General features: G+C 41.2%; 7 protein-coding genes across 24 annotated transcripts; 3 read left to right on the forward strand and 4 right to left on the reverse strand.

Moving 5' to 3' along the window:
* The first annotated feature begins 297 nt into the window (after positions 1 to 297).
* On the forward strand, positions 298 to 14,700 carry hrh2a (histamine receptor H2a). 3 transcript variants are annotated; one of them, XM_012917656.3, is made up of 5 exons: positions 298 to 363; positions 9,462 to 10,901; positions 13,168 to 13,339; positions 13,694 to 13,878; positions 14,421 to 14,700. In XM_012917656.3, the coding sequence occupies exons 2-4, from the start codon at positions 9,881 to 9,883 to the stop codon at positions 13,710 to 13,712; spliced, it is 1,212 nt and encodes a 403-aa protein (XP_012773110.1). In that variant the 5' UTR covers positions 298 to 363; positions 9,462 to 9,880; the 3' UTR covers positions 13,713 to 13,878; positions 14,421 to 14,700. The 3 variants fall into 3 exon arrangements, with proteins under 3 accessions (XP_012773110.1, XP_012773111.1, XP_004545494.1); XM_012917657.3 differs by having other exon boundaries at positions 9,462 to 10,886; XM_004545437.3 differs by lacking the exon at positions 14,421 to 14,700 and having other exon boundaries at positions 13,694 to 14,007.
* A 12,630-nt stretch (positions 14,701 to 27,330) lies between these two features.
* Positions 27,331 to 31,562, forward strand: tlx3a (T cell leukemia homeobox 3a). The gene is made up of 3 exons (XM_004545438.4): positions 27,331 to 28,017; positions 29,039 to 29,276; positions 29,902 to 31,562. The coding sequence occupies exons 1-3, from the start codon at positions 27,591 to 27,593 to the stop codon at positions 30,083 to 30,085; spliced, it is 849 nt and encodes a 282-aa protein (XP_004545495.1). The 5' UTR covers positions 27,331 to 27,590; the 3' UTR covers positions 30,086 to 31,562.
* Positions 31,563 to 31,843: 281 nt separating this feature from the next.
* Positions 31,844 to 81,721, reverse strand: kcnip1a (Kv channel interacting protein 1 a). 5 transcript variants are annotated; one of them, XM_076874083.1, is made up of 9 exons: positions 81,534 to 81,721; positions 81,024 to 81,297; positions 36,139 to 36,263; positions 35,088 to 35,157; positions 34,844 to 34,914; positions 34,622 to 34,729; positions 34,438 to 34,542; positions 33,387 to 33,449; positions 31,844 to 32,953 (listed from the first exon to the last, which is right to left on the reverse strand). In XM_076874083.1, exons 2-9 carry the CDS (start codon positions 81,109 to 81,111, stop codon positions 32,906 to 32,908), a joined length of 678 nt encoding a protein of 225 aa, XP_076730198.1. In that variant the 5' UTR covers positions 81,112 to 81,297; positions 81,534 to 81,721; the 3' UTR covers positions 31,844 to 32,905. The 5 variants fall into 5 exon arrangements, with proteins under 5 accessions (XP_076730198.1, XP_076730188.1, XP_004545496.1 ...); XM_076874073.1 differs by having other exon boundaries at positions 81,024 to 81,384; XM_004545439.6 differs by having other exon boundaries at positions 81,024 to 81,721.
* A 5,572-nt stretch (positions 81,722 to 87,293) lies between these two features.
* Positions 87,294 to 100,785, reverse strand: LOC101478648 (uncharacterized). Of its 3 annotated transcripts, none has more exons than XM_014412657.3 (18): positions 100,648 to 100,785; positions 99,312 to 99,517; positions 98,888 to 99,029; positions 97,005 to 97,889; positions 95,789 to 96,265; positions 94,356 to 95,696; positions 94,151 to 94,240; positions 93,852 to 94,007; positions 92,764 to 92,880; positions 92,410 to 92,532; positions 92,253 to 92,309; positions 91,613 to 92,161; positions 91,003 to 91,251; positions 90,072 to 90,765; positions 89,778 to 89,905; positions 89,648 to 89,701; positions 89,379 to 89,544; positions 87,294 to 88,461 (listed from the first exon to the last, which is right to left on the reverse strand). In XM_014412657.3, the coding sequence occupies exons 2-17, from the start codon at positions 99,482 to 99,484 to the stop codon at positions 89,416 to 89,418; spliced, it is 5,364 nt and encodes a 1,787-aa protein (XP_014268143.3). In that variant the 5' UTR covers positions 99,485 to 99,517; positions 100,648 to 100,785; the 3' UTR covers positions 87,294 to 88,461; positions 89,379 to 89,415. The 3 variants fall into 3 exon arrangements, with proteins under 3 accessions (XP_014268143.3, XP_014268142.3, XP_014268144.3); XM_014412656.3 differs by having other exon boundaries at positions 89,778 to 89,908; XM_014412658.3 differs by lacking the exon at positions 89,379 to 89,544 and having other exon boundaries at positions 89,778 to 89,908.
* A 350-nt stretch (positions 100,786 to 101,135) lies between these two features.
* On the reverse strand, positions 101,136 to 129,720 carry jakmip1 (janus kinase and microtubule interacting protein 1). Of its 10 annotated transcripts, none has more exons than XM_076874110.1 (24): positions 129,562 to 129,720; positions 129,392 to 129,489; positions 116,293 to 116,612; positions 115,443 to 115,775; positions 114,796 to 114,957; positions 112,882 to 113,094; positions 112,077 to 112,235; positions 111,694 to 111,840; positions 111,288 to 111,458; positions 110,035 to 110,094; positions 108,617 to 108,745; positions 108,280 to 108,408; positions 107,924 to 108,115; positions 107,061 to 107,123; positions 106,092 to 106,190; positions 105,169 to 105,270; positions 105,002 to 105,055; positions 104,855 to 104,920; positions 104,110 to 104,178; positions 103,835 to 103,912; positions 102,687 to 102,896; positions 101,540 to 101,605; positions 101,320 to 101,396; positions 101,138 to 101,224 (listed from the first exon to the last, which is right to left on the reverse strand). In XM_076874110.1, the coding sequence occupies exons 3-23, from the start codon at positions 116,446 to 116,448 to the stop codon at positions 101,346 to 101,348; spliced, it is 2,709 nt and encodes a 902-aa protein (XP_076730225.1). In that variant the 5' UTR covers positions 116,449 to 116,612; positions 129,392 to 129,489; positions 129,562 to 129,720; the 3' UTR covers positions 101,138 to 101,224; positions 101,320 to 101,345. The 10 variants fall into 10 exon arrangements, with proteins under 10 accessions (XP_076730250.1, XP_076730225.1, XP_076730230.1 ...); XM_076874115.1 differs by lacking the exons at positions 129,392 to 129,489; positions 129,562 to 129,720 and adding exons at positions 117,798 to 117,903; positions 123,964 to 124,473; XM_076874135.1 differs by lacking the exons at positions 129,392 to 129,489; positions 129,562 to 129,720 and adding an exon at positions 123,964 to 124,467 and having other exon boundaries at positions 101,136 to 101,224; positions 108,032 to 108,115.
* Positions 108,753 to 110,024, reverse strand: LOC143412678 (uncharacterized). The gene has a single exon (XM_076874150.1). The coding sequence runs from the start codon at positions 109,197 to 109,199 to the stop codon at positions 109,062 to 109,064; it is 138 nt and encodes a 45-aa protein (XP_076730265.1). The 5' UTR covers positions 109,200 to 110,024; the 3' UTR covers positions 108,753 to 109,061.
* Positions 129,721 to 131,330: 1,610 nt separating the features above from the next.
* wfs1b (Wolfram syndrome 1b (wolframin)) lies at positions 131,331 to 142,051 on the forward strand. Its single transcript, XM_076874155.1, has 10 exons — positions 131,331 to 131,525; positions 132,816 to 133,208; positions 136,950 to 137,026; positions 137,209 to 137,353; positions 137,464 to 137,637; positions 137,723 to 137,803; positions 137,938 to 138,098; positions 139,013 to 139,249; positions 139,336 to 139,454; positions 139,596 to 142,051. Exons 2-10 carry the CDS (start codon positions 132,818 to 132,820, stop codon positions 141,142 to 141,144), a joined length of 2,934 nt encoding a protein of 977 aa, XP_076730270.1. The 5' UTR covers positions 131,331 to 131,525; positions 132,816 to 132,817; the 3' UTR covers positions 141,145 to 142,051.
* Positions 142,052 to 142,901: the final 850 nt, after the last annotated feature.

Raw genomic sequence — 142,901 nt, forward strand, 5'->3', positions numbered from 1 at the left:
AGTCTGGATCAAACTGTTGAGGAGAATCTTCTTTGTTCTGGCATATGGCACATACAATTTATAAAATGTGACAAGAGAATGGCAGTGTCATTAAAATAATTTCAAAAGCAAATTACCCTGAGGAGTTGAGCCGACAACAATAGGAGACGCACAGAGAGCAAAGGGAAAAGAGAGAGAGAGAGGAATGGAGCTGTACGAGGACTTGCTACTCCCTTCCTCTTTCTCTCTTCTCTTTCCCACACACACTTACACACTCGTTACGCACACAAATGCACACACTTCACGAGCAAGACTGTGGTTCGCTCTGGGAGCAGAGCAGTGTAACGAGGGCAGTCATCACAGACAAGGAGAAGAAGCGCTGAGGTGAGTGATAGTTTCCTAATTTATACTTGCTGTTTAATATGTCTTCAAATTTAAACGAGCAACGTGTGAAAACACGGCGAATGCTGTAGCCAGGCAGCATAATCAAGTTTGAGTTAATATTTGATCTGCACTGTGTTATTTGAGTGCTTTTCAGCAGCCAAGCAAGAATGCTAATTAATAGAAATAAAAAAGTTAAATTCATTTAAGATTGGTCAAATAGGTGATGAAACTGTATTTAATTGACAGCACAGTCAGTGCAAATTCAATTTAAGTCTCTTTTTATGGTCTGATATCAGATTTTCTTTATAGTTTATTGCATTTAAATGCAAAGATGAGGAGAAAAAAAAAGTATAGAAGCAGTACGTATGTGGGCAGTGACGTGGTCATGAATAGAAACTGTCAGATGTCAGAGGTTTGCAACTGTGTAGAATTCAGCTGGGCCACTTCTGAGCCTGATGTGAACATGTGAACTAGGCACAAAGACAAATATACAAAGAGGTCATGTAATCAGTTCTGAATATGAGGAAGTGAGATTATTCTTTGTGTGATAATTTCTCTTTTACACTTTGAAGGTCTGTGACATAACAAGACATAACAAATATGTCTGCGTTACATATTAGCATGTACTTGTTAGCATGTACATTACTATGCATTGTCCTATTGTCCTATTATCCATAAAGTCTTCCTGGAGTTGCTGATAAACAAAATATAATGATTTTATCCCTTAAACTGTAGGAGTATTGGGAAATAAAATCTGATAAAAATCAAAATAATTAAATTCCTGATTCTATTTTTTCAAATTAGTGATTTCCAGAAGGTTACATTTGGTATTTATAGGCATTTAATATTGGCTATATCTAATAATATTATTTTGTTGTAAATCACTTTGTATATAAGAGATTACTGAGGCAATCTGGCTTTTAACTGTTGCACTGGTTTCATTGATTTTTATGGAGTTAAGGAAGGACTAGCTATGCTCTTTCAGCCATTGTGCAGTCACGTCTAATGATACCCACTTTGTTTTAAAACACCATTGCTGTTTCTCTGAGAGACATGCAATATCATACATTTAAAGCAAGATATACAAACTCTGACTTAAGCTGGCCTATATAAAATTAAAGTGTGCAGTTATTCAAATAAAGGTCGCCACATACACAGCTCAAACTGGATGTTACACCTAAGTGAGCAAAGAACGAGAAACGGTTACAAGAATAGCAAGAGGATGTGGTTTAGTGTCATGACATGGTCACTGCATCTTATTTGCAGTTCAGCAGTTCAGAAGTTCCCTTTCAAATGTGCTGCTGGTAACTGTATGAACTGTATCAGCTGTATCCCAGCTGATACAGTTGTGTGCAGATTTGGTCTTTTTTTTTTTTTTTTTTTTTAAGTCTGTGTGTGTCTAACCCACATTACACAACATTATTTCTGTAAAGGACTCTATATGGCTGCAATGATAACATGACAGATGTGATCTGGCAAGGTCAAGCATGACATATTGAGTTCAATCAATCACCCCCATGTGACCCAAACTTGCATTTGTGTGTTTGTGTGTGTGTGTGTGTGTGTGTGTGTGTGTGTGTGTGTGTGTGTGTAGGTGTGTGTGTGTGTGTGTGTGTGTGTGTGTGTACGTGCGTGTACCACAGCAAAGCATGCTGTTAGTGTCTATGCATATTTTATGTGTCTGATCCCCCTGTCTGTCTGCAGTCGTGTCTGTCGCAGTGTGTTTCATTTCCATGCTTCATCAGGATTCCACAGCTTTCCTTCACTGGTTAGAATACACAACAGCTAGCCTACCAAGCACCCAAGACCAAAGGACAGAAACAAAGGCAAGCAGGAAGACAAATGTGAACACATACACACAGACAAACATGCACGCACATTCACAACAAAGCAGACAGCCACAGATTGCTTTGCAAAAACAGAGGAAGTCAGTGAGCCAAGTACTTGATACCCAATTAAACTGTATTAAGACGAATTAAAGATTTGTATTCCTGATTGTATTATGTTTCTCTAATGGACAATATATGCACATGATCCACGAGTTACTTTCAACATCAGTAGTCCTCTTTAGCACTAGACAAATGTTTATTGATCTGATGATAGTTGAAAAAAAATTACGTTTTCAGAATCGCACCAGCTGCCGTACAGTCTAATCTTCTTTTTGCCGTTGAATAATTTAACCACTTAGCTGCTGTCCAATCATAATCAAATAAATATGGTACTCAAAAATGCATGAATTCATAGCAAAACAAGAGATTTGATTCAGCGCACAATCTCAGGCCATTGCCACACTTCCTGAAACATAAATGAATGTATAGCTGAGTTATTCCTTGGATCCATGACTAGTCGGTAGCAACCAGTCTGAAAAGGCAATTTCACCCCTTGCAATTCAGCAGGGGGTGAAATTACCTTTTGGAGTCAGTTGAGAGGGTAGATTAATCTAAACATATTCAAAAGACATTACATTGCATTTATCACAATAGATGTGATTACTTTGATTACCTATTGGGATGATGAGGAGCATCCATTTATTATTAGTTTATTTCTAAAAAGACGCATCTGGCGAACAAAAAAAAAAGAGGTCAGAGGATGAACACTTGGTATTTGGAGAATATCACAATTTAGGCAGAGAGTCCCAGCTGAGAGATAAATAACTCCATTACTCATCCCAGAGCTTAGACCATGTCTGGTAAAGAGCCACTGTTCTAAGTACTTTTCTGCCTGCCTTTCATCCTTATACCCAAATTGGACTCTTTTCACAAGCTTGCTGAGTAAAGAAAGATCTGGGTGAGACAGGATGAAGCCTCTTCAGCTCATTTATATCTCCCTACATTGAGAAGACAAAGACAGGAAAATATTGCTGCAATTAACAGTTAATCACTTTATATTTCATCTCTCTTAAGTCCTCAAAATACTGGACGTCACCTTATTAAACACAGGATGAACTCTTAAAGTGCTGTTTTCATATCCACAAACCCATGCGACCCTTTTCCTCAACACCTGAAAACATTTTTTTTAAACTGTTGTTTTGCAAGAAACTTCTGAGGATAGTGCAGCCTTTTATATCCCGTGGAAAACAAAATACTCAGCAGTCATTACAATCCATTACGGTCCTCAAAATCCATTACCAAGACATATGTTTTGGGTCATGTTAGTGTGTCAGTGCAGACCTACATGTGCATGCATGAATGTGTGTTATTATATACTGCATACAGCTGCAGTAGCACTCACCATTGCTTTCCATTAGGGACAACTAATGAGTGGTTTGTGAAAGAAAACAGATGGTCAGTAATAAAGTGTCTAAATGAGGGATTTTTTTTTTAACCTTTTTTTTCTTTCATTTTTACACATCATCACATTCTGTTTCCCAGCATTAAGGTGAATGACACTGACTGACTTTATTTTTTACTATCTACACAGACTATTGGTGACTTTATACTGATGAAAGACAAATGTACGTGGGTCTTTTGCATCTTGTGCTAAATAAATTATGTGTTTACTATAAGTGACTGGTCAAGGCTGTATAATAATATAATTTTTAAAATTAAAACAAATGTTTATGCAAAGATAAACACAGGAAGCAAGCATAGTTAAGTTCTCACACATGCACTGTGACATGGGAAGTTGAACTAATGCACTGAGCTCAGAGCAAGTAAGAAAAGCACACGGATACATAGCGTATATATACATTTTCTGTATGGTATGCCCAAGATTGTGATAAAGTTGCCCTTGTTTTAAAAAAATGACTGTAAGGCCTGTAAGGCCTGTTTTGAAAGCAAGCCAAATCTATTTCTAGCTCTCTGCAAGAAAATGTGGCCTGGAGTTGCCTACCCCTGCTCTGGATGTAGCTCAGTGCTGAGTAAGTCATAGAAATGTGCAGATTAGAAGAGTTCAAAGATTACAGATTTGGTGCTGGTTTCTGTGAAACCAGATTTAATTAAAACATTTCTTTCTTCCTGTCTTGATTTGAAGCCATCGGCCCAGAGTCTCAGCATCTTTATCTAACATGATAAGCAAGTGGCACTGAACCAAGTCTGGCAAATCTCCCATTATCCATTACAGTGTTAGAAAACAGAGAGGCAAACATTACCCACCACCTATTGACGCAACCACATTTAATAGACACACATTGCCCACACACAATCTCTCTTACCTATCTAGTAGTGGTTTTCCACATTCCACCAGGCACACATTAAAAGCGTAAGCCGACATCTCATTAGTGTTCTCAGAGTACAAATACCGCTCTGTAAATCTGTAAACAAGGTCTATGTAGAAAACAAAGCATTAACGTCTGGATGTAAAGCTTTGAATAATTTGTCATTCAAGGTTGTTATTTATTAATGGAAAACTACATACAGTACTGTGCAAAAGTCTTAAGCCCCCCCGCCCCCCTTCATTTCTTTCTAATTTGCTTCCAAGGAGACAGATTTTCTTGTAATTTTGGATAAGTGGTCTTGAACAGTTGTTTTCCAAGCTTTCTGAAGGTCATTCGAAATTTCTTCTTTGACAATTAGTTGTTGATTCACTCATCTCAGTCCAGTCCCTGTCCATTTTCAGAGGAAAGCTTTTATGTTGTTTTGTTTATTTGACCCCTTAACACTGACCGATGAATTATTTAAGCATAAAAAGACACCTAACTCAAGGGATGAACCAACGTTGGGTCTATTCATTACAGACTACTTAGCAATGAGGAGAACCAATTTTAAACTAAATTGTATCTTTAGGTATTTTGTTATTAGCAGCCTGGTACAAAAGCACATCATTTTTTCAGTGTTCTTTAGATTAATCTATGACGAAAGGCAAGTTTGACCCCCCAAAATAGTATTTTTACGTCATTCCCGAAGATGTGTTAGCTGGTGGTATATCGCTGCATGGTGTGCAGTGTGACCTTTAAAAACTGGAGAAAACGTGAGATGTGGAGAACAAAACAAAAATGGCTTTAAAACTACCTTAGCAGATGAACAGTATGTGAAGTCATGTCTTTTTTTAAAAAAAATGCAGAAAATACTGCAAAAGACCTGATACAGAATCTGTGAGATGCATCTTGTCCTTCAGTTGATTCATCTACTGTTTGCTGAATCCTCATCAGAATGGGCACTGTGAAGATGCCATTCTATTTCTTGATATATATTTTTAAAATGTTTTTATTTTTATTGTTATTGTGATAGGACAGCGGGGCAAATGTCACGATCCTGGTTCTTATGACTCTGTGTTTTGAGTTTTAGTTTATTTTGATGTTTATGGTATATGGTTAAGTTCGTTATTTTTTCTTTTCATTTGTTATTAGTTTCCTCTTGTGTCTTCCAACCCCTGTTAAGTCTCCCTTGCCCTTCATGTGTTTCATGTCTGTGTCTTATGTTGTCAAGTTCAGGTTGTCATGTCTGCGTCTCATTATGTTTCCTGTTTTATTTTGAAGGGGTCCTGTGTTCCTATGTTCAATGTTTTTAGTTTTACTCTCCCCTTGTGACGTCATTATGTTCATGTGTGTCAGCTGTTTCCCCATGTGTTTCCGTTTCCCTCATTATCCTCCTGTGTGTATTTAGTCCGTGTGTCTTCAGTCATTCCTTGTCAGGTCGTCTGTTGTTCACGCCATGTTCTTTACGCCAGGTTTCATGTCCAGGTTTTTTCATATTGTGGTTTAGATTCCCCAGTTTAGGTTTGTGTTAATTTTGCTTCAGTTTGCCTTGCCTTTTGTTTGTACCTTTTACCAGCCTCATTAAATGGCTCGCCTTTTGTTAACATTCAAGTTTTGTTCCCTGTTCCTTGGAGTCTGCATTTTGGGTCCTTCTCATCAATTCATACAGTCTGCCCTCGCCAGACTGTGACAGGCAAAGACAGGAAAGCTGGGAATAAGATGAAGATAGGACACAGTGAATAACCTTTGGGCACATTTAAATCAGGACACTGCATTAGACTTGCATATGTGGGTCACATGCTAGTAAGGCCAATAAGCTTCCAGTGGCCATGAGGAAACGGGAAAGGAAACAGGTAGAAATGTGTGACACTGAGGAAAAATGTACTGAAAATCAGTCGCTGCAGGTCTTACAAATTGTTGTTATCTGAAAAATGTCTAATTAGCAGCAGCTTCATGTTTCAGCATGATAATGATCCCCTCCATGCTACCAATGCAATAAAAGGATACCTTGATAGAAAAACACATAATGGAATACTGACCTGCCCAACCTGGACCTCAAATCAAAGCAGTGTGGGATCATCTTGCCAGAAAATGGAACAAAAGGCAGGAAACATCCAAAGAAGAGAATATGAATGTCAACCAAGAAGCCTGAAGACCTATTCCTGAAGACTACTTGAAGAAATTACAAGAGAGTTCAGGCTGTGCTGAAGAATAACCACTCTCTTTTTGAATTATACTTGTCACCGTATGCAGTACTTATACCATATTTCTATTCAAGTTTGCATGTTTCAATAAATCAGTGCACTCATCACCCATTTTCCCAGCAAAATATAGAGAAATGATGGGTGGTTTAAGACTTTTGCACTGTGCTGTGTATTACCACTGTGGCACAAAGTCACTTTAGAAAGTATTCAGGTCCCTCCCATATGGAAAAGATATATATAAATCTTATAAAGTTTGTATCTGTCTTGTGTGAAACTTGTATGAAAAGCATATAAGTGTGAAAACAGATATAAGATCCCTTGAAAAATTATATAATGAAACTTGTATGTTTTGGATACTTACTAAAACAATATATGAAAGTAATGCGAAAGTGGCCACTTTCATGAGTAATCACATATAAGTTTTTACTATTTCTTTTCCGTATGGGCTGCCATGTTTGTTTTAGAAGGCTGGCGTAACCACAGCATTCGAAAAAGAAGTTCCACTTCCTCTGTGATAGAAACACTGAACCTTCCTGATGTTCCTGCAGTAGCGAACAACCTGTCCTGTAGAGAAATAAATCACATCTTTAGCAACAGCCTTTTACCTTTTGTCACCATCTATAGACTCCGACTCAGGTTGAGATAGACTGTAAAAGATATAACTTAGAGGGAAAGCCAATGCAGAAGTGCATTAAACTTTGATTCTTCTAATCATCCAGGTGAGAATACAACTAGTATAGGAAGCTAGACCTCAGCAAAGCCTGTGCATTATCACACAGTGCCGAGACATTTACCTGGTGTTGCATCATATTCACAATAAATGTTTGAGCCCTAGATCTGGTTTTCCCAGTGCCTTTCAGAGTAGAGTTCTAACCTGTGAGTGGATCTTTCCTCCAAAAGTTAACAAACTCCTCCAACAGGTGTCCAAGGGCTATTTGACCCAAGCAGGGAAAAATATCCATAGCTGGCAAGTTTTGGTATTTCAGGTAATCCTAAAACTCCCTGACAGCCATTTCTATAAGCCAATAATTTCCCAAACTTTTCCTTTTCCTTTCTGAATATGAACCTCGTTCCTTGTTCTGCTCACAAGACAGTGAAAGACTTCACTTCTATCCATTTTTAATTAAAAAAAGATTTTTTTTTCAAGGTTTTCTGCTTTAAAATTTAGTTTGATTTAGTAATAACAGTTTTCAGAAGTGCTCCTAAACCCTTGCGGTGATTTCCACCTCAATATTGTGTATTATGGATGAAGTGGCACCTGAAGGCCTGAACATCACGGCTATTTAGTCATGGTCTTTGCCACTAGCATTCAGAGATTGCTCAATTTTTTCTCTCTCTCTTTTTTTTTTTTTTTTTTGTTAAAATTCCTCCCTCGAAGGAAGGGAGCATATTATTGGTTCTGTTGGTTTGTCTGTCTGTCTGTTGTTGGCAGTCTATTGACCACAGTTTTCAAGATATAATTTTCAAATTTTGTGTGCTGGTGGATTTAAATGACATCTCGAGCTGATTTAATTTTGATAAAATTTGAATCAAGTTGGTCATGGGCACAGCAAATGTGAAAACCAGTGAAAACTTCATATTAGCAAAAAATAAATAAATAAATAAAATATCTATGGATTGTCTTCAAATTTCACAGGAATATACTAGGAGAAATGAGTACCTAGGTTGGCTAAGCATTTTACCTTGACCATCATTTTTAGCACCCGAGGTCAATGTTGTCCTTGAAAAAACATTTGAGAAAACATATTGAGTAACATATCATATAAAAGGGCAAAAAGAGAGTTGTACAACAAACTTTTTATTTTTCACTATGATGCCTATCACGACACAATGATGCCATAACAGACTGATGTCATCATATTGTAATAAAAACATAAAACTTTAGCAATTGCCCTTCGTGGAGGAGTTGTACTTTCTGAGTGCTCTTGTTGTTATTATTATATATTATGTTAATAATATCTTGCTATTGATAGAAAATTTGCTCACATATTGTTTTACAGAATCTTTTACACACTCTAGTTCTCTTTTTATATCCAGTCATATCAACAATTAGGCTGTGTATGAGACGCCCTTGATTTAAATATTTACCGATAACTGAAAGATATTTTTCAGATTGACTGTTTGTTTGAAAACAGGTTTGTAAAATGGAAGCATAAAAGAATACAGAGTGGCATACATGTAAAATATGATGATGCATGTAATGAATTAATTATGTGCAAGCTCACAATGAAATAATTAGCATCATGCATTATACATTTAAAACATTAGGTGTAAGACATGCATGCAACCATCTAAAGCTGCACAAAAGTGAAGCCATTGCTGGTGCTGTAGCATATGTAGCACTAATTTCAACCTTAAACAACATTTCAACAGGTTAATATGTGTCATTTTAAAGACACACTACTGAAGTTTTCAAAGAAGAAACAACAAACTCTCTGGCAAACAAAATCTGAATTTACAAGCAATTAAATGCTCCTTCACATGACCTCCTCAGTTCAAACAGGACAGGATCTTATCAGTGTAACCCAGTTTGTCCTAATATGACATCTACCATTTGTTTGACTAGCTGCCTTTGCTTTAATATTGCAGGCATTAAAGGGTTATTACAGTAGTAGTATATTAGCAGTTACATAACATAAATTACAGTTACAACCAATTTATAAGAAAGCCGCATCTTTTTGACGTGTGAGTGTAGAAGTGTGTCTGTGACTGTACGGCATAATGGCTTATTAATTGTACTTTTTGTCTTTTCCCACTAGGTGTCACTATATCCATATGAAATGGTGCTGAAGACAGAAAGATGAACCATGAACCACTGTTAATCAGCCTTGCAGACATAAAGCCGTTCAACAACCAAGCAACAGCCAGTCGGATTTTTTTTTTTTTTACTATCATTAGTATGTATGGAAAATCTGTTCTTATCAGTCCATATGATACTTTTTAGGTTTTTCAACAACAGGAAACAATCAGTTACTACCTACATTGGAAATACAGGGAGAGCTGGAGATAAAAGAATTACATGTGGGTGGCCAAGATTTTAAGTGGCACTTAATCAATGAGAGTCCTTGAAGCAACCATCCTTCATCTGATTAAAATCTGACACAAAAACAGGACAATGGTTCACATAAAGCAGCGGTCATGATGTCGTCTGATTGACTCCAGTGAAGTAACAGCAATAATGTTGTCCAAAGTAATGCTGGCCTTCATCTTGATCCTTCTCATCCTCCTGACTGTCGCTGGTAATGTACTTGTGTGCCTGGCTGTCTGTGCCTCTCGACGTCTCCGCTGCCTCACTAACTGTTTCATTTTGTCGCTGGCTGTGACAGACCTGCTGCTCGGCCTCTTAGTCCTCCCTTTCTCTGCTCTCCTACAGCTAAATGAAGAGTGGCCACTTGGCGCAGTCTTCTGCAACTTCTATATCTCCATGGATGTTATGTTGTGCACTGCCTCCATCCTCACCCTTCTGGCAATCAGTGTCGATCGCTACCTGGCAGTGACCATGCCTCTGAGATATGCATCACTGGTGTTACCGTGGAGAGTTGCTGTAGCCATGGCGAGTGTCTGGACTGTGTCTCTGGCCGTGTCTTTCTTGCCCATCCAAATGGGATGGAACACCGTTAACGGGACAGTGCAGAACCACGGGCCTTGGGCTTCGGAGGGGAAATGTCGTTTTGAACTGAACAGACCGTATGTGCTTACTGACTCTCTCCTCACCTTCTACCTGCCTCTGGTGGCTATGTGCTGGACCTACCTCAGAATACTTCGCATTGCACGTGCACAGGCCAAGCGCATTGTCAGTGAACGGCCCACTTGCATCACCAGCTACAACTGCAGGAGCAATTCTTCCACTACCACCACTGTGATTTCCAGCATTACAGTTGTGGCACTGCGGGAGCACAAAGCCACAGTGACACTGGCAGCAGTGATTGGGGCTTTTGTGGTGTGCTGGTTACCTTATTTCATCCTATTCACAGTGCTGGGCTTACAGGAGCATCCAGACCCTGGCACAGTGCCAGAATATTCCATTGTGCTGTGGCTAGGCTATGCCAACTCAGCCCTAAATCCAATCCTCTACGGAGCCCTCAACAGGGACTTCAGGTCAGCCTATACCCATCTACTGAGATGCCGATGCCCTATGTACAGCAGGTGGAGGAGCCAGCAGATATCCCCTTCTGTATCAGCAGGTAAAGCTGTTCAAAGTAAGTAAAAGTAACATTTGTACTTTTATAGCTGTTTTCCAGATTAATATCACAAACTACTACAAGATACTAAAAGCACTTGTAAAAGTGGAAAGTGAATCTAGTGTTTCTATTAGCCCATGCATAAATTTATCAGGGGCACAAACAAAGATTTCTATTTTCTCCTCATTATGTTAGAGAAAAAGTTGGCCGTCAGCCATCCAACACCTGTACAAGATCTGTAATGTAGAAACATATGGGGCTTAAAAAGAATATACAGCTTAATGACATCTGTGCAGCAGTGGTAAGAAATATCCTTAAAAATGCATGCATCACCATGTTCTGAAGAGGGAACTGATATAACAGAAATGGTAAAGGCCCCCAAAATCAAACCTTGTGGCACACCATGGATAGAGAACTGGAAGAAGACCAAAGGATCATCCAAACAGATATGAAAAGAACCACTACAAAGTAGAACCTGATACACCCACCCAGTATCCCAGTCTATAGAGCATAATGTGAGGTTCAGCAGTATCAAAGGAAGAGGTTAGGCTCAGTGGGTGAGCAAAGAACAACAATTTTGAGATTGGTCTTAAAAGTGCTAAGAAGAGAAAGATTAAGCTTTAAAAAAATAATTTTTTTTAAAAAAAATATGTGACTAAATAAGCAGGGACTTGATCGGCCATCACTGAAGTTCGATCACAGTAGGCACATAGGAACCAATACTAGTAAATGAAACATTTTTGAGTTGCAGGTAAAATATCAAGAGAACAGGAGGATGATGTCAATAACTCAATTAATTTCAACAGATAAAGAAAAGAAATAGGTAAAAATCTTCAAATAACAGGCTCAGCTGGGGCAGGAACAGACAGTGAAGATGCTGAATTATTATTATTTCTCACATTTCTGTTTTTTGTTTTTTTTTTTTCCTGCAGAGAAAGTATGAACATTTTCATAATTGATTTTTGAAATATTTGTGACAGCAGGTGGAGCAGGAGTAACAATATCACAATGTCAAATAAAACCCTAGGACTACCTTTGGTCTTTGAAACTAGGTTTGAAAAGCAAGCAGCCATTGTATTTCTTCTGAAGTTTTAAAACAAACTAAAAGATTATTTAAATGAAAGCAATGAATGGGTAAACAAGTTCAACTTTTTGACGAGAACACCTTAAACCATAAATAAATTATGCAAGGAGAAGAGTACGTCCTCATTTTTAACAGGACATACTTTATCTAAACTGATAAGACAATGACTAATATAACATATATTAAAGGATTAACATTGTTATTAGGGGATAAGAATAAATTGAAAGCATAAAAAATTATCAGCAGAAAAACAATTTGAAATTTGAGACCTGAGTGGGGAGAAAGGCACAAATACTTTTTAAAAAGAATACAGTGATGATCAGAAATAAAAATGTTCCTAAAACAAATCCAAACAACATTTAAACTCAAAGTACAAACAAGCTCCAGTCTGTGTCCTCTGGTATGCGTGGGGCCATAAGCATGCTGGTAACTCGTGATGCTGATAAAAGCTCTGGCAAAGACGTCAGAGTTGTCATTAATTTGTATGTTAAAATCCCCAGTTGTAACCAATCTGGAAAACTTCATGGAGCATGGTATACCACAGCACAATAAAAAGGACCCTTCTTCATGACTTTAATCAGCTGCTTCAAAAAATATCCAACATTCTCTGAACAACATTAGAACCATTTTCAGACTGCAGCGAGACCTCCTCCTCATTCGCTGTTGGCTAATGAGGGTGTAATCACCCGGGCAAACTCTGATGAGGGACAAATATTTGAGTCACACTGCCAGGTTTAAGTAAGGAATAAAAAAATCAGTTTCTTGGAGAGTACAAAATCAATAAAGCTGAGTTGGCTGGCATGGTGGTGAAAAGGTTAGCACTTACAGCAAGAAGGTTTCTGGTGTCTGGTTTCCGTGTGGACTTTGCATCTTCCCTTTACCTGAGTGCGTTTCCTTCAGGTATTTCAACTTAACCACAGTTCAAATACATGCATTTTAGGTTAATTTGTTTTTCTAATTTGGCCATGACAAAAATGGCCACGGATGTGAGGTAGATAATGTGTTTAAAGCAACAGAATAAAACCTTGTATGAATATATGGTTAAATGTGGCTTGTAGCCTAAAGTCAGTAAGACTACAAATGCACCAGTCCAGTTTTTGGTTTCTGACTGTTTTGTATAAGACAGCAAACATTATAGTGTCAATACATTTTACAGTATATCCTTATCCCCAGTTTCCATCTTACCTTGAATTTCCTCAGCCAGAGACCAGCTTACAGAGGTAACGCTGCTGTGCGGCCACACCCCTGCCACCTGCAGAGCAGGTCTAACACATCAAAACGTCATGCTTCAAGAAATGAACAGCAGGACAGCCACAACATCTATTCAATTTGCAAATGGCACTGCTACCACAGATGTCAGTGGTGATGGAAGGTAAATTATTATTCAGGCTATTGTTACATTATGCTTCATAAACATGAATACAGAATGCTGCAGATGAGTTTGTGTCAGCACTGGTGTTATTGCCTGCACAGTCATGACTCAAACCTCATCATATATAAATTGAGTACTTAAAAAAAAAAATCATGCTTTGCATCCAGACTGGAGTGACAATGCTGCAGCACCAACATTCAGATGAATGTGATGCTATGAAAAAAGCTCTATATGATACCCTGCTTTCAGTATGTCATTGCACTAAATCATATAATGTGTTTCTGTCATACTCTGAAAAATAAAATCTTCTCACTCACACAAATGCACATATATGTCTTTCTTCATTCTTTTCAGTGAACCCAGGTTGTGCTGAGCTTGTGCTTGTGAGGTGGATGGTGTGCTTACAAAACAACCCAGAACAGGAATCCATCAGGTCGATGACAAAAGGGCAACAAACAGACAAAAGATAGACAAAGATGTACAACCCCCTCTATTTGGAAGCATCCAGTATCACAGTAGAAACATCCATAGTACATCATGTAAGTAGAAATACATTCTGACATCCCTATAGCCCCCACAAACCAGTCCAGCTGAGAACAAACGAGCTGTAATACACACATCTTAGCTGTGTCATCCGCAGCATATCGGGCCATATTGCCATATGCTTATTAGGCTGAGAAATTTGCTTCCAGAATAAAGGAGTTACATTATCCAGTTTCACATCCTGTTATCATTTCTTTCTATGCATTTTGTGACTATCATTGACTTAATTGTTCATTTTATGTGCATGAGCTCAAAGTCTGACTCAGTTACAACAACAAAGGACAAAATCTGCGCCCATATTGCCGACAAGAGCACAGAGCTCTGTAGCAACAAGCACACATACGAGTGTGCGCAGACACACAGTCCATCAAATCTACATTAAAGCACATAATCATTCGAACATGTTTGCCATCCAGTAATTACTTTAACCAGATACTACAAGTTCTCTTTTAGTTTATTACATAATTTTATTGTTGTGATTTTGGGTCAGCTGTCTGATCTGTACATTAATACTGCAGTATTCTTTTTGTGCATACAGCTATTTCCTCCACAGGACCCGTCCTACCTCCTGAAACTTTTATGTGTAGCCCCGTATGTATGTATACATTACCAACGGTGAGTGAATAGACGAGCAAACCTTTGCTCCTTTTCATTTGTGTCTTTATGAATACAAAGATAAGGATCTCTGCAACTCTACGCCTCATCGGTAAGAATCAACTGCACACGCACAGCCAGCTCAGTCCACCCAGGACCAAACAAATGATGCTGCTTCTACTTGGACGGAACTAAAACTGAACTTGTTTAACACAATTAGTTGACTGCAGCCAACTGTCACTCAGGGCAACATATGGCCCTAAAATGCTCTTAATCAGACTAACTGTGGATAGTAATGAAGCACAGCAGGACCCAGTGAAGACCAGCCAATTAACTTGTTGTTCATCAATTTTATGAAGGACTGGATATTTTATATCCTGACACAAGAGTGCACTCCAGTGGGAATACAAAATACCACGTCTTCAGAATGGGAAAAAAAGGAAGAATTGGTGTTAAATTAAAAATGTTCAATAAAATGAGATAACGGAAGGGAGAAGGTGACAAATAGACTCTCGTTACACTTATTTATGTGTTGATAAATATGTGACCTTTCAATGTGTAGCATGTGAAATAATGTTATGTGTAGATTTTAAAGAATGGAGCCCCCTCCATATATTGTTTTACCGTTTATCATTTTGTGGTACAGAGCTGGTAAGTGTAAGCATCGAATCATACTGTAAATGTAACTATGGACTGAATAAATGGCATGCACTGTTCCTCAAAAAGCAAACATACCAATAAAGAGCAGCTCAAATAAAAAATATGATACATACCACCGTTTTTGGAGACAATACAGGCCGTTAAGCATGAACAGATCTTATCTTGTGGGATGATGCAGAAAACGTGTGTGTATGGTAAGGAACACAAGCACATTGGAAACAATTCATCACAGCTGTCAGCAAACATCGCTTCAAACTGTTGCCACATTAACACTTAACCTTCTCCATTCTTCAAGCTATTTCCTTTGAGGAATGACTCAGAAGTGTATACTAATATATATACATGCATGTTAGGTTGTAGCTGGAAACAACTGATTTTACAATCCAGTTCGCCACATGGAAACACTTATTTGGTTTATAGCTAGGAGAGTCATTTCTTCAATTCAACTCTAGAGAAATAACGGATTAGTTTTGATTGTTTCAAGTCTGTCTTACTCAATGCTGAACAGATCTCATACGTATTTCATTCTTCATGTCTTCTAGCAAGGCATTGCTTTCACGCGTGACTATGTAAAATATGAAGATCAAAAAGAGCCTTTGTTCAGCTGCAGACATTTATGCCAAACATAACTTAAGGAATTTATAGCAAATGTAAGCTTGGAAATACTAGACTTGGATGTTTTTCAGGAAAGGCTCTCTCCTCTTAGATGGGGCTTTTTGACAAGCAACGAAATTTTAAGAACAACTTAAAATCGTTTGAGAGGGGAGTTCTGACAGCAAGATGACATTTGGAGTCAGTCGAGTAAAAGTGCAAATTACTACGTGTTGATATGTTCTTATATAAAATTGATGGGATATCATTGATCAGCTGGCAGCTGCGCGGACAATGTCTCAATAAAAAGTGATACTGGTACAGAACATGACATATTTCGCTCAGGCTAAACACCTGACCTGAGAGCAATTAAGTGCTTTACCTCAAGCTGTCAGGCTAACATTGTGCATCTTCTCATATGCAGTAAACAACAAACCCACAGAAAAAACTTTTCTCAAAAAACTTGAGATCCAAGTTTAACCGGTCACATACTTCGTATTTACAGTTATGTTTAAAAAAAAAAAGAAGGAGGTAATTATAAGCCTTTACATATCAGGACAAACATTTTTTTTAAGTTAATGTAGCTTCAGATGAACAACACATGACAAATTACATGGTGTAATTATGTATTTAAGAAAACCTACACCAAAATGCAGACGCAGAAGTTCACTTTTACTGCTTCTACTGGAATTCGGAGGTTAACCAGCAACCAGGTGCTGATACTCAAAAGGATTTGATTAAGTGAGACCCTCTATAAAAGCAGACATGTTAACAGTTTGCTGCTTCTCGAGCATTCAGGTGTGTGTTAACACAATGCTGGTTATCAATCTGGAAAGGATTATATAGAAATCTCCCAAAAATGTAAAGTCCATAACTGTAGAATGAGAGAGGATATTTACAAGTGAAAAATCATTCAAAACAGCTGTCTTCAGTCTTCCCAGGCGTGGACGTCCCAGCAAATTCACCCCCTTGTCAGACCGTGCAATGCTCAGAGAAAATGCAAAAAACACAAGAACTACATTTCAGACTCTACACAGTTGGCATATTAAATGTTAAATTTCATAACAGTATCATTAGAAAAATATAGTTGTTTTTTTTTTTTAATTTTTTTAGAAGAGTTGCCAAGAGAAAGCTCATTTTCTCTAAAAGTAGAAGTTGGCATAGCTGCATCTGAGCAAACCACAACACTTCAGGAACAATTTCCTTCTGACACATGAAGCCAAGGTGAAGATGTTTGGCCACATTTGGTCAAAACCAAACATCCCTTCAGCACAAACACCTCGTACTAACTGTCAAGCACAGCAGTGAAGGGGTAGTGATTTGGACATGTTTGGCAGCCACAGGACCTGAACACCTTGCAGTCACCGAGTCAACCATGAAATCCTTTGTATATCAAAGTAGTCAAATGTGAGGTCACCTCTCTGACAGCAAACACTATTGAATCACAGTGTAATTAGTTTTTCAGAGATTGCTGTTGCATTTTGGCTTAGTTTTTGCAGAATAACTAATGACAGTGTAATATGTCATGGGTTGTTGTTCATCTGAATCTGTTATTATCTAAAAGAACAGATTTTGTTTATGATTTTCTAATATGTAATACCTTAGAATAGAAAGAGGTTGTGCTTTCATTTCACCACAACTGTATTTGTTGCATAATATTTGTTTTTTTTTTAGAGCTGCAGGTTAGAGAGGCTTGTTAAGCAGAGCAGATGTGACCATACCTGTGGCCATCTTTTACCTGACAGTTTGCAGCTTTAAACACACATTACTATCAGATGTATATTATCAGCGTGGCTCTGCAAAATAAATGAATACAAAACTAAATAAAGAAGAAGAAGGAATTTTAAATTGAGAAAGAAACTTTACATTGTGAGAAAGAAAAAGAATAACGTCGGGCTTCCACAGTTCAAAACACTAAAGTTGGTTAATATCAGAGAGAAAATTGATTCTGTTTTTTTCTTCTCCCTCTAGAGTCCCTCTATTCCTACATAAAAATCATGTGTCCCTTGGTAATTCTGGTCACTTGCTGCTCTTCTCCATCACTGTGACCACTGACAGCTCAAACCACATGAAAACCATTCATCATGGCTCCTTTAACATTAGATTAATGTGGTGAAAACGGAACACATAAACTCTCTTTCTGTCACTCTAACACACACGCACACACAGACAAAAATACAGTACACACACTCAACTAGCCCTATATAAGCTATCAATCATAGATATTGTCATTATTCAAGTCTGTCATCGACAAGCCCCTTTCCTTCTCCCTCTCCCTCAGTCTGTCTTTCTCGCACTCCCCTTTTCTTTCTCTCTGTTCTCCTATCTTGCAAACACACACACACACACACAGACAGAGGAGAAGAGAGAGAATCATGAATCATAAATCTTATGAATGCCATCTTAAGACTGCTCAGCGCTATGAGAAAGAGAGATGATTGATAGACGTGAGTGAGTGTGGCAAAAGGAAAGAAGACGGACAGAAGGTTGCAACCGGTAACACCGAGGTCAGAGACTGCAGTTCAGGGGTCAGATGTATCAGAGCAGGCGCAATATGGCTGAGAAGGAAGGAGAAAATGGGAGGATGAGGAAAAGGAAGGGAGGGAGTAAATGGTTGAAGGGGAAGAGAGGGAGAGAGAGAGAGAGAAGAGGGAGGGAGGGCGAGAGTATGGGGGATGCTGCCACAGTGAGGCTAAAGCCATAACTCATCTTTTATTAAAAATAATGAAAAAAACTTAATGAGTTAATAATATCTGGAGAAAGAGATAGGGAGTGAGAGAGAGATGGAGGAAGGGACAGGAGGACAGAGAAAAGGAAGGAAAAGAAGAAAGGAAATGAGGAGGGAGCTCAGATGGAAAAGAGAACGGGGTCAGTGCGAGTCTCTTTTCACTCTCTGGTCATTTATTCCACTTTTCAAAGTTCACTCAAGATTCATTAGACGAACAGGGACAATCACGGGGATCCCTCTCATTCTGCAGACCTAAATCCCAAAGCCTGCTTGGTAATTAAAGGCACTTAACAACCAATTAACAGTGATGAGCTAAATTAGCAGGATGTTGTCTCCTTTGACTAGGCTACTGCATTATCAGTGTATTGAAAGAGCGATGAACAAACCTCAGTGGCCCGCGTTTGCATGTAGGCAAATGACGGATTAATTACTATTAAAACATCAGCATCTTAATGAGCTTGGAAACAATTAGAGAGGTCGTTAGTGTGTGGAGAACGGCTGAGAACAGAAGAAGGGCGGGCGTGCACAAACAGGAGAGAAATCTTCATTGGGAAGCAATACTGATTAAATGGACGTACGGTCGCACTCATCGCCCAATATCCACGGACTTATTAAATACATGACATCACCATTTGTCTTTTCTACCATCAAGCTACTTTTCTCCTGCCATTATCTTTCCCGCTTCTTCTCAGGCTTCCCCAACTCTGCCTTCGTTTCATCTCTCATAAAAAGCCTTTTTCTTGCTCTTCCATTGCTTTCTCCACTTTCTGCTTTTTAACTCCCATTTCTTCCTTCCCTCCTTCATGCTTGGGGGGCACAGTCCTGTGAAGGAATTTAATATGCAACTTTTATATGAGAAACCAATCGCATACGTCTGGGTCTATTGGGCTCGCAATCTATCGGCCCGGACGGCTAATGCAATAGAGGGAGCCTGGGCTATTTATCACACAGGGAGCTATCTTTTCCTCTCTCTCTCCCACTCTGCCCTCGCTCTCTCTGTCTTTATTCAAGCCCAGATTCCTGGCTGCCACTAAATCAGGCCAACTATGAGCTATGGCTGCCCAGAGGGCATCTCCTCTTTTATAGGAGGATTTGGATTTTGTATCTACTGGTTCCTCAGTGGTCGTTGAGACTGTGCAAACGGAAGCTATAAACATTCAACAAACAAAGGCAACAACTTAAATGTTTCTCCATCCCTGCTGTAATGATCGTGAACGTGCGAAGATATATGGAAGGAGGAGGATGCATAAGGCTGATGAATAAGATATCAAGGACATTTACACTGATGCTGCAAAGATTTGTTTCCGTGCATGTCCTCAGACAAAGAGGGAGAAACGCATGCGAAGATTACACATACACAGACATGTACACATTCTGTGCTGTTAGGATAATGCGATATAATTCACACATTATTGCTGTTACTAGTCACACACAGCAGCGGCGCGACGTCAAAAGTTTCCTGCTGAAAAACAAAAGTGACAGTGTGCAGAGGACGCTGCCCACCTGCAGCAATTAAAATGCCTCCAAAAACCAAATTCATTTCAACAAATTAGCCACATTACTGGCCACTGTGTAATCGCTGATGGCAATTAATAAGAAATTAGTCACAATCAGCCCTATATTAACATCTCACCCAGGGGCCGCGGCTGGAAATTAATAACCGGAGATTCATCTCTCTTACTGTCTCTTTTGGCTCTCTCTCTCTCTCTCACACACACACACACACACACACACACACACACATGCACACACACCTACGCCCACCTATATTGTTCACGAATCACCTCTAAGACTGATTTTTTCTATGCGGATTGTCTCATATGATCCACAATCTGCTCATGTCAGCTAGCCAGCTTCCTCTTTACCGGGGTGTGAAAACCCCCTGAAAGACACAAGTGTGAGCATGTGCATGTGTATTTCCTCACCGGTACAGTCAACACATGCGCTCTTAACAGTTTGTGGACATACATTACATAGAGATACTGTATGTCTGTGTGGTGTGTACTGTGCATGTGTGTGAGTCAGGTGCTACATAAAATGGGGGTGGGGGCATGGTGTTTGTGTGTTGGGGGGTGAACTGAGCCCGCCTCTAGGGGTCCTCACACCAATCAGCACAGCGCACCAAGAATCAATTAACACCAGTGGGAGGGGGCAGAGGCTATGGCACCACGCACACTTAGATACACACGTACGCATGGTGTCCGCACGCACTCTGCCCACACACATGGTACTGTCTGAGGAAATATCCATCAGATCACACGCTGCACAATGTGCCAGTGCGTGTGTGTCTTTGAGCGTGCGTGTCCCTATCCCAGTGTGCTCCGGGCTCTCATGGTGTGAGGTTGGGGAACAGATTGGGGGTCAGCAGGGGGGTCAGGCCAGGGTCACCCCCGTCTGAGCAGTGTGTGTGCGAGCGTGCATGTGTGTGTGTCAGTGTGGCCCGATCTGAGTGTGCGGACTGAAGCCTGACCACCACTTCCAGGGCTCACTGGCAGGCAGAAGTGAATAAGATTGATGGTGTTGATTCATACGACGAATTCATTGCTCCCTCTGAATCCATGGAGGATAAATACATCCACAGAAATTATGAAGCAAGGGACCAAAATGAGCATCTCACATTTCATATTCCTCTTTCACTCTTTCTCTTTGTTTGTCCCCCTCTCTCTTTCCCTCTTTGTCTCTCTCTCCGGTGTGGGGACAGCTGCTGGCTACATGAAAACCATTCATCATTGCATCTTTACTATAAAATTATTGACAGAGAGGAGGCTGAGGAGCTATATTGGCCAGCTTTTACAAGGTTGGACAAAGAGAAAAGTCACCTGTGAAAACATAATGAGATCTACGAAGCAAAAAACAAAAGGCAAATGTTTGTGGGTTGCTGCAGATGTCTATAGCTAAAAAGTCGAGCGAAAGCTTTTTCCACCACAACAGACGAAACAGAGTGGGCAAATAAAGTGATCAAAGGTGTCTACCATTTGCCCATGAACGTTCCACTTCGAAACCCCACCTCTTTCCTCTTCCTCTCACTCTACACATTGCCATCTCCATCTGTTAGCCCATTGCACTCATGCATCCACTACCCCCCTCTCATTCGTTTCCTCTCCTCCTATGCTCCTCTCTGGCCTTCCTACCCTCGGGGAGGTAAGGTGATCTCCCTGTGCTGGTGTAAGTGACTGGTATTAGTCTCCTTCTCTGTCTGTCTGTTTGATCCCAGTACTAATGACTCCACAGGGACTGGGGTCTGATAATGGGAAATCAATATAGAGAATAGTGCTCCGGAGTGGCCTCACTTAGCTCTCGCTCTTTCACGCCTCACAGCAAAGTGCCTCTGTGTATCCTTGTGTGTGTGTGTGTGTGTGTGTGTGTGTGTGTGTGTGTGTGTGTGTGTGTGTGTGTGAGAGAGCGTGCAGAGGACTGTAGTAGTGTCAATATGTGCATGTGTGTTGAGGAAATCTGTATTTAAATATAGACCTATTTCCTAAAACAGACACATGCGCAGAGCATATAAAAGATTTCGTACTAGTGCTGCGTTTTTAATTCAAATGAAAGATTCCCTGGACTGCACAACTTCTGCGGCCTCTGCAATATTCTCATTTCACGTTGGATCAAAACTCAAATTTTTAGACTCATTCAGCAGGGAAACGCTGTATATATCTGAGTGTGTGTGTCTAATCGGTCACACTACGCCTAGGGCAAGACAGGTGGGGCTGGTGGCATGAGGCTGGTGTCCCCCCCACCCCACCCCCAGCCCCCACCCTGAGGGGCCAGAAGGCCCAGCAAAGCAGGGTGCTGGAGTAGCTGCCTCTGCCAGGTACCAGAGCTCTATGGCTGGTGGCAGCTGGTCCTCTGTCCCTCCCTCCTCTGCTCCCCTGCATGAGTGCCCCGCGGGCAGGCAACAGGAGGGGTGAGGAGGTCAAGAGGCATGAGAGAACGGGTGGAACAGCGGCGACATGCAGCATAATCGGCTTTTATGAAGTGGAGAGAACACAGACAGAGGGAGACGGGAAACACTGCACTGACACAATGCAGCTGACTACAAGCAGTAATGAATTAACACATTAGTGCCACGACCAGGGGCGTTCAAGAGCACTCAGCTGCTCTTAAGCACAAGCCCACCCTGGCACGCTCTCTCTCAGACATGCACACATAAATCAGTCATTATAGATAAAAAAAAAAAAAACCCACACACTCACTTATTAATTGCATCAGTCATTTTGTCAATGGCAGATCCCTTTGAAAGCTATTGAGTGTGATGAGAGACTTAAAAGCAGGGAAACTTTTACTTAGCCTTCAGCTCACATCTAACAGGTCAACTTCCAAACGTACAGCTAGATACACACGCACACACGCGCACACAAAGAAAAGAGTATACTTTGAGAATCCTCTTGTTCAAACTCAAGCCATGTGTCCAATTATCATCAGCCCCCCGGACTAATGCCTTAACTCTTTCTCTCACATCTAAGTCTTAGCCATCCACCCATCCATCCTGGGTTTTTTTTGCTCTTGTCCATCCCTAAAATCCATGTCTGTGCGGTTACTTACTTCCCTTTCTCACTCTTTTCCTCCCCCTCCCTCCGACTCTCCCTCCCTGACTTTTAACCAGCGTGAAGAGGCAGCCATGCATTCAACCATCAGACAGGCTAACATGGTCTACACACACACACACACACACACACACACACACACACACACACACACACACACACACACACACACACACACACACACACACACACAAAACCAAAGCACATTGTTTTTTGAGTTTAGCAAAAAAATGCAACATTCACTGAAACAAATACCATCCCTATACATAAATAAATAAATAAATAATAAACTTGTGTCTTATCTAAACACAGGAAGATCTACCACTACGTTTTTAAAATCAGCCCCTACAACATTTAAAAGGCAAAAGGTGTGCTATCATCTGTCTTTTAGGGAAATATAAAATAGATTCCCTCCAATAAAATGAACCTTTTGGGATTATAACCTTCATATTTGGTCATTAAAACCCTTTAATATCTACCAGGCCATATAACTGACATTTACGGTGACATTTTACATGGTTTATCTGCTTTTTAAGTGTCTTGCAGATAAGAGTGTCCACACAGGAGCACAGAGCAGTGTTCCTGTGACAGCCCAGGGATGAGGATGGTCCTGTCTGTGTCCCTGATGGGGGATCCCATTGCTCTCTTCTCATCCAACAATCCCACTGAGCATGTCAATATGAAACACTATCTCCCCCCACACTGGGGCCATGCAATCCCCCCCCCCCACCCCACCCCCCCACCCCCGTTACAGACAAGACGGGCTTATGCTGCATCTGTGAGGGGGGGACTCATGGCGTGGGTATGGAGAAAAGTGTAAATTAGACTAAATCAAGTCTCCCAACAGTAAAACACATTTTCACTATATTGCGCTCAATGTAAGCGTGATTTACTACACGACTTCTGGTGTATGTGCGCAGAGGAGAAAAAAAAGCGGGCCGTAAAGCTTTGTTTACCCAACTTTAGAAAAATCCACAGCCTTGTAAATGTTGTCAGATGGCCAATGCCAGTGTCTTTCAGCTTAATACCACCTATATTAAATAGTTTAAATATTTCATAAGGGCGGTTTTTAGAGCGAGGGAGGGGAAATCGTTAGCTGCGGTAAAGTTTCATTAACTGGTCCCCATTTCGCTGCGAGGCAAACTCATCTCCTCTTATTGTAATAAAACAATCTCTCTCTTTCTCTGGGTTCTGCTCTCCACTCATCTCCCTCTCTCTCTCCCTCTCGCCTCTCTCCTTCTCTTTTACATCATAATAATACACTACATCCCCTTTAAATGCACTATTACTTACCGCTGCCTTTTCATATTGTAACATCACGGGCACTTTAGCGACAATATAAAAGCGTGTCATTCATTATTCAGAAGCAGCCGGCCTCGTCCCCCTTTTAAAAAGTCAGGCGCGCTGCTGAAATTGATAACGGCGAAGAGACGCGCAATAAAAACGCAGCCCCCGGGTACCGAGCTGCAGCCCAGACCCCCGATTATGCAGATCAAGTGGTAATTTCTCAAACAAATCGCACTCTTTCACTCTTTTGTTGTCGTTTCTTTTTGGACTTTTGGAATCAGGGTGTCAGCTTTATATTGCCTGTGGAAAAAAAACGAGGATTGATGTGCATCTTAATTGTACCGGCGGTAGGTTTTTCCGAAACAGTGCCTAAATATTTTGGTCTAAACGAGATCACCTTAAGGCTGCTTTTGAAATGGACCCTCAGCATCTTTTTTTAAACTTATATTTTTTTTTCTTGCTGTATCCACGACCCAATGAAAAAGTCCGGCACTTTTTTTTATCCAGCATTCACGCGATCAATGAATTTACAAACCTGGCAGAATGCAAGCTGGGGTTTCTCCTGGGCTGTTTTTGGACAACCCGTGCCATCGTGGAATCCCGGAAGGTCAGGGATAACGTGTCATAATCAATCATAATCACTGGATTACACCAGATTACTAACACCCAGCATCTGCAACGAGTGCTCCGTGCGGACTGGTGGGACTACATTCACTCTGTGCAGGAGTCAGGATAAATACAATAATTATTCATTTTCTTGAAACAGCTATTCAGCAGTTATTGCCATGTAGGTGTGACTCATCCTATCAAAAAAAAAGTGTCCGTGCAATTAAAAGAAGCTGAATGTGTGTTGTGTTCTGTTCACAACTCCGTCATAAGGGAATAATCTTTGCAAATGTCATCAAGAGAAGAAACATAAAAATGTCTGAAATGATGACAGCTATAACAGACCAATTCTCCCCCATCAAAAGCCACCGGTGAGCTCACATATGGCAGGGCGAACCAGCCAACACTCTGTCCATATTGCCAAACAATCACCCCGGGCCTTGTCCCATCGCATATTGCTTCATAAGACTTTATTGTAAAGGGCGAGATATGGGTTCTTTAAAAAAACAAAACACACACACACACACACATATATGTGTGTATATATATATATATATATATATATATATATATATATATATATATATATATATATATATATATATATATATATATATATATATATATATATATATATGCTCCTTTTTTGCATTTGATTTTGTATCACAAGCTGGAATTTAACTATTTTAATGTATTTAATCCGAAGATTTTCCCAGGTCTTAAAGTGGACTACAAAATATGAATTGAGTCGTTTCTTAAATAATTATTGATGATTTAAAAACAGCAATAGACTGACGATAGTAGCAAAAATTGCGCACGAAAACACAAGAAAACAACAGAATCCATATAATGTTAAATAAAGTGTTTAAATAAATTAATTCGGCAATTAAAGCGCAGCAGTTCCAAACCAATCACGGATTAAATACATGAACAAAAGCCAACGAATATAAACCACCTTGTCAATAAATGAGTATGTTGGGTAGCTACTAGTTTGTTAAAGTCCTGTAATGTGATAGCCTAAAAAGCCACCTGCCGCATCCCAACCCCACGCACATTTGTCTGTCCGTGAGACAAGTTAGTGAAAATGTGATTACCCGGTCACTTTGGGCGCCTGTTACATTGAATCTGAGCGGTTAGCAGCTTCCAGAGTCCGGACACTTTATCTGAAGTAGCCCGTGGCTTTCCCTTGTCAGGTCATTTAATGTGGCACTGGCTACCAGGAACAAATAAGGCCGTGTATTGCTTTGCCAAGCTCAATAGGTGCTGGTGATTCTGCCAACGTTCAATAAGGCTGCTGTCGTTTTTTTGTTTTAAAGAGCTACATGATGGGTGTCATGTCATGAATTGGATGTGCGTAATTACGCACTGGAGTGCTATTATCATGGATTTGGGGTGTTTATTTGCCTCTCGTAAGCTGATATTACTTCCCACATTTAATAGAAACGTTCAACCAGAGCATGAAGTAAATGTTTAGAAATTATTTGTAAGTAACGTCACACCTAAACATCCAGAAAATGTGATCACACTCTCTCTGTACTCGGCAATAATGTGGTAAGATTAAATTTTTAAGTGTGACACTTCACGGACACCGAATTTCGTTTTACTGGTTTAAATTTAAAAGTCCGACATTTTACCCACCTGACAGAGTACAAAGGAATATTAAAAAATGCAAATTGTAACAACTAACTCTTTGTATTTGATTATATGGTGCGGACGAAGTGAAGGATTTAAATATAAACTGGGAATGTATCTTCTTCCTTTTTGGTGAGTTCTTTATAAGGTGAAGAATATTTGTAGGGGATTATATCACCAAGTTTTTTTTCTAACAGCTTTCAGCCAGTTTTCGTGTGAACTTATTATTCTTGCACATTCCACATGTGTCAAGAAATGACAGCAGCAGTATGAGGACAAATGATTCGCACTTTGCGTCTAGCCTGAAAAGTGGAAACGGGCAGAATTTTCAGTTCGTCAGACTTCAGGGTATGCAAAAAGTTTTTCCTTTATTTACTACAAAACTTGAAAAAAGTGATTTTTCAGGATGTATTTCTGGATACGAGCAGAACATTGACAGGTAAATGACAAAACGTTATTTGGTTGAAATGCTCAAATCCATCGCCAAACAGCAGAGAACATTGGTCCTTCCCCCCGGGTCCGATTTTTTCGATATTCCATTTACATTTTCATAGAGTTATTGCTTGCTCCCTGCTCTCTATTAGAATTACAAGAAACGCCAAATGAAATACTGACTCACTCAGACAACATCAAGATGCCATATCTTACCATATATATAACACGCTGACGCCCGTGGTTATGTGAAATCTTGATTATTGTGCCAAATCGTTGGCCTACCCCCACTGACATTCAATCAGTCATTCCAGTGCCAGCCAATGAAAGGTGGAGAGGGATGGAGGAGGACGGAGCTGCTAGACGGAGCGTTTTGATGCGCTGAGAGGAGGACAGAACGTCACATCTCGCCAAACGCCCATCAAACTTTCACCACAGCCTGTAGAGAGGACCCAGTCCTCTGAAAGAGGCCTGTTAGAGACAACCGGGACGCGCTGGACTCTGGGTTTACGGCTGGATAGCGATGGCGACACTTCTGATGATGAGTTTTGGTACAGTTTGACCTCACAGCGAACAACGCCTAAAACCCCCCATCTGCTTCAGTTTTCTTGCCCTTTTTGCGACCGAGCGAGGAATGGAGCAAGCACCAAGCGCGCCGAGCCCTCCTCCAAAACCGGCCCATCACGAGCCCATAAGCTTCGGCATCGACCAGATTCTGGGAGCCGGTACTGAGCCAGAAAACGCGCGCACGGCGGGAAGACAAAGTGGATCAGATTTAAGTAACGGAGACGGTTATTACAGTTTGGGAAGCCCGACTGGGGCCAACGCGCCCTCATATACCGCGCTCTCGATCTCCCTCTCCGGTGTAATGCCTCCGGTGGAGGCTTCAGGTTCATACGGAGAGAGCAGGAGTCTGGGCAGCCGGGGAGTCATTCGCGTCCCAGCCCACAGACCAGTGACAGCCCCGGGACCCCCGGCCCCCGTGCAAAGCGCTGTTCCTGGCTTTGGAGGTCTGTGCTTCCCTTGGATAGGGAACAGGTTTGCCAAGGACAGAATATCAGGTAGGCCAGCTGTTAGAACTAATGACTTCCCCTCGTTAATATTTTATAATGTTTAAAACGGTAGTAAGTGCTGCTCAGCCATTACAAAAACCAGCACCTCTGCCAAATATCTGTAGAACTCTAAAGCCTATTTAATTTATTTGCCCGTTATTTATCTAAAAAGGCGTAAATATATAGAACATTGTGCAAGTTGTTGTTTTAAAAAAATACTAGAATGCACTACATTTACAGACTGTCATTAAACGTCATCATCCGCTTTGTTCAATTGGCTTCAGTTGTAGAACTTGAATGTTTAATTTCTGCGTCACGTTTTTGCGAAAAACAAGCCCAGTGCATTAACACAGTTAAACCAAACAACCTGGCGTTGTTGCAGTTTTCTAATAAACATGAAAGTAACTCAAATAAATGCATTAATTTATGGAATTAAAGATAACTATAAATAAGCTGATTATTGGACTATGGAGTGATTTATCTCATAAATTTCAAGGAAACTGAAGCACAATTATGTAAAATAATAAAAGCTATAACCAGTTCTCTGTATTTATAAGGGTGTGTGAAGAGGATTTGAAACGTTTTTATTACACAAATAGTCCTGTGGCCTATTTTATTGAAGATTAATGGAAGCTTTTATGACCACAGGCCTGATATAATACATGTATTATATATAGTTGTAAATATACAGACACACAATTCCATGGTGATAGACCAAAATGCTTGTTGTTGCTCTTGTTCTAATTACCAGTGCCACGAATATCTAAAGTTCACACAACTTCAAGAAGAAATATTTACTCGCTATTTATTATTGCTTTGTTTCAAGATTTGCTCAGATTTAACTTGCTTAATAAATATAATATAAATCACCATATTTCACATATGCACCGCATAAACAGGGCACTGTTGTCGCACAGGGCAGATTTCTGTGATATTTGGCCTTGGATCTCCACACAGAAATCGTCTGTCTGCTGCTGTATAAAATCTCACCTCATATTTATCGCTGTCTCCCCGTCTCTCCTTCCTGCAGCGGCTCTGGTGCCATTTGCCGTTACGCGGAGAATAGGGCACCCGTACCAGAACCGGACGCCTCCTAAACGGAAAAAGCCGCGCACCTCCTTTTCAAGAGTTCAAATATGTGAGTTAGAAAAGCGTTTCCATCGACAGAAGTACCTGGCCAGCGCCGAGCGGGCAGCTCTGGCAAAGAGTCTCAAGATGACAGACGCGCAAGTCAAAACCTGGTTTCAGAACCGCAGGACCAAGTGGAGGTTGGTATGAAATGTCATGATAACGTGTCAAAAATGATGCCCCTATAGGAACTTAAAAAAAAATTCCAGGAAAAATCGTTGACTTCTTTATTAGACGCTGAAAACACAAACTTTCCACTTTCCAAGTGACATCTTCCTGTTAACGGACTCAGTCGCAAAAGAAAACGAATACATAAATGTGACTATACATTTACAGAAAATATTTAAATTTTAGCTTAGTGTAGTATGTTTAGTATGTGGAAATAATTTTAAAGTTTAAATACTTTAAATTCCGACCAAATTAAATTGAAAAACTTCTAAAAAAATAAACAAATAAGTGAAACTAATTAAATTAAATAATAACAAGGAAGGGTTTTGTATTGTTTGATTAATAAGCCCTTAATTCACCTTTCAGATTCCCAAAATATTTTTACTGAGTTCATTTTTATGCTTCGAACAGATCTATTGCATCGCCATCCTTTTTCCTAACAAGGCACAGCTGCTGTTTTCATCTTGCAAATAGCAATCTTCCGACTTCAAGACTTTCTGTCGCTCTCCTTTAATCGTACACAGCCTTTTTAAAATTATTGAACCAAAATAATGTTTCATTTCTCTCTTTTTTTTTTCTTTTTTTCTTTTTTTTAAGGAGGCAGACAGCCGAGGAGAGGGAGGCGGAGCGTCAGCAGGCCAATCGCCTCATCCTGCAGCTGCAGCAGTCCGCCCTCCAGAAGTCCCTCAGCGAATCAGCGGTATCAGATCCACTGTGCGCCCATAACTCCTCCCTGTATGCGCTGCAGAACCTTCAACCCTGGGCCGAGGAAAGGGAGTAGAGACCAGACACCAAGCGGTAATCACTGAGCATCCTCTAACAGCCCTGCGAGGATACTTTAATTAAATTAGACCTACATGAGGACAGTAGGACTTACTGTGATCCTTACTGTGGAGGGGGGGGAAAAAGTGTGACCAGAAAAAAAACAAAAACGGAAGAACCCGATTGAGTGGTTGTGAAAGTGGACCTGAAGTCGTGGTGAGTCCTGAAGCAGAAACTTTATTGGACAAAATGTTGCAGCTCTGTACTTGGAAACACCAGGACTACACAAATTCAAAGGATACGAAAAAAGACTTACCACCATAAAAAATTCTCGCCACCATGTGATTGTCCTCTTGCGCTCGTACTTATAAGAGGAGACATGATGGAGGTAATTAATTCTCCACATTGAGATGCAAGAATCAGTGTTTTGTAAAGGTGTGGTTTCTCAGTGCGACCATCGCCTTAGTCTACCCTACTTAGTGGACTTGATTACAGCTGGCTCTGTTATTACCTTTTTTTTTTCTTTTTTCTTTTTAAATTTTAGTGGGAGGATAATCATCTAGGCCTGCACTCCAGCAGCTACACAACAAAGTGCACGGGTTGGAATGTGTTTATGAGAAAGGCCAGATCTCTTTGTGTTTTTATCAAAGTACAAAACAAGAATGTCTGCTCAAAACAACGAAGATAAAATCGACTTCCTCTTTAATTCTTAATTGTTCTGGTGTTTAAACCTTCATTTATAGATGTACTCACTCTGACGAGACTACAGCGCACCATCACAGTCACCTGTAAGGCGCTCCAACAAAATTGTAACAACAGTGTTACATTATGGACAGAAAAGAAAAGCTATTTTAAGGAGTAATAAACAGAAAATAGATGCTTGGATTTGGTGGTGCGAAGTGAGGAAAATAGGAAACAAGCTGTAAGTTGGGGAATAAAAGGAGTGATGCATGTTCAGTGATGGTGAAGTTTGGGGTTTTTTTTCCTAACGCACATTATCATGCTTTATTTGTGGGCCGTGTTCTTTGAAACGGAGGCACAAATGTACAAGTCCTTTTGTACTTACGTTGTATATGGGTACAGTATAAAATGTTGTTGTGACCCTTTTGCTCATGTGCTTATTTAAAGGTTTTACCATATAATAAGGTGTAAAACAGAAAAACCGTATGGAGCAACATGGTGGGGGGGAAAAAGCAGACGTTACTTGATTTTATTTCTTGAAAAGTTTATTGATAAATATAATGATTTTTTACAGTATTTCAATACACACATTATTTCATTCTGACTGTTTTAAGTGTGTCTGTCTGTTTGCCTGTCTATCCGTCCGTCTATGTGAAAGTATGTCTGGGGTTTGTTTGTTTTTGCTTTTTTAAATCACTATATTGGTAGCACAGTGAGTAGGCATGACAGTAAACCATTTATAAATGTATTTTTGCACTACTCAGTCTTCAAAAACGATGGCTCTTATTTGAAACATGGCTTCCATTCCTCCATAATCAGTGAAAAGGTCTTTACTTTCATCTTCTGTCTTATTCTCTGAGCTTTGTCCTCCTCTGCAATCTTCCCTTCAACATCTCTCCCTCACAGTGAAGTTTTGGTAGCTCTGAGTTGACGTTTTCAACAGACAGAGTTAAAGACAAACCTCGCCTCTCGTGCAAAAACACAGTCAGCTCATTTGAAGATGAAGCTACATGCTAGAATAAATGAGACTTTAATATTCAGGGAAATGGGACCGTCACACCGGGACACCACACACACAAACATGTGCACATCCTCGTATTGCTCTCCATCTGCATGCCGGGAAACCTCTAAATGGGCTCTTTATTTAACACCGAGTGGCAGGTAGAATAATTATAGGGTTATATCCAATCTGACAGAAGGACAGACAGGTAGTCAGAGACACACAGACAGACACCAGTGATTCAAGACACTGAGAAGAATCCACAGACACAACAGTTAAATATCTACAGTCGAGTCATTACAACATTCAAACACCGACCGACGATACTGGAACACACATTAGGAGTTAAGGAGGCCTCTGAGGACTGTTGCAAGCTGTCACAAGACCTAAGAATGTCACAAGCTGGGACACATTCACACGTTCAGCTCTGCAAACCTTTAGAGGCCTATGTTTGATTTTATGTCTAAAACTGGCCGAGCTGGCTCGGTGAGATGCTGCACACAGACCGGGCATCCCAAACGTAACCATTTAGCAAGATGTTGTGTATATTGCCACCGAGTTTTATGACACATATTCATTTATTACACTGTAGGAATCTCTTGTGCATGCTTCACAATATTGCTCATGTTCTTTGTATTGACACAGAAATTTGTAATGCTCTTATTTAAGATTCTATTGAGCAAAGTGTGGGTTTGGATGCTCTCTCTGCTAAGTTGCATTCAGGAATTTAAGTCCTTGCATTGTAACAATTTTACATAATTCAGAAAGGCCTTCAACCAAATGCGAGAGGGGCAGTATTTACATAGTGGCACTAAGTGCGCACCATCCAAGATGACACTGACAACAGCAACAAACGAGGGAGGGAGGTGGAGATGAGAGAAGTGGTCACAGAAAGGTCAACTTTGTCTAAAGGAGGCTTTCCAAAACCAGTGAAGGTTTATCGCCTTAGATTTCTTACAGTAGGATGCCTTCCAGAAGGTTTTGTGGAAAACAGTCACACCCAAATTGACAAGCTTCTTGTCTGCCTTCTCTCACAAGTTAGGCTGTTCCTTTTGCTTGCAGATTCTTATTCATCACTCCTTCTCCTCCTTCTTTTTCCTGTTGTTCGTTTCTCTTCTCACACTCTGTGCTTCGTCTGCTGCACCATCTCCCTCGTGTCTAGATGACATTTTCAAAGAGCTGGAGGGACCTCATAATGTTTTCATCCTGTGCAAAGATGAAGGAGAATTAAGAAGTGGTGACTGTGAGAAAAGAAAGTCGGCCAACAATCACCATTTAATTCGTTTTACTGGCCACTAGGGGGCAGTAAAGGTCCATAAATTTTTAATGATCTCTGCAGATAAATACTGATGGAAAACTGTACTAACAGCCATAATTAATAGCGTGTACAGTGAGACTTGCAAAATCTAAGAGGCCTTCGGTAAATAATAATAAATAGTTAGCAAAACTGTTGTGACTGTGGTGGTCTTTTGTGCAGACATGCTGACATTTCGGAGAGCAAATGCACTAATAACATTAGCAACAGCACTGTAGTCAGCCATCATGTTTTCCATTATATGCAAATCCTGCATTAGTTAAACTATTCTCAGTGGAAGAAGCCTTTAGACTGAGTTGAAGGAAAAAGCAAACAAGCCAGTACCTCTTGACAAGAAAGGATGAATTCATCAAGAGTCACCACACCGTCTCGGTTTTTGTCCATTTTCTGCAGATGGAAGAATACGTGATATTTAAAGCTACAAACACATTTAGTAAATCGGCCTATTTAAATCAATAGTTGAATCAGCGAGCTGCAAGTTACAGAAAATTTAGCTGGCTTAGACAGAAGCTTGTTGCTACCAGACAAGACAGGCACCAGGTCAGTGGGAGCCCCAAAGGACTGACATACTACAGTTTGCAATTACAGTTGGAGAGACCTGACCTCCCTAAGTGACCCCCACCTGTATCCACTCACTCCAGCTGCAGCTGATTTTCATAAAATAAATGCTGCTTGTTTAGCCTTGTCTACAGGGAGGAGACAGTTGATGAATTTTATAAACGTCACATTATCCAATTTATTTACTTTGACATTTAAAATCAGTTAACTCAGCTAGCTGAGCCGCTCAGTGTGTCCAGCTCTGCTGATATGACCATGTCAAGTGGATAGTGGATTTTTTGTGTCAGATTAGTTCTATAATAATATACGGAGCAAATTTGAATTTTTACCCCTACATACTATAAAATTACCATTGGACTTGGAAACACCTTCATGTTCTACCAGAAGAGCTCGGACAGGTGACTGTGGAGATGGATGTATGAACATCTCTGCTTACAGTGCTTCCCCCACAGTCTAAGCAGAGTAGACAGGGATACGTTGCAGAAACTGGATGGCTGGCTTGATGGATGCATATTCAATGAGGTTGAGATTCGGTCATTGTATATTTTGGGTGGATGTTGCAGCCAACAGTAATGGGTCATTTATTTTCTACTGTAGCGACTTTTGGATAAGTAAAGTAGGCAGTGCTAAGCTGATGTTGTCGGTTTCATTGAATATACAGCTGAAAACTCATCTTTTTAAACTTGCTTTTAGTTGATTTTTATTTTTATGTTTTAGCTTCTGTGAAGCACTTTGTGACTTTTATCTTGAAAGGAGCTATATAAATCAAAATTTACTTTACTTTTACTTTATAAATAAAGGAAGCAGATAATGGTACCTGAAAGAAGGCATCCACATGCTGTTTGGGTGCGTCATTTTTCAAAACAGGGTATGTGTACTTCCCCATCATGTCATAGATTGCTCTGACGATGTCTGTCATCTCCTGTGAAACAGAACACAGACACCATGAGTTATGATGAATACAACCTGACATGTGGAAAAAAGAAGAAGTTAAGACAAACCTCTTTGTTTATGTATCCATCTCTGTTGATATCATAGAGGTTAAAGGTCCACTGTAGCTTCTCGGTGACAGAACCTCTCAGCAGGATGGACAGAGCTGTTACAAAGTCCTGATGGAGAACGAAGCAGATATAGAATGACAAACTGAATAAGGGAGGCGTATGGTAGGTGAGTATCAAAGAGCTGAGATGTATTGAGTGGAAATGAGTTAGTATAAAGCAAACCTCAAACTTTATGGATCCTGTGTGTCCTGTGTCAAATGCATTGAACAGGTAGTGCGCGTAGGTGCTGGCATCTGCAGGAGAAGAAGAAAAAAGTTGCTAATACACTGGCAGGAAAATGTGCAGAGACAAAGACGAACATAAATGCAAACATCACAGCACACACACACACACACACACACACACACACACACACACACACACACACACACACACACACACACACACACACACACACACACTTCACCTCCATGTGGGAAGAACTGGGAGTATATTTGCTTGAAGGTGTCTTCATTTACGACACCACTTGGACACTCCTGGAATGAGAGAGGGACAAAAGGACAAAGTTTAAGGGCAATGTGAAAACTGAACAAGCACAAACGAAGTAAACAGAGTACACAGGAGGGTGTAACAGTGGAGAAATACAAAAGCCGATAAGGCACGGAGATTGGATAAATCCAGACTTGATGATGATTGGTCATCAAAAAGCCATATTAAAGTTGCTTAAAATGATTACAGTCTAATTCCTGACAATCACCAAAGGTACATCTAATTACAGTTTCTGACTATCACAGCAGGGTGTCTCTTATGAGACTATTTTTGATAAAGAGCTTTAAGCTAAAGAATGCAACCTCAATATAAAATATACTTTACGACAAAAATCTGTGAAAGTAGTAAAGAACAAAAAAACCCCAAAACAGAGTATATCTGCATTAAAATGGTAGTGTTACAATTAATGTAACAGTGTTGTGTACTTTGAATCCGGGCTTTGGCAAACATTGGCTCAGTATTAAAGAAGAGATTATATATTCTCCGAGATTTAGGCAAACCAGGTTATTGCACAGGCGTGCATGTAGCACCGCAGAGGATTTTTTTGTAAATCAGAGAAAGAAAAAAAAGGTCTGCATGTCCAATATAATGATGGATGCTCATAATGATCTCCACACTAATTTGTAGCTATTTAGGTAGGTCAGCTCAGTAAAACCCATAGAGTGTATTTAAAGGTAGATGTTATGATATACCTATCTCCCTCTACTTGCTGCTTGCAGTACAGGTTAAAAGCACCACCTCTGCTATCATCCGTGTATATAAGCCAATACAAAGTTTAAAAAAAATTAAAAACTACATAAATACAAATCATTCAAATGTCTTTTGCTACTGGGTGTTTTTCTTTGATTTAAAGAGATGTTTTTATTGTTTATGCCCTCATACTCAAGTTACAGACAGTTAAGCGGGAGGAAAGTCGTGATGAAAAAACTGGAGGTGAAGTGTTGCAGTGCACTTTTACAGTCACTTACATTCTTGAAGCCCCTGTAGAGCACTTGGAGCTCTCTTTTACTGAAGTTGGTTTGAGCTTCTAGCTGGTCGAGGCCCTCCGGTCGATGGCAAACCATTGTCATCTCCAAGTCATCATCAGCTTTGTCTAAAGGGGAAAAATATAGGGGAAAAAAATCAGTATTAAAGAGTAAAAGGATAGATGTAGACAGGAAGGGAGTGACTGTTCAGATGAAGAGAAAAGGACAACATTAGCTCAGTGAAGTCATATGTATGCACCGGGTTTGAACAATGTTGTTGTCTTTCTGAAAAGCAGAATGATACACACTGTGACCAAAAAGGCGAAGGAGAGGAGAGGATGAAAGATGGAGGTGCAGAGAGGTAAAGGTCAGTTTCGCAGCTCTACGCTGCTCCTCTTACTGGCCCTATCATTAACAACTCATTACTGTCCTCGCTGGAGGGGAGGTTGAAAGAGGACACACCACTGACTCTGACTTAACACACACACACACACACACACACACACACACACACACACACACACACACACACACACACACACACACACACACACACACACACACGGTGGTTATAGGTGAACACAACAATATAAAATTAAGACATTTTCTCTCGCCCTCTTTTAGAGACACTCATTTACACATTTAAACCAGTGAACAATTTCCCCCCAAAGCAATCTACAATGTAATAATTATGCATAGTGTTATAACTGTGCATAATTTAATAGAAGTAGTAATAAAAATTCTGAATATGATAAAATGGTCATGGTGCCCCCGTTATGTTATCAGCCCACTGAATGACTGTTATCAGTAGGCGGCCTCCTCCACAAACTTCCAGGCTCAGTAGGAAGTTATCACCACATTTACTGGCAATCGTGCCGACTTGCTGAACAGAAAATAACAGGTGTGGAGTTTTTTTTATTTATTATTATTATTTTTTTAATGCAAAAAGATAATACAGGGAAAAAAAGCTTGGGTTAAGCTTGTAAAATGGCCCATACTTCACTGTTTCCATAACTTTCTGCAGTACAACTAGCATTAAAATGCACAGCTTACCAGATGGTGAGTCATGCTGTGTTCACATTATTCCATACCAGTTTTTTAAAACATGCATATATGAAGAATATCAGCCAATATACACTCACCAGCGACACAGTTAGGCACCCTTATTCATCTGCTTGGTAACGCAAGTATCCGCCATTTAAACAGACCTCAGTGCATTTACATTCCAACCAAATTATACAGAACAGCATCTCTGAACTCACAACACTCTGGCATTACACAACTGTTGGTGGTGTAATGTCGTAGGGGATACTTTCTCTGCACTAATTGGGCTCCTCATTATCAACAGAGCATTGTTTAAACTCCACCTGAGTATTTCTGCTAACCATGTCCATCTGTTTATCTGACCTTTATGACCAGGATAACACATACTGTCTCAGAGCTCAAATCATCTCAAATTGGTTAGCTGATATGAAAATGAGTTCACTGTAATCAAATGGCATTCATATTCACTGGATCTCAATTTAACAGAGCGCCTTTGGGATGTGGTGGAACAGGAGATTCACATCTGCAGCCGATAAACCTGCAGAAAGAAACTATGTGATGCCACCACCTCAATATTAATAAAAAAAATCTCTGAGGAATGTTTCCAGCACCCTTCTGAATCTGCGGCTAGAAGAATTAAGGCGGTGCTGAAAGCAAGAGGGAGTCCAACCAAGTACTACCAAGGTGTACCTAATGAAGTGTATCCCTAACAATCTGTATCGACATTGGCCACAAGAATCCAGCCAGGCTCTAATTAAAGCTGAAAAGGGCCATGGAGTGGCGTGATAAGATTCCAGCAGTAGACACTATTAAAATTAGCAAATGGCAGAAATAAATAAAAAAAAAGATGTTGCTTTTGTTGAAATAATGAGTTGCTGAGTTTAATGAAGGCTGATGCCTTAATGTCTGACTAAGCAGCATAAGAAAAAGATCCCATTAAAAGCTGAGAAAATCCTCAGAAATGTTTGTTCTTTTCATTTATCCTCGTGAAATTAAGGCTGAAAAAAAGGTGAATGGTCCTATTAGTAGAAGCTGTTATGCACTTCCCTGTGTTTGCATCAGTTAAGAAGATCTATGAGAGATTGTAATCACCCAGTTTGTTTTTCATAGAAAATTATGGACCATTTCCCCTTTTAGCACACTAGTCATTATCCCTATCAAAGTCACTATTGTGCCGGCTGCTGTCCAGACGAAAATTTAGCTGAATGTGTTTTGAACAGTATCAGGCACAGTGACAGTGTCCAGCACAGGCACAAAGCTAAATCTTTTGAATGGTTCCCATTTAGCTTTAATTGGTGTCACGGGGTGCAAGGTTCACTCTGTCCTTGGCAGTTCACATTTTGAAACATTAACAGTTTTGAAATGAGACATTTTTATCTGTGTGACAAAACCATTAGTGGTTTGTAAAGCTTCATTACACCAGTCCCTCTTCAGTTCTATTCTCCCAGTGAATGACGGGTACTGAGATGGCATTTCACTGAGCAAGGCAAAGACTGCTTTATCTCACTGCTAAATTAAGCCTGAACTTTTCAGATTTCAGATTCAGTATTCAGAACTTCACACAAAAAACCTAAAGTTTGCCATCGTAGCTTGAATCAGCAGGTTTGAATTCTACAATCAAATACGATATACTGACTCTTTGGCCTGCTGACTCACACGTTTGTCAAATGTGGCTGTGGAGATGCTTTGAAACGGTGAGAACAGTCTCATGTGCAATGATATTATCTAACGTTGCACATGTCAATTTAAAGTATAAAAGTCACAATAAAAAAATCAAAATAATTTATTACGCAATTCAGTAAGTGCTTGCTGAATTGTGGTCTCACATTTTGTACTTTATGGGAGCAGTATGACTTTATGACTTTGTATAACTTATAATGTTGAGTTGTAGTCTCTTTATATAGCTCCTTACCCCTCCTCCCTCAACGTGTTCAACGCACACAAACACAGCTACCTGCAAACACACACACATGCACACACGGTCACACATCACTTGAAGGTCATTTTCATCCCAGCAGATCAGACATTGTCAGCGTCACACCGGGGTACTGAGGTGTAGGTTTTGAGGTTCAGGCTCACACACACAGACACACAACCACACACACACACACACAATCGTGTGAATTCATCTGATAGGCCTCTAATGCCTAATCATACCAGCACAGTCACCATTACACTCCAAGCAAAATAACGACCAGACACGACGTCTGTATTATAGTAGTATCATATATAATCACAAAGGGCTCCATTATAGAGAGATTGTATGTTTTAGCATACATAGCATGTGTAAACACGTATATCAACTATACTAAGGTCTTAAAAGAGAGGGTGTCTGATTCTGTGCAGAGCTGGAAAAGCCCTTTAGGCAGAATCTGTGATTCATGGACCTTAATATCAATATATCTAAGGTAAGTAAATTTAAAGAACAAATACCTCACAGGTGAGATGGGGAAGCATTAGTTAACATTCATACACCTTTAAAGAGTAAAATTTTCCCAGAGACTAAAAGTTCCACTGATCATCAGAGAGAAAATCTCCCTTGTGGTCTTCATTGATTAAAATCATCTCAGTTTCTTCATTTCATTTCATTATGAAACAAAGTAAAACCAAATGTAGGGAAATTTTGTAATATATCCAGCACTATGGCATTAATATCCATTTTAAAATATGCAAACGTCAAATTAACAACTCAGACTACAAAGTTCTGGAATGAATCCCAACACCAGTGGCATTGTTAACATATAGAGATTTTCTTAAATCTTTGGTTTTTATTGAGCTGTGGCTGTATGAGGCTCTGTTTTCTTTATAGTACATGACAGATGATGTTTCTGTACTGCAGCAGAATTATTATAAGTGGGAAAAGCAATGCATGTGCATGAGTCAACTGCAGATTCGCATCATTAAAATGAGCAGGAGAAATATATATATGCACGCACAAGTCCTCTACAGCAGTTCCCTGCTATGAGTAGTTAATGACAGAAGTTCAGAATTCATGTGGGTAAGAGTGCAAATCTGACAACAGAACAGCCAGCAGCAGTTTGCATTTATTAACTGCTTATTTTTTTATTTATCCCTGTTTTTGTTTTTTTTGCGTCTTGAGAAAAACTATAACATTCGCTTTGCTGGTTGACAGCCCAACAGCAGTGGAAACACTCTGACTTTGTTGGTTGACTTAAAGGTGGATGATAGTATAATGACTCACCCTCCACAGTGATGACTCCCAGCAGGTGCAGCATTTTGACGGCCCCACAGCACAGCAGAATGATGGCTATAGTATGTAAACTGTTCTCGCTCTGCTCTTCTCTATCCATTCTGATTATTTTCTTCTTTTCTTTGGACTCGCTGTTTATCCTGAAGCTTTCTGTCTTCAACTTTTCCCGTACTTCCTTAGCCCCTTCTGGTTTTTATTCCTTAAGATGCTTAACTTTGCACAATAAGGAAAAATTGAACTCCAAACTTTCAAACACTGGTGGTGGTTTTTCACTACAATTCTAAACAAAGTTGGCTTTTAAACTCTTTCCTGCTCTCTCTCTCGTGATTATAAACTTTCCATCTATCTTGCTTCCTCCCACAGTGAAATCAGCACTCACCTGCCTCTCTCTGTCTCTGTCTTTTTATCCCCCCTTCTCTCTCCTCCCTGGGGCATCTTCCTCTCTTATCCTGACCTTCGCTCTATCCCACACACCCTCTCTCTCCCCACAGAGCCCCACTCCCCCCTGTATTACAGTCGGTGTCCTTCACTCTTTGGGGCTTTACAGTGAGCACACTGTAACAATGATAAACTCACCTTACACCGTACCGCCATATGTGTTTGTTTTGTGACTGTGTACAAGTTCATGAACAGATCAGGACTTGATTAATGGCTCCCATTAAGACACACAGTCAGCTTCAAACAACAGACGGCCTAATTCACCACAAAGTGACTTTTCTAAACATACCTTTCATATACCGTACTCTATAATATAAACAGCACTTTGTATAAATCAGTACCTATGAATACAGGCACTGAGAGAACATCTATTCTAATTTGCCCTGTGGGCTTTATAAAAATTGCAGCAAGCCTGAATAACAAGAGTATTGGGAACTATAAGAACTGCTATAAACTTTGTGGACCACCAGGGGGTAGCAAAACCTAACACAGAGAACAGTACCATGATTGCTAAAAATGTGATGCACATTTTAATGTTTAGCTTTCTCATAGAATATCAGTGCAGTGACCAATTTGATAAGCTGAACAAAGATTTTTGCTCAAATGCGATTTATTTTAATGCATCCACACAATCAAAATCACAGTGAAAAAAAGACTAAATTGTAAATTCTGTGCTCTTAACAAGATGGCACTCATTTAAAGTCTTTATGTGTATGCAAAGAGAAGCTTCACTAGCCAACTGAGCTGAAGTACAGCCGCTGACTTGCAGACTGCAGGGGGCTCTGCCGTATCAAGAGGTTTCCCACAGAGTTGTCGATTGCAGGTTTGCTTTATTTACTGTTGTGAAATTACAGTAGCAGTGCTGGGGAAAATTTAATTTAGCGGCAAGAGTAGAATTTAATCCAATTTGTCAGACATTTGCTCATTAGTATAAATGATTAAGTGTAGTTTAAGTTGTGTTCATTAGCTGTCTTCACTGGGATTTCTGTTGGGATATTATACACAGGTACAGCGAAACAACAAACACCCTGCAACACATGTTACACACCAGAATAACAAGCTGACACCAGATTATTAGTGGAAAGTTGAGAAGGCGTTTATTTTATAGCAGACAGAATACTAAACAGATTTGAATCTGCTGCAGGTTCTTTCCCCCGCCCTTTAAGCCAAGTTTCAGTGACCAGATTTAGAATATCTCCTCTCTATGGCACTGCGCAGATGCAAGAGCATAGAAGAAAAACCTCAGAACAAAATGGACAAACAGAGCAGTCTATAGCTTGACTCACAGGGACTACTAATACTACACTGACCTCATTATTCTAAATTTTTGCCATGATTATAACAGCATAAATATGACAGAGGATAAAGAAATGCAAAAAGGGTCTACTTTAAAGGTATAGTGTGTAAAATATTACCACTAGATGTCAGTAGATTGTAGCAAACTGAAATCTGTTTTCTCATTTGTAGTGAGTGTAGGCTTTTATTCCGCTGTTTACCTCATCTGTCAATACATCTATTTAATCTGCAGGAGGCTATATAAACTTTGAAAGGGGTCGACGAGTCAGTAAAACTCAGTTCTTCTCAATGACAGCGATGCTGAGGTGAGTTTTTGAGGATATTGTGAAGTTTTCTGTCAGTAAGCACTGTTGCATTTGGTGTTAGCTGCAGTTAGCCTATATTAGCCCCTGTTAGCTGCTGTTTGCTAGCATTAGTGAAACTTTCTTTGAAGTGGCTCTAACAGTGTTGGACTTGGACATTAAGTGAATAAACTCTCATACAATGTGAGGAAGTAATCAAACTGTTTATCAGAAGGAAAGTGTGATTTTTAGGACACTAGAACCCAACATTAGCTGGCATTATTTTAGCTTACAAGGAGCTGTTTTTGATATTTAGCTTGCTTGTTATCAGAGAGGGTGAAATGTCTAATCTGCTGACAATAAATAATTGCACCAATACTGGGAATGAATAAGCATGTTTATGAATGTTTTTGGGTGTTACCGCCTTGAATTCAGTTGAGGAAATGTGGCGTGAGGAGAGGAGGAAGATGATGAAGTGGAAATGAGGGAGGAAACAGAAGTGGAAGAGGAAGAGAATGACATAGTGAGAAAGAGTTGATGAAAATATGCATTTACAAATACTAAATGGCCACAGATAGCTTGAAAGAGCTATTTACGAGTTATTTATGAGCTTTCACAAACTAGTGTCCTCTCCTGCGTATGTTTAATGGCTTAATTCTACATCTAAGTCTATGAAAATATATCAGTTTATTGCTAGATAAGATTGGTAGATACCTTTAACACACTATCGTCTAACACTTCACCGAGTGAAGCTGTCATAGGACAGGTATCAATCCATCACAGGGCTTCATATGATATTCAGTGAAATAATACTTTTGCATGGACAACCTACCATCAATCCTTTGAAGCCTCTAACTTCAACAATAACTAACAAACAGCTAACAGTTTCCATTTGGCATATGCTCACCATCTTTGTTTACGCTCACGTGCACACACCCACACACAGTTGGCAAGCTCCGCGCAGGCTGTTAGGAGTTTTTACTGATGCGCGAGAGGATGGAGACAGTGTGGAAAAAACAAAGACAGAGCAGCCTTGTACAAAGGTATTTTCTAATTCTACTAACTACAACTGTTCAATTTGGCACACATTTCTATTTGGGAATACAAAAAAAAATACAGCACTTTAACAATCCTGTCATTTTCATAAAAATCTGCCTAAATCAGTAAATATGATTTTTTATGATTTTTTAATATGATGTTTCTCAGAGAGAAAAACAGTTTAATACATTTAAGGAAGCAGAGGACTAATAGATTTTGAAGCAAAGAGGAACACGCTTCAAAAACAAAGTAACACACACAGACTTGCTAATTTCATACTAATTCTACTCTACTGTAGCTAATCCTCTTCATCCAAGCAGTGATTTATAAGGTACAGAGAAAATGAATGTGCTCAGTGAGAATTTCACAATCGACAACATTTTGGACACATCAATACACAGTCACAACATGTACTGAATTACAAAGCTATTATTGATTAGTTTTGAAGCATTACAAAACAATAAAATAGATAGTGCTACGCTGTGTTGAGCACATTGAATATTTGAAGTAATTGCTACAGTGTTCTTGTTTGGTTCCCGATCAAAGGAAAACACTGAGCTCGAGCATTATGCTGCTCCAGTAAAACAGAAAATGAGTTACTAGAAATAGACTGTGTACACGAGCTTGTGTGATCTTCTTCCTTGGTTAGCAGTTAAGATCCAAAGTTACTTTTAAGTTCATTTCACAATGTAAATTCATTATAACATGTCTACAGATGTAAACTAACATTGAATTTAGGAGATATCACCCAGTTCTACATATCTAATCCCAACTCATTGTCTTTACTCTACATAGAGTTCAAAACCTCATTGTGAGCCTTTGCGGGATTATTATCAAATGTAAAAGGAGTCTTCTGATTCAGGAAACCTCCTTTTAAACACATGAAAGTGCGTAGTGGTGGAATATATCTGGTCATATAACTTCTGTAAAGTTTTCATTGAACAGGTGAGGTCTAGAAACCTACATCATCCGTGTTCCACAACAAAATCTGCAAACTTAGCAGATAAAGAAAGCCTAAATAAACCCAACCTAGAAAGCAACCTCGAGAACTTCACTTCCATCTGCTGCATAACCTATTATAAACCGTGGTGTCTGACAGTGACCAACAGCCTGAGCCCATTTCTTTCAGAGCTTGTTCAGAATGTTAAGCGGTGGCCTGAGCTGCCAGCAAAGAAAGACTACCTGTCACTCTCCCCAACAAGCACTCTAACACAAAAAAAGCCCCTCTTACGTCTGTACACACCCTCTTCCTAAAGCCCATGGAGAGGATTTAATTCCTAACTTTCTCCTGACCACTCCTGCCTCTGGTATTTAATGCTGCGCTAATTTCTTCTGCATCTCTTCCTTTCTTCTGTTTCCCACTGATTCCTTCTTTCTCCTCCATTTCTTATCTCCCCCCCTCTGCCAAACTCTCCTCTCAGTCCGCCACTCTATCTATGCCATGCTCTCTCTTTCTTTCTAGTACCGTGTCCTGTAATCCTTGCCAGAAAGTATCTCATTTGCATAATCTGAATTAGCCTAATCTGTCATCCTGGCCGGCTAAAGAGGAGTTTCTCTTACCGGCCTCTGCATGGTGGAGCGTGCTTTCCAAGAAAGAGGCAATTTAAATAGCTGCAAGCAACAGTATAAACCCCGGAAAAGCTGAATATATAATCATGTTTCACGCAGTGAATTTAAACCCTCATTCTGAAACATATTGTTTTCCATAGTCAATATTCAAGTCATGGGACATAAGGCCAATCCTTTACTGGCTTTTCAGTGCTTCACTGAAGGTCCAGTGACTTGTTATATTTGGGGACACACACATAAACACAGAAAAATAAATGTATCCAGTCACATGGGCTAAAAACAAGGCAGAAATCCAGAGTTATTGACGAACAAAGCATTTAAGCACCCGTGTGTGTAAAACAACAAACACTCACACATATCACTGCTTGGATACTGACCTTCAGCCTGCTGAAGGAGGACTGTTTGGATTGCTAAAGTATGTTCAAACAGACACAGGAAAGTGTGTCACTTTTTTTTTTTGGCTACTGTTGATTATGTTTTCAAAGAGGGAGTTATAAATACGGCTCATTTAGACACACATAGCAGCACGCCAGTATTGATTTTTGAGTAAACATATGTCTAGACTCCGAATCTGCAGAACACACAAACACACACACACACAGGCAGAGACACACTGCTGGATGCCAAGAGGATGAGGATGATGAGATGACTTAATAAGCACTCACACCAGCTAATGGGAGTGTGGGTGATGCAGAGAGGGAGCAAATGAGAGAAAGAACAGCAGCATAAAAGTGAGAGGGGAGGAAAGGAGCGGTATGGAGCAGATTATGATGGTGGTGGCGGCATGCGAGAGTGTGGTGGGGAAAAATTAGAAGAAAGTAAGATGAAGAGGGACAAATGGGGGAGGGAGAAATGGGGGAAACAACTGGGAGTAGAAAAAGCAGTGGGAGGATGTGAAACTGAAAAAAAACATTAAGAGGAAGAGGTTCAGGGGCTGGTAGGGATGAAGCAACTAGCAAAACAAAAGAAAGATAAGAGGGAGAGAGAGATTGACAGAAAATAAAAGGATAGAGGGAGATTGAGACAACATTGCTGCAAGGAGTAAGTAAGGGAGGCAGTGAAAAATGGAAAATTCACCAGGGAGTGGAAAAAAATATGCCAGGTGAAAATTCTTCTGGAGAGATGAGTTGTCAGAGGCCACCACAACAGATGAGGAGGAAAACAGGCGCGAGCCTGCCAGACAAAACCATGCAGACAAGACAGTAGGAGAAAACTCCCACCAGAAAGAGCCTGTCAGAAAAAGGAAGAAAAAACAACTTGGCAGAAAATAAAGGAAGTTGAGAGAACAACACGCAGCCTTGATGAAAACAGACAGTCCAGACAGGCATGTAAATATTCAAGCAGGTGCAGGACACGAACGCGGCGAGGGTATTTTCTGTCATGACACAGGAGTGATGAGCTCATGCCCAGAAGATCAATCATGTAGAAATTTAATCTCACAATATTATAGCCATGCACTGTCCCCCATTTTCAGTGTTGCTGTCAGTGTTGTGAGGATAAGTTATCTGCAACACCAAAGAAAGAAACGGGCGCCTGCATGCATACAAGCCCCGCCGCACTAATCCCGCATAAAGCTAACATGTCAGAGTAGGAGAAAGATGCTGAAGTAACAACAGCTGAATTACACACAATTCTCTCCCCCTCCAACCCCAAATAGCTTCACAGCTCCACATCCCATTCTTTTTTATCTCTTCGCTGGGTATTTGTGGAGGTAAAAAGACTTGTTTTCATTTGCAGCAAGAGTCAGATTTCATGCGTTTCCACAACTTAAGTGCATCAACAATCAAAATAGCAACAAATTTACGCCTAGCTTTTTTTTGGTTTTGAACACCCTTAGGGAAAAGTGTTTGTCTGAGCTAGTGGTGGAGTGGAAGAGCTTATTCAAAAGATGAAGCCAGCCATATGCACTGATTTGGAAAAGGTCCTGCTTGGACAGAAAACTGATAACAGTCTGCCTTGACAAATAAGTTTAAATGACTATTAATAGGGGGTAGGGTTGGGGATTTTTTTTTTCCGTCTGGCACTGATCTCCTGCTCACTGTGCCCATTCATTGTAGTAGCCACATTAGATTTGTAAGACTTACATAAAAGAGGTTTACAGGATTTCTTTTTTAGAATGAGTAACGAGGGAGTAAAACATTTCTTACAGGCAACAGGTTTTCATACATCCCGCTTCTCGCTTCATCTGCAAATTTGCATCTCTCACTATCTGAGTCTCTTTCACGTGGCCTTGACTTACTTAGGAAAACCCCAATCTCATCAAAAAAAAACCCAAACCCCACCCCACCCACCCCAAACCCCACATCTTTTGTTGCCATGGTTACGGTGCTTCCAAGGTAACAGCAAGACAGAAAAGCAGTGTGTGAGCAGAGTGACAAATACCTTCGACATGTGTGTGTTTACCAGTGTCGAGGCTCGCGTCTGAGCATGCAGCCAGACAGACAGACAGAGCAGCACGCGTGCGCACGCACAGACCAAAAAAAAGAGAAAGAAAAAAAAAAGAGCCAGCTCTTAGATTCCTCCCTCGGTTTGCTGTGTCAAAAAAAGATAAGCTCAACAACAATCACCTGGGTGCACAGACACTGCCTGGCTGAAAGTTTGTTGTAGAATAAACAGATTCACTTTTTTGTTTCCACTGGGAACACCTGTTGGTCTCTACATTTCTTCCTTTCTCTCTCTCGACAAACCATCTGCTCCCCTTCTTTCACTGCATCTCAACTGAAATACCGGCAGTTATTAATCTTCGCTCTGCAGCTTTTTGTACCTGCGCTGTATACATTGTGCCGGAGTGAGCGTGTGTGTGAAAGCCACAACGACAACACACTGTCAAAAGTTTCACCGCCCGTATGCGTGCATCCATGCGCATGTGCCGATTAGAAAAAGAGAGAAAAAAACCCCACATTATGTTTGTGTGTTTTGTGTGTGTGAGTATGTCTATGCGTGCGTTCATGTTTGTGTGTGTATTCCCTCACCCCTGGATGGCCTCCTCTGCTTGGTCTGCATGGTCAACGTGCCCACCACAGCCCCCATGTTTGCCGCCGTCGTTGTGGAAACAAGTGCGTCTGTGTGTTGAAGTCTGTGTCTGTTCGTCACGTGTTTCAGCAGCTAGAACGCACACGCACGCACTCCCTCGCCCTCTTTCCTCCTCTCATCCTCTCCTCCTCTCTCTCCACCTCCTCTCTCAATGGCTGCTCTAGGCAGAAACCCTCCTTCCATCATCCCCTCTTTCATCCTTTCACACTTCATCTTGTGGCGCTCCTCCTCTCTTTCTCTCTCTCACTCTCGCCCCCTTTCTCCCCAAACTCCTTCACTCCCTCCCTCCCCTCCCTCCCTGCTCCTTGTTTTTCATTAGGGGCTGTAGTTGCCCTCCCTCTTTCCATTTCTCTCCCTCCCTCTCTCTCCATCTATCACCCTCCCACCCTCACAGCGAGGCAAGAGCCCGAGAGGAGCATCAGTGATTCAGTATGAAATCGCCAGGATGTTGATTCACTAAATTATAAATTAATATTAGTATACCCATTGACTTGTTGATGATAACGCCGCATGAATCGCTCTGAACAAAACAACAAACATGCCCTGTTACATCCGCACACGTAAACGCATCTGTTTCCTTCTAAAGGAGAACAAATATGCAAATAGATACTTGCTCAAACACTGACTGGAGAGGTAAATATGAATCATGGAGCGAAGGGGAAACACGTGAATGTGACGGGAATTACGAAGAGCCCTGAGCTTTGCTTCCTCAGCATTGCGATTTGTTCACGAAAAGGCCACTTTAGTCCATCAGCACCTCCGCTGACTTCATCCATCGCTCTTGTTAATCCATCCTTACCCACGAGCAGGATGGATAAAGGAATGGAAAGTGAGTGAATGAGTGAGGGAGCGTGTGTGTGGTGGCAGATTGGCTTCACGGGTCAGGAGAAACAGCTGAAAGTCATGGATGTGAGAAAAGAGAGAGATTAAAGTGAGAGGAGGCAAAGGATGAGAAGAGTGAGATATTTAATATGGCTCTAATAGAGGGATCAAGACGAGTGTCAGATAATATTGCAGGAGTGTGTGCTATTCCCTTTAAGAGCTGCACACACAAAGATGAAATCACATTTTAATTACAGACTAATCGATACAAACAAAGTAGACCACTCTAAGTGAGGGAAGTGTGAGAAGAACAGGAAGACAGTCACAGATGACAAACCAAATGTGCTGCACATGAAAGACTGAAGACTGTAAGCAGAAACGCCACTTTATGAAAATACTCAGTTAAAAGTAAAATTCCAAAGAGTAAATATAATTATGTACAGTTTTAAAGTGAAATCTTATTTACACTTTTTTATGGTCCTCGGTCTGTGACCCAGCATTTTAAGTTTAGAAGTTTCACTTTAGTTCTTTGATGTTTGACTCTTCGTTTGTGGTATTTTGGCGTTTCGTGGTATAGTTTGTTGGTGTTTCTTTTTTTACTTTCTCAGGCGAGTGGTTAGAGTTTTTTTGGATTCTATTCTTGTTTTAGTTTATTTTACATTCCCTGTGTTTTCTGTGTCTCGTGTTAAGTTTTACCTCCCAGTGTCTCCTCATCAGATTTAGTTCAGCTGTATGTTTCTCCTCAGGTGTCTCCACTCTAACCTCATCTCCTCTTGCGTATTTGAACCCTCAGTTTGTTTGTGTTCTTTGTTGTATCCTCCATCATGCTGTGTGCTCCCTTGGTCTGTGCTTCCCTGTGACTCAGAGGATTTGCTTTCCTGGCGCGAGCCCTGCCTCGTTTTTGTAATTTGTTTGAAAGGCTTCAGAATTAAAGCTGTTTTTTTTAGTTTCTTGTCTTGCGAGTCCTGCATTTGGATCTACCGACAAAGTCCCATCCAAAATGCCACAGTCACTCCATGGCTACTTTAAACCTGAAGTCTACAACTTTCTGCCAGGTGGTGCTGTGCTGGACTGCACTGCATTCATTAATGTGAAAACATTTTTTTTTCTCTTAAAAGTGTGTCCTTAATGTGCATATCTTTTGTTTCAGCCTACACAATTTACCATACATAAGGGATCTTTACACAATATCAGTTGATAGACTGGTCAAAGTGTAATCCACCTCGCGCCCAGTGTAAGGTTGGATAGCGTCTAACTCCACTGTGTAATCAGATTGAATCAAATTAGACAAACAGTTCAGAAAATACTTGAATGGATGGTTATTAAGCATCATGAGAAAGAGTAACTGTAAATTTTTGTCCCAGCTCAATCAGCAGCTCATGTGGAACTGCAGAGGAGGAGGTGAACAGTTTTATGTCCCAAGGAATCAATAATCTGTCACTGTTATCACCCATCTTTGCTGTGATAAAGATCCCTCACAAACAGATGTGCTTCTTAAGGAAACTTCGGAAGTCTTTTGCAGAACTTTTTTGTAGAACAGCTATAGAAAGCATCCTCACTAGCAACATCACACCCACCCCATCCCAGCCTGTTCACCCTACAGGCCATCTGGCAAGTGAGACAGAAGTTTTGTTATGCAACCGCGTTATATAATGATAATTAAAATGGATATTAAACTGGTGACATCAATCAATAAAATATCCAGTTATCATACCTGTCAAATGACTGTAGAAAGCAGAGGCTGCGAATCCTACATACAGCTCATACAGCTCTCGCGTAATCGTCCCTGTGCTTGTTGATGGCAAGAAATACAGGAATGAAGCTTCCACTAGGGCACGACATGTAAAACTTGCACTATTAGCTGGTTATGGTTTTCTTCTTCGTCTTCTTTGTCGATAAAATCTTTTTTTCCTTTCTCACTACATGGGGGGGGGGGGGGGGGGGGGGGGGGGGGAATATTGTTTAGTAGAGATGCAAATGTTTTTTTAGTAAACGATTTGGAAAATAGTCACAGTGTCCTTTTATATCAAGCCAGCAGTCCGTAGTAGTAATGCCTCCGCAAATGTGGCAGCAGCTTCAAAAACGGGGCACTTTTTTGCCTGCCGATGGTGAATAATGAACAAAGCGAGACTGTTAGGAAGCCATATGGGCAGATTTAGCAGAAAAGATTTAGTTTGGTGAGCAAAGGAAACTGCAATCTGCTTTTGTAAAAATGTGCTCATGAATGCGCTGATGCATTTTTTTTTCTTCACAACAGCTAGAAAGACAGAATGGACAGCAGTGGGGTGTAATGCTTTCACCCTGCCTACACACACATGGAAACACACATATGGTTACTCACACAAAGAGGCACACATATACACACACATACATTTTGCACATGCATCAAGCATGGGCAGAAAGACTGTCTGATCATAGGATGAGGTCTCTGTGGATGCTAGTGGCATCCAAATGACATGCAGTCAGCACAGTAGAGCATAATCATTTCCTGCCACACACACAAACTGCTCTTCCGCTTTGCTTGCCCTGCTATATAACTGACTGCCTGAATTGTGCCTATAGGATTTTACAGGCTATCAGAGTTATTCCCTTCTATCTTCACTGCAGCCTACTTCTTCTTTAGCCTTAAACTATGTCTATCCATCTCTCGACACCTCCTTTTCTATGAATTTGTCTTCCGGCGCACAGCCCTCGCCAGTACACCTATATCTTGCCATCTCTCCCCATAAATCTCTGCGCTTGTATCAGCCTAGTGTTTCTGTCGTTTCAAACAGTGTTCCCAGCTTGTTCCAATCTCAAATCTCCGTCCCTCCCTATCTCCCCGCGGTCTCTGACAGGCCTGTTTCCACACGTTGACAGAAACGTTTCTCCATCTAGTAATCATTTCAAAGTCTGTCTGTAGAGCAGAGAGAAAGGAGTGAAAGGTTGGAGTGTGTGTGATTGTTTTTATGCTTGTGTGTATAATATTGGTACAGAACTGCCTGGTGTTTCCCTGCAGGCATGTGAGTGAATGGCTGCAGACTGTTTTACAAGACCCCTGTCAGACTTTAAAGGAAAGATGATATGAGACAGAAGCGAGGAGAGAACAGCAAGAGCAGGAAGAGGTGTGTATATATATATATGTGTGTGTGTGTGTGTGTGTGTGTGTGTGTGTGTGTGTGTGTGTGTGTGTGTGTGTGTGTGTGTGACTCTTTCAAAAATGCATGTAAGGAGGAAGGAAAAAGCAGCAGAATTACAGATGGAAGCATATTTGGCAATAAAGGATGAAGAAGGAAAAAAAATCAGGAGGAAGAAGCATACCAGAAGAGCTTCCAGCGGGAGATTAGAGTGCGATGCAGAGAGAGAATGAAAGAGTAAGAAGTGGGTAACAAGAGCCAGGAGAGTGGGCGAGTGGTATTGCAAGAAAGAAAAGGCAGAGGAGAGCAAGTGGGACATGCAAACATCACATTTCCAGAGATGAGGACGGTGGAACAAAAGAAATTAGGGAAAAAACCAGGGGAGGGAAAATAAAACTCTGAAGATTTTGATTAAGATTCAAATGCTTTTGGAAGCTTTAGAAAATCAAGCGAATAAAGTCAAATCTGCACATTCAGACCCACCTCAGTGCTAACTTGCAGTGGGAAAAACCCCCCATAAAAACACCTGCTTCTCCACATGAAGGATTTATCCCAAGAGTTATAGATTATGAATCAATCATGGCAAACAAAGCTTTGGCAATTACTCATCAGGGGCATCGCGGCTTTGAACAGGGGACATGTCTATTAAGAAAAATCAATACTAATATCTATCGCTGTTGAAATGACTTCTCACACAGACGCTTCCCTGTATCTTTATTAGCAAATGCATCCTGAGTCTCTTACAGGCGCCCATCAAAGAATGGAAAAAAAGGGGATAATTAAAGGAGGCTCTGCAATTGATCTGTTTTTATCAAGGGAGAGGGGTAAAAGCAAGAAAAACAAGAGGGATGGAGGATGGTATGCAAACAAATGGAAAGCAAGGAGGAAGGATAGACATTAAAGAGAAGTAAAGCACAAAAGAGTGAGACAAAGCAGAAGATAAAATGTGAATGTGGCAGATGTTTAAAGAAGATTCAATGAAGAGAGAGAGAGAAAAGTGAGCAGAGGAAGTAGCTTAGTTGAGCTAAGTTGTTAGTCTTACAGCTAACTGGACTGACCTGGGATGTGAGGTCTTTGTAAACATGGCAAAGGAAGCAGGAATAGGAAGATATTCGTATTTGACATTGAGATGTTAGAGGAGATTTTTTAACCATCAGTGGAAAAAAAAAACAAGATTTGAGGTCAGTCTGGATGTGCAGCTAAAGCTGACAGCATTTCATTGATTAAAATAGATGACGGTCCATTAAGTGATTGATAGTTAATAGGGAAAGTACTCAATTTTAAACATGGTAGCTCGTGTTTATTTCTTGCCATCCTGAGTATATGAAGAATATGTATCAAATGCATGATAGCTGTGACTCACTAACCCGATTAGTATAAGGTCACTCTGAGGTACTTGCAGTTAGGGCATCCTGTCAGAAAGGATTTCATTTTACTTTACTTGCAGTTTGGTTATGTTCAGGCAAAAACAGGAGCAGCGTGACAGAAACGGTAGATACAGGCACGGATAAGAATGTCGGTGATTGTAACGATGTCCACCATATATTCTTTTCCTTGCAGAGTTTATTTCATCTAATAGGTAATTGATTCTTTTCATCTTATCTTAGTCTTGGCTTCTCACTGCAGTGCAGCTCTTTATTTCTCAGGGGTCGCAAAACAAACTCTGAGACATGGGTTCACTTGGTGACAGGCGGTCTGTTTGTAGTCTGTTTTTTCTCAATTCTCTGCTGTTCCACTTAAAATGTACAAGAGATTTGTATTTATGTTATTTTAACCCTGAAACAGTTTCATAGTGCACTTCATAATATCTGCACCAATACAAAAACACTTTCTGTAGCGCTTGGTCTGAAAGCGTATGTGCTAAATCTAATTTTGGATTCATTTGCAAAAAAGACGGAACACAAGGCGTTGCCTCTTTGCTCTGTACTTTTTACAAACTAGGCTCAGTGGACAGATTAAGTGCCTGTATTGCTACCAAGTGATGTCTGTTATCCACTGAAACCAGAGCAACTTTGATCTGAATATAAATTCACGTTCTTTTGGCATTAAATGCGACATTGGCAACATTTGCTACTCTCATTATACGAGTGCCATTTCAGCTGTCATATTAATTTAGCTCAAGTGATGTGCATCACTGCTGTCATATCTGTGCATACAGACTGAACCATATAGTCAGGACTAAGTAGCTATCTATATTCATCATCTCCATTTCTCTCATTGGTGCCGGTATTACAAAGGCCTGGAGGCAAGCACAAGGCTGAACGGTCTACAGAGATAAATTGCATGGAAAATATTGTTTATCTTTGAAGAACTATGCAAAGCATTTGCCTGCAAATATTATGCAAATGAATTATCCTTATATATACAGTGTGCTGATTTTTTCTTATATAATATAATGCCTGAATGTGGGTTTAATTTGGAACACCGACAAAGAATCTTCAATTACGGTCACATTTTTTTTTAAAAAGTGGAAAGCATGTTTGCTGCGAATATCTGCACGGCACAAACTTGAATGTAAAGAAATATGGGAGCTGAGGTTCTACGGCAGTATCGCAATCGCATCATTGCGCCTATAAACAACACACAGACACACATGTGCTTTGGGCATGAGATTAAGCAGAAAGCTGTTTTCGTGATGCCATGTGCCTAATAAAGCTCTTTTGCTGTCCTAATTGGCCCTTTTGGTCTACTTCTTTTGATGTCTGGGGATGAGAGAGAGAGGTGGAAACTATAAAGCCCATTAAAGATACAGAGATCCTCTCTTCTCAACCCTTTAGCCCTGCAGCAGATGGAAACGTTGAGCCAAACGCACTTGTTCTCCAGAAGACCCACATGCACAAACGCATTATATTTGCATGTATTCTACCGCCCCGAAACTAAAAGCCAACATGATTAGCAAAACTTCAAACAGCTGGAGTGATCTTAGAGTAGGACAAGGCTGTACTGTGCAAAACTCAGAACACAAAGAGATGCGAGGGTTCGAGAGAGCGAAAGAGGAAGGAACCAAGAGATAAACAGCAAAGCTGGACGAAAAGCCATAGATCAAGAAGGGAACTGTGTTGCGAATACAAAGGGAAGACTTGAAGGGACCAACACATGAAAGACAAAATGAGAAGGTGAAATGAGGTGAAAGTGTGCAAGACAAAGAGAGAGACAGGAAGAGAAAGAAAATTCACTTGACAAAGTGAGCGGGCATAGAGAACTGAAAGCAAAGGCAGAAACAAATGGAGCAAACAGAAACGGGAGATGAATCTGTTTGCAAAGGTGCAGCTTTTGTAGTTTATAACCGCTGGGAAATATTTCATAGGAAAAGAGTAGTTTGTGTACAAGCAATGGATAAATGTCTTTTTTTCCCCAGGTGAAAAAAGACACATACTGATAAATGCCTTAATCCCAGCCTATGGCTATATGAGCCAGTGAGGGCAATGGCTAATAACTCAGCCTTCAAGCTTCCCTTGTGGAACAGCTATGACTTTATGTAGGCCACAGCATTAGTTTGACTTCATTTAGAAACCCACACTGAAAGCAAAAGCACCCACTATAGTTGTGTAGTTTAGCAACTCGTTTTAATTCATTCCAGTCAATTCATCACCACAATATGTGCTGGATAGGACTGTAAATGGACTGCATTTATCTAGCTTTTTAAAACCAAAGTGCTTTACAGAGGGACTTTCATTCCCCATGCACAACACAGTCCTGGCAATGGGGAGCAAGCAAGCTTAATTTCTTTCTCAAGGGTACTTCAAAACAAACAGGAGGGGCTTGGGATCAAACCACCAACCCTGCAATTAATATCTAACCAGTTCTTCTTGTGGATACATGACTGCTGCAGAGCAATGAATTAATTATAGGCTACATTATCGAATGGGGCTTTCACTGCGCATCTCTAAGATAAATGCCAACATTAGTAACCCGTGTCCTCCTGAAAATAAACACAGTTTTGCAACCGGTTTTCCAAGTCAAAGGGTTTCGAGTCTCTTGTGCTTTGAGTCCTAAACTAATTTAATATTACAAATGTCATACTGAATTTTTAAAAATGTAATGGTGAGTATGTGTAGGAAATGATGTGAGTTTTCTGGGTTTTTGTCCACAGCATTATCTAAATGTGATCACTGGAGTTAACATCCGTTGTCACTTGCTGGCATGAACTGGATCCATCAAAAGTGGCAGAAAAATTTAGCTACAAGCAGCGATGAGGGAGCCGAGAAGTTAAGCAGGGTGCAGTCGCCATCGCAAATGAATTATGATAAAAGGGTAATGGGGAGTGCCGATAACAATAAGTCCCACGTCTATATGCCACACTTGGTGTCGACAAATCAAGGTTGCCAAACAGGAAGTGATGCCATTATGACATATTGACATGCCCTCAGTTTCTGTGTGGTGGGACATAGATAAATATAATAGTTTTTTACCCACTTTGCCACATATGGTCATATGGTTTACTGTATACAAGGTCATTGAACTCCAAAGTAATGGGTCCATTATGTTTCAGCTCCATATTTTTAATAATGGAATTTACTAGTGTAGCTTTCTACGATTCACAATTTAAAATAATTCTTGATATCTTATTTTGGGGCTCAGTTCACTTCTGTCTAAAATAAGCACCTCCTCTTTTAAGCCAAAGGTCTTCTGATTGGATGTGCCTTTCCAAACAGGATGTTTGAACAGCAAGTCGGTGGCATTTCTCTTAGTTAGAGCTGTGCATCTGTGATGACCATACTAAAGATATCTGCTCTCACTGACATCATACAGAAGCAAGAGTAGAAAAACATAGTCTGAAACAGACGAATTAAAACAGTCTGAAGCCAGAGTTATGGCTCACAGAGATCATTTGCAAATACACACAGCCATTTATTGTAAAGCTATGCATAGACATGCTAAAGAATAAAGGAAAAACCTAGCAGTCATTAGATTTTGATTAAATATAGTATAGTGTTGGCCAGGCTGTACCATTCTTCTGATCTCCCTTTGACGTCACTATACATTAGCAAGCAATTTTAGAAGGTCAATCTATCAAGCAAAAAAATAAGAGTGCCTTTTCTTGTTGCAGTGCTTTAATTACACCATATTTTTAAACAACCTCGGTGATCAATCTATGCACAAAGTCAGGCATCAATACATGAAACAGTTGCTGAGATGTGTTTGTTAACTTTGGCTCCTGATTTCAAATGGACCTAACAAACCAAAAATCCATGTGATAACATTTGTGGAGTTTGCACTGTAAAAAACATCTTTATCTATTTATTTATTTTTACTTATATGTAAACACCTACTAGGATAAGATTTCTTTTAATTCAGATGAAAACTAAGTGACATATTACTATACTATTATTTATTTAATAAAAATTAAGTTAAAGCAGTGTGTGGGAAAAACTGAGTACACCTATGACTGTACACTGTTGACTGAACCAGAGCTTGTTTAACAACCTTTAGGAGCAATAACTTTTTTTAAACAATTGTTTCTTGTACGACTTCAACAGTCTCTCACATCATTTGAGAGACTGCCAAACATTTTCAATTTTTTCAGCCATTCTTTTGTAGATTTGCTAATAGTCATGTTACATGACCCAATTTGGGCCAAGCCTTAGCTAACGGCCTTACACTTGACAAGGACTTCAACTCAGTGACTGCAAGGTGCTGCAAAACAAGCCCAAATCATCAGCCCTCCAACACCGTGCTTGACAGCTGGTACGAGGTGTTTGTTTTTTCACAAACATTGCACTGTGCATTTTGGCCAAACTCTTCTACTTCAGTTGTATCTGTCCAAAGGATATTGTTCCTGAAATCTTTTGGTTTGCTCAGAAGTAGCTTTGCAATACTACTACGTATGTTTTTTTTTTTATTAGAGCGAAGAGGCTTTCTCCTGGCAACCCTTCTAAAGAAGGCATACTTGTTCAGACTTTTTGCAATTGTACCATCATGAATTTTAGCATTTATCACTTTCAATTTCTCTGGGTATTGCACAGTCTGACCTTGGGGTGAATTTGCTGGGATGTCTAGTTTGGAAAGACTAGCACCTACGGATGGAAATTGATAAGAATATAGCGATTACGATTCCATTATCAATATCACTTATTGATTCGATTCCTTATTGATTCTCACCAGCTTCGCTTTGAGAGTCACCACTATGACCATCACCATCTGGTCAGATGTTTGCGCCTGTTGGAGGTATTTCCCCTCTTTGTTGTGATTGGTCTTAGGGTCATTAGTCAAATAAGTAATTATTATACAGGACACTTTGTTTAAAGTAATGCATTCGAGTTTTTAATTGCTCCTTCTACTACTCGTTACATTACTTTCATGTCATTCTGTAAAATGACCTGAAATGCATTGTCTCACAATTACAGTTTCACAATATAAAGCTCTGGCTAATGTCTTACACACCAACACAAATCCCTGTCCTAATGAGGACACACATATAATCTTCATCTTATATTACACAAAGCCTCTCAGTAGAACAAAAAGTTAACAGCACAAAGAAAAGATGAAAACCAGCACGAGGAGACTTTTAAGTGATCGTCATAGTGATTCTATTAAAGAAAGATAGAAACTGGCTGGAGTCTGACTGCTCATCAGTTTGTTACCTGTTGAAATTCAGGGTCTGGCTGCTGGGCTGGGGTCGGCATTCACTCAGCTTTCACTCTGGGTTCTTGGCTAGCTTAGCATTAGCATGCTATCTGTGCAGATGCTTGCAAAGAGCAAAGTTGCGTTAGCAGCATAATGAAGCTGTTTCTGTCCTTGATGCAGTTAGCACTTTACCATTACACTTGTTTTTATGGGCAAAAAAATACTAAATAAAATAAAATAATAGTAATGTCCATATCCACGCTGTAGACTGTGTCACTGTTTTCCTCCTCCACACACAAACTGAAATCTTGTAGTGCAAGAACTGATAAGTGAGATTGATAGGAAGGCAGACTAACAATTCCAATAGAACTAGACTACTGGGAACCAGTTCTTAATTCCCATCCCTACTGGCGTCTGTCTTAAATGTTTTCCACTTGTAAGTAGTCTTTCCTCACTGTAGAAAGATGGACTTTAACTTTGTTTGGAAATGGCCTTATAACCTTTCCCAGATTGATGGGCAGCAGCAATTGCTTCTCTCAGATTATTGCTGATATCTTTCATTCTTGGTATTGTGTTAACACACACCTGAATGCACCAGACCTGTGCACTGCTTTTATAGATGTGATCAAACTTGGTAATGATCAGTTAATCAAGAACATTTGGTTGGCATTGCCGAACAGCTGAGTTTTGACTTTGTTGTTGTTAAACATATAATAAGACCAGATAAAGGTCAGATTTTCCTGATACGAAAACCTTAAAACTGAAAGATGGTGTCCTTTCTTTTTAACATAACTGCATCTTTATCTTTGGCTTGTTTTTGGCGTTTGAGAGCTCAAGATACAGATGTAAGATCGAGGTTCTGTTCCCAGTCAGTGGGGCAGACTTTGCAGCTTTTTAGTCTATGGTTCAAGGGGCTAATACAGACTTCCTGGTCCTCCAAAATAATACAAAATAAAGATAAAATTACTAGTTCATAACATTATTCCCCTCAGTCAGCAATGGCAACGGTTAATACTAAGAGAAGTGAGTTGCTGAAAAGTATTGTTTCTGATTTTGTCCTGTCAATTTAACAGCTTCCTTAAATCCACATCTATAATTTTCATCTAAAGTTTGAATCCTCAGCTAGTTAACTTTAAGTCCTTCTCAGCTGGCCATTGCCTCATGTTGAGTTGTGATCAAGGGTGGGTCAACCTTCCATGCAAAATGAATCCTGGCCTGCTTTCATTAGGGCACTTTTTTTTTATCACTGCAGCAGATGGCGAAACACACACGTTCAGTGACACACACATTGCAGCCCCCTGAGAAGCAACCTCGCCTCCTCTCTCAACTTTTCTCAATTTTTTCTCTCCCACTTTTACTCATCTATCACTTCCGCCTCACACCCTAACAGTGGAAACTTCAAAGTGGCTGCTATTTAGAGGTTACCCTACATCCTGGTTGCTTTGTAAGCATTGTTGCCTTCCCTAACGAGTAAATGGGCTGCGTTTGAAATGGAAGTAGCTACCACGAACACAAAGTATCTGACACGCATGTTCATACTGTGGACTGCAGAAAACAACCAACCTAAAAATGTGCCTTGAGTATCTCTTTAGCACATATCGACTGAGAGCTGTTTCCACGCAGGAAAATGAGGTGCAGGTCAGGCACTGAAATAAACAACCCACGCAGCATGCTATATATGTTTGTATTTCAGGAGCCCATTTATGGGGTCTCTAAGGACTTTTCTCAGCTCTTCTTTGTCTGACTGCACTGTTGGACAGGGAAAACACTGAGAATATAGAGCTGGAAGGCATTTTCCCGAGGGACATTCACAGCATATAATTTACATCATTTACATCACCTCCGGTGTTTTTTTCTTTCTTTTGTCACAGCATATGCAACATGCAGACAGTTTTGCATGATCTCACTCCAGTTAATGATCCAATTAGAGATTTCTGAATTTTATCCCTCTGTTTTCCTCGTCGAGATGTGATTTGGCTCCCGATTTTCCAACCTCTGCTGTGTGTATTTGAGATGCAGCGCTGTGTCTGTCAGCGATAGCCATCAAGGTTTAAGGTCAACAGATGCAGGACAGACCACGGCCAAAAGCTGATGGATTACAACGCTTTGATTTACGGCACAATACCACAGCCACCACACACACAAAATGCACGATTCTTCACACACGCCTACATTTTCAGCAGTCAATTAGGTGCATAAATATTTTCTGTGGACAAAGAATACACATACATACTGGGTACAGCATGCATGTGTCAAGTGTCAGCACCTGTCAAACAGTAGCGTGGCAGGAAAGAGAGTGGGCTGGTTTGGAAAGCAGACAGGGGTAAATACCATCACCTATTATAGACATGCCCAATGGCACAGTTGCGCGCACACATGCACACACACGGACACATGTATATTGTTAAATCCACAGTTCAAACAGAGGACAGGTGGCCTGGAGCACTCTAAAGCAACAGTGAATAACAATTTCTCTTTTTTATACAACTTCTTATTGCAGCTTACAGCACATTCATCTTAATACCATAATGCACTTCTTGTGCCATATTCACCACTCTGAGCAAACATATATGACTCCATCACTAAAGCACAATGACGCAACATGATGGATGCTGCTCACAGTAACATGCAAATCCTCACATTCAGGATTCAAACGTGTTCAGTGTGTGCATTTCAAATACAAATTCTTACCTTTGTGGTAGGACACTTGCTTGGATTGCATGGAAAAGGTTCCCATCACAAGACCCATGTTGACTTCTGGCTGCTGGAAGATTGTGCGTGCTGGCGTAAGTGAGTGTGTTTATGAGCGCGCGCTGGTCTGCCTGCCTATGATCAAGGTGTGCTAGTAAGTATGCGTACAGTAGGTGAGCGTAAATTTGTGATTAAGTTAGTCCATCAGCCAGCTGTATGTGTAGAAGTACAGATATCACTTCTCATGCTGCCTCACACCCACACAGCTCTGCCGCTTCTGCTCGAGGGTGTGTGTGAGAGAGAGAGTGTGAGTGAGAGGAGAGACAGTGGGAGAGACAGAGAGAGAGTATGCGTGTGTGTGTTTCTATGTATGCGTGTGTAAATGAAATAAGCGGCACACATCCACTCTCAGGCTGCCTTTGTCTACCCTGCCACTGAAGCTGTCTATTTTACATCCCTTCTATCTCTTTGTCCACCAGTCCCCAGTCACCAGACTGTCATCCCATCAATTCCTCTGTGCCTCTTCATGTATCTGCCTCTATGTCTCTGCTTCTCCCTGCTCCCGTTTTCTCTCCCATTCGTCTGAGTCGCTCTGTGTCTTTGTCTGTCTGGTGGGGAATGGGGAATTGCACACTGTTGCACAGGAAAAGGCAGAGACAGAGACGGGAGAGATGGGGCAAGAGAGGAGGACAAAACTCAAGAGAGGGCAAGCGAGAGGAGGAAGAAGAGATGAGGAAATTAGGAGAAGAAAGAGGAGAGGGTGAGGAGAAGAGGAAGAGGAGACAGAGACAAATCAGGAGGATTCACAAACGGCAGGGGAGGCAAAGTGAGGAGGCGAGAGGGTGGGAGGGGAAGACCGTGAAAGAAAGAGATGGAGTGAGATGAGGAGTGCAAGAGGTGAGGGGAGATAAGGGAGGAATAGACTGATCCGTGCCCCCCTTTGCTATTCAGCAGGCAAACAGTCTGAGTGTGGAGAGTGCATTCGCTGCTTTATCTCTACATGCACAAGTGTGGCAGGTGGTGTGTGTGTGTGTGTATGCGATTGTGTGCGTGTAATTATTCTGCTCGCGGGTGGGTCATGGACAAAACCCTCTACGTGTGGCACAGCTACGTCCTCAGAAACGCTGCCTCGCATTTGTCAGCGACTGCATCGACATGCTGTATCAGACATGTTTTTGTGCTCAAGTCTCCTGATGAACTCATCAACTACACACACACACACACACAGAGGCCACACACCATCTACAACAATACACCCAGGAGAGCGATGCCAGTCTGCAACACAGTCCAACTCATACATGCACTCCTTACTCCCATCAGTCACGCTTAACCCCTTGGTGCCCTCTGTGTTACACCGGTTGTTCAGATTGGCAGGCTGCGCTGATGCCACTGATGGCAGCCCTTATTGAAATTCCTCACATGGCTTTAGTTAAGAAAACAATTTACAGCTGAGCCATCGCTGTGGTTGAGCTGAGGCCATCAAGGCCAATGATAAAGTCATTAGGGCATGGCATTCATTAAAGGCTAGCTGCAGTAGCCTGTATGCTCAGGATCAATGCAGAGTAAAATAAGAGAGGGAAGAAGGCAGTGCAAGAGACTGAGAAAAAGAAAATTAAGAACAGGGTAGTGAAAGGTGGATAGACAAAGAAAGTGAGAAAAATGAGCACTGCAGGGCAGGAGTATGTGTGTGCGTGAGTGAGTGCGTTCAATGGTGAGAGACATTTTTTGGGTATGCAAGAGCTCACACCTCCCCTATCCCTTTTCTATCTCTGCAGAAAGGAGGAGATCATACGTGATTCTCTTATCAAAATCAAACACTAAAGAGGAAAAAACATTTTGCACATGCGTGCACGCATACGCACAAACGCTGACAAACACTCAGTGCTTACAGCAAGTAAGAGCGGCAATAAATCAACACAGAGAAGCAGGTCTTTGAGTACACACTACAGCAATGACACAAAGACATGCTGATTAAATTCTGAAAGCCCGGCTGAATAGGCGAGATAAGGGAGCGTGATTTGCTGTAGTGATGATGTTTAACTTCAGTGAAGGGGTTACATACACATCCATCAATAGAGAGAAAAGCCTTCGGTTGATCAAACACTTTGAAAACCCAGTGGATAAACTGAAAAAGCTCACAGGGGGAACGCTGAAAAACGTGTTGTTTTGATCAGTCTCTGCAAAGCTGACATTTTCCAAATACCAAGTTTTCAAACAACACAGGCTGAAGAAAACAAGCTGCAATTACAGAATAGAATAGAAAGTCAATTCTTAACCTTGAAAATAGCTGAAAAACCTTGGGCAAAAGCCCCTCAAGCCTAAAGAAGATGATACTTTTTAGTCTGTAAAGACCTCCAAAGCAGTTACTCAGTGGATCTTGTCATGATCTCTGTTGTGTGCCTTTTACTTGTTTTTGTATATATTTATTTTGATTGTATATAGTTCTCCTGTTTGTTATTTATTCCTGCTGTCTTACTTTTCGTATTTTATTCCAGAACAGTTAGTGTGGAACACCCACAAGACATGTATAATCAAAATAAAGGACTATTCTATTCTATTGTATTCTATTCTATTCTATAGCAGTGAGAATGGTTTGTCCTCTGGAAAAAAAAGCCTGAACAAAAGTTTCTCAAAAATCTTTGAATTCCAAAACCCAGAAACAGTGAGAACATCTGCACAGGAAAAGCTGCAGCATCAATCACTTCTCCAATGACGCAAACGCCTCCATGTACATGTTCAACTCAGCTCAGAACTTAAAGAGTTATGACTCCTGTCTGTTGGAAACAAAGACAATATTGCACTGTTTCGGAACAGTCCACAGATGGGAGATGGATCATCGAACTGCTGGACTTGCCTGCCGCTGGCTTCCTTTTTGTAGCAACCAGCAGCAACTATAAGCCATCTGTACCCAGCAATATTTTCAGTGCTATTATAAAATAGTATATTTTTTTCTACATTGTCCTTTGAAATCAGTTTGGAAAGCTCCAATGAAAGTGCATAAGTGTCAGAGGGTCTGGGCAAATCTTGTGTTTATTTTCAGGTTGTTTTGAGTGTGGAGGTTTGATTTTTAAACCTCAGAACACCAACACTAAGTGTTGCCTTCATTCAGTCACACTAGAGTAAAACTAGGACAGACATCTCCATGCAGCCAGGGAAAATTAGTGGTTTCCCAGTGATTGCATTGAGTTTTTTTGCATTTGGAGATTGGAAGTAGTTGAGGTGACTAAACTTGGCAGTCAGAAACTTAGCATGCAGCAGTCTCAATTCGTGGGTAACAACTGGCAATTGCAAGGTGACGGTAGAGGTCGCCTGGTGAAAGCCAACCTGTCTCCAAGCAATTGTGTCACAGTCTGGCGAGGGCAGACTGTATGAATTGAAAAAGGACCCAAAACGCAGACGCCAAGGAACAGGGAACAGAACTTGAAATGTTAACAAAAGGCGAGCCGTTTAATAAGGCTAGTAGAAGAGGTACAAACAAAGGGCAAGGCAAACTGAAGCAAAATTAACACAAACCTAAACTGGGGAATCTAAACAAGCAATAAGAAAAACCTAGGCAAGAAACTTGGAAGCATGGCATGGGAAACATGGCGTGGACAACAGACGACCTGACAATCACACACTGAAAACAGAGGACTTAAATACACAGGAGGTGATTAGGGGAAGTGGGAACACATGGAGGAACAGCTGAGGGTAATAAAGCAGGACGAGGCAAGGGAAGCAAAACTAGAAACACTCACATGAGACATGGACCTTCAAAGTAAAACAGGAAACACACTGACTGAATTCTAAACATGCAAACTTAACAGCAACTGGGGAGACAGAATATAGGAACCTGAAATATGGTACAAAACCATCACAGTGGACATAACATGGAACACAGGGAAGCCATATGACGAAGCCAAAGAGCAAAACCTAAGATAACCATAACTGAGATCTAGGGAAACACGAAACAGTACCACAAAGGACTCAAAACATAATCCATAATATAAAAACACGAGATCTCTCCAAAATGAAACAGGAACATGAGAGGCAGACATAACAACATAAGACAACAGACATGAAACACACGAAGGGCAAGGGAGATTTGTCATGGTCCTGGGCCATGTGGGCCCAGTATTCTTAGTTTTCATGTATTTTTGTATTTTGTTCCTTGTTTAGGCCATGTTTTCTGAGTTGCCCTGTTGTGTTGTTCCCTAAGTGTTTTCCCTTCATGGCTCTCTCCCCCCTGTGTGCCCTCTATGTATTTGTGAGCCCTCGTCTCCCTTTGTGCTTTGTTCTGTGTTTTCCCCAGCCCGTTATGTCTGCGTTCTCCCCGTGCTCTCTCCCCTCCTGTTTGAACCTCTGTGTACGTCCTGCTTTACCTTGCCCATCTCCCATCAGTGTTACGTTCACTCCTGCCGTATCTTGTTATGATTATCAGTGTCACCTGTGTTCCCCGTGTGCATCCACTTCCCCTGATCATCCCTCATGTGTATTTAGTCTCTGTGTTTCATGTAGCCTGTGTCGCGTCGTCTGTGTTGTCTCCCCTACCCCTTGTCGTAGTATCCCAGCCATAGTTTGCATTTTGCTGTCTAAATCTCATTAGAGTCATAGTTTCCCAGTCTATGTTCAGGTTTTCCCTCAGTTACTTTGTTGTTCTTTTCTATGAGTTTTTCAGCCATAATAAAAGGCTCGTTTTTGTTGGAATCCACTCCTGCATCCTCGTTTGTGTTCGCACCTGGGTCCACCACACACCTTTCCGCACGGTCTGCCTCCGCAGACCTTGACAGTACGACGCGACCAGTATGGACCCAGCGACACAGAGAAGGGAGGTCGTTCAGACAGTGGAAGCGCTATGCTGTCAGTGGATGCAGCGTTCCGGGGAGGAGGATACGGAGGAGTTGCTTCACCCATTGCGGGTGAGCGTAACCGTGTTCCCCTGGCTGTGGGAGGCGCTACCCCCCCTGATTTCTGATTACCTCCGCACCATCCTCCAACCCCGTCCTCAGGAGCAGGCGCCCAGCGCACGGGCCGCGTCACCACCGTTCCGCTGTCACGCAACTTCCCCATCACCGCCTCCACCATCTTGCGGCTCCGGGGTGATTAAAGTTGGCTCACTGAGACTCGGACGCAACCTGGGGTCGCTACCATCCATGCCTTCGTACACGAGCCGCTCACCCTCGCCGTTTCGCTCGGACTTCGCTTCTCCAGCCTCCTTTCTGGCACGGATGTGGTCGGAGGATGAGGAGCCAGCCGTCACAGCTATCAATGTTGTGTCAACAGCCGCTGCTAGGAGGAAGCGGCGCCTTCGTCGCCGCCGCACGTCAGCGCAGCCAGAGTCCGGGGTGTCGCCAGAGCAGTCGCCTGGGCCGGAACCGCTGGCCGAAGCCGCCTCCGAGTCCGTGTCAGCAGTGATTTTCGGCTCTGAGGAGATGTCCCCACAAATCACTGCCCGGGACATCGCGGAACGGGAGCAGGTGGTTCTCGCGGAGCTGGAGGAGAAGCTCCGGTGGAAGCCGTGGCTGACCCCCGACTGTGAGCAAGTCTTTCGGGGAACGCGCCTCGCTCTCGGGGGTCCCCGGAGTTGCCAGGGACTTCCACCGCTCACCCCGCCCGCTTCCACGGATAGAAAGAAGCGGCACTCTTGCCGCCGGCGCTCTGAGCCCCTCTCAGTTCAGTTAGCTCCCTCGCAGCCACCCTCAGTTCAGTTAGCTCCCTCGCAGCCACCCTCAGTTCAGTTAGCTCCCTCGCAGCCACCCTCAGTTCAGTTAGCTCCCTCGCAGCCACCCTCAGTTCAGTTAGCTCCCTCGCAGCCACCCTCAGTTCAGTTAGCTCCCTCGCAGCCACCCTCCGTTCAGTTAGCACTCTCGCAGCCACCCTCAGTTCAGTTAGCTCCCTCGCAGCCACCCTCAGTTCAGTTAGCTCCCTCGCAGCCACCCTCAGTTCAGTTAGCTCCCTCGCAGCCACCCTCAGTTCAGTTAGCTCCAGTGCCGCCCGTAGCGCAGGCCCCAGTAGCTCCAGTGCCGCCCGTAGCGCAGGCCCCAGTAGCTCCAGTGCCGCCCGTAGCGCAGGCCCCAGTAGCTCCTGTAGCCCAGTCCCCGATAGCAGTACGGTCCGCTGGTCAGCTTCACATTCAGCCAGGGGTCTCAAATCTCTCTGGCTCTGCATCAGCTCCTGCTGGGAGCTCGGATGAGCTCATCCAGGACTCCGCGGCTCCCACGCCGCCATCTACCTCGTCAGCTGGAGGGTCCGAGGGGCCCGTCCAGCCACCTGTCTCCGCTGGAGGGCCCGGGGAGCCCATCCAGCCACCTGTCTCCGCTGGAGGGTCCGAGGGGCCCGTTCAGCCTCACGCCTCGTCTGCTGGAGGGCCCGAGGAGCCCATCCAGCCACCTGTCTCCGCTGGAGGGTCCGAGGGGCCCGTTCAGCCTCAAGCCTCGTCAGCTGGAGGGTCCGAGGGGCCCGTTCAGCCTCCTGTCTCCGCTGGAGGGTCCGAGGGGCCCGTTCAGCAACCTTCCTCGTCAGCTGGGGGTTCTGGAGAACCGCACCAGCCTCATGCCACGTCAGCTGGAGGGCCCGAGGGGCCCGTTCAGCCTTCTGTCTCCGCTGGAGGGTCCGAGGGGCCCGTTCAGCCTCCTGTCTCAACTGGAGGGTCCGAGGGGCCCGTTCAGCAACCTTCCTCGTCAGCTGGGGGTTCGGGAGAACCGCACCAGCCTCATGCCACGTCAGCTGGAGGGCCCGAGGAGCCCGTCCAGCACCATGCCACATCAGCTGGAGGGCCCGAGGAGCCCATCCAGCCACCTTCTGCTACGCCTGGTCCAGCCTGTGCTTCGTCAGCTGCAGCCTCAGAGCCTTCGTCAGCTGCAGCCTCAGAGCCTTCGTCAGCTGCAGCCTCAGAGCCTTCGTCAGCTGCAGCCTCAGAGCCTTCGCCTGGTCCAGCCTCAGAGCCTTCGCCTGGTCCAGCCTCAGAGCCTTCGCCTGGTCCAGCCTCAGAGCCTTCGCCTGGTCCAGCCTCCGAGCCTTCAGCCTCGTCTGCCGCGGCTTCGGCCTGTGCTTCGTCTGGTCCTGTGCCCACCGGGCCATGGCCAGCACGCCTGACACTGGAGAGCCGCCGCTGCCTTCCGCGCGGCCGGCCCCCTGAACTGCTCCGTCTCCTTCGCCGCCGCCGCTGCCTTCCGCGCGGCCGGCCCCCTGAACTGCTCCGTCGTCTCCTCCGCCGCCGCCGCTGCCTTCCGCGCGGCCGGCCTCCTGAACTGCTCCGTCTCCTTCGCCGCCGCCGCTGCCTTCCGCGCGGCCGGCCTCCGGACCAGCTCTGCCACCTGTGCCACCCGCCTGGTCGGCCCCCCGACCGTGTGACCCGTGAACTCTGGTGCCTGTGGGCTCTGGGTCGGCCCCCTGAACTTTGTTTTGACTGTGGTCATGTGCTCCCGTGTTTTCTGTTGTTTATTTTGTTTCCCGTTCTGGTCCCTCCGTCCTGGTCCCCCGCCTCCCGCCCTGGGTGGGTTGTTTTCTGTTTTTGTTTTTGTTTCTCGGGTTTGGGCTGTCGGGAGCCAGCCCTTTAGGGGGGGGTGGTGTCATGGTCCTGGGCCATGTGGGCCCAGTATTCTTAGTTTTCATGTATTTTTGTATTTTGTTCCTTGTTTAGGCCATGTTTTCTGAGTTGCCCTGTTGTGTTGTTCCCTAAGTGTTTTCCCTTCATGGCTCTCTCCCCCCTGTGTGCCCTCTATGTATTTGTGAGCCCTCGTCTCCCTTTGTGCTTTGTTCTGTGTTTTCCCCAGCCCGTTATGTCTGCGTTCTCCCCGTGCTCTCTCCCCTCCTGTTTGAACCTCTGTGTACGTCCTGCTTTACCTTGCCCATCTCCCATCAGTGTTACGTTCACTCCTGCCGTATCTTGTTATGATTATCAGTGTCACCTGTGTTCCCCGTGTGCATCCACTTCCCCTGATCATCCCTCATGTGTATTTAGTCTCTGTGTTTCATGTAGCCTGTGTCGCGTCGTCTGTGTTGTCTCCCCTACCCCTTGTCGTAGTATCCCAGCCATAGTTTGCATTTTGCTGTCTAAATCTCATTAGAGTCATAGTTTCCCAGTCTATGTTCAGGTTTTCCCTCAGTTACTTTGTTGTTCTTTTCTATGAGTTTTTCAGCCATAATAAAAGGCTCGTTTTTGTTGGAATCCACTCCTGCATCCTCGTTTGTGTTCGCACCTGGGTCCACCACACACCTTTCCGCACGGTCTGCCTCCGCAGACCTTGACAAGATTTAACATAGTTGGAACACGAGGGGGAAATAATAAGAACTAGAAACACTTAGGCATGATAACAAATAAACTTAGGAAACCTGATAAGCTTAAACATACACTATGAACATCAAAAGAACTGAAACTCAAAACACTGGGTCATAAGACCCAGGACCGTGACAAATTGTGGTCCAACTTGGACCACTATGAGCACTCTCACACAGATTAGCAAAGGTCTGCATATAACTGAAGCCTGATTTGATGTGATGTGACTTTGTAGGGACTTGACTCAATAAGATTGTTCAACTACTCATCTCAAGTAACTAAGTGGCTGTGTTTTGTTGATATTCCTATGTAAAAGCAAGGTTGCTAAGGACCTATGTCATTTTGCAGTCATGTCACCATCGTGCAGCACTTTAAATGAAGAAAGTGAAGAAATACTGGGCTCAGACAGCATCAGCCAATTGTGAACAGCTGCCCAAAAGAGGTCATGACATCGATTGGACAGGGGTTAAAGTCATCAACCAGGCGTCAGCACGTTAAATGGTGGCAGAAAAATAATGACATTTACTTTCACAGTCAGAGTGGTCGCTGTCACAGTTATTGTAACCACTTGACAGTTATTCCTGAGGCAATGCGATGACAATTGTACATCTACCATTTCTCAATACGACAGTAGCATTGTGGAAAATGAAACAAAAAAAAATACAATGTTTGTTTTGGAGAATGAGAAAAGAGTTTCAGATCCATCAATTATATATGACTGCCTCCAGAAACTACAAAAACAGCTCTCTGATTTTACATAGGTAGAATTAAAGTCTGGTTATGTTAAGCACAAAATATTTCTTGTTTAGGGAGGCACACAGACTGGGTTAACATTGTGTTATTCTTGGGGACCGATTTGTAGTCATGTGAAAAAGGAATAATTAGTCTGTTCAGGTAGGGAACAATTATCACTATGATTAAACTGGTTACACAAAGCTGTCTGTCTTAAGGTAATGATGCTGCTGTCATTCATGTAAATTAACTCGGGTAAAAATCACTGCAAGGCCAAGAAAAAATTCAGCTAAGGGAAATGGGTAAGAACGTTCCCCTGGACTGGAGGTGTAGTTTCTGGATAAACTGAATGGTCAGTTTTTTCCATGAGTGGAATTTTTTTTCATCCCTGATGGTGCAAGCATATTCCAAGATGACAGTGCCAGATTTCATAGCAATCAAATAATCAAAGAGTGGTTCACAGAGCATGAGACATCATTTTCACACATGGGTTCACCACCGCAGAGTCCAGATCTCAACCCCACTGAGCATCTTTGGGATGTGCTGGACTTTGATGATTCTCTGACCATCCATACGAGAGCTTGGCAAAAAAAAAAGTGTTGTGACAATGCATAAGCTTATTAAAAGATGACATGAATAATTCATGCAATCATCCTTTAATGATCAGCTGACCTGATCATTAAAGGATTTCTTTAAGAAATGGAGCTACTGTAAATCATCACCTTTGTTTAAATACTTTAAACAATAACAAACACGGATTAACTGAGCCATTAGCTTTCTAGTCATTTTAATACAGTGAAACTAAAATAGCACTCTAGACTGTTTAGTTGCAGTCCAGTAACAGTAACGGCAACAGGTTCATCACATTAGGCCGAGTGCCAAACCCTTCCAAGACATTAGCTTGACATCGTGTGTGCTGCTACTCAGTCCTGTCCAGCCTTCGTTGGATCGTTCTGAGTGCCAGCCAACCCTTCTCTCATCATTTATTAACCATTACACAACAGACCTTTTATGGGATTGAGACGGCAGCCTGGGTGAATGAATGGAGGCAAAGGAAAAGTACATGGGGTTAGACTGTGGAGTTGAAAGGTAGAAAGCGTTTGACAGCATACAGACGGTGTTGACAAGCACAGAAAGTGGTGAACAGGCAGTGAATAATAAATTGGCTGGTTAGCTGCTGTCCGGTCTTATTAGATGAAGGCTGAATGGAATCTGTCATAGTGATAACCGCACAGAGGAGAAGAGATTAGGGCAGAGAGAGAGGGAAATGCAGAGGGAAGGAAAGAGTATAGGAAGTGGCAAGAAGACAGCAAGACAAACAGGAGCAGATATTCTGAAGACCAGATGGGAGTAATTCTAGGAGGGAGGGCCGAAGGGGTGTAGGTGAGGAGGAAAAGAAGGAGAGCTACAGACAGAACAGTTAGATGCAGTATTAGGAAGCAAGATTGAAGACTGGCTCCTAACAGGCTTAGTGACATCTGAGTCATCAGGACAAACAGATTGATTTACTGAAGTGAGAAGCAAAGGAGACGAGCTCAACGATCCTGCCAGACACGGGAAAGACGTGTAGCGCCACGGAGAGCAGACTATTTCTGCAGCAAAGAGACAATCGCATGTTGGTTTTCCTTTAACAAAGCCAAGCATGTGTTAGTTGCACCAACACAGACCACAAAGCAAAGTGTATAAAAGGCCCAGTGGAGTAATTTGGTTGCTATGACTATATCATACCGCATAATCATCATGTAAAGGATCATTTCACCAAAATCATAAAAACACAAATAACCCCTATTAAGACATGCAGTTGTGTTTGTTCAGGCTTTAAGATTTCCCTTTTTAAAATGTCTGCTACAAAACCAGCACACCAGGAGTGAAAGAAATTGTGTTTATAACTTCACAAATATAAAAAAAAAATAGAAGGATTTATCATTTTTCCTGTTAACTGGAGAAAATTCATGACTTTGATTTTATTATTGTTCATTTAAAAAAAATCATGCTAGCTAATATTTGCTGGTGTGCTCTGTGTTCAAATAAAAATGCAGCATAAGTATCTGCTGATTTAGGCTGCTGGCCACACAAAGCAGGATCTCTGAAAGTCTTTAAGTCACCATAATCAATCTTAGTCTATAAATCGATCACATGTGTGTGAGAAAGGGGTCGATTGTAGCGGTAAACGCAACAAGAATTATCAACAGCTTCTCTCAGTTGACTTGAGCATTCAAAAAGCATGGTAGGATAGTCTTATTGACTGTCTAATACTATTATATATAGATATATATATACTATGTGGTATTTTAGATGGGCATTGCTTATGTATGTAAAAGCAGTGAGCAGTTCCTACTAAACACTCATCACTTCCCATCATTTAGGTTCAATCTCAGTTTCAGCAGTCCAAAAATTCTTTAAAAACTATGCAGGATCTTTTTGATGGTACTCTAATCTGGCCTTTCTGTTTTTGCAATGGATGGTTTTCACCTGCTTGTAAACTCCCCATATTTCCATTCATGAACTGATCTCTTCGTAGCAGACCTTGGCAATCATGCGCCTACCTCCTCAAGAGTGTTCTTGAATTGACTACATTTTCTTATTCCTGTCATCCTCTCACATCATCTATAATTGACTGAGACAGGACTCTTCCAGACACTAAACCAAGGCACAATGTACATTTTAATTCCTTTAATTTTAAATATGCTTATATTGTCTATCCTGTAAAACAGTCAGATGTCTATTCATATTAATGTACAGAATTCACCTGCTTGCTGCTACTACTGCACATTCACCCAATGTATATACTGTATATATATATATATATATATATATATATATATATATATATATATATATATATATATATATATATATATGTGTGTGTGTGTGTGTGTATATATAAAACACCCAGCACGCGGGCGGTTTATCCCAAGCTCGGGTCCTCTACCAGAGGCCTGGGAGCTTGAGGGTCCTGTGCAGTATCTTAGCTGTTCCCAGGACTGCGCTCTTCTGGACAGAGATCTCCGATGTTATTCCCGGGATCTGCTCGAGCCACTCGCCTAGCTTGGGAGTCACCGCACCTAGTGCTCCGATTACCACCGTTACCTTCACCCTCCATATATATATATATAATGTTCTTCCTCTACACCCCCCCCCCCCCCCCCAATTTTTTTGCACATGTCAAGGAGCGTGTCAGGCTACATTTCACTGTGTGTTATACTTGTATAACTATGCATGTGACAAATAAAGAACCTTGAACCTATCTTTTTTTTCCCCCATGGTTTTTCCGCAAGTGCTGTTGAGCCAGCCAGTACATTTATTGTTTAAGAATTTACCAAACTGTTTTGGTTTTTCAACACGTCGAAGGCCTCCTTCATTGCATCGACATGTCTTAAGAGCTCCTATTGCGCGCTCCAGTGAATAGCTGCCAATTCAACAATTAAACTCAACTCCAGAAGCTTTATCTGTGTAATTAGTCATGGCCTCACCTGGATGTGAAACTGTTTTTTTAGTCATATGTCCAGTTACTTTTAAACCTCTGAAAATGGAAAGCTATGTATAAAAATGACTGCCTTCCTAAATAATTAATGCAATACTTTTGTTAATCCCCTTGAGTTAGAGCTGAAAGTCTGCAATTAAATCCCATCTTGATTATGGGAGTTAAAATCCTCTGTAGTGGTGTGCAGAGGCAACTGTCCAAATACTTTTTTTATCTGATTGAACGATAAGTTATCTAAACCGTGCTGTTAATCTCAGTAATCGTGCTTACTAGCACCCCAGCTCATCACAATCAATATCAAAACATCACCTTTGAATGGCTCTAAAAAACAAAATAATGATTTTGAAGTTTTTTCTATTTACTCTGGTTATCTTTGCCTAATATTAAAATGTATTTGATGATCTTAAACATGTATGTGTAACAAAAACAATGTATATTTTAGCCTAAAAACAGCTGTAACCACGTTGTACTGTTTGAAAACAACAAGAGCCCATGTTGGTGAATCTTTGCTGCTTTTAGACTCTCTCCATCACAACAGTCTCTCCTCAAGGCCATGGCTGCTGTTTTTCTGTCCCACAGTGCATCTCTCAAAACAATTCACCGCCATACGCCACACACAAACTTTATGTCGCCTGTCAGAACGTGAAAAACACCATCTAACCTTCTTCCCCCCGGGTCGATACACAGATGACACATTTCCGAGGGCTCTTTAAGCTCTGTGCAGCTTGACGTGAAGTTGCACAGGACATTAACACTGAGAGACGCACTAACACAAAAGCTGTTTATCCATTTACTCTTAAGCTTGGCTGAAATATTTTCTGCTTCATTTGCCATAAATGTTTTGCAGACAGCGTCACCTTGCCTGTGGGTGTTACTGTTCTCAGACACATTCAGCCTTCACTAGCCGGCCTGCTATTCCTGGAAGCAGATAGTTAGCAGATGAGTGTATTCATCTGTAAATAAATATAAAATTGACATTTTTGTTGAAGGGAATCAGGTCTTATTTCTTTACTTCATCAGTGCCCCAGTGGTTTATGTGAACTGAATGCAAACAACTCTATTGACTCTCCCCTTCTGTGTCTCGTTCCCTTCCTCACTGCAGATGAAAGTGATGGAGGTGTTAATTGTATGCAGCTTGGGGATTGATTACAGCGTTTAGGGGGGGAGAGTGGCGTCCCCACCTCAGAGAGCCTTTTTCATAAGAATTATTATGCATTATATTTTGTATTAAATATTCGCCGTGTCCCCTATGGCACATTAAAAGTGATATGACAGCATTTTGGAGCTAAGCAGCACGCGCACACACACACGCACGCAGTTGTCGAGCACACTCAATGAGATAATAGCACACACACATCAATATCCAACTCAGAGCATATGTGCAAAAATGTGCAATCATGTGCACACCCTCATCCATCTTCTCATTTTTCTTTCCTCCTTGCTCTTTGTTCTTATTTACTCTTTCCTCCTCTTTTCTGAATACAAATACGAGCCAAGTCGCCAACCCCCCGCCCCCCCACCACCACCACCCCCGACTCAAAGCAAGAGGGAGCCTGGAGCAAATATCTGATGGAAAAAAAGAGGAGTTAGTGAATATTTCATTAAGTACTTATGAGGAATGCACAGCTAGGTCACTGTGGCTGACAACTGTGAACCCTGAGTCTGAAAATCCGCCTTGCTGTCCATCATGCATCAGCCATCAAAGGAAAAGCTGCCTCGTGTGCCAGCACTTTGAGATAGTGAATATTTAAAGCTTTAAACACTACATTTTTCTCTAATCTGCTCTGAAAATGTGGGAATGTGTGGTTACAGTAATCTGGAAAGGAAAGAGAGAAAGAGTAACCTGATGCCCTCTGCTGTCCAGTCTGATAAACACAAATACAACATATGGATATTACTCATAAACATTGTTGAGACAACACTGGTCTCTGCGATTCTTTTGGTCCTGGTAGAGATCACGCTAAGATGCTGCCATGTTTTACACAATCATTTTATTACTCATTATTCTTAGAGGTGCATCTGGAGATCAGCACACTGCATTCCTATGCTAAAGGCTGATCTAAAGAACTCCACACAACAGTTACAGTTATAACCTCTGGTCTCCTCCCCCCTATACAGTAAACACCCCCACAATGGAAATACACTAGTACAGTGGCCAAGGGTGCTGACACCCTGACCCCCATCTCCTTTTATGGTAGTGCCCGTTTGCCCTTTGTCTGCTCCTCACCCTCAGTAACTCTTGCTAGTGTCCTGGGGGTGGGGGTTGATTGTCCTCCTGCCCTGTACCTCAGTTCTTTGTTCCCATCCCAGGCCTATTTTCTATTTTGTATTCTTACACTCATTAACCGCAATATTATAATGTTGAAAGAAATCACAAACTATATTCTCTTTAACTCTGATCTATATGAAGGAATCTATTCTCAACAACATGAATACATAGTTCTCTTTAAAAGGTCATTTCTGGTCTTCGTCACCTAATATTATTAGCCATTTATAATTGGGGTACTAAAAATCATGCTGGGTTGTTCTCATTAGTGAACACCAACATCTTTTTCTCCTCCTGTTTCTAAAGCACATAAAGAAAGACTGGATTCAGGTCACGAATTGGGCTCAATTTATTGTGAGAAGCAAGTAGTTTCAGGGGTTCTTGCCTTATTCAGCCTGCAGATAAGAAGAGATTTTTTAGTAGTATTTTCTCTGCGTGGCTGGGGATTTTCAGCCAAACAGGGTTTTGTTTGCTGATGACTCCCATCAGGTGCCATCGCATTTGCCCAGATCACAGCCGAGCGCACATTTCTACATCCAGGCAGGTTGCTTTTGTATGCCAGGAGGAAGCACCAGAGGGCAGGCTGCATGAAAAGAAAAAGTGAAATCAAGCAGGCTGTTTACAGCCTGGAGCTGCTTGGCAGGATGTTTACAGGGTTTTCAGAGATGACAGGAAGCAGAAGAGAAGTTTACTGCTAAGGCAATGCAGAAAGTGACTGACAGGCAGAGATGAACTGAGAGGGAAACCAAAGTGATGAAAGGGATTTAGTCTTTACAGCCTGCAGCTAGAAGAAAAAAGCAGAACTTAAGAGAGGCAGAGATTTCTGGGAAGCAGAAAATTCAACTAGTATGTTTTTTTTAATTTCTAATTTTTTTTAATGTTATTTAGACACCTTTTTTTTAAACTGACAGGAAACACCGAAGATAAAGGACTCTGGCTAAAACGAGACAGGCAGCATCAGAGATATATTAAAGTTTCTAAACTCGCTGGAGCAACCCAGTTAGCATGTTTTTTAGTAGAATTTGAGAAATAGAAACTTTTTAAATAATTTGGTCTGCAAATAGTTAAATGATTAATGATGTTAAATGATTCCCTCTTATTGTTCTTTCTCTGGAGACTACACAGTTGTTATGACTTACTAACAAAATAGTTGAATTAAGTTTAAAGGGTGACAGTATTGAATTTTTAAAAAATACCTTTACCTTAAAAAAAACAACAATTTTATCGCACTTCATATTTTTCACCTAGCTGCCCACTCCCCACCTGCAGTAGCTCCACACCCACAACCAACAGTCTACAATCATCATATTCAGTGTATACACTGTCCACCCATTCATCCATCATTTTCTGCCACTTGTCTGGGTTCAGCATGGTATGTGATTGCCCCAGGGCTTTGTCCCTGCAGGACATTTCTGAAACACCTCACCTAGGAGGCATCCTCAGCTTTGATTTCATTCTTTCTGTCACTACCCAGAGATTGTGGCCATGGATGGGGGCAGGAGCAAAATGACAGCTCTGCTTTTACTCTGGGCTCTCTTTTTTTTTTTTACCAAAACAGACCAGTAGAGTGTCCCCATCACTGCAGATGCCCCTTTCAATCTCCTGGTCCACTCTCCCCTCAGTCATGAGCAAGACCCCAAGATACTCAAATTCCTTCACTTGGGGCAGCAGCTCAGCCCCGACCCAGTGTGCAGATGTTCCGAAACTTAGAGGTGTTGATTTTCATCCCTGCTGCTTCACACCTGGCTGCAAAAGGCCTACTGGATGCTGGGCGTTGTGCCGAGTGCACATTTCTGCTTAACAGTTGGTGTTTGAGCAGGACAAACTGTTGTTAGCACAGAGGTTTGCCAAAAAAACATGACTCGGGTTCCGATCTGGTGGTCTATTCTTCCCAATCACACCCCTCCAGGTCACACTGTCATCGTCCACCTAAGGACAATGGAGTCCCCAGTAGGGCCATTAAGAAAACGGAGCACATTGAACTGTCATTAGGTGCACAGACAGAAACTTAGTTCCAATTTTATGATCTCTGTTTTTATTTTGTTCCAATTTTATGTTCACATTTTTATTTTTTGTATCGGTTTTATGGAAATAAAAAAAGTGTCTATTTTCCACATTGTATGTGAATTATTATAAATCTTTAAACATGTTCAACAAAGTATTTACACAATGAGCTGCTAATTGTTTGAACTGCATAAATTCATTCTTAGCTGATTTTTCTTTACATCTATCTAAAATGTAACAAGCAGTATCTCATGTCTTTAACGTCATGCATAATGTTTTGCCATTTCAAGGTCAGCCGTGTCAAAGAGCTTAAGTGACTTTGATAAACTTAGTTCTTCAGAAGCATGTTTACAGGTCTTAAAGCTTTAGGTATTATAATTTAGTTAGTAAGAAACCTGACTTCAGCTGCTGTGTAGCTCAGAGTCTGATTTAGTCAGAGAGCTTTATGGTAAAAGAGAGAATTTTTAAGTAATTCTGCTCCACTGCCTGTCATAAAAGTCCTACTGAGATGTAAAGGACAGATTTGCATATATATTTTATTTTATTTTATCCCAGTCCTTAATGTCCCTTTCCTGTCTTCCTGCAGAATAACAAAACACATTTGTGCCATGAATTTCAAAAAGGGAAATGGGATTAGCAACATCAGAAGCATAATTCCTTTAGTGAGGTTTGCTGTCACTGATTTGATGATGGCTTAAGACAACCACTCATGAATTTAGCGATTTAATGTAATGTTATTTTCTCCCCACCGTAAACTCGTATTTTCCCACAGGTACCAGCAGATGTCAGTGCTGCTATGAAAGCCTTTACAGAGCTAAATCCTTAGCAAACCTGTGTTTACAATTCATTTCAATACATTTAAACACTTGAAGTATTTTCTCTTTCCAAAGCCATGCTGCTACTGGTTTAAAAAAAAACTGATATAAAAATCATGTTACCAGTGAGAGGACCAGACTATTCTGTCCCCCGCAGCTTATTACTGTCTTCTTAAAGTGTCCTAAAATGCTGACTCTTAAAGGTCATCTGAAAAGAGCCTGTAACTTACAGTGAAGTGTTGAAAATGCTGTCAGGCCTCTTGGCTGCAGAAAGTAATAACCCTAGTCCCCTTTTACCATCAGCATCTCAGAAAAAAAAACAGAAAAGGACTTTGCTGCTATGGATGGACAGATGGTTGCATGGATGGATGACTGGATCAATATCTCAGTAGATGATATTTTTTACTTCACGGATCACGAATAATTCTTAAGGGAGAGTAAAATACTGATCTGATCTTTGAATTTATGAGTTTTGATCAGTGGAGCATTCTTGTGCAGAGGTAACAGCTGTAATTCTTGGTAGTATTAGTTGCTCTTAAAGAAGGAAAGAGAAAATAAGCACATGGAGCTAACAAGCTGTGGATGCTTATAAGTTGAGAAACTGTAGGAGACATTACTACACAGTAAAAGTCCCTCAATGGCAGTGCATTGGTTTTCTGGAGTTTACCCTAAAATCACCAGCACATACAGTTATTTAAAATTCTGATCTTTAAAAAGAAAACAAATATTAGAATTTCAGATACAATTAAGCACCATTAGGAAAACAGTGAGCCAAATGAGACGGCATTACATTAGACTCTCTTTCCTTTTTCTCCAAATGGCTTCATAACCGCCCAGTTTACAACTATCCAGTTTCTGATGCAGACTGTGAAAGTGATCTGAAATGGATCCCAGCACTCAAGAAAAAATATTTCAGAAAAACAAAGCTCAAGCACGAAGCCTAGGTGTAATTAGTATTGCAGTGTTCATAGTGTTCATCTGCCACTTCATATCACATCTTCTTTTCATATTCAGTTAACACAATGTGTGCGTATGAGCCTGAACCTCAATGTGTCTGATATTTTGCAGAGCCAGATCTCTGGTTCCCTGCAGCTCATTTCCTTTTTGTCTGTGTGGGTGTTGTACTGACCGTGTGTATTTTTTTTTTTTTTTTACATATATGTGCTCATTTGTGTATGTTTGTGATTACTTTCTGCTCAGTGTGCATTTTATTTCCTGTGAGCATGACAGGGGAGCACTTTATGTTTGCTGCTGGTTGCTCTTTTGGTTTGTCTTCTAAAGACTGATTTGTTATGCAACCAAACCTCAGCAGAAGCTCCTTCATGACGTTATGAGTGTGTGAGACCTCGAGGGCAATTCTACCCACTGTGGCTGAAAGCTTGAGCCATCCACAGACATGTTTGTGAGTGTGTGCGTGCATGCATTTGAGTAAGCCTATTGTGCATCTACTGTATGTGTTTCACTGAATTCTTAGAAATTTCCCATCCCACCAGAAACAATTTCAGCTGGCTCAAAGAGTATTATACAGTAAGTGTGTGTGTGTTTGTGTGTATGTGTGCATTTGAGGAGGCTTGTGCGTGTGCCTTCAAGCAGCTGCTATGCTGCAAACAGTTTCTGAAGCACGGCTCTGTGTGCCTTTTGCCTGCACTGCTTTCCTGCTTCGGCAGTAAAATGGATCGCTTTAATGCTGCACACGCGCGCACACAAAAACATCAGGCCAGTAACATGAAGACACAAGAAACATGCAAGCACATACACACATATTAACCACTAATAAATCACAATAGTAAAGCCCTTCGTTTCCTCTCGACATGTGTGTGCAACTCCTTTCCCCGCCGCTGCCACACCGACGCTTTTTATTACTCACATTTATCACAGGAGCACACTCGCACACACTCTGTTCTGTATCAACTTTATCTCTCCTCTCTATTAGTCGCTTACTCCCTTCATCTCTGTCTTTTTCAGTCCCCCCCCCCCCCCCTGTGGAGAACATACTGAACAGAACGAGGTCAATAGCAGACAAGAGTAGATGCCGCGGAGAGTGAAGAAAAGAGTTGCACGAGCTGAAGATGAACAATGAAGTGGACTGAACTTTCACTTCTGATTGTGTGCTAATAGGCTTTCCTGCAACACTATCACTGTCTGCAGCACCCACTTTCTGAGCAAGCAACTTGTGCAAATTCAAGAACTTAGGAATATAGCCATGGCTCAAGCACATACGTACCTTTGATGAGAGTCCCAGTGACCAGTTTGTGAAGGGTCACAGCAAACTTGACAAGACCTTGTTTGCAGCGTTTTGCACACCCTGTCATCCTGACAGCGACCCGGGATGCAGCAGGCTGAGCAGGGCCAGAGCAGGACAGGGTTTCCAGGTCCAAGTCAGCACCACCAGTAGCAGCACTCTCAGATCAATACAACTTCTTCTTAGTATATGTATCCAACACCGGCAAAAGGAGCAGAAGATAGAGGCTTACTACGTCGCCTTTCGTCTTCCTAAGCTGGAGGGGAAAGGAGGAATGGTGATCTCCCTCTGTTTTTCTCTGCTTTCCCTCCCCCGCTCTTTCTTTGCCTTCTCCAGCTCACCTCTGTGCGTGTCCAAATTAGTGAGATGTGCATATAGTGAGAGTGAGAAAGAGAGAGAAGAGAGGAAGAGAGAGAGAGAAAGAAGGTGTGTTGAGGAAGTAAAATTTGGTGTCCGAGTAAGACAACTACAGCTTATTAGAGATTCTCTTACATTCCAAGTTTCCATGAAACTTCCTTCTGCGGACAGCCTGTGGGGTTGCAGTAATGAAGCAGTCTCATGAACTCTTCGTTGCTTTTTCTGTCCTTCTTCTTCCTCTTTCTTTTCCTCCTCTTTATCAAATGCGTTCCCCTTTAAGTGGGGAAGCAGCAATACACTTTCAGCACCGGTGACAATGGACAGCTCCCCACCACGCAGACCAAACACACTAAGCTTGTTCTGCTTCTTTCTGTAGGCAAACACACGCGCACACACACACATGCTAACATGCACACACACTCCTCCTTCAACCCCTCCCACAACCCTCAGAACACATGAAGGCACTTGGTCTTCGTCCGCTGATGAAATGAGCTTTGTCTGCAAACACCAGATTCAGCATTTATAAATATTATCACCAAAATTAGAAATAGAAAAACTCTGTGATTTTAAAAGGTATTCAACTTGACTGTGTTTAACATTTATTTATTTATTTATCTTTTGTCTTTTATATTTTATTATTATTATTTTTGCTTTTACTCATTACGTGTAAATTTAAGTGGATTTCACATTTAAAAACCAAATAAACAACTTAATATAGAGTCAATCTCTGCCTGTCAGCTGCCATGGAGCTGTCACAGGTCAACGTTCATCCAATCCAGTCTATGCTTTTTCTTGAAGCCCATCCCAGCTGAAATGGGTTGAGAGAAATGATGCACAGTAGACGCAGAGAGACAGTAAACCATTCACATCTACACCTTCAGCCCATTTAGAATCAAAATTAACTTCTGTGAATGTCTCCGGAGTGGAGGAGGAAACAGAAGTATCTGGCAAAAAGTCAAAAAAATGATGTCCTACTCTGACCTGCCTAAAAAGTGGTAACGTCAGTATCTAAAAATACTCTGCAAATAAAATTCCTGAATTTAAAAACAAAACATATGTGTGTGTGTGTATATATATATATATATATATATATATATATATATATATATATATATATATATATATATATATATATATATATATATATAAATCCACCTCATTTAAAATGTAAGCAAGTTTAATCTTGATGTTTTATATCTCAGCCTTTACACAAGCTTTTACTCTATTGATTCCTTTGACCTCAATCACAGTTCATCAATAGGTTTTCAGCCAGACAGTGAGCATGCTAATCAATCGATCCATTTGTACTTAACAATAATTGTTACGGATCACATGCTTTTGACCATTACCATGGCCCCTGATTCATCCTTACTACACTTTTCATCGCGCTATCATTGTCATCGTCATTATCTGAATGTGGCACATAACTCAAGAGAGATGACAAGACTAAAACAGAGAGGAAAAGATAGAAAAAAGAGGAGCACATGGGAGAGACAGAGGAGGCAGGGAGATAATCTTGTAATGTCTTTCTGGGCTATATTTGGCTCCAAATCATGTATGGCTACTGGATCAATGACTGGAATGTAAAATACTGAACAAACAACAATAAGAGCAAAGGGATGGGGGGGGTGAAGAGAGGAGAAATGAAGAAATAGATACAAACAGACACCTATGGGGGGAGAAGGCAAGCAATGAAACAATAAAAATGCTAATGAAAGGAATAAAAACAGAAGAAATAGGGAGAATTGATGAAGGCGACGTGGAATGAGCTGGGGACTTTGCCAAGAGATGGAAGAGGGGAGGTGTTAGCAGGAGGCGGGATGTAAAACTCAATGTCCCGTACCATCTCAGGGTTATTTGCTATCAAACTGAAAGGGTCTGAGAGGACTGGGATCGATGCTTATCTTCAGTTTCGAAATGTTCTGGCTCACACTTTCTGAAAGCAGTGTAGGGTGGGATGGAAAAACTGACATGAGAGCAGAGAGAAAGAAAAAGAAGGAAGAAAGAGGAGGGGTGGAAGGAATAAAAGCAGGTAAAAAGGCTAAGCAGAGAAGGAGGAGGAGGTGGGGGGATTGTTTTTTCAGGCATCACCACTGTTTCGGCTATTAAGCATGAAGGAGATTACTGTGTTGGAGAATTTGCATAAACATGCTTCTCTATTACCGCCCCCATTGTTCATGATTAATGAGATTAGGGTTGCCTTTGCGCACAGATTCAAGGATGTAATAGCAGCTAATTGCTTGTCTCTTCCCAAATTAGAAGTTGCCTTGTTTGATGTTTGTTTCAACATGGATTCACTCAAAGTGATGGAGCTCTCATTTCTTTGCCTAGGAGAGAAAACATACCTGATAGGCACTGTGGATGATAAAGAAATGGAGAAAATTGAAAGGGAAGTAGAGAGAGAGGCGAGAAGAGAAAAATCTGGCTTGAAGACAGAGTTTCATGATCCACGGCGGCAATAAAGCACCTCAAAATGAACTCAGAAAGGGACCAAATGCTGAAGAAAAGACACCAGGGTAGTAATATACTGCTTATTTGAGAAAATGGTAAAGATGTGACTAGAAAATGAAAATGGTTTGCAAGCAGCTGGGAAGAAATAGAGATGCATAAAGAAAATCAGTAAACAGATCTGAGAGTGCCCACAGGTATGCAAATGACATAATGGAAAAAGCTAAAAGAAAGAGAAGAAATATAAGAGATGGAAGCAGTGAAGTGAAAAGAAAGGAGGAAAAACATGGGACTATGAGGGAGATGAGACAGCAAGAGGAGGTGGAGAAGGGCTGAAAAATGAGTGAGACAAAAAGAGAGGAGATTGCTTTGAACGCTGTAGATCTGTCAGAATTGAATCAGAGGCGGCCAGCTGTAAGCTCTGATAGTGCTTTGCCTCTAAATATACCGGGCTGTGAGATGGACTGATAGGGCAACAACAACAGACACAACAGAAAATAAAGCAGGGTTTTCAACCCATGACTGAAGAGAAATGGGATGCAAAACGCCACGTACGTGTGTCCGCAAAGAATTACCTCTTAGCAGTGTGCGATTTTGTGTGATGACAGTTTTAGAATACGTAAGTGTGTTTGCATAATATGACAATATCCATGCAAGTTCCAGTGTTGCCAACCCACATGCCTGCATTGGCATACCCATTTAACAGGGTTGATATCGCATCCATGTTTGCTGCCGCACGGCAACTCGACTAAACAACCTTAAGCGTCAAGACCCATCTGCCCTGACACAGCAACAGAAGAAACCCTGCTTTTAGAGCTCGTCTTTGGGTGTGAGCAGCAAATGCTGCCCTGGAGGTCTGGAAGTCGACTCCAAACCACCACCCCACACTTTGCCCCGGACACTCAGGGTGTCAGTGGCAGTTATGGAGCGACAACGTCCCCTCTGGGTGAAATTACAACCTCAACACACCATCCCTCCTCTCCTCTTTCTTTTCTTTGGCTCCATTTCCAAGAAACCCCCCTCAAGACATTCTGCTGATGACAACTGCTTGTCAGGATCACAGCACATACACATGCACAGCTTAGGACACACTTATGTACAGACACAGTCCTGCAAAAAGGAAATATCCCCTGCAGAGCTCTCTCTCTCTCACACTCTGACACACATACACACACAAATACACAGAGAAAGCTCCAGATGTGTCTTTAAGCATCACTACAGAATATTCTTGAGCCCAGCTGTCTCTGATATTGACACCCCTGAGACAAGTTGTGCATTCACACTTTTTAATCTGTAGTTCCTCTTTCTTCATCCATCTCTCTCCACCATTCCATCTCTGTAAACCCCATGTTGGCCTCCATGGGAAGAGTCAGTGCTGAGGTGGGCTTCGTTAAGAATGGATCAACAGAGATCTCACGTAAATACGACCATAGGCCCACGCCACTACTCTGAGCCTTTGCATCATGTATGTTGGAGAATATATTAATAATTAAGGTGAGTCTCCCTGGAGAGGGTATGGGCAGCCCTGTGGGTCTAGCCCAGCTTCTTTAATTTAAAGGCAAGTTGTGTAAAAGTATCTGCAATGCAGTTTCCATTTAAGCTCCTTTAGTTGGTGCACTGCAGGACTTCAGGAGACCACATTTGTCTAGGAGTTGAGTCAAAACCAGCCATCTAGGAGGCAACTGCAATGGGACTAACATGCAATACAGAAAATACGCCCCCTAGTATTCTCTGAAGAAAAATGATATCAGCTGAATGATATGAATTCTGTTTTTATGCATGGAAACAAAACCTTCTTGCGTTCTGCAAACTTAAACTGTACACAAGCCCCAATTGCATTTCCACTCACCACTTTCAAATTATCTAAGTTTTATTGTGCTATAATTACTCATTATTGTTATATTGTTCATACACCACACCTGTGTACCTGGCCCTGCACTCTGTGATAGCTTGGGCAGGAAGCAACCACCCCCCAAAACCATCCACACCCTCCCAAGTTTGATAAGCAGTTAAAAATAATTAGGTTTCATACGAAACATCAATATCTAAAACATTTAGGTCTGTAACTAACATTCCTACTTCTTATAGAAAACTGAAAATTGCCTCAACAAGGTTATCACATTTCAAGAAATTCCTAAAATGTGCTTTCCATTCATCTTCCTAACTGCTTATTTAATTCAGGGTGGGTGGAAGGACTCTCTGGACAGGTCAACATTCAATTACAGGGCTAACTGCGAGAAACAGACAACCATTCACACCTACAGCCAATTCAAAAGCACCAGTTAATCTAAAAAGCACGTCTTTGGGAGGAAGCTGGAGTACATGGAGAAGAACATTCAACAATGTCTAGAAATGCCTTCTTCAGTGAATGATATCGAGTTATTCAAAGGTTTTATTAGTGCAGGAATAGCTTGCAGTATTATGGAAAAGTATTTCAGTGTTGTACTAATTTAGACTGGCACGGAGCAGACTGTGTTGTCCATGCTTGCTGTATTGTTAGGTTAAAGACTATAACTTAAAGACTGTAAGTTAAATATGCTCTTTGGTTTCTAGTATTACACTGGATGAGGATGATATAAAATGCAGTTGGCTTAATCAACAATGAAAGCCAGCTGATCATAGTCTGCCCCAAAAAACTCTACTGGGCCTCAAATTATGTGATTTACCTCAAAGTAAGGATAGACCCATTTCCCAAACCCCTTACAACAGGGAAATTAAAAATCAGCGTGTGAAATTAATAAAAAGAAGTATGACCTAAAATGTGAAATAAATATAAAAACACAAGTTTTAAACTTACCCTAGGTAGAAATGTTTTTTAAGTCACTGCTCCATTCACTCAGTGCAAACAAAGACACAGTCCCCCCACCTCCCTTCACCTAGCACTATTTCTGCTGAGCATGAGCGATGACATTCTCAGAGGAGCTTCCAAATCTGCCGACTACAGCAGGTGAATATTTGGCACCTTGCTGCCCCTAAATGCTTCTTCGCTTTTTGGTGTTGTGCCTGGATTGTAATGAACAAGGAAAGCGGTGAGATGTGTCAGGCAACTTCAGCCTTTCTCTGTGTGCACATCAGCATCATCCACTCCATTAAACCTCTGGTGAAAGGTGTCAGATTTATACACACAATCACAGAGTAAGAGCACCTTAGCCAACACAATGATGGTTTCAGTGCCTGCCATCTAGTGTTGACTGCGTGGAAAGATTACTGCACACCCGATCAGTGAAGCTTGCTGTTCTGGAATAATCACATAGCTCCAAAATATCTCTTGTATTAATCCAGTAGGTTTTTTAATGGCTTATTTAATTTAACTGCCAGCCACTAAGGGAGCGTTAAAGACTTCAATTTACCACAGAGAAACTGGAAATTGCTTAATTCAGAGATGTGTCATACCTTTTGAATTCTAAAACCAAAACTGCACATGCACAGACAGACAGAGAGTAAAGATAGACTGCATATAAACATTTATTCTCTGCACAGCTGTAAGGAATCAATGGGAAAACAATATTATCAATTACTGATAGAAAAATACCTTTGCTGCACCATGATCACTCTGCACCCGTACATACAGTTAATAGTAAAAAGAACATAGCGTGTTATAATTTAAAAAAAATAAAATAATGCAAGCGTGCAAACATGACATCTATTAGGTATGAAAGTGTCACTCATACAAAAAGACATACAGTGTGTGGTATATTGGCATATTTTTTTATAATCTCTACAAAAAAATATCAGTGATAATCTCTTCTTTAAAATTTCTTCTTCTAGATTTCAATACTGATTGTGTGCAAATTTTTCAAACTTAAACAACATCTGCCGTCTGTGATTAAAGAAGTCCTGTAGACCTATGAGGAGAAGGAAACAGAGAAGTCTTTGGAGTGAAACATCTTTTCAAATATTTGGCTTCGTGTGTAAAAATCAAGTACTGTGAACTTTGTGTACAAGGTTGTGTCAGCACATTTTACAGTGTGTGTTGCTGTCAAAAAGGCTTTTCAAATACTTCACGTCCCTTTAGGCAGCTGCTCAGGTCCACAGTCCACAGAGACAGTAATATGACAAGCAGTGTGACACATTATCTCCCTGTGTTTAACACAGTGTAAAAGTGCAGCAGAAGCAGACATCCCTTTGTCATTTTTATGTCTTGTTTGACCAGTGTTAGTACATGTTGGTGTCACAGGCAGCGTTTTACAGTATGATTCAGCTTGGCTTCATAAACATTTGCACTTAGCAGTTTTTCATGAGAAAACTGGCAATCGTGTGGACCGGCAAGCACAACGTCTCGCTCGTTTAAGAAGTCCAGCAGATGAGACTGTAAAACAGAAAGGTCCTCCAATGAGGATCGACCTGCTTTTACATGCACATTAACTCTGAGAGCCGAGGCAAGGATCTTACACAGTATTTTGTATGACATCTTTAGTTCATCATTTCGAGGTTTAGTGGCCGACCACAGGTCACCGCATGATCATAGGCTGGCAATAACCGTGTGAGAGGAGTTTTTTCTGATTGGTTGACCTGAGCCTGACGTGGAGCGGTTATCCAGCAGTGTGACTGTGTCTCAGTCGAGGCGGAGGTGAGGGCGCTCCCTCAGAGGCCTGCAGATATAGATGTTTCTGTGCTGAAGGACAGACACACACACACACACACACAGGACACGCAGGACAGAAAGAAATTAGATTATCACAGTACAGTCTTTTTAGTGGTATATTGCGGCAACACGCAGGACACAGGAGAAAATACTTTTAATTGAATTTTGTTGTTCTTCAAATGTGAACGCTGTAACACGATAAAATGAAAATATGTATATACTGCTCAAAAAAAAATTAAAGGAACACTTTTTTATTAGAGTGTATCATCAAGTCAAATTAAACTTCTAGTCAGTTAAGTAGCAGTGGGGCTGTTAATCAGTTTCAGCTGGTGCACTAGAGGCACAACAATGAGGCAGCATCCAAAACAGGAATGGTTTTATAGGTTGAGGTCACTGACGTTTTTCCCTCATCTTTTCTGACTGTTTTTGAGTATTGCATTAAGCTGTGGTCAGTGATGGTCTGGGGAGCCATATCTGGGGAGGGACGCACACACATCTAAAGGCTAAGCAACAGCATCCTGACTGCGATTCCATATCAGGATGAAATCTTTGGACCTATTGTCATATCCTACGCTTGTGCAGTCAGTCCTGGGTTCCCCTGGTGCACAATCATGTCTCATGTGGTGGAAGTATATGAGCAGCTCCTAGAGGATGAAGGAACTGATACCACTGACTTTCCCATGCTCACCTGACCAGCATCCAGTAGAACACCAGACGTGGTCCAGATCATTAGGATCTAGTGTGTTTTCAAAGTGATTTGCTTTCATTTTTTTTTTAGCAGTGTACATAATTATGTTACAAATGCAGCTATAGTGCATAAAACAATCACTAATGGCACAAACTCACTGGGAATCTGCAGTATTTCTACAGAGATTCAAAAAAATATAATAATATACATATTAATATTCAAACCTGGTGAAAACTGGTATAATAATCTTTGGACCAACCTGCTGATCTGAGCATCTCTGTGGCTTCACTGTGGCTTCACTGTGGCTCAGTTCTAACTGAGGTCCGAAACACGGTGTGTACACTATCTGAACTAAGTCCATTAGATCCCAGTGTCTGCACACTGATGTGGACAGGGACACTCAGGTCGATATTTTCAAGAATACACTGCACAGACAGAAACAAGACTTACTTTGTGTGCCCTGCTTTCATTCATACTTTGATTTACTTATTTATCATGACAGGATGGATTTTGTACAGCTGTGGATACCTTGGTGCATGCTGAGCTCATGACAGATTTGTGAAAGTCCCCATCAACATACACCTGAGAGATAACAAGACATAATGAGTACAAGAAAAACACATACAAACGAAGATAATCCTATGTATTGTTTACCTACCCTGTAGCCATACACAAACGTGCCATTACTGCATCCCAGCTCATCAAGTGGTGGTCTCTCCCAGCCAATCATAAGGTTGCTCTGACCCACTGTTTTGATGACTTCAATGGAACGAACCTCGGCTGGAGCTTCTGGAGGGGATTGGACACAGAAAAGTCAAGTACAGTTATGCTCTCTGCTGCTTTTATTATTCCCTAGTTATTACTAAACCACACCAAAACAAACACAGATAGCAGGACTTAATATATCCAGAATTTACTATTAGTTTACTAAACCAAGTGGTATGAACAGTACCTGGCTTTGGTCTTTTTCCTAAACGAGCGGTGAATGTTGTGGCAAACTTGTTCGATCTCTCAGGAGAGCAGTGAGACAGCTGACTGGACTGAGAAACTTCAGGGATAGCACCATCCATTTTAGAAGTCATGTTGAAAGTTGTAACTTCAGGGGCAGTTGATATTTGAGAGGCAGTTGGATCTGAGGAAGTGGCTTTTGGATTAGTAACAGCAGAGTCAAAAGTAGCAACCCTCTGTGGAGAAGCTTTATGCGCGGCATAGGATACATCAGGGATTGCAGTGATTTTCTTTGTAATTTTTGAGGATAATGTTTCATTAGTGCCATTACTTAAAATGGATTTGACATTATTTGCAGCCGGGGTGAAAAAAGTAAAGTTAGAAGAGCTAGAAAGAGCAGATGTGTCCCCTTTAAGGTGATGGTTAGTAAAGATGCTGGGACTGAAGGTTGCATTAACTGATCTAGATGCAACTGCTTCAAAAAGTGTTGGTGACTTGTTAGGGGCAACTGGTTTAGTTGTTACTACTGGAGTGTGTGGAGCTTGGCTCATAGCTGTGGTGACTGTGAGAGAGTTGATCTGCGCGTTATTGAAACTCAAGCTCAGCGTCTTAGTCTGAGAGGCTTTGTTCAGGTCTGCAGGAGCTGACAGTGATGGACTCCTCCTGGGGTCCTGTCCCCTTCCTCTGCTCTTTGGAGCCTTGGGATGGAGACAGATATTAGAATTCATTAGATATATAAGATCTGATTGGATTTGACCTACCTTACTTTACATGGAAATAACTTCTAAGTCAGTGAAACTTCAAAGGACAAATTGTAGATTAGAGTGGCTTTTATTTCATATCAGAAAAAAGCAAAAATCTATATCAACCTTTCCGTATAATTCAGCACTAACCTATATTTTTGTTACTCTATGTTAGAAAACTCCTAAGTGTACCTCAAAGCTGCTCCTCAGGGTCTTCTGTAGCTGTTCGTGGAGGTTAAGGATCTTCTCAGGACTACTCAACCTCCTCTTTGGACTGGCAAAGGAGACAGAGGAGGGAATGGTAGGACTCAACAAGTATCCAGTCACACTGGTGGCACAGAGGGAGGACTTCTCTTTCTTTATCTCCGGATGATGAAACACTAATTTCTCTGGTTGACTGGCTGCTTGGGGCGGTCCACCGGCAGAAGGAGACAGCTGTGCCTGGATCGAGAATAGACTGTCTTAGACTTTCACTGAGTCTACAATTTCTAATGTAAAGTACAGTCTTTGTTTGATAATTTAAGCACTGGCACACTGAGGTCATGTTAGCGTTCCCTAACAAAGAATATTTCAGAGAGTTTTTGCTCTATAAAAATTATCTTTCACTGTAAAAACATAAGACAGACACACTTTTCTGTAAAGCAGTGAAGTGAGAATAAATGCAGGCCTGGCAGAAAACATACAATAAACAACATAACACAGAAATCTGGAACTGAGGCTATGTTATTTTTTTATAAAAAATATTACAAATTAAGGTTTTAAAATAAGCTTTTATTAATTATATTTATTTGCATTGCCTCACCGGCACTGTATCAGTGATTTCTCGCTCATTTGGTGGAAGAGCAGATGACGCTGACGCCTGGACGGTGGCTTGCTCTTGCACTGGTGAGGATGGCACAGATGAGTTGGCGTCTTTCTTTAGCGATCCTGTGAGTACAGGTGTGAATTCACTACCGCAGTCTTGATGATTTCCTGAAGATTCGGTGGAAACTATGGAAATTTCTTTCCCTCTGCCCTCTACTCCAGCTTCAGGTGTGACTCCAGTTTGTTGATGCTTTTTTACAGAGGTGGATACAACCGGGCAGGTCCGATCAGTTATGAATTTACTGGTGCAGCTTTTATATTTTGAACTAAATTCAGGAGTAAACCCACTAGCGTAATCCCAGGTCTTTGTGTTATTTTCCAATGTGAATGCTGCAGTGTACTCCTGCAGAGCGGCATCGCTGAGCAGATGCTCGACCTGCTGTGTGAGGTAGGGGTTCACACAGCCTTGTCTCTGCAAGATCTTCATCATCTGATCTAATAAGCTGTTCCTCTCCTGACACTTCACCACTAGGCAAGACAGCTTGGCCTGTTATTGGACAAAATACCTGACAGTCAGAACGAACCACTAAAATCTGTTGAGCAGAACCTGAACATAAATCTAGTCTTTATTTCCTCACCTTTAAAGGTGGTATATCCAAGTCTGTCTGGCTTTTCCTTTTCAGCAGCGCATCATACTACAAATAAGTAAAATTTTAAACATGACAATTGTTCATTAAGTATAAAGAGAGAACAGTTTATTACTTAAACTTAGATGCAAAACTACAGCTGACCCACCTTAGCTCTGATGTCATTGTAACGTGCCCTGAGTGAGACAAGAACAGTATTAACGTCATCCCTGCTGCCTTGTCCTCTTTTCAGAGCTATATACTCCGAGTTCAGCTCCTCTAGAGCAACAGTCTGTGGGGTTTTACACACACACATCACATCAACACACACACAGACGACTTATGAGTAAAACTGTCTCCAGCCAAGAATTAGAATGTGTCAGTGTATTACAGTCTAGTACAACATATCAGCATCATGATAATGATTTAAGTTTAACGCTAATTTGTTCAACACATACGGCCACTTAGAAGTATTTTATGATGTATAAGAATCCAAATAACAAAGGCATTTTGGCATTCTTACCTTGGCTTTGAGCTGAGCTGTGAGGATGTTATATCGCTCCTCTGTTTGAGCCTTGAGTGACAGCATGTCAGTCTTCTCCCGGAGCAGGCCTGTCAGTTTGTTCTGCAGCTCCTTCACCTGCAGAGACAGCTGCTCTTTAGGTCTAACGCTTAAACTTTGTGTACAAAATTAGCTGAAAGGCCTCAGAGACAAAAAACACACTGAATGATTAAAATTCTTGATGGATTTTCATGTAGTACAGCCACGTCTAAATTATTCAACACCTGCAGTACCTGAACTCTGCTTTTTAATCATTTCACCAATTGGTGGTGAAACCCAATTAAGCTTCTGGGAACTCTAATACAACTATATTTGATTCAACTGTGAAGCAAATATAATTGTTGCATGTGTGGGTTTAAGATGAGTAACAAAGAGGAGGGACAGAGTTCGAGGCAAAGACACACACTTGGAAAAAGGTGCAAAAGAAAGAACAGCTTTTCTTTGAAGGGATGTTTGAAAACAGCAGGTGAGAAAAACGACTATTTCTGTGAAGGACTTAGAAGAAGGGCTAGAAGGAGGCGAGAATAAAAGTATCATCAAAGACTATAAATGAGTAGACTTGAAAGGCAAAGGTGTAAACTTTGGAAACTTCAGCACACTCCAATCTAAACCAAAAAGAACATAAAAGTCGACTCGAATGTGCAAGACAAAATGTAAATAGGACTTTAAAGCTCTGGGGGGTTTTCTTTATGGTGTGATTAAACTCTATTTCTTAAAAATTAAGTCCAGTGTGCCTGTTTTAAGAAGTATAAAGTAAGCCGCTCCTGTTGTGGAGATGCTTCGTGGCTGCAGGAACTGGTAAACTTCACTGTTACTGGTATTTTGTTTTTCTATTGAAGCGCGTAAAATTAAAGCCCTGTGATCAATACGTTTTCCAACAATCCAGTCAACCAATCTTGAAATGTCCTTGGAGACTCAACCAGTTATGTTCGAAAATCAAATCTTCTTACACTAATTATATAAGTTTTGCACTTTTTTAACATGTAGAACATGTTGCAGATTTAGGGGCTGGTATCATTTTGACTGTATCTGTAAATCTAGTTGAATACCTGGGTTGTGAGGTTGTAATTTTCCTTCTTGATTTCTTCCATCTGATTTTCAACATCTGTGAGCTTCATCGCGTTTTCAGCTGCTTGGCTCGCCTTTCTCTCCACCTCCTCCCTCCTCGTTTCTGAATGACGCAGTTCACCCTGAAGCCTCTTGATCTGAAGATATATACAAAATGAGGAAAGTGTGGTTTTGAAACATATATTATGGCTCTCTAAGAAAATAATATGATGACAAGAAGGATGAAAAAATCTGCATAATACAATTTTTCTAAACTAATAACAAACTCGCTTAAACCCACCTCTGCACGGCTCTTGTCCATTTCCTCCTGTGACTTCTTTAGCTCTGCTCCCAAAGTTTTAATATCTCTCATCAGATCATTTTCTTCCTGCTATAAATCAAAAAATTTGATGCCTCAAAAATCATGCCATGATACTAAAAGGATATTCTGTAAACTGACACAACAGGCCCTGACATCATGCACAAATGCACTCCATTCTCAATACCTGTATTAAGTTTCCACCATGGTTATTAGTCTGGCATCTTTGTGTAGCATAATCTGCAGTCTCAGCAGGAATCTCACTCTTCTTCGTCAAACCAGCGCTGCTTGAGTTCAACATCTGCTGCTTTTGATTCCTCTCCTCTGTTTGTTTTTGGATGCTGAGACCTTGTAGGCTGTCTCTTTCCTCCCTAAGGTCTTGAATTACCTGCATTATCTGCTCTTCTGCTTGTTTCAAACAACGGACTGAATATTCAGTTCTTCTTTTTTCTTCCTCCAAGCTGCTTACTGACTTCATCAACCTGTCGTGTTCTTCCTTTAAACTGTGAGATATTTGCTCCTGGTCTCTCTTTTCCTTCAGACACTTAAGAGAATCGGTTAGTTTGTCTCTCTCTTGTTTCAGATACAGCACTGTCTGGCTTAACTGGTCTCTTTCTGTCTGTAAACTCTGCAGTGACTTCATTATTTCCTCTCGCTCTTCTTTTCCACTTGAGAGAAATTCTAATATTGCCCCTTTATCTCTTTCAAGTGCAGATAAAGACTTGGTTAGCTGCTCTTTCTCCTCTTTTTGGCCGTTTATGGACCTTTTAAAGTGTTCTCTTTCATCTCTCAGCCCACAGACTGCCCTGCTCAGCTGCTCTTTCTCTTGTTTAAGGTCAGCCAGAGCTTTAGAGATGTGGTCTTTTTCCTCCTTCAGTCCCCATACTGTCCGAGTTAATTGCTGTTTCTCTTCTGTCTGTACTTGGACTGACAGAGCTACTTCTCTTTGCTGCTCTCTGAGTGAATTTATGGATTTAGTCAATTCTTCTTGGTCTGTTTTGAGGTTCTGGACTGAATTGGTCAGCTGGGCTGCTTCATCTTTTTGTGAATCAAGATGAAGATGATTTTTTTGTGAGCTGCTTTTTAGTAAATCACAGAGATTATTATGCTGACTACCAGATACTGATCCTGTTTTCGTAGAGTCAGTTTCTTGATTGAACATCAAATGTGAAGCTTCTTCTCCTTGGACTAACTTCTGCTGCAGATCCATGATGGTGTTCAGATCATCCTCAGTCTTCTTGGTGAGTTCTGAGATCAAACACCCCTGTTCCCGGTTCTCCTGCTCCAGCCTGACCTGATCCTCTTCTAGCTGGGAGATACGCTCCATCAGTTGGGTTTGCTGCTTTGTGATGTCATCCTCTTTGCGCTCAATGTGAGCCAAAAGCTCCTGGATCCTCTCTGCCAATGCCCCGTTTTCCTGATTCAGGCTTTGGATAAGATCATCCTGGGCAAGAGCAAGAATGTTGCCATCTTGGGTAGGAGATGACCTGGGTTGATCATTCCCACCATAAGTAGAGGGTGTGTTAATCTGTACAGAGATACAGAGTTTGATCAGTGATATACTGGATGTCTTTGGTGGAAAATAAAAATGATAAGACTACTAAACCACGTGTAAAATACCTTTTCTGCTGAAGACCTCTGCTCAGTCTCTGCCTCTAGTTCCTCTGCTTGCTTCCTGAGTTGTAACTTCAGCTGAGCATTTTCCTCAGCTATCTCCTTTAGCTGACTCTGTGTGTGCTGCAGAGCAACCTTCAGGTTGTCACGTTGCTCCTGAAGAGCTTTAAGATCTCTATCTAGCCCCAAGCTCCTGTAAGCTTCCCTCAGGGCATCAGATTCCTCACTGGGGCTCTCTTCTACGTTTAAGTTCCCTTCAGAGCACCAGCTTCCAAGTTTAAACTCATCTATTGATTCTGTAGTCAAGGAAAGTGACTTGAAGTTGGCACTGGATTCAGACCCGTAGTGAAACAGGTTTACAGGATGACCTTTAGTTGGCATTTTTGATTTAACTGCTGAGGAATAATGCTCTGTGCTGCTCTGTGTGCTCTCTGCTGTCGCCTGGTGGTGAACAAGTGGAACCTCTGATGAATAAGGCTGCACCTGCACAAAAATCACAATTTTAAAATATTTGACAAAGTCGATAGAATAACAACAATTCTTATAACAAAGAATTGTAAAGTTCCTATGCTTCCTTCAACTATGGGAAATACTGATAATTTTCACACTGCAAAACATTTTAATTAATTAACAATTAACACTGGTAGCCTAAGTTCACAAATAGGTGATAATAAGTGAATACATTAAAAACAGCTGTTTGTCTCCAAACCGGCATCAGTAAGTCGTATATGTTCTGATATTTAGATATCAGTAGTGTCCTGAACTCCTGATGTCCCAGAAGTAAATACTTGGGAGGACTCTCTTATTGTACTTTGTACTTAAAACTTTAAAGGAACTTGAAATATGGAACTTCTCCTGCTGTAATCAAGCTTTATTTTCAGAGAGCACAGTCAGACTACCTAATTAAGTTATTATTATAGTAGTATATTATAGATAGATAGATAGATAGATAGATAGATAGATAGATAGATAGATAGATAGATAGATAGATAGATAGATAGATAGATAGATAGATAGATAGATAGATAGATACATAGATAGATACATAGATACATAGATAAAACATTCATATAATATTAATAATATTAAATATTAATATTAATAGTACCCCGCCTCCCGCCCTATGACAGCTGGGATAGGCTCCAGCGTCCCCCGCGACCCTGAAAAGGAGAAGCGGAAGCAAATGGATGGATGGATGGAATATTAATTGGATCCTACAAACCTCTCCTGAGCAAGCCACTGATGGCTGTCCCGTGGCAGTGGAATATGAGAAAATGTTGGCAGTCCCAGAATTAACAGCCAGACTGGAGTTGGGTGTGCTGGTCTCAGGACCCAGGCATGCGGATGATTGGCTTGGTATGTGGTTAGCCGAATCCCTGAGGACCTGCTGCAGTCTTAGGTTCTCCTCTCTCAGGTGTTCAAGCTCCTCCAATAGCGAGTTCTCAGATAGTTTCAGCTGATGGATCTCTGACTTCATCTCATCCACGCTGCAGCTGAGGAAGTGGTTGCTCTCCTGGGCCTCCTGGAGCTGCTCCATTAGTCTCTTCCTCTCAGTCATCCTCTCCTCCTCTCTCTCCAGCAGTACTCTGAGATCCTCCTGCAGGCTGACAATGAATCCTTGTAACCTTGCCTCATTTGAGGACTGTTTTGTGTCACTGTTTCTTCCTCCTCCTATGCTGTTCTCTGCTTTTCCCTCATCGCCCTTTCGCCTTTCTTCTCTCTCAGTTCCAACACTTGGCTGCCATTTCTTTCGCCTCTCTTCCTTGGTCTCCTCTTCTCCTTCGCCCTCTCCCCTCATGGAAGATAGTCTGTCTTGTTCTTCCAAGCACTGCACAGTACCACCAGTGATTCGGACTGCTCTGATAGTTGTCATACCAGTGGCGGCACTCACAGTCATGTCAAGTAGCTGCTTTTCTAAAGTGTAGATGCGATTCTGCAGGCTCTGCTCTCTCTCCCAGGCCAGGCTGAGCTTGTGTTGGAGTTGGGTTTTAAAGTTTTCAAAATACTGGGCCTGTCGACTCATCTCTCCCTCTTTGGCCTTCAGTTGCCTCTGACAACGCTGCAGTCGCTCCCTCCACACTCGCTCCTCTCGCTCCTTCTCCTGAGTCTGAGAGAGACAGAGAACAGAATCTTGCTTGATAACATGTTCTACAAGCCTAGTTTGTGTGCTAGTATTTGTAGTAGTAACAGTCTTAGCTGTATATGATATCTATAAGACATATATCATCAGCTGTATTTGTTTTACTGTACAGTGGCAAACTAACTACTTTAAATAAGTTTCCATCATTCAAACTTCTTAAAGATACCTAAAAGATATGTAATCTCAACAAAGATGATAAAAAAACTCTATGCTCACTATCACACTAGCATGTTGTTGTTGTTGCTTTTTTAATTTAACCTTTATTTGACCAGGAAAAGAATAGAAATCTCGTTTACAAGAATGTCCTGGCCACAAAAGAGAGCAGTACAATCATACACTTCATACACCAGACAGGCAATAGAAATAAAACACAGACGCAACCAAAAATGATAAACTTCAGTGTCAATAAAAATGAATACCTTAGTGATAGTAACCGTCTAATAGGAGCTGCAAATTTGAATGCTCTTTTTCCAAATTCAGTGCAAATGTTTGGTATAGACAAAATGAATGAATCTTGGGACCTAAGACAATAACCTCTACACTTTTTTGACTCTTTTTGAATGTGTAGGTAAAAAAAAACCCAGTATATAACAGTGGCTGAGTCATGTAGTATGTATCTGTTTTGGCCAAATAAATGCATAAAAATGGCCTGTAAGTGAATTTATGTGACTACTCAAGGTATGTATAAAGTATATAAAGTGTGCTACTTGCAAAATATATTATAACAGTAAAAGTGTTAAACTATTAACAATCCAGCCTTTAAAACTTTGCATTTAATGGGAATTCATTATTTTTATAGGTAAAATCTGATATTATTTTGTCCATCCCAGTAAACTGCACAAGCCTCTCATTCATATCTGAAGTACATATTACTCCCATCTTCTAAAACTTGCATATTCAAAGCTGTAAATGTATTTTATATTTTCTACATCAGTGACCCACTGAATCTCTCAGACAGCACTCACCATGGTCCTGACCTCCTCCCTGAGCATGTGGAGTCTCTGGTCCAGCCTCTGGGAGTGATGCATGTTGGGGAACTGAGAGGCAGACGCTAGCTGATATAGCTCCAGCAGGAGGCTCCTCTCTGACGTCTCCAACTCTCTGATCCTTATCAAATAGCAAAACAAGATCGCATTACATCATCTTAACACCGTATAATATCATATAAATGAGCTTTTAAACGTTAAACTGTCTCTGATTAAAAAAAAATTGATTCAGTTTTATCTCCTAACATGGCAGTAGATGCAGTGAGTAGTTTTCAGAGGTGCACTCTCAAGCTTGCATGCAGTGCAGTCAGGTGTGTGTGATACGTGATATTATGTTGGCCAAAAGTGAGCGTACAGTAGCAGATGTGTGTGTCACTGGATCCCCTCTCACCCAGTCTCTCACCTGTTCCTCAGGTAGCTCTCAGGCTGGATGGCTGAAACCGCTCTCTGCTCCAAGTCCTCCACTCGATCACACAGCACACGCAGGTCCACATCAGCTCCTACAGAGTCCTTTACCATGGCAACTGAAGTGCATCCGGTACCTGCTGAGTCTGACGAGGTCATGTGATCCTCCATTGGGTCAGCTTATTCCCACTAAGTTAATTTCACCTGCAGTACAAGAACTGCCGGTGTCAAACTCAATTCTTAAAAAAACTAAAACTCATACACGTTTTCATACATTCATTTTGGCAGCTTGTATGTTTCCAGTTAACAACTCTGTCACATTTGTACAGACTATAACTAAGACAAACACAGACACACACAATAAAGATACATGCACTTAAAATACAGTCATGTATTATTCACACTGTCAACAGCCTGGAAGCAAGTTGTTGGACACACAATAATCTATCAGGTTACGCCTCCTTCTAATCATCCACTCCCATCCTGCACCTCCTACTGTACCACACTGGACAAACATACAAAAGTTTTATGTCATACAATCACTTCAGTTCAACAGTTTGTGTCTGCACTGATGATTGCTCCTGGACATAGTGTGCGTTGAGTAATATCGTTGATTGAATATTGTTTGAAGATATATACAAAAAAAACGTGAACCTAAACATTTCGAGGGACGGTCCACTCCAAAAATTAAACAAGCACCAATTTTTCTCTTTTGTTTGTAGTGTTTTTTATTTACCTATTGTTTTGCTCTGAGTTATCCTGGCTTGGAAGTATCAGCTATGGAGATTCGTGGCACCTCTTAAATATGATGGAAACAGAGGTTTTGTGGTAAAAAAGTACATTTGCTAAATATCTCTTTTGCAGAAATCATGATTGCAATGCTAAAAAGACATCCACAAACCAGATTCATATTGAAAGACTGTTTCCTTAATACCAAAAAGGAGGTGCAGAAAGATGCATGCAACTACCAGTGACACGAGGTGTCTGCTTATAGCACCGTGACAGGATGTAAGCATTAACGGTGTCCCACTCAGCTGAACCGTTATGGTAGCTATTTGCATGCCACTTCCACCTGGCAGTGTATTAGTTTAGCTGAAAAAAGAGTTCCTACTTGAAACTATTCACGAAAAGGTTTTTGAGATTTCTGGCAATCAAGTGTGGCAAATGTGTAACAGTGCAATTACATAAATCAGTGGTAGTGTTATTAGAAATTCAATCATTTACAGATTTCTTGTAATCTAAAAATAGACAAAGTCACAAAACCTTAATCGAAGCCATCCTTGGTGACAAATTTGCAAAGGAGTATTTATGAAAGGTGAAGTGAAACAACAAACCTGTTTTTGCGTTTTCACCGTTCGTTCCTTTTCAGTGCGTCAAGAAACCTCCAAATAGTTCAGCTCCTGCTCAGCGAACTTAGACGCACTGCTGTTTCCTTAGAAACGGCACAGACGTTGGACTTTGCCAAAATCCTCCATATCCAGTTGGCGCTCAGCTTGTTCACCCTGTCAGTCAGCCTTGTGCTTTCATTCTTCTTCTCCTCTCTCCATTTGTCCCCTTCCATTGTCCTGCTTGGCATTCCTTCAGCTGAGGCTGTGGCTCTTCTTGCGTTTGTAAATCGTCTGATTCAGATTTTTCCCTCGTTAAATCAAAGTGTTTGCTTTACAGAGGAGTTGGGGTTTTATGTTCCAGGTCCAGGGATCACTATAACAGATGTTACTTATAAATAAATCTCACTTTCTTCTCATGTATATCTGGTTATTTATTAAATTTTCAAATATGTTTGCATTCCAGTCTTCTGCAAAAGTGCACATTTATCAAAAAGGCCATAAGGTTTAGTTGAACTGTCTACAAATGCATAAAAAACAATTAGGTTTTATCTCATCTTCGCTCGCCACCACAGCACCTTAACACCTAAGAAAAAGAAAAGAAAATTTGAACTCTTTCCTAAGAATTATTGGCAGGCATCAAAACTGTGCCGAATTCTAGTATTATACAGTTACTTCTACCTGATGTGGGTCCATGGGCATTTTCATTAAGGCCAAAGAATAAATGCTAAAGAGAAAAATAAAAAGAGGAACAAAAACTAAAGGAACACAAGAGGTTTAATCAACAGGTGAGGAAAGAGAGAGAAGAAAAAAGTGACAAAAAGTTTAGAAAACACCACCGCACAGAAGATGTCATTGATACCTTGCACTAATAAAAAACAAGTCAAATTTGAGTGTGTACCTTTTCCTCTATTTCCTTTATTTGTCTCTTTTGCAAGTCAATCCTGTCCTCCAGCTCTCTTATTCTCTGCAACAAAAAGACAGAAGTGGTTAGCTCGTGGCCACGCGAAACACATCTGATTGATTCTGACACAATCATTTCCTCAGGTGCAACAACATTTCATTTCATTTCTTTATTTATTTCACACATGGTTCAACAGTTAAGTTAGGCTGCTATCAATCTATTCCTGCAGACACTCCAAATAGTCTTCTGACTTTCCCATCATGCCATACTGTCTCCATGGCAGCTGTTGGAATGAGCTGCCATGGCAACTGAAGAGCAGATTTAACAGTGACACTGTTTGAGACTTAAAAGCTGAGTGGCTTCATCAGTGACTCGGTTCTTTGTTCCTAACATATTAGTTTAAATAGCTTTCCACTGTGAGTGCTCACTATACAGTACATAAATACAACTGAGGCAGGCAGGCATATTTTAAAACAAATACATGACATTTTGAAGTTAATATCTTGTGCAGCAAATCAAATTGAGGTTGAGGTGAATGCTCCAGTTAAATATCACTTCTTAACTACAGAGAAATTGGAACGAGTGTTAATAAAAGCCACACTGTGGGGACTTTTTAAGTGAGCATAATTCTCAGAGTTATTATTGTAAAATATATCACAAATTAAATCAGATGCATTTCTCGGACCTGCAAACATGTTGATTTCTAATCGGTTCAGTAGTTTGAGCATATTAATTAGTAGATACATTAAAAATGTGCAGTAAGTACGGTTAGAGGATATTTTGTTAGTGAGTTAGAGTACATGTAGTGTCATGTAGTCAATGGATAACACAATGCCAAAAGCCATGGGTGTAAAGTATCGAAAGGGCTGCTGAGTGGAGGGATACTGAAGGTGTCAGGGTATTCAGATCACAATGAAACACACAAACACTCACACAAATCCAAGGTCATTCTGTCTCATCTTTCCACTCACCCACTTTTACATATGCACTTACAGATAGAGTTACAGGTAGCACGTACAGGGATACTGCATCTTTTTCAAAGCACCAGAGATCTGGTGGGGTTAAAAGTTCCAGACAGGTACCAGGGGTCAGATTCAGGGAGGGCAGGACTCAACAACCTGACTGGGTTTGTTTTGAGCCTTACCTGCTGGGCCTGCTGTAGGAGCTCCATGCGCTCCTGTAAGATTTGACTGTCATACTGCCGGCTCTGCCGGAGAATCTGACGCCGCAGCTTGTCCACGGCTAGCCTCAGCTCCTCCCTCTGCCTGTCTGTCAGCGACTCAGCCACCGCCTGGCATGCCGGCTGCTCCTGCTGCAGAGCGCTATACAGCGTGGCCTCCAACTCCTCGATCCTCTGCACAGCCAGCCACATATACACGCATACATGTATACACCCACACACACACACACACACAGACGTGCACATGCACATGCAGGAACACACACAGGCATGCACAAGCACAAACAAGGGAATACACATATGCACACAAACACACAGACACATACACACAACACTGTGACCATGGCAGATATGGGGAACACTTTTCCACTTTACATTGAGGGCTATTCAACCTTGGTTTTTACATGGTCACTTGATTTGGTTAACAACACAAACTGTGCTTTTCTTTACACATTGTTCAAACAACAAATTCCAAGTAAGAACCAAGATCAGCCCAACGCAATATCAAGTGGGACTATAAACACAAAGCAACACCAAAACTGACCAAGTAAAATGGTTAGAATTATATGGCGAATGATCTAAGTGTTAACTTCTGTTATCTGGCTACAGTCTAGTTAAATCAGTGGAAGTGGAGAATGCTTTAAGATTCATGCTTTAAAAATATATAATTAAAACCTTATTATTAAACTCACTCTTTTAACTTTCTCCTGAGCAACTTTAAATAGGATATTCATAAATGAATCATATCATACTTTCTCAAATCAAGAGAGAGTAAATCTGATCGAGGTTTAGGTCATAAACAAGTGGCCACGTATCCCGGCCAACTGAGTGGCTAAGATTATTAAAATAATTTAGACTTCAGTGGTAAAAGATGCAGTATCCCAACACAATGTAGCAAATTTTACCTTGATGGAGCATGTTGCATTTGTGATGGTTAACAGGGTCCTAGATGTTTATCTCATGCTGAAATGATAATGCTGCACCCCTGCATTCCTGAATTACTTTATCATCAGCCATTGTAAGTAAAAATATACACAATGGTAAGCAGTAGATATGTCTGTGTTCATATGCAGGTAAAAGCACGCTGTGTATTATTGCTCCAAGCTTCGTACCATGTAGGCTTGGTCCAAGGCCTGCTTCCTGTAGTCCAACTCCTCCTCAAGGAATCCTTTCTGCTTACTAAACAGCTCCTGCAATAAGATGTTATAATCTATAATGCAGGGCTTGGTAGAAGGTAGCATGTTGTACATAGTAGTATAGTTATAATTACGTATTAGTCTTGATAAGTTCTTTGACATAATAACAACAGGAGACTATAATATTAACACGTTGCTTTGAATATGTTGTAGAAAGCTGAATTTTATGCATTTGTAGATAACTTTCTCACCTTGTCATTTTCCAAGTCGATCATCTTCTGCGTGAGGGCAGCCTCAGTGCTGTCTATCTGCTTCAACCACTGCAGATGAAGACACAGAAAGGTGTGGGATTCACATTTTGCTTCTATAAGATTAATCTAAATTAAACAAAAAATGAGTTAAATGAAATCCGTCTTTATCTTCTTCTTTTGCCTCTCTCACCCCTTCTCTAGCATCTTCTTCTGTTGCACTGAGCTTCTGCATATCCTCCTTTACCACCTCCATGACTCTTCTATGTGGTCATTCTCATTTATTTCGTGCCTGGCAGCTCGATCTTTATCATCCTTTTGTCCAATATATCAATCTGCACATGTCCAAACCAACTCAAGTTTGCCACTCTTACGGTGTCTTCCAATCATACATCATAGCAGAGCTCACAACAGTCTGTTTTACTCTTGCTGCTATTCTTCTCTCACAAATCACCCCTGACACTCAACTCCACCCACAACACCCTATCTGCACTCTCTCCTTCACCTTGTGCACTGTCCATTGCTCGGGATGTTTAACCCAGCCAAGGGGTGTGGCACAAACCAATGTACTCTTAGTGCCAGCCCCATGCCTGGATAAACGGGGAGGGTTGCATCAGTGAGGGCATCCAGCATTAAATCCTTGCTATATCAAATATGCAGGCTTGAATGAAATGGCTTTGCTGTGGTAACAGGGTGTTATAGCAATGTTTGTCCACTGTGTGTCAGAAAAGAGAAACTTTCCACTCACCTTTTCACAGAGTGAGATCACAGTCCCTGCTTGGATCACAGCCACCTGCTCTTCATTTCTGAGATTCTTTAGAAAATACAACATTGACAAAGACTCATTAGAAATTTTAAGACTAAAGTGATTTTTTTACAGTGGGTTCGAACTCACCCCATTATCTCCCAGAATATCCAACTTCTTCATCAGTTCAGGAATGATTACATCCTGCAAAAACCCCCAAACTAAATCATCAAGGCTGTTATATTAACTGTGCAGGTACTCAAGAAAGCATTTAGAAGAAAGGTTCTAGTTTGTTTGTTTTTTACTAGTGCATTCACCTTGACTCCCTCCTGGTGGCAGTAGACTTGCAGGGCACTGCTACTGTTCTCAGGGAACGCAGACATGTGGAGATTGAGGGCAGGTGATCTGCGTTCCCTTTCCTATGTATGCAAACAATGTGTTAATATTCACACATAATGTCAGCTATGCAATTATTCATTGTACCACGGGCAGTTCTGATCAACAAAAAGAAAAATAAATGGTGGTGTAAGTCAATGACACTATGCAAAATGGCAGGGAATGAGGGATTTACTTACATGACAATGACAACATGATCAGGATCTGCCAAAGGAGGGCGGTGAAAACCGATGGAAAAGGGGTCAAAGAAACCAAGCCAACAGAATAACATGCTGAAACTCTAAATTAAGCCAGTGACGTGTCATTTCCCAACATTGAGATACAACTGCTATTTAAACTGATGGAGAGTGGACTCCATCAGGGTGATGGGACTTTAGAAATAAAAAATATCATCTTAATAGTATGGTATGCAAATTCTTATTTTTTTTAAAAAAGGAAACAAAAGCATAATTCCATGGGATCCGTCCTCATTTTGTTCATATACATCAACTTTCAAATTGTGAAAAATACAACAACAGAAAATTGGGATATGCATGCAAAAATGAGACAAAATGAAGAAAAATGGGAGTGGATGGTGAACTTAAATATATTTTTATTTACTTAAAAATTATATTCTTGACAAAACATTTCTTCATTGACAAAAATATTCAATTTCAGTAAAGGGTAAAGTACACAGCTGCCATGCAAAACAAGGAAACACAGATGCATACAGTGAAGAACTGAGCAGTGTGTTTAAGGCTATGTCTGTCTGTCTGATGAGTCACTGTATATAGGTCTTGCGTCTGGAGCTGAGATTGTTGTTGTCACCTCCTGGTGACAGTATGATGTTGGCACAGTCTCTTACTTCCAGTTCAAGGACTCTGAATTCCAGCAGCTCATTTTGGTCCCGAGCATCCTGAACCTCAGCCTGCAGCCGGGACTCCGCCTGCTGCAGCGCACTCATCTGCAAACACAACAGATTCGTTACACATACTAAACACTATGAAATGTTTCAAAGTCTTGTTTGTAAATATTGAGGACAGTGTCCAAGATGCCAAAAGTCTGTTCACCGTGCACAATATGTAATAGACTGTATAAAGAAGATGGACAAAGCCACTCTAGCTGCAATGCTTTGTCAGTTTCTTGCAATTTTGAAACCATATATAAAAATTGTGAGTGAATCTGACTGTGAAACTGAGAGACACTGCACACTTGTACTGGCATCAATCAAATAGGCCCACTCTTACAAATAATATGTTTGAGGCTTCTTTTTTATTTTAATGTGGGCCAAAGTTTTGCAAAAGAACATAATTTTATATTAAAATAATTACCTAGTGATTAAGTCCATAACATCATCTGGAAATTGTTAACTTAGATCACTGATCAAGGGAGCTGAGGGTTATTTCCAATCGACTTCTATAAAGCCTGACTTGTTTTTTGAGCCAAAGGATCTGCCCCCTCCTGGCCATTAGACAGAATGCAGACTTAAGGAACTGCATTGACTTTGCTTTCTGTGTCTATAACTACAAACTTTACAGCACATCTTTACAGCTGTTACTCTCGTGCATACATTTTAAATTGTGTATTTACTTTTAGTTATCTTATAAATGTTATCAATTTTTTAATCAACTGAGAGTTACATAGATAATTATCTTTTAAACAGCTACATTAACTAACTCTGTCACTATTTTCTCAGTAAAAGTTTTTATTCTGCTTATGTTTATACAAAATATAACGTTTTCAGAGGTGGTTAATAAAGAACACATCTGATCATGAAAATCAGGTATTACAACTAGTACTGAATGCCTTGATATAGAAGGCTAATCTAATGTACCTTCTCACGCAGTTCCTGGTTGGTCCTGAGCAAGTACTGCTTCTCCTCTACCCACTTTGAATCCTGCCATAACAACCAAACACAACATGAGCGAGAAATGACACTGGCAGGAACAGAAGAAGATTTAAAGGATCTGCAATGACATAGTGTGATGAACAAAACTCCCATCCCTCAAACTTGCAGCTTAAAAGACACAAGCAAATGCAAAACAGACACAAAAAAGATAGCACAGGGTGGCAGGAGCACAAGTTTATTGATGCAGACAAATGAAGCCAAATCAGATAACCAAAGCAAAAGAGCTGCAATCACAGGCAACAAGAGTTCACAGCAACATGAGGACCAAATGGCAATCTGAGATGAAAAACAGCAGCAAAGCGAGTCAGAATACCAGCTGGATCAAGCCACAGGCAACATGCAGTAACTCAATGAAATGCTTCACAAAAAAGTAAACAAAGTGTCCTGATATGAACTCGGCATGATAAATTCAGTGATTCTCTCACTACTTTCTTTAAGCAAAAAAAAGCCAGAGGCTTTCCCACTACACATCCAGTGGTTTGGCTTACTTCTCAGACCAAGATGCCTTTCGTACACATCAAATAACCAAAATCAAGTTGTATTAAGTGAGTATTTTCATGTTTTAACAGAAAGTTATATACTACCACATGAAAATCTTATGTGTTAATCTATACAAAGCTAAAATGAATCAAGGTGGTTGAAGTGTTTAATCTGTAATGAGTAACTCAGACACAAGTATTTAAAATAAAACACCATCATCGGTAAGGGCAGAGGGTGAAGGAGAGAATGCAGGCACAGCACTGACATCACACATGCAGGAAGTGACATCACAGGAATCTGCGGCAGACCTGGTCAGCAAAGCGCCAGCCAAGGAGCACAGCAGCCAGACAGACATGCAGGAGGCCCAGTGAGAGCAGGACCAGTGAGCTTCTGTCCCCATCCACTGTCTTTATTACCTGCCCCCGCTCAGCCAGGGCCTTCTCCAGATCCACGATCTTTGCCTGGCAGCTGCTGAGCTCCACCTGCAGCTGCTCACGGGTCTGTGGGCGGGAAAATGAGCCATCAGAGACTTAAATCCAAGTACAAAAGGAATGAATAGAGCAGACTGAGAAAACCATAATGAGGATCTATGCTCTAAATATTTTCTTGAATTGGAAGTTAGACTTGTACGTAGCACATTTGGAAGGTGGCAGCAGATACGAACCCTGGCCTCCCTCTCTGCATCCAGAGACCCCCCAGTCTGCTCCTGCAGGAGAGCGTAGGCCCGCTGAAGAGCCTGGTACTCTCTAGTGAGCTGACGAAAACGAAGCTCTGACTCCTCACGGGAAATGCTCTGTGATATCAAAGAGCGAATGTGTCAAATTAACACATAAAGCTTCACCCTTTACTTTTTCATAATCACATATATTAATCTGCAAATTACTGTTAACGTTCCATCTTACTTTCTTCTGATTTATTAACCCAAGATTTATTTTCCACATCTTGCAGCTGTTTAAGATGTTAAGATATTTCTTTCAGTGGATACAAAAGGACTTTCCTACCTCTTCCAAGTCCTCCTCTGGAGTTGCAGGCGTGCGGTCAGTGAGGTCAGTGTTATAAGAGGTCAGTGAGGAGGTTTCAGAGTCTATCGACTCCTCATCAAATCCAAAATATGTCTCCACAACATGCCTCTGCAGAGAGCAGTGGAGGGGGGAAAAGGGTTAAATCAACCTCAGATCTACACATATGTTATTCTGCGTATCAGCAGTTGGAAACAAAAACAATTATTATCCAGAACTATACTGCATCTGATTTCAGCTTAGGAAACTTTTAAACCAAATATTGATGTCATCAAACCCAAAAGAAATCCAATTACTTTTGCAAAGTAAGAGGAAAAATGACTAAAAGTTCAAACTTGTTAAATCTAGACACGGTCATTCAGTCAGTAATCTCATTTTAAAAAACTTAGACTGAATGACCGCACTGACTGTTTACTTTTTTTTGCTTTTAACTTTTCCAGACTCCAAAGTGCTTACCATCATGTTTATAAGTCATTTCCTGGCAACCAGAGAAATAAAGGCAGACCAGGGCACACAGGCAAATGAAAGAAGAGAAATAGAGGATAAAGAGGATGTACTCTGTCATGTTGTTGCCAGGCCAAAAAGTAAACTACAAATAATATCTTAAATATACATCTATCATATCTTCAAAAACACCAGCAGATCTAAAAACTGAAGTGCAGCCCATAAAGTACAACAGCTTTTTTTGTCACTCCTAAACAAAATCTAAAAAGCCGACAACAAAGCCTCTGGTTACAATCAAACTCCTACGAAAAAAAATGGTCAGTGTCTGGGTTTGTCCTAAAAAGGAAAGCCAAATTTCCAGGTGCAAGTCCAAAAGCCAAGCTGCTGTGCCCCAATTCAGTGCTGAACCTGCCAAGCTAACAAACTGGTTCCAGGAGGAGGAGGAAGAAAATAAATGTCATGCATCTACAAACTCCTCCTCCTAGCAACATCGCAGACTCTAAAATGTCCCCTGATGTATTAGCCCAAACATGCACACACAAGTACTTAGCAATTATTTCTTTCAAACTCTGTCACCTCAGCCAATTAGATATTGTCATCCCTTTAATCCCTTTGGCACAGATAAAAGCATGAAATGCTGCATACAGCTTGCAGCTTCTGTGATGCATGTCCAGTCTCTAGTAACACTATCTTATAAAGAACAAAAATATACTCACATAAAAAAAAAATCTATAATAAAAAAACCCCAAAACAAATAATTCTCAACTAGCTGCGTGTGTGCTCACTGTGATGGTCCCAGCAGTGAGGGATGGTGTCATAATTGTCCCCTGAGCCCAATTAAACACAAACACACAAGTGAAAACAATGCTCAAGGGTCAGTCAACCACAGATAGGGAAGTTGCTTAGTTACACACCACTGGATTAACAGATGTGTAAAAACACTGATGAAAACTCACTTTCGGCAGCTTGAAAGGTTTCTTCCTGTTCTTTTTGCTCATCACCAATCGATCACGTTCCTAAGGACACAACAGATGAACATTTTTAAATTCTGACCTTTAAGAGAGCAATCGGAGGCATCTGTGGTGGCACGGGATTCACATTCATCAATCAAAACATTACCTGCCATCAGCATAAAATGTTTTGTTCAGCAGAGTCTAATTTAGTTACATTTCTTTTCTATATTTCAAATTAAATAAAGTCACAGCATTAAACTGTAAATTCAAGAATTTAGCAGCTTCTAATAACTCAAGCTGTCAGACTGACAGTGTCAGTGAATGTAAAGAAGATAAGAGGGGAAACATAGGCAAAAACTAAAGACTAGGCCATTCTTCTCAAGGTTTTTTGTTTTTTTAAAAAACAAACAAACATATAACCATTGATCCTTCTGACATGTATAAGACATGTATAAGACATGTATGCTCCCCTGATCCAGAGGGGTCAAAAACGCAGAGAGAAGCACAACTTCAGTGTTAGTACTGTCACAATAAACGTCCCCCTTCTAGCCATGGCAATGCAGATGATTTTATTATGTATTTGTATATTGTTATTGGCACACTTAAAAAAATCCACTGACATATTACAGATAAAATATCAAGACAGAAACCTCTATACGCTTCCAGTGAAGTACACACATGAAAAATCATATTATCATTTGCAGAGCCAGAACTGTTTGCTGATTTGTTGGCCTCGGCACTCAATACAGGCCGATTAATTTAAAAAGTAAAGACGGGACAGAAGAGCAATGTGGAGTGCTGATGTTGCAGTTTGGACACCAGAGGGCAAGTTGACTGTGGGAAATAAAAATGCTTGGAACAGGTTTAACATAGCAACCAGATGATCCAAACAGAACAAGCAGAGCTTAAATGAGTAAATAAATAACTACACATAAGAAATATTATGTAAATCTGTTCATGTTTCGTGTGTCTGAAAGAAAAAGAAAAAAAGATTTTCAGCTGATATAATGGAATATACGATTTTAAATCACTGAATATCAATATTGTTACTTCTCTTAATACTCCTGCATTTGTCGGGGCCTAATATTATGCCTACAATAATAATCTTTTGCCATAATGTATTGCCAATACATTAAGAGATATTATAGTGAGAGCTATCTAAAAACATCTAACAGACGAGCTGACAGAGTAATGTTATCTGAGTATATACTGTTGTATGACCTTATGTGTTAACAGTCATGTAACCCTGTCCTGACCTGCGTGAGCTCATCAATGATGCCGCGTTGCTCAGCAACTTGCAGCTTGAGGAACTCTACTTCCTGTTCCTCATGGGCGTGGGTCAGGTCGGTCAGGGAGCTTGGTCGCTTCATCTGGGCCTGAACAGACTGCTGCTGTGATGGTGGCCGAGAGGAGGAAGCTTTCTCCTTCTGCAGGAGGGAAACAGATGGACTAATTATTTTTCATGCTATTCATCAAATGACCAGCAGAGGTCCTCTTTCCTTCAGAGAGCCCTAAAAACCATAAAACGTCTTGAATAGACTAGATAAAACTATAATATCTACTACATCCTATTACTACTTTTAGATTTTATCTTCGGGTTAAAAAAAGAGGGAGTTAAGAGTCATCAGCAGATGTTTAGGAAGACATGTTGGTTGCACTTACCATCTCAGCATTCTCACGGCTCAGGTTCTTGAGTTTCTCCTCCATGCGCTGCAGTGTTTGCAGGAGGTCATCATTTTTCTTGGACAGCCGCTTATTCTTCTCAAACATGGGCTTCATTTGGCTCTCTGCCTCTCGCACCCGTTTCAACTGAACAGAGGAAGGAAACAGGGAGGGGGGACATTGTAATCTTAAGTGTCGCCACAGAATTTCCATCTTAACTAGGACAGTCAACATCAACAGTGAGGAAGTTAGGAAATATTCGGATTCAGGTTTATTCGACATCCATACTCTTCATGGTGTCTAAACTTATGCGAATTATAATTTAAAAAATGTCTGCATGTATAATTGTATGTTTATAATGACTGCACGCGTGTTTTTCTCACTAGTTCATTCCTCTCATCGGCCAGTAGTGCATTTCTGTCCTCCAGTTTCCTGATGACTGAGTGGAGCTCTGCAATCTTCAACTGGAACCTCCTCATGTCACGCTCCTCCACCTCCTGTGAAGCCGTGGGGAGAGGAGAAGAGGAGGAGGAAGACAACAACTGAAAAAGGGAGTACATGCAGGCAGGCATGCAGGTAATGGAGACGGACAGTAAAAAGGAGGTGATGGCAAGAAAGATGATTTGGCTGTTCACAGAGTGAATGTGTATGTGAAGTACAGTAACCATGTGATTTATGAACTGGTAAATTGACTGGTACTTAAATAATGCCTTTCTAGTCAGATGAGCACTCAAAGCACTATCTACTGCATCTCTCATGCACCCAGTCACACATTTATACAGCGCTGTTTATATATAATGTTTGTCTGTAAAGACAACTTAAGTATTCCTTCAAAATTGATTTTGTGGCGTTGGCTGGAATCAGGAAAAAGCTGCATAAACAACAACGTATATTAAATTCTCCATGTACGGCTCACGGATTCACAGATGTGCCAATTTCACTTTTTAACTCTATGGCATCTGTTATTAATATCAATATTATCAATTGCACTACAAAATCACTATTCCACTGTGATTTTTTTTTTATCACTTATTTTTCTTTAAAAGCTCCTCACCAGAAATACCTCACATTGTGCTTACTTTGTATTAAAATTTGTAATATAAAATATAATATAAAATATCTGTAAATATGGGAAACTTTCGGAACATATAAAAATATCTTAAGCATAAAATACTGACACTTGTATACCTGGTTGTTGAGCAAGTCTGGGTTTTCTCCTAGTCCAGGCACCACTTCTCTCTTCGGGCTGCCATGGTTGTGTCTCTCGGCCTCTCGTACCTGACCCAGCTGCTCATCCAGGGCTTCCTTTTGGAGCTGAAGCTTCTGGGCATAGCCAGCCTGTAACCCCAGCTCCCTCTCCAGAGCGCACACCACCCGGTCCTTTGCCTTCAACTCATCCATCTAAAGGAGTGAAACAGAACTAGATTATAGCCATTATAAGGAGTTAGTAAATAGGTTTTACGTCTAACCGAAGTCCTTAATATTTTATTTTTAAGACCTTTTCCAGTCTTTTCTTTTTCTATTACTCATGTTATTTATTTTTATTTTACTAGTTTATTAATGTTTTTTTCTGTTTACACTTTATTGTCCCTCCACTGCGGTTATGCCAGAATGAATCAAAAGGGGAACCCTCTCAACTCTCATTTATCATCTTTATCTAAGCAGCTGGAGTCCATCTCTTGTCTTATTCTGTCTGGTCTTATTTTTCAAAATAAAGCACTGAAAATATTGTTCTTATTATCTACAAAAGTGCAGAGATTTCTGAGAAGCAGCAGAAAACTCCGATTCGATTAAATCTAAATCTAATCATTTCACTCGTTTCACCTCCAATATGTGAATATTAGTTCATATGTACAATGTTTTTCTTTATAATTTATGTATGTACATTGTGCACAGCTTCAGTGTAAGATGGCGTTTGCTGAAGACTAACAATGTTTTAGCTTTTATAACACTCTGCTTTAGGTTTGATTAATTTATAAGCCTCTGTTCTTGCTCTGCATTCATGCAACCCCTCCTGACAGCTGTTACCACCTCTACTTCCCTCCGTATTTTGTTCTTTAACGCCGGTATTTCCTGCACCGCCTGCTCTCCATCAATAAGCCGTGCTTTACTCTTTGAGTTTCCTCACTCAAGCATTCCTTTACTAACAACAATGCCTGTTACTGTAGCCCTCCTGTATGTAATAGGGTAAATCAGTAACTGCAGCAGGTACACAGACATTTATACTTGCAGATAGCACCACATGGTCAAGACAGACATTGTGGCAATTAGCTCCTAACCTTCATGCTACATCAGTGAGATAAGCCCCGAGCTGGAAGTGAACTTCAGTAGAAGGAAACCAATCTGTATAATCTGTGTGTGGGTGTGTGAGTGTGTGTGTGTGTAGGTGTGTGAGTGTGTGTGTCATTCAAATATGATCTGGACAGACAGGGACTACAGCGTTAACAGCTGCTGGGTTTGTGAAGCTAATCTATCTCAGGCATAACATGTTTAGTTTATGATGCAGTGTAAGATGTGTCTGCTTATTGCACACAGTACACCTCCCTGTTTTTGCACTTCACTAATAGTTAGCTCCTTGTGATGCACATAAAGAGGCACGTTTAATCTCCAACTATAAAATCAGTGATAACAGGGAGGGCTATTACACTTTTAATGCCCCAATAACACTTTCTTAATTAGCTTCTTAGCAACAGAGCACAACATAAACCTCTATTTACCTGAAAAAAAAAGTTTAAGCTTAAGTAAAGGTAGATTTTTGTGCCTGTGTGTCTTTAAACCAACAGGATTTAAAAACAGTGAGGAAAGTTGTGAGATTTGGCCTGGTGAGGCCAATCTGCTCTGGTTTTTTAGTATTTAATACTTAAGGGTGATTATTTATTGCTTATTTAATTAGGAATAATGGAGTTATTTGATTAATATTGGGCTTTGTGATTATGATATTGCCAATTGAAATTCAATTTAAAGTTAAACTTAATTCATCTTGGCTTGACAGTTAAGTGGATTCTGATAAATGTCTTTTAGAAAATACTTTTTGTATTGATTATCAGTCATCTAAAAATGAGGGTACACAGTATCGTGGCTTCCAGCTTTATGTGTTCTCACCAGCCGGCGGATGTCTTTCTCACAGTCGCGTTTAATGCGGTGCACCTCGTCCTGGTGCTGTTGGTAGGCTGTGCGGAGATCAGCTGCTTTGGCTTTATCAGCCTGAAGAGCGTTTGCAAGAGCCTCTTCGGCTTGCTTCCGAGCCATTTTCTGCTCCTGAATCTGAAATGGCCCGATGCACACATTTTAATATTTATATACACAAAAACAAAAACAACAAAAAGAACATCAGCTGTGCATTTGTAAATACTTGCCCTTGTCCTATTAATAAGTTTAATGACAGATCTAGGTAGGCTACAGTGAAACAATAGGTTGGCAACAGGCTTTTCCACCCTGCTTCCTGTTTTTCAGGACCAAATTACAAAAGTGTGCATAGTCCCACAAAAACACAGACACAGACACACACATACACACACACACACACACACACACACACACACACACACACACACACACACACACACACACACACACACACACACACACACACAAAGGGTATTTAAACACAAAGTGCACTCGAAAATCAAGTCTGCAATACTCATTTTACAACTTTGTCAGATCAACATATACCCTATACATGTTCTACTTTCCACAATCTGACATGTGAAAAAGTTATACTTGTCACCCCTGTACCTACTAAAACCTACCTCCTGCTGGAGCTTTATTCTCTCCCCATCAAAGGCTCTCCTGGCTTCCTCCCTAGCCTCTGCAAGAAGGGCATTTTTGAGCTTGTCAGCAGCTCCATCTCTCAGTGCATTCACAAGACCCTGCAGCCTCTGAACCTCAGTATCCCGGATCTTGATTGTTCTGGCCAGCTCGGCTTCATGCTGCCGTGCCAGAGTCTCCCGTATGGCAGCGATTTCACGTAGCTTTTCTTCATGGAGTTTGGCACGCAGGTCAGTGAGTGCTACGGCATGCTTGTGTTGCTCAAGTTCGCGAGCCTGCCGCTGCTCTTGGAGCCGCTCGCGGAGTTTGCATACCTGATAGAAGGACATAATGCAGAATATAGATTAGAGTACCCCTGACAAGTAACCATCAGTATTTACATAAAGTTTGTCCTGACTCTATTGTGCATATTTCCATATTTTTACTCTAAGTCCTGGCAGACTAAAACAAACTAGCCATGAGGGATGGAGAGATGAGCACAGAGAGGAGGTTTGTGTGTCAGTGAGCAGACTGGAGTAATAAACTGCCCGGAGACCTTTTTTTAAGAAAAAGAAAAAAAAAGAAGTATATGTATTCTGTTGCTTCACAGCAACAGAATAGCCAAACTGCACGCTAGGTAACCCTACTGTCCTATTAGAGATATTGCTTCTTTATAAGTGTGCTTACATGCTTTTAAACATTGGTTGCAAATAATTTATAAATAAAACTGGCAACCATTTCTATCCTGTTTCTGCTGAGTTGATAAAATAGGAGACGACTTCTCAACCACATTTATTAACTTTAAACGCATGTTCTCAGCTTCTTCCACCTCCTCTTCTTCCTCACCCTCACCTTCCCGCGCTCCTGCTGTAGCTCTATCTGAAGGTCCATGATCTTGCTCCTCAGTTCCTCATTGGTGGCCGGCACCGAATCAGCCATCACCTCCGATTTCTCCGGCTTCCGTCCCTTCTTAGACGGTTGAGCCGATGGGGGTGTGGTTGATGACATAGCACTCTAGCCGCCCAGTCGGGACGGACATAGAGTGCAGGGTGTGATAAAATTGAGGAGAAAATCAGTCGCTGCTCCTCCTCCCTACAAGGCCCTGCATCATCATCATCATCATCATCATCGGGACGTCTACATCGTTGCTAAAGCTTGCAGAGAGTTTCTACCTGAGAGAGAGACAGACAGACAAGCAGAGAGGGGAAAAAAAAAGGTTGAGTCAGGGTTAAAATCTGGGTTACACAGAACTACAATACTCCGGGGCCAAGCAACCAAATAATGACGCAATATAGCCTGGGGAACACAAACTATTTTGGGGACTAACATTTGCACTCTCCTCTGCCACCCTTTTCTCTCCAACATATACACATGGGCCATTTATCACCATCCTGGGCTGCAGTCCCTGGGCTGTACTTAGCAGCTCCACAGTGCATGAAAAAGTGTCTGGCTATCAAAGTTTTAGCATCTCACAGTAGCCTTCTTCCTTTCTGTAGATTAAGAAATCTCTTCTTTGCTTTCACGAGTCTTCAGGCTGCAGATCCCATAAATCTTTCCTACCTGTTCTAAACTAATGACATATCACTACTTTTTTATCACTAAGATGACAATTAGCCAAACACTCACACAGTGCTCTAATGGAGTTACAATTCACTAATTTCACCTCGTCCATGTCTGCCTTTCTATTGCTTTCTTCTTGTCTTCCCATTATTGAATAGATTATTGTTTTAAGCAGATATCTTCATGTTGTCTTGCCAAATATAGGCAGAAGCTGCTTGCATTACTGTCATTTGATTCCTCCGCTATATTCACAGCACAATATAAGAGCAACATTTGCCTCAAAGTCTCCTTTTACTCCCTAAACATACAGGATATATTAGAATAGGGCAGTCACTAACATTGTTTTCTGATTACAGGAGCCACAATGTCACATCTTGATTGAAAATGTGATTATTAAATAATCAAATTAGCTTTTCAAATCAAATATCACCTTTGGCTAAACAGCAAAAAAGCGAGGCATACAGAAATAAACACCAACGAATTTTAATTAACGACTGAATATCTCTTATACTCCTACTCACTAAGCAAGGCCAGGTTATGATAGCAGCTATTTTATTTGCATATTTTGTTACAGATGTGTTACAGTGGCACACATCCTCTGAGCTGAAAGCGGACTCCTCTAATCTCTTCTCAGAGTGGATTGTAACCCAGTAACCTTCCAGTCATTCTGCTAACTATTAAATAAATAATGCAACAATGAGGAAGCTGGAGCATTAAGACCGCAGGTGCCTCCATCTTTCTCTACATACACATTGCCACGCATTCATACAACATACACAGATGGCAGAAATAGTTACCAAGGCAACACTTGCTCTCAAAAACGCCTCTCATAGCAAAGGATGATGGGAAGAAGGAGCCTCACGGTGGATGTGAAAAGCATACAGTTCATTATTTGTGTAGAAGCTTCAGATTTAAAAAAGAAAAAGAAAAAAAAGAATACGTAAGTGCATACATGGTATTGTTATCTGGTTGCATCTTTGAGACGAGGTTGACTGAGAGACAGAAATGCGTCGATGCTGGAGGGCGAGGAAGCTTTCTTCCACATGAATTTTTACACAGTGTGCACAGTTGAATGCTGGGAACCAGTGGGGGCAGGGAGAGAAGGGAAACGGAATAACAGAGAAAAGGTGGAAGATATAACCTACAGTAGAGGTAAAGCAGTAAAACAGGAAGGAAATTGCATACTTCTACAAAAGAAAACTAGCTCTTACCCAACTCCCCTCTGTCCCCTTAAACTCCCCACCCCCTCTTCATCTATCCAGACTTACATAAAGGCATGGCAATGTTACTGATCTCACACTTATTCACACAGACAGAGAAAGCAATAGAGGGAGGTCATTCACAGACAGAGTCTTAAACTGAACAATTAGGGACAGATACAGCTGACACATATTCACACAGCCACCAAAAGTCCTCTACCCCATTCACAATAGTAACAAACGGGTATTTATTTGCAGTAGCGCAACAGACAACTGACACACAGGCAAGTGAGGTGGAAACATGCACATATAATTTATGTGCAGTTTATGTGCAACAACAATAAATGGCTTCAGCACACTTTCTACTGTTTTCAGCATGTTTATGCATGTCAGTGTTGTTATCAAAAACCAGGTGTGCCACAGCTGAAATGGCTGAGAGGCATGACATATGGTTTCCCTGTTTTTTTCTTCTTATTCTAAGGAAGCACAGATAGACCCATAAGCACATATCACACTTGACTGTTCGTGTACACTGAGTTAGTGCAAACAGGAAGCCAAGGGTTTGTTGCTTGTCAAAAATACTACAGAGGAAGAAGCACACGACATAAAGTGAGATCAGAGATTTCTTTGCCTCGATCAATGATGAGATGAGATTGCATAACGTCATAGCAGCAGAAAACACAGATCTACTTATCTGCCGCTTTATTAGGTACATTTTGCTAGTACTGCACTGTACCCCTTCTGGCTTCAGAAATGCATTCATTTTTTGTGGTATAGATTCAACAAGCTGCCAGAAGCATTCCTCAGAGAATTTGGTCCATATTGGCATGATAGATCACACAGTTGCTGTAGATTTGGTAGCTAAACATCCATGATGTGAATCTCATGTTCCAGGACATCCCAAAGGTGCCGTATTAGATTGAAATCTGGTGACAGCGGAGGCCATATGAATACAGTGAACTAACTGTTCAAGAAACACGATAATGTTTGATTAGAGCTATGTGACATGGCGTGTTTTTAGTGTGCCATCATGTTGTTATGCTGGAAGCCATCAGAAGATGGGTGCACTGTGGTCATAAAGGGATTGACATGGTCAGCAACAATTTTCAGATAGCCTGTTGGATTAAAACAGTACTCAGCTGGTAGTAAGGGGCCCAAAGTGTGCCAAGAAAATATCCCTCACACCATTATACAACCATCGTTGAATCTTTCATACAAGGGACGATAGAGCCATGCTTTCATGTTGTTTATGGTAACCTGAATGTTGCAGCGGAAATCAAGATTCATGAGAACAGGCAATGTTTTTCTAATCTTCTAATGTCCACCTTTAGTGAGCCAAAAACTCTAACCTCTTGATCTTAAGGAGCACCAGCCAATCCCAGAGGAAATTATGTAAAGACTACATGGTTTGGTCTTCTTCTTCTGTAGTACATATGCTTCAAAATTCAATGTGTTCTGCATTCAGAGATGCTCTTCATCACACCTTGCTTGTAACAAGGAGTTATTTGACTTCTATCAGCTATCAGCTTTAAAGCAGTCTGACTATTCTCCTCTGACGTTTGACAATAACAAGCCATTTTCGCCCAGAGGACTGCTGCTCACTGGATATTTTCTGAGCCATTCTTTGTAAACGCTGTCTGGGAAAATCCCAGCAGATTAGCAGTTTCTGAAATACTCAGACCAGCCTGTCTGACACCAACAATCATGCTATTTGATGTTTGCATTGAACAGGTGTTCCTTTAAAAAAGTGTCTGTGAGTGTAGACTGGGGAGCATTGAAAACAAAATATGGGGATATGTTATAGTGGCACTGAGAGTATTTTTAAATAGTAAAGAATTACCCACACATGGAATAACTAAAAGTTTGTGACCACAGATATGGTATTTTATATTGTTTTTGTGACTCACACAACTCAGGAAATGCAGGAAAAAAAACAGGCATCTCTGCTCAGAATTTCCAAAGGTCTGATGAACATGGTTGATGTAATAATAAACCATAAAGTGTACCTAATAAGTTGAGTATGTATCTTACAAATACTAAGCCAAGATTTCACCTGAGTCTAAAATATTTGTGCAGCAACTACAAGACATCTGCCACCCACAGTTCCCACAAAGCCTTCTGGAGCCACATCATGTTCCCAAGCTGGCAGCCAGGCGCTAAATCTCAAAGTTTTATAGATCATTGAAAGCCAGGAATGTTTTATGTGAAACTGGAAAATTTTATAGTGGCACCGAGAAGCTAAGAACCACCTTTAATGTTCGCAGGAGCAAACAAAAACCAGCAAAGATCGTAGACCTTAAATTACCTCGTCCACTCTAAGTGTAAACTGTTTGTGTAGCTTACACTGAGATGGAAAAGGAAGCAAAACTCTTCAACAAGACAATTCACCAGACAAAATTAACAGATTTGTCTTCAACATCTATATTTAGCTAATATAAACCCACATTCATTCTGAATAAAAATGTCACTATGACTCATGACTTCAATCATAAGTCATATTTTGCAACACGTTATATAAACTGAACAATAAATCAACATAAAACTACCTTCAAGGCCTTTTTAAGTGCAGTGAATGTAGCTCTGAGATCATCATCTTGAGCTAAATCACTATACTATAACTGCAAAAAGAAAAAAATTCCAAATGAGGAAATATGTTTTAGATTGTAAGATAATAAAATAAAAAGTAAATAAAATTAAACCTGTGTGACATGCCAAAACTTTGCAGCATCATCTTTTGGGTGAAGGGATTACCCTTATTAATTTTTATGTGTGCTGTTGTGTCACTAATTATCTTCTTCTCTCTAATTACCTGCTTTATAGCTCCCAGTGACTTTGTTAGAGTTACATTTGACTTAACCCATCCATTTAAAGCAGTGGTTCTCAAACTGTGGGGTGGGTCCCCCTGGTGGGATGTGGAGCCACTCCAGGTAAGGTGAGGATGATTACGGGAAAAAAAATATGGAATTAACTGTTGAATTGAGAGTGGCAGAGTTTTCATTGTTGCCATATTGGCTTTTTTTTTTAAATGGATGAGAGGGAGCAGTTCTGACTGAAAACTGCTCACTCGTTGACTGGTCAGCAAGTCGTCAGCCAATGAACCATGGATAATACTCTTTTTTCAAACAGTATGAGCAAGATTTACAAACCATCCATGGCCTTAACTCTTTTCAACTTCTGAGGTCAGGTATGCCAGAAAAAGTTTGAGAACCACAGGTTTAAAAGAAGTGTTTGGATTCCTTGGTGCATATTTGCCTTACACATGTAAGACTGCTTTGGTCTGAAATCTGGGCGAGACATAAACTCAGTCAGGTTATGTCTGGTGTAAAATCTGTGCCAAATCACACATGTGGCTCCATCCGCTGTGGTGACCCCAGGGGAAATAAGAGAGGAGCGGAAAGTACTTAGTGCAATAAAGCTGTTCTCAACTGCCATATGAAAAACTAAGGTTGCAGACATATACAATTGTTTTAACATACTAATGACTTCACAACTGTTTCTTTTGCATTAATCATTGAATTTGTTGCAATTACAGCTCGGGAGCCAATCATAATATCAGTGGTTCAATCTCAATCCCAGGTGTCAAAGTGTCCTTTGCCAAGATACGAAACCCCAATTTGTTCCCAATTCATCCTTTCTAGTGTCAGTGTGCACCTGACAGATAAAAAGCACGTATAGTGAAGTGCTGTATGCATGAATGTGTAACAGTAATGCACTTTAATAGTTAACTTTTTACTTGAGCAGACATTCTGAATGGACACAAGCTTATTACACACTAACAGATGAATCTACTCAAAGCCAGACAGATCACACTTGCCTACCGAGGGTTAAACATTAAGTACACTTTACAGCAACATAAAGGCCCAATAAGTACATAAGCAAATAGGAGCTCAAACACTGACTCCTTGTTCCTCTTTCCAAGTTTAAAAAAAAAATCAACACTGAGGGTGTGGACAGGCTAATATACTGTATCTTATTTACACTGCATATTGGTTACAACACCTAGGCCTATACACAGACACACACACAGAAACAAGCCTCCTCACTGCAGTCATCAGCAGAGTGTAGACTGTCAGAACAAGGCTGGCCATGATCCAGACACCCCTCCACAGTCTGCACACACACACACACACGCACACCCTCTGCTGTCTAGAGATTCACTTAAGATACACTGTAAAGATCCCATCGAGAGGCCGAGTAACCCAGCCAAGAGCAACACTAGTGGAGCATATGACCTAAAAACTACTATGCCAGGAGAATGACTACAAGTTACTGACCCCAATGACTAGTCAACCCAAACACACAAACAATAGTCTCTCTCTCACTGTGTCACATACACATACATTGTACTGCTGGTTTATTGCACAGGCTCTGGTCTTTGGTGTCTATTAATGTGTTAACATAGTCGTAATTATCATTGCTGAAAGCTTTCAGCCTCTCTGTGTACCTCTATGAGTATGTATGCTTTTGCATGCATGGTTGCGCTTTAGCAGTGATACCCTCATCCCGCTCCAGACCGGCATTGCAACACAATAAGAATGAGGAAAGTGCAGCAGATAAGGAAAGAGAGCGTTATACACATGAGAATAACAGAGCACTGGGATTATTCTGGTAGCAGGCTGTCACTCAGCACATTACACTGAGGAAGGCAGAGATATGGAGAAAGCAATAGGATTATGAATGAAGTATTAGTGTACAAATTAAGTTATAGAAAGGGAAGGAAAGAGAGGGGGAAACAGTGACGTACACTGGGGTCCCAGGAAATGTAATTGCTAAATCTGACAGAGCAGACCAAAATATCAGTAGACAGATCTGTATTTTGCAATATGATGATACTTTAATTCCACTTTTTTGGGCTCAGTTAAGCAGCTCATAAGGGAGGCATCACAATGTGGATCCCTGCTTTTGATCAAACACAAGTGAGTGTGCAACACATGCTGGGTGTCCACTCGGGCAAATTTACGAGCCTCTGGGGCCGCCTGCTACAGCAGCAGCAGCAAAACTGTTATGACAGACAGAGCCTGAGAAACACAACATGCATGGTAGTGGGCTGCCTGGGCAGAGGAATATGCCGGAGATGATGGTCTAATGCGATGTCGCCGGCCCTCTAATGAGCTGTCAAATAGGAGATTAAAGGGTAGACTACCGCCGGGTGGGAGGGTTTTTACACTGCTGAAAACCTGTTTGTCCGGCTAGCCAACCACACCCCACGGCGAGAGGCTGCTGCTGCTGCAGCATCATCATCATCATCATCATCCTCCTCCGGCCAGGACGGCTGTCCTTGCACTCAGAGCTGCACGGTGTTATGTGTTGATGTTTTTTCAGCAAACACGGCCACGATGCTCTTGTGCTGGTGTGACCACAAACTAATCTGGTCTAAATATTTCACCAGAGGCCTCTCTTGTTCCGGGAAGATAATGTAACAGCTCTGATGATATGAAGGGGGGGGCAGCAAAAACAGTTGAATGTTAATCGCCCGTTATCATCGAGGTTCACGCTTCCTCTTTGGCTAGCTGGCAGAGTGGGACAGCTGTGTCATATCGGTTCAGCATTCAACCACAAACACATTCACATCTCCACAAGAAGCTTGATAGTTACTGTCGGCAGGCTGAACTCACATCGAAAGCCAGAAATGATGAGGTCCAGACGGTGCCTCTCTATCCGTTACTGCTGCACCGTTAGCGGATGTGTCACAGGAGCTAGCTGCCTGTCAGTCAACAAACCACACGCTAGAAGTTCCCCGGCTTTGCAAAGCGAACAAACTCACCTGAAATAGGAGGTCAACGGCGGTCACAAGTGGCCCGAGGCTTGTGAACGTCTCTGCCCAATCTGCTTCACATGCAGGAAGGGAGGCTGGGCTTCGCTTCGCTGTGGAGGGCTCAATGAACTCACCTCTCCCGCCTCCTCAACACCCCGGGCTCCGCTAACTGCCGACAGCCGACCCCTTTAGAAACTTTCCTCCCCGGATATCAGATATTTTAGAGCAGCTAACGCGAAGGCTGAAGCTTCGTAATAACATGACTCTCATCAGCTCCAGCCTCTTCTTGCGCTGCACGTTGACATTTTCCTCCACGCCCACACGCACATACACACACGTTAGAACGCGCGCGCTACGTCATCCGCTCCTGTGCATTTCATCCACATGACTGAATTATTAAATAAATAAATGAAACGATTCCAGTGCCGTGAACATGTGTGTGTGTGTGTGTGTGTGTGTGTGTGTGTGTGTGTGTGTGTGTGTGTGTGTGTGTGTGTGTGTGTGAGGAGGGCGGCGTCGCCGGTAGCGTGATAGTAGCGCGACACCTGACTGCGTGTTCAAGAATGACACTGCGCGCGGTAATTGCGTGGACTTGTACGTCCATGCGCAGCCGGTGTTCAGGAGCCTGACTGACGCAGGGTGGTGTCGGGAACGTGCAGTGTCCTGTACAAACTGGCTCTACTTTGTCTTTATAAGGCGGATGTGACTCGTGCGCTTTAATCCTGGGAACTGATTTACAAACACAAGTATTTAACAAACATATTCTCTATTTACCATAGCAATGTATCGTGCTGAAACAAGCCCCTATCTTTGCATAACTGGTTTTGAAAAGGTCCTTCTCAAGAAAGATTTCTGTTCCCTATCACTTCCAAATATTACTCTGTGATCTTTTTTAATGCTACTCCCCCCGGGATCACGATAATTTATGTGCCTGTATGCTCCAAGAAATAATAATAATAACATGACTCCTGCACTTTTTGAACAGGATGTGGTTCAGCTATAAGATCTGTGTTCTTATAACTGCCGCAATTACCACACTCAACACATTAATGGCAACGCCTAACCTTTGATTTTATGTACTCATGTTCATTTCACATTTGCTGAAAGCACATTAGCCACGTTTAAAACATCTCACTCTGCTAAATTACTTGCGGGTCGGTCCACGTAGCACGTGAGATCCAGCCACATTTGCAACCAGCACTTCTAAATACAGGAAGGTTTACTTGGAATGTGCTAAGTGATGCATCTTGGGGGGGTGACCTTAATTAATTATTTATAAAATATTATTATTTATATTTGATTGTTGAGTTAGCGAATTGATTTCCTTTATTGTGCTACTGTTCAGTTAAGGTGAAATATTGAAAATAAGCTCGATAGGTTATTGTTTTTTGTTTCTCCTCTGTTTCAAAGTTGGTCTGATCAGCCTGCACCAAAGTTCCCCTTTGCTCTCTGTTTGGTAAGATTTTGGTCAGTTTGAGCAGTTAGTCTGTTACATAATTACCCTGTGTTGTCATTACAACTTGAATTTAGTCTTTATCTGACCTCTTTTTAAAATCCCCTGTTATTTTACTGATATATATAAATATATATAAAATTTGTACTTGATTGAGTTATTAAAGCTTTTCAGATAAAGATGATTTTTTCACTATTTCTTATGATTTGACCAGGTGTTTAATGAAAATACAAACATGGACAGTGATACAATGTTCATATTTTTTATAATTTTCATACCACTAGTGTTTAAAATCAAGTAATCAAGATGTTTTTTAACCTTTAATTAGAGCCTTAACAAAACAAAAAAATACTTTAGCTGCCAGTACTGACATTTTTTTTCCATTTCACAGGCTCAGAAGCACAATTGATGAGAACCATTGACCAACAGACATTTTTACAACAATGGGTTGCCTGTTTCTTTGGTATTTCATGACAAATTGGCGAGATAAGAGCTCAAGAGATGGTTCCAAGTGTTAAATATTAAAGTGGTTGCTGGTAAATGGACCACAGAGGTGGATGCATGTGTGAATGCAGTGGGAGGGGAAAAAAGATCTATTTGATGTTTTTGAATTTTTTGTTTAAAAGAAGTCATGCTTTGTTAAGCTCAACAAAAACCCAAAAATCCAACTAAAGTTGATGACAACCTCATGAGTTGTGGATTTATAAAAAGAAAACAGTCCACTCTTCAATCACATCTTGACTTACTGACGTGACTCTATTCAAAGTTTCCATTGCACAGCCCAAACATCTGAGCTTAATACCACACACAGACTCAACGTGCATTTCTTTAACGTTTCATCATGTTAGCAAAGTTATAGTATCGCATTAATGGTTAATTTAATTTATACTTTTTAATTTGTAAATTGAAATTCTGCCAAGACAAATATCAAAGTTTTTACTTGGAGCCTGTGTTTGTGTTTTGTATTGTGAACGACAGAATTATCAAGAGCTTTCAACGGGGGTGTGTGTGATATTTTCCCTTCATTAGTTATCAGAATTAATTGATTTCAAATATTTGCTTATTGGGACATTAGTCTACACCAGATAATAAGGAATACAATTAAAAAATAGAAAAATGAATAATATTTTCAGATTCATTATCCTTTACATCTTTATAAGACCAAAGTTGAGTATTACTGTCTTCTTATGTGTTTCCAAGTTTATTTTCTTACTTTTTAACACACTGTTTCTGATTAATATCCTTTCATCATTTCACCTTATGACCCCCAAAATCCTTTTGCAATCAGTTTAAGTGTTTTATTGATGCCTCTGAATCGTCCTTTGTGCTTGTTTTGTATTATGTGTTAATTATTAATTATAAATTTGATGGTGATGATAATTTTCAGTATATTTCATTTAAAACCTACTGTGCTTCTTACCGTGCTTCATTGTATGAACTAAATAACCTTATCATACAACCTCAGTGTGCTCAATAGTGTTACTGTGATGCTCTAAATGATGTAATTACATGTGTGTATGGGTATATTTATTTTATTCTAGGACAATATGACTTGTCAGATCACAAAAGTAGGTGAAATACTCTGATATTATGACAGTGGCGTGAGTGTGACCCAGTTTCTAGAGACTGTATTACTTACGCACAGCTGCCTGTCTCTGCCTCTCCACACTGTGCCTGCCTGTCTGCCATTCACCAGCAGGGCCACATACATGCATGCTCACAGTTTTCTGTGGCAGCAACATATGCGGCCCATTATTTCAAGGCACAGGAAGTGGAAGAGGCAAAACACACAGTCCGTAAGGAGTTTTAATTGTGTACATTAGTCTTTGCCTGTGTCGTGACCTATTCCGAGCTGTCACGGATCATATTTGCATGTACAGGACATTTTAGAGTGAGATAATGCAGGCAAAGCAGATAAGGTGAGTTTGAGGTATTAGGCTGCACTGCTGTCATGCTCCTGCTCAGGCCAGCAGACACACAGATGGAGTGATTAAAATGAAAAGAAACAGCAACAAAAAATATTGAAATAATTGTGTGTTTGGTTTTATTTTGGTGAAGCATTGTCTCACGGTGCAAATGTGAGAGAACTGTAACGATTGTTTCTGTGAATTGATTTGCCTGAGGTACTTTTTTTTTTTAGCCAGCATTATATTTTTTTAGTCTGTTTTTGTACAGTGCCCACTCTGAAAAAACAACAGGAGTAGAGTTCACAGAAACAGGATAAAGGAAACTTTTCCTTTTGACGTCAATCTAACCTTGTGATTAGGTCTTGTGATTTCTCATCCTCAGATAAAGGACCTATTTGAGGTGTTATTATATTTGGGTGATATAATTGGTGATAATTAAAGTGTCAAAGTGATGGTAGATTAAGGTTAAAAACACACTGTAAGCTGGTCTTGTGCCTTGACTAGAAGACAAACTGCACTACCACAGATGTAAAGGTTTTCTCTAATTAGTTTGTAAACTAACTAAATGTTAAATCAGCTTATTTACATTTCTTTTGTCTGGTTATGAGAAACATGGTAAAGTGGGGAGTCACCGCTTTTATTAACTTAACATAATCATCTTAGGTTCTCGGCATATCCCTGAGAGCTGTCCATAATAAGCTTAACATATTCATGACTGTGTGCAGATTAAACTTTTAGAGATGGCTCTTAGTATTCAGGGGAGCCCTAAGAATCAGATGAGGAATATATCAAACTACTTAGTTGTTTATGCAGGATTTTATGGAAACACACAGGCAGTCACATGACTGGTGAAACATTCACCTTTTAGTCCATGTCTGCAGCCATCCACTAAACTGACGTATTCAACACAATGTAAACTCGAGCCTCCAGTGCTCATGCTGACGTAACACTTTCATATGAAGGTAATTAGGATTCCCAGGCATGACTCACTGCTGTTAGTCACTAAAAATCAGAGCCTGATGTTCCATGTCTATTTCCAAAACCTTCATTCAGATTATGAATGAATGACTTCATCTGTCTTTAAGGCGTTTTCACCTGTTAAAGCACTTTCAAAGAAAGTAAAGGAGATTTTTCTCTACGTTGACCATTTAGCCAAAATACGATATGTTTAATGGAAAAACTGCTTTCAAAAGCACTCAGATGTTCCACTAGAAAGCACTAGTATTTAAAAGCTCAAGAAATACAGTGTGCCATTATAGCCACATCACGGGGAGTGTGAGTCAGCCACAGCAGTTATTGTGTTGTATTAGCATCGTTTTTGGGGTGGAAAAAAGTTTAAACAATGTGTTGCATAACTTTTCAGTTTGTAATTGAACCTCTGATATTAAGATAGAAATCTTACTTTAGAGCTTGTATTTATGCTATGCACTGTGAATTACTGCATCTAAAATCACATTAAATTCTGTACCAGTATTGTGGCGTTTTCATCTATTGAGACAAAGCATGTAATATCAAGATCAACAACCAAGATCTAAACAGTTACAACTAAAGCTTGTTTCCATGCAATTATTTCTGCCGTCATTGTGTAAGTGCTGTGTTTTCCTCCACCCTTGTTTCTCTCAAGGCTCAAAACTGCCAGATCAATATGTGAGTTCTGCCTGAAGCTGGGAATTAACCCATGGGAAGGAGTTGAGTTTTCCACATTTAAAAAGCCTGTTGGAATTTCCAGTGATTTAAGCACGTTGAGACTTTTTGGAGTTATATTAATCCAAGTGGTTCATGTTTCAAGATATTTAGACAGTGGCCCTGTATGAGAGTTGGATTACTTCATTTCAATCCTCAATGTAAAGCGGATTGCAGGACAACATGTTGCTTGCCTGTGATGTCGTTTATATATTTCTTATCAACAAATGCTACGTAAAGACTATGTGCTTTACAAAAATGTTCCTTGGGTCTTGTATTTGACCAAAGTATCAGCTGGATGCAGTGCACCCAGTACAGCAGCCCATTTCTCTACAGAGAGCAACTTCAAAGGTCAAAACAGTGACTGGGCTGCATTTGAGTTAGAAATACTCACCTTCACTCCAGTCAGTGTCCGTTCTCATATAACCCTTCTGGTTGCTATGGTTACAGACCATACCTCATCTCCTCCTCCTCCTTCTCAGATCGCTCTTCCTGTGAGAGATATTGGGTTTACAGGGGGACTCTGTAGGCGAAGCTTCTATTTTACATACAGAGACCTGTTACCTAGAGACAGAGGAGGCGATTCAAGTGCATCCTGGACAAAATCTCTCAGTGCCATGTTGTGTCATGTAACCGTTTCCAATCACTGCAGCTGCATGAGAAAGTTTACCAGACAGAAAACATGATGGGGAGTCTCCATTACTTGAGTCTTGAGTCATTACTTCCTGGAGGGTATACACTGAAAGTGAGAGAGAAAGCAAGCAGACTGGAGTTATTAAGAACAGCCTGTTTCAGGGTTCAATTACCTCAGTAATTACCACATTTTAAAAACCCACAACTGTTGACTGTGACCGTCTCAGGCACGGGCAGTGCAGTCCTGACAAATCTGCAAAGGGGATTTGCATAATCAAAAGATCTGGACTCATAACAAGCTAAATAATACAAATACCTATCCAGAGCTGATTTGCTTAGTTTAGGAGAGACACATCTCTGAGTGCATGTGTGACTAAGCCCATTTAAAAGACAGATTTCCTGATGTATGCAGATTGCAGGTGTGCATACATGTGAGAGACCAAAAGCACTGTAAGGGTCCTGATTATCCTCTCAACTGGATTGTGTTAATCTACTAATCGAGAACCATTTACATAACTGCTTTAGTGCAACTGCAGTTAAGCAATTACTGCCCTCATTTCCATCTTTTCCCACAGTGTGCTATCTACTCTTGAACTTTCTACACTTGAACTTTAATCTCACTCTTTCCCCCCCAAGTCCCAATGTCTTTAAACTCCTTTAATTGTCTGCACTCCTTCCTTCCTTTTTTTTTTACTAAGTGCCCTTCCTCCGAGCATAGTCTGAACTGAATGTTTTCCTTTTCTTGTCTGTTACTGAGACTCTTGCAGATCTTATAGTCTGATCTCAATCAACACATTATTTTTCACAGAATGAAACCTGCAAGATGTTTATTCCATTCCATTCATATATTTAGTGGCATGCTGTCACACTTTTTAAAAAATCTATTATGTTACCCTGTAAATAGCTTTAACTTGTCTGCACTCTATGTGTGGATCTTAATCTGTGGAGTCTGGATAAAATTATTACACATGCTTGTGGGAGAAAGACTCTAAAGTAAACCTGATTGCTTAATTGTTTGGCGTAACACCTTACACTGGTATTTCTTAAATTTGACTTACAGTAAATTACACTATTTTTGCAAATTTCCACAATCAATTTGACAGTCCTAGCTTTGCATCTTTCCCTCATTACAGCATCATTCTTTATCATATCATAATAGTGATACATAATAAACAAAGGATTTAATCTTTGCTATATGGAGAAAGAGCAGGGGAAGGATTATGTTTCTACTTAGAATAAAAGTATTTAAATAAATACTAAAGAAAAGCACATTTCTTTTCTAATAATTTTTCAACAAAACAAATCCACTTCAATTATCAAAACCCATACATTTAATTATGAGTATAGCTAAGTTTAGTTTAGTTTTGTGTTGCCATCTGTTGGTACAAAATCAATATTGCGTTTTTGCGAGCATAAAAAATATACATCGATAAACGACTCATAAAAACAAATAGGAGAATTTAAAGGAACCTCGAGCTCTAAAATAGTAACTCGTTGTTAGACGTAGTCCGTTGAACTCATTTTTTTCTGTCCTCATGCTAAATGAATTCTAACAAATGTTCTCGATATATTAGTCGTTCGACAGTTGATTTCTCTTGACTTTAGGGTTATTTGAACTTCCTGCCACTGCAGCCAATCAAATCCTAATCAATAAAAACAAGCTTTCGGCGCTTTCCAATCACCTTGCGCAGAATGAAAAGTAGGCGTGGACGTGGAGTGGAGCAGCTGACAGACTTTCCGGCGCGTCGTGTGTGTTTGGAGTTTGACCACAAAAAACAGAGGACGTGCGGATTTCAGGGGGGGATGGAAGAATGAGTTGGGACTCTAAATAGTGAACAAACCGAGAAGCAATTTAATCTGGAGGGTTTAATTAAACTGGTGTTGTCACGGGAAAGGTAAGCCGACATTAGAAGTGTTGAATGTCAGCGCTCGTTAGCGTTAGCTCCTAAAGCACCGGTTATTTCAGCTAACGCCTCCTGCCACATCCAATTGCTGCTGTCTTTTTAATATCAAATGCAGTAGCCCTATATATAGAAATGGCATTGTGTATGTGTGTATATAGCGTTCTTTTTGCCGCTAACGTTTATTAAGAGTGCTAAATTTAGTTTGGAAGTCCCCTTTATCGGCAAAGTTATTGTCATCGGAGCCCTGTCCTGCTTATCCAAGAGGGGCACCAGGACACTTGATTTGCAGTCATTGCACTTTAAGGATGTCACCTTCTCAATATAGCTACCCAGGGCTCGGTTAATAATATCTAAAATAGACTATAGACTTCGTAGCACACATCTGAACAAAATTGTGTGTGGGATTATTTGGCCTTAATTAGTAAAAGGAAAGGAGCTTTCTAGGATAACAGAGGTAAATGTTACATTTGTTTTGGAAATCTGCCTGAGTCTGAGCTACGTGGCTGAGATCTGTTGGTTTCGTCTGTAGTATGAAAGCAGCTTTTCTTTTATAGTAATCAAATGACACATTTTACATCAGTTATGCACAATATTAAAACCTATGAGAGGTTTACTGAAGACAATTGAAAGTCTTGTTATAAATTCTGAGAAGTTTTGGTAGTGGTATTCATGTGGTTGACATACCACCTTCCTAAACACTTTGTGAGACCAAGCACACCCCTCCACACTTAAAAAAACAAAAAACAAAAAAAACCAAACACACTAAAAATCTAATTTAAAAATTCCTCATGAATATTTGGTACATACTGCATTCAGTTCATTTTTATTTATATAGCACTAATTCACAACAACAGTCCTACCAAGACACGTTATATTATATTGTATAGACACTAGAATATTGAAAATGGGAAGAAACCACAACAATCACATGGCCCCCTATGAGTAAGCACTTGGTGACAGTGGCAAAAACCAGGCTCAAGGAAGACAGCCATCGGCTGTGACTGGTTGTTTGATTGTCCCCCCCCAGTAAAATCTCACTCATGTGATGATGAGGGAACACAACCTTTCAAAACACCTGTTACTTTGCAACAGGTGCACTCTGTTAGCTGCTTGTCCTTGAACATGTGCTTCATACTGTATATGCATTGCTGTTTTTCACACACTGCAGCATTACTAGTATTACCACAGTAATGTTTTGTTCATAATTTTTCATAAATCACAGGGATTGTGTTTGTTCCCCAAAACATTCCTAATTGATTAAAAAATCTGATGTAATTTCAGCCATGGATCCTTCACTAACTGCCAGTTCATCCGCCTCCAAACTGGACCCTTCGTCTCCTACCACCCTGAGACCCGGACCTTCTTCTCGCAGCTCATCTGTCAACTCAACTACGACAAATTCAAACTGGCCAAATCCTAAACTCACAATGCCAACACCTCCAGCAACACCCTCATCTTCTCCCTCTACTGCCTCCCCTCGGACTTCCCCAAATCCTCTTTACCGCTCTTCCTCCCTTTCCACACCGACAACCTCGCCTCTTCGGCAACCAATCAGGAGCCTCTCCCAGGGGGGCAGATCTCAGCTAAACGCGTCTACGGGGAATCCCATGACTGGATCATCAGCTGCTGGAGGTCCTGCAACAATTCCACAGACTCCTCCCACACCAGAGCAAGGTGAGAATCAAAACTGACCTTCGACCTTCACTTTGCACTTCTTCAGGAATCAGTGCAGCCAACACTCCCAGGTTACTGTGTATGTGCAGTGCAGTGTTTCCATGACCACAGACATTTACCTCAGCATGTAAAGCAGCCTCTCCCTTTTTGCTGACCTGAAGAGAAAAGATGGTTTCACATGTGTTTTTTAAACTAAACAAATATGGTATGCAAGTAAGACGTCTTTTGGTTGAAGGGGAATAGCACTTTTTATCTTTTTAACCCTTTGCAGTGATTTATATACTTAGCTTACCTGCTCAGTCATTTCATAAGTAAACACTTTCCAGTTTCTTTAACTGTCTAAAATAATATAATTAAGTGTCTTAAAGTTCTGAATGTACTGAAAGTAAAACAGGGAGATGGACTGCACCACTGTGGAAGTGTTTGCACACCAGGAGAATGAGCAGCAGCTGTTTGCTGTGCTAAATAAACAGTTATTTTAGAGCTCAGGCAGATGGTTAAAGTGTACGTGGCTTTACCAGTGTAAGTTACTGGATGCTTCACAATTTCTTCTGCTTCTTGAGATCCGCAGGCACAGGCAGACCACTTTCACTCACCAGTATCACTTACAGCCTGCATGACGGAAAAGTGTTTCCACGTCTGTTTTTCCTGCTGTTAGTTTTAAACAGAACAAATATGACCGCTTACTTTACGGGAAGCAGACACATTTTCGGTGTGAGATCCTGTTCCTTTGGAGAACTGGGATTTAAGAGTAGCAGAAATCATTAGCCAAAGGAAGATGATAATTAAACCAAGAGGGCTCTGTGGTATTATCAGGTCTTGTCAAGGCCAAAGCTGTTTCTGGAAGGATGTGACTCATGCTCATGCTCTGGGATCACTGATGTCACAGATTGCCACACTGTGCTGGTCTCTTGTTTCTATTTTTGTTTGTTGGGAACATCTGCAGAGTATTTAAAAATGTAGAGTAATAAGGAGTAGTTGCTCCTTCGAAAAACCTGAAGAAAACCTAATATATTAAATAGCTGCTTTTTTTTTTTTTTTTTTTTTTTTTTTTTTTGTGTCCCGTTTGGATCTTTAGCCATCAGAATTGTTGTCTTAAGGCCAAGAAAGATGCCAAGCGGATTTATTTTACCAAGTGGATCATCATGGCCTTGCCATATTGGTCCATTTGATTGACCTTTATTATAATTATGAATTTATTTTATTTTCAGTTCCTACAAACGGGACAGACATGACTGGGGGATAGGACAGGGAGAAAGAATGAAAGAAAGAGAGGGAGAGAAAGAAAACCAAAGGGGAGAAGAGACGGTGAGAAGGGGGGGAAGAAAGAAAAAAAAAAAAAAAAAACACCTGGGTCACCTGTATGGAGAAAAAAAACAGAAGAGAAAGCAAACAACAAAGAGCAACATAATAAAAAAAATGGCACCATCACAATAAACTAGCTAGCAGTAAATATCAGTAGATACTAAATAATAAACGATATTGTGCAGCACGCAAGATAGACAGCGCACAATGTGCTTCGAGGCAGCAGCCAAGAAAGCTGTAGTCCGCGTCTGTGAATACCCGTGTGTACACCTGTGTGCATACCTGTGTGGATCAGCATGCTTGCATTCCAAAGGTTTCTCCATGTAACGATCTGCTAGGGAGTGTGGGGGGGCCACAGCCCCGTCCTCCAGGGTATGAAGCAGGTATGGAGGAGATCAAAACTCCAGACATCCAGAGGCCCCCAGAACACAAGAGACCAAGGAAGACCAACAGAGGGGCAGCCGCGCCACTGTCCCAGTAAGAGCTGAGGAGAGTCCCAGATGAGGGCTCACTCAGCAGCCGCGGAGCAGAAGCCAGGGGGAGTTGCAGTGACGCGCCCGTGAGCTCCGCCGGCAGCCAGCTGTGCCTGAGTGACCGAGCCCCAGGCCGAGAGGCCGGGGGCACCCCACCTCCGAAGTGGCCCGAGCGAGCCCCAGGCTCCAGGCCCTGATAAGCGGCCGCCAAGGAGTGAGCCGGTGTGTACCCGGACGCCCACCCCCAGACACAAAGAACCACCAACGCACCGACACCTGAGGGAGTCCGCCACCGGCAGGGGAAGTGGTGGTGGGTGGAGATAGGCCTCCAAACCTTGGAGGGCCTGAGATGTCCCCAGAGAGGTGGCGTCTGACACCCAACCTGACATATAGACACAGACATACAGGCACACACAGACACAAACATCCATTCCCACCCTCATGCTCTCATATGCACTCACTCCACACTCAACCAACGTGGAGACAGACATAAAGAGACGCTGTACACACGATCACACTCCCCAAGCGTACTCTACGAACCGGGTCTAGGTACCCTTGCCCCTGGAGGGGGGAACTGCACCCAGACCCAGGTGGTGTTACCCTTTTCCCTGCGGTGGGGAGAGGCAGACCGCCCCGACTCCGCAGCAGCAGGTAGGCCCCACATTCCAGACTGCAGTCGGACGGCCAACTCCTCCTAGCCCCCCCGCTCCAGCAGGCCGCAGAGAACGGGGGTGGGTTTTTTGTTTTTTTTTAAGTGGGCATAATATCAAGCTCCATATGTTTATTCTTGGACTTTTCTTGGTTAGCTCTGCGCGAATTAGAGTTCAAGTAATTTATATTTTTCTTATACAACGTCATTCATCCACTGCCTGAACCAAATTATTTTCTCTCTCTTACCTTTAAGGCCACCATCCTCTGATTGGCTGTTGCTCTCTAACAGAAGGTTTAAACAGCACCCTGTGTGGGACAGCTGTGCTCACTTTCAAAGCTGTGTCCCTGAAATGATCGCATAGAGTACAGCAGGGAGGTTTTTTGTAAGACAAACTGGAAGTTGGTGTGACTTCGGTTCCCTGGACAAATGGCATCTTTCTATATGATTTTGAGTTAAAAATAAATAAATAAATTAATTAAAAAAAACTTTAGGAAAATAAAACCACTGAAGTCGTGTTAAAGTCACTGGCATGTTTTGCTCAGCCTTATTAACACAACTAACAGAACTTCAGCGGTGGTTCAATCATAATTGCTGCTGGCAGAAGTAAAGGGCTAGTGTTAGGCTTCAGTTGGCGAGGAGTGAGCATGATTGGTTGTCTTTCTGTCTCTCTGTGTTAGCCCTGTAAATGGACTGGCACTCTATTAAACCTTCAAAATTTACAAATGTGATATTTGTATGTATATTATATGGTAAAACAACACATTTGAAAATGTCTAAAGCTCGAGTTAAGTACACATCTTATTTAAAGGATCTAACCAAAACCCTATTCAAATCACCCATTGACTCTGAAACAATGGAACCAAAGGTCCCTTCCAAATCCAGCAGGTCTCAATGAACTCTTTGCCCCTTGGACACCTACTAGGGGGTAACCCTTAGTTTCTGTCATTATCATGCCAGTTTCCAGAGCTTTCTATTAGGAATTACAAAACTAACTGGTTAAAAACTGAAGCATTAATTTCAGCCTAACAGTTATAACTTGTATTATATATGCTTACTAATAAAGATATTTAAAACGAAATAGGTTCTTAGTTTTTCCAAGGCCAGCCCCAGTAAGCTGTACAAGCAGATATCACCCTAACTGGCCTCTGATGCACACCCAGTGCTCTGGAAGCGGGCTAGAAATACCACAGAAAACAATGATTTCAAAAAAAAGAAAAACAAGGGTTACCTTAGTAGGTGTCCAAGGTGGAAAGATTTGAAAGAGCCCTAAAATCTACTGGATGGATTTTGAAAATGTATTTTCTGTTTCAGAGGAGCCAGAGGAGGAGGTCAGCTTTGAGGATTTGGAGGAGAGAGCAAAGTCAGGTGATGCCAAAGCACAGACTAAGGTTAGTGGCAATGATCGTACTGCAGACACTGTGGACTTTAGTCGCCATATGGTGATGACAGAGCATATGAGCTAAGTAATTATACATTTTATTTTAGAGTGACATGCTGATAGGACGGACAGGTCACTAAGTCACAGTAATGCTTGTGTTGCAAGTCTAAAAGTCTGTGTGTGTCTGCACAGATGGGCCGCTACTTCCTGGCATTGGCAGAAGAAAGCGATGAAGAACTGAACAACTGCACAGCGGTCACTTGGCTCGTCCAGGCTGCTAAACAGGGCCGCAAGGATGCGGTCAGACTGCTGCAGCAGTGTTTGGCCTCCAGGAAAGGTATGACTGCTACTCTTAGTGCACAGCTTTTAGAAGAATGGAACCAGTGTGAAACTGGAGCATGATTGAGCTAATGTTCGTCTGTGCATTCATCCTCATTTGTTCTTCAGGCATCACACTGGAAAACTTTGAGGAGGTGAAGAAGTTGTGTACAGAGACTCGTTTTGAGAGAGGAGTGAGGAAGGCAGCTCTGCTCATGTACTGGAAGTTAAACCCAGAGAGGAAGAAGTCGGTGCCCGTTTCTGAGATGCTAGAGAACGTTGAACATGTTAACACAGAGCCGGGTCCGAGAGGAATAATACTGTATTTCAAATCATTTACATTTTGAAGGCATTCATTTTTTTAAATTATACTTTCTACCCTCTGCAGACACACCAGTTTCCCCTGGTCCCCTAAACAGGTCTGCTAAGAAACAGAGGAGAGTCTTGGAGACTATGGTCACCAGTGAGGGTATGTGTGGTCTGAAATGTGTCTTCTAATGGGATTAAACATGCACAATTTGTCATTTCCTCAAGCCCAAAGTGTCCTACAGACCTGTCAGAGTAAAATAAAAGTACTAATATTTCTTCTGTACTTCTTTGCAGCCAGTTCCCATGTGGGTCTTGATGACTTTGTTGAGATGACCAAGAAGTACGCCCAGGGTATTGCACCCTCACCAGTTATGGCTGCTGCAGGAGGGGATGATGATGATGACGATGATGAAATAGTAGTGAAAAATCCAGATGAACTGCCCCTGCATCAAAAGGTGGTTTGGGGGGTAGTGGTCTGCCTTTGTCATCTTCTTTTCACGCTCTGCTTGTCTTGAGTTTAGTAAATCTGTGAAAAAGTGAAAGAAATTCTGCAACTTAATCAGTTTCGGTCCTGCTATGTTTTCATTCTTTCACTATTAGCCTTTGTGGAAGAAAATCAACCATCTAATTATATTTCTAAATCATTTTCCATTCCTTTGTGTTAATATTCAGTTGGAAGCTGGTTTATTACACATAATAACAGCTCAAGTGAAGCTTGATCAGTCAGGATGTGAATGTTCACCTGACATAAATTCACCTGAAGCACGACCAGGTGTGCAGCCAAAGCTTCACCTGTGTAGTCGTCAGTTGATATGATCCTTAATTTAACAGCCAGAAATAATTCAAATATACTCACTGAATGAACATTAAAAGTTGCAGTGCACTGAAAATTTTAACCAGTCACAAATGATAATGTTTTTTGGGACTTCAGATTTCCGGTGAACTTCTTTTTTTGTTTGTTTGTTTGTTTTTTCGGGGAGTATTCCTGGCTTCTTTTGGACCAGATTATGAATAATAATTAATAGCTTCATCAAAAGGGGGGGGGGGGAGCATCAGTTGTATAGCTAGTTTTAAGTGTTCAGGTCTAAACTAAACTGATTTTCTCAGGATCATCTCATTAACTAGATCTGCACCTTCTCTTTTTCCACCGTATTTCTAAAAAATAAATAAATAAATAAATTTCCCCAAAGAAACACATTAAATAGCCTTCAAGTCCCTGTGGGAAGTGGGTTTCATAGGTTCGTCTTATCAAGGCAGCTGTTTTAACATCACCAGAAAAAGTTTTTTAGTCATTCAATTTTTAAAAATTTTGTTTGTCTGATTCCATCTCTGCGACGTACTGATTCTGTCTTCCTTGTTTTTTTCAAAGCTGCTGAAGTTTCCTCTATACGCCCTTCTCGAGATAAAAGAGCATCTTATCGACTGGGCGTCACGAGCGGGCATGCAGTGGCTCAGCGCCCTGATCCCCACCCACCACGTTAACGCACTTATATTCTTCTTTATCATCTCCAACCTCACAATCGAGTTCTTCATCTTCATCATCCCCCTGCTGGTTTTCTACCTCTCGTTCTTCTCCATGGTCATCTGCACACTGCGTGTATTTCAGGTTTGTCACGATGTACTAGACGTATTTATTGATTTCTGATAATATAGTACCTTTGTTTTATTAAAACAAAACATTTTTTTCTACAGAATTCTAAAGCGTGGGAACATTTCCAGGCTCTGACAGACCTGCTTGCTCAGTTTGAACCTGGTCTCGACCTGGAGCAGGCTGAGACCAACTTTGGATGGACACACTTGGAGCCTTATCTGTAAGTCCACATCACTCAGTTGCCAGTAGTTTAATAATGTAAAGATTAGCTTCAATTTGATCTTTTCTTCCTTTAATATTACCATAAAGAAGAATTGAATTGTTTCTGCAGGAGAACAATTACTTTTTTTTGCTTTATCAGGTACTTCCTGCTCTCGGTGGTCTTTGTGGTTTTCTCCTTCCCTGTAGCTGATAAATCCTGGATCCCCTGCTCAGAACTGGCTGCTGTTGCTCTTTTCTTCACCATTACCGCCTTCCTCAGCCTTCATGCCTCAGCTCAGCTCTTCGCTCGTAAAGCCCTCGTCACAGAGGTCCTCTCTGGAGCATGCTCCCTCACTCAATTCTTCCCGGAGTCCCTGTGGTTCCTCCGAATGTTCGGGAAGACTTTCATCACTGTGCCTCTTGGAGATATCATGGCATTAAACCTGGGGATGCCATGTCTGCTGTATGGACACCTTGTCTATCTCCTCTTCCGTATGGCCCAGCTGAGAGGCTTTAAGGGCACCTATCTGTGCTTGGTGCCCTACTTGGTTTGCTTCACTTGGTGCGAGCTTTGCTTGGTGTTCCTTAATAATGCCTCGGCAATAGGACTCATCCGCACATGTGTGGGCTACTTCCTCTTCCTGTTTGCCCTTCCTATACTTTCACTGGGTATGGCTGCGATGCTCATCATCCAGTTAGTGCAGTGGTTTCTCACCCTGGAGGTCACCAAGATGGTGGTCACGCTGACTGTTTGCTTTGTGCCGGTGGTGCTGAGGCTTTGGACTCGCTTCAGCCTCAACCCCATCAAGGTGTTTCGGTCTTTGTCGCGGAGCAGTGTTGTCAAGCTCATCCTGGTTTGGCTCAGTGCTGTGGTGCTCTTCTGCTGGATGTACGTCTACAGGTCTGAGGGCATGAAGGTGTACAACTCCACCCTGACGTGGCCTGAGTACAGCAACCTTTGCGGCCCTCTGGCCTGGAAGGAGTCCAACATGGCCCAAACCCAGATTCTCTGCTCTCATCTGGAAGGACATCGTGTCACATGGACGGGACGATTCAAATATGTCCGTGTGACCGACATTGAGAACGGGCCGCAGTCGGTTATCAACCTGCTGCCTGTATTTGTAGGGAACTGGATGCGGTGCCTGTACGGTGAGCCATATCCTCTGTGTGATGACTTGAAGAATGCGACCGCCGAGCCCCAGCCTCTGCCCGCCCCAGCTCCTCCTCCTGAAGATCCTCTGTGTAAACTTAAAAAACTGGCAAAGCACGAATGTCACATCAAACGGTTTGACCGATACAAGTTTGAAGTTACAATGGGCATGCCGCTCGAGAGGAAATCCAGGAACGGGACGATCATCGAGGATGAAGACGCTACTAAGGACATAGTACTGCGGGCTAGTAACGAGTTCAAGTCTGTGCTTTTACACTTAAACACTGGCAGCCTGGTGGAGTTCAGTACCATACTGGAGGGGCGTTTAGGCTCCAAATGGCCTGTGTTTGAACTGAAAGCCATTCACTGCATGTCATGCGGCGACGCCCGCCTTCCCAGCCGCAGACAGTACAAGATTGAACATGACTGGAGGCGTACGGCCCAGAATGCCCTCCAGTTCGGTTTTGACTTCTTCTTCAACCCCTTCCTGACTGCACAGCTCGGACAACACTCAGAGACGGAGACCGAAGCAGAGGTTGTGACAAAGCAGGGAGGATAGACGAGATGGTTGGGGGATAACACTGTCATCAGTGAAGAACACTAATGATTTTTACCCACTGATCTTAAAAGAATCAGACAGCAATATTTTTGAGTGTCTTACTGTAGAAAAGTAGATGGACCTTCAGATATGTGATCTATCGTGTGTGTGTGTGTGTGTGTGTGTGTGTGTGTGTGTGTGTGTGTGTGTGTGTGTGTGTGTGTGTGTGTGTGTGTGTCTTTTGAGCCAAAATGCGTGACTACATATAATGAAGAAACAGTTAATGCTAAAAAACAAGAAGCACACAACAATGTGGTTTTTAAGTACTTTACTGCCGAACGCCACATGAGGAAAAACGTCATGTAAACCTCGCTGTGTTCAGCTTGTTATGAACATTTCATCCGGTTTAAGCTAATCATCTTAAGTATAGTAATGACATGATTTTGATTTGTTACTGGATGCTATGCAAACACTACATCTGCAAATCTTTCTGTATGTTGTGACTTTTTGTGGCCAAAACCATCAGTGTTGATCTTCTGCACTTGCCTTGTTGAAGTGCACATGCATCGTTGTGTAGCTACCGCTGTTGAAGGCAAGGTTGTCATATAGATATGTTTTGCCTATAATTATTTAACGTACATACAGATTTCAAGTGCCTTCTGAAGCATATTATTTGGGAGCAATTAGACTAAATTAAGTCTCTAAGAGCTCTGCTGCATCAGAGCTTTTATTTATTACAGAACAGTTAACCAGGTTTGGCTTTCTTTACCTTCATGTCTGTCTTCTCTGTATTTGTCGTCATCTCTGCTGTGCAGGGATTTAATATATTGATTAATATATTTGCGATCCCAGAGTGATGATGTGGTTTAAGTTAGGTTGTCACTACTTTTTTCTGTACTGTGTCCTATAAATATTTTAAGAAATCAAATGTGTGTGTGTTGCAGTTTTATTAAAAAATCATTTATATTTTACTGATCTTTAGACACAAAATTCAAACAAGATCCTAGCCCTTATGTAATTTATTGGATTTTTCTTGCATTAAACACTCACTGGCCACTTTATTAAGCATATCTTGCTAGTACCCTGGACCTCCCTTTTGCCTTCAGCACTGCTTTAATTTTTCATGGCACAAATTCAGCAAGATTCAGGGAACATTCCTCAGAGAGTTTGGTTCATGTTGACATGACAGCATCATCCAGATGCTGCAGATTTGCCAGCTGCACCTCCATAATGTGAATCTCCTGTTCCGCCACATCCCAAAGGTGCTAAGATGGAACTCACTGATTTTCTCACAGTGAACTCACTGTCATGCTCAACAAACCAGTTTGAGATGATTTGAACGTGGTAGTGAACATGGTGTGATATCCTGCTGGAAGAAGCCAACAGAAGACGGGTACACGGTGAGCATAAAGGGATGGACGTGGTCAGCAACAATACTCTGTAAATAAAATGCTATTAATTTTGTAGTAAAGGGCCCAAAGTATTCCAAGAAAATATCCCCCACATCATTACACTCCCATGACCGGGCAAAAGTGTTCATGATCCATGTTTTCATCTTAATTACGCCAAATTCTGACACAACTTTCTATGTAAAACACAACTTTGTGATAGGAGCAGAACCATTTAAAATTATTATTTAACGCAAGCGCCTTTCCTGCTACAAGTTAATGTGTCCAATAAGAAGAGTTTGATTTACACTGGAACAATGAAGACGGTGAATACACGCAAAATGATTCGATTTTCAGCAGAGACTGAAAGAAAAACTTCTGATATTTATG

Source organism: Maylandia zebra, linkage group LG2, assembly GCF_041146795.1.
Source record: "Maylandia zebra isolate NMK-2024a linkage group LG2, Mzebra_GT3a, whole genome shotgun sequence".
Classification (NCBI taxonomy): domain Eukaryota; kingdom Metazoa; phylum Chordata; class Actinopteri; order Cichliformes; family Cichlidae; genus Maylandia; species Maylandia zebra.

What these genes read in the sequence shown, in the direction of transcription:
- LOC143412678 (XM_076874150.1), bottom strand. Translation starts at nt 109,199, where the DNA reads ATGACAGAGTACATCCTCTTTATCCTCTATTTCTCTTCTTTCATTTGC.
- tlx3a (XM_004545438.4), top strand. Translation starts at nt 27,591, where the DNA reads ATGGAGCAAGCACCAAGCGCGCCGAGCCCTCCTCCAAAACCGGCCCAT. An exon ending in TGCCAAGGACAGAATATCAG is followed by an intron (nt 28,018 to 29,038) that starts GTAGGCCAGCTG and finishes TCCTTCCTGCAG; the next exon opens with CGGCTCTGGTGCCATTTGCC. An exon ending in AACCGCAGGACCAAGTGGAG is followed by an intron (nt 29,277 to 29,901) that starts GTTGGTATGAAA and finishes CTTTTTTTTAAG; the next exon opens with GAGGCAGACAGCCGAGGAGA.
- wfs1b (XM_076874155.1), top strand. Translation starts at nt 132,818, where the DNA reads ATGGATCCTTCACTAACTGCCAGTTCATCCGCCTCCAAACTGGACCCT. An exon ending in AACTGCCCCTGCATCAAAAG is followed by an intron (nt 138,099 to 139,012) that starts GTGGTTTGGGGG and finishes TTTTTTTCAAAG; the next exon opens with CTGCTGAAGTTTCCTCTATA. An exon ending in ACACACTTGGAGCCTTATCT is followed by an intron (nt 139,455 to 139,595) that starts GTAAGTCCACAT and finishes TTGCTTTATCAG; the next exon opens with GTACTTCCTGCTCTCGGTGG.
- jakmip1 (XM_076874110.1), bottom strand. Translation starts at nt 116,448, where the DNA reads ATGTCATCAACCACACCCCCATCGGCTCAACCGTCTAAGAAGGGACGG. An exon ending in AGAAAGACATCCGCCGGCTG is followed by an intron (nt 113,095 to 114,795) that starts GTGAGAACACAT and finishes TCACTCCTTTAG; the next exon opens with ATGGATGAGTTGAAGGCAAA. An exon ending in ATGCAGAGAGGGAGGCCAGG is followed by an intron (nt 108,116 to 108,279) that starts GTTCGTATCTGC and finishes TCCCGCCCACAG; the next exon opens with ACCCGTGAGCAGCTGCAGGT.
- kcnip1a (XM_076874083.1), bottom strand. Translation starts at nt 81,111, where the DNA reads ATGACAGGGTGTGCAAAACGCTGCAAACAAGGTCTTGTCAAGTTTGCT. An exon ending in ATGTGGATGCCTTCTTTCAG is followed by an intron (nt 33,450 to 34,437) that starts GTACCATTATCT and finishes TTCCATCTGCAG; the next exon opens with AAAATGGACAAAAACCGAGA. An exon ending in TCATCCTTTCTTGTCAAGAG is followed by an intron (nt 32,954 to 33,386) that starts GTACTGGCTTGT and finishes ATCTTTGCACAG; the next exon opens with GATGAAAACATTATGAGGTC.
- hrh2a (XM_012917656.3), top strand. Translation starts at nt 9,881, where the DNA reads ATGTTGTCCAAAGTAATGCTGGCCTTCATCTTGATCCTTCTCATCCTC. An exon ending in AGCAGGTAAAGCTGTTCAAA is followed by an intron (nt 10,902 to 13,167) that starts GTAAGTAAAAGT and finishes GAATTTCCTCAG; the next exon opens with CCAGAGACCAGCTTACAGAG.
- LOC101478648 (XM_014412656.3), bottom strand. Translation starts at nt 99,484, where the DNA reads ATGGAGGATCACATGACCTCGTCAGACTCAGCAGGTACCGGATGCACT. An exon ending in TGGACAAGAGCCGTGCAGAG is followed by an intron (nt 94,008 to 94,150) that starts GTGGGTTTAAGC and finishes ATATATCTTCAG; the next exon opens with ATCAAGAGGCTTCAGGGTGA. An exon ending in CCCTGAGGAGCAGCTTTGAG is followed by an intron (nt 90,766 to 91,002) that starts GTACACTTAGGA and finishes CTCCATCCCAAG; the next exon opens with GCTCCAAAGAGCAGAGGAAG.